Consider the following 111,457-nt stretch of genomic DNA (forward strand, 5'->3'; position numbering starts at 1 on the left):
CCCCCCCCCCCCCCCCGCCAAAAAAAAGGAAAACATAGTTTCTGCTGCAACAATCTTATGATTAATAATACATAGAATAAATTTGAAAATAAATAAAACATTAGAAAATCAAACAATCTAATAAATGTATGGATCTTAAAGAGATATTATCAGACTAATCTGCTTGGACACTGTTAATAAACAAAAATCTTTAACATAGCCAATGCTTCTGCAAATAAGCAACTACCTACATAAGTACTCATTGTTTGAGTCAGAATCTCCACTTGAATATAGTTATGCAATTCATAACTTTTCAAGAAATGTGTTCAAATACTGAGAAACCTGAAGTCTAACAAAAAGTCGTGGTTTGGATAAGCTGCCTTTGGCAGTGAGCAGGGCTCAGAGGGCTCTCTTTTTTCTCTCTCATTCTCTTCCCTGTCGCTGCAGACTTCAGTTTTGCACATACATATTGCTGTGACTGTGCTAGATCTCTTTTCACCTGTTCCATGAACTTTTCAGTTTACTTAGGTATAATTTTCAAAAATTAAATGATTAAGAATCCTCTAATCAATGCTGTGTATATATAAAAATAAGTAAGGTTATTCTGGCACTACCATACAGAATGATACTTAAAGATTTACTATGACTTTAGCATCCAGAAGTACCACTCATGTCTTGTTAAGCCAGACATTATTCAAGATAGGCATAATTACTCTCCGATTGTCCAGTGGTTTCAACGAGGTAAAGCAAATATTCATTTTTATTGGATTATTTTCCCGTCACTTTAGCTCCCTGAATGGACTCTCCACAAGATCTGATAAGATTAAAAGTCAATGCAATGAGAGAGTAGGAATACACATTTGGTTTGTGGACGAGGGTAGTGTCAGAGGGCAGCTTAAATTGCCATGGAACAGCAGTAAGTGTAGTTACGTTTGTCATGTAGTTATGTTTGTCTGAAACTAATGTAAAGTGGGACTAATTCAGACCCACAGGGGAGAAACAGATGGACTTGTTTGGAGCAAGCATGCTTGACTGAAGGACATATTTTTAAAATGAATGAAAACAGATATCACCTTACCCCCAACAGTTTAAGCAGAGCTGACCTTAGAAGTGAAGTATTCCTTTCTTATGATAACCAAATCAACTTTAAGAAATCTAATGAAAAAGGTTGTATCATTTCACATAATAGATTTTTATCTGACTTAACCTTCTCTTCCAAATGAAAGAATGCCAGGCTGACATTTTTGTAAGTTAATTAAACATTCTCTGAGCAAGTACTCCTTACTTTGAAGCCCTGAGATGTGAAAGGTAGATTATGGGTGACATTTCACTCCATTATTGATAGCATAGCTCTAATTAAAAATAACTGACAAGAAAGTAAGTTTTCGCATGTATTTTCCTAATTAAATAAAATGAAAAATCATCCCTTTATTTATGTCCAGTAGTAAGAGTTTCTGAGTGTTCATGATGTAATCAATATTACTCCACGGGAGATCTTTTAGAGCACATTCCACAGATAGCTGGTAGTGATTGAACAGCACTGGGCATTTTTGGATGCCTCACCTCAGACTGGAAGTAAATGTGTGCTGCATAAGAAGTGAAAAGGAATCTGAGGGTACTATAGTTACAATTACTTCTGGATATTACTTCTACAGAAAAGTGAAATGTGAGAAACATTTTAACATCAAATGAAAATCAGTTTCATTCTTTTTTCATTAGATTATTTAATGTTATTGCTGAGATCTTCTTAATGGTTAATATTAAGTGAGTAACAAAATTTCTGCAGATGAACATGAATTTAGTCAGAATAGCAAATTAATTTTTTGTCTCTTTAGCTCCCTCTGGAGGCTGTTAGACAAACACTCTTTTTTTGTGATTTACCACTTTAAAAAGGAAAACCCAGAGAACAAGAATTTTGTTTACAAAATGCTTTCATGTGCAAAGTCTCTAGCCTGAATGCAAACAAGCATGTAGGTTCACTAGCCAGCTGTAGATCTTCGTCTTTGTTTTCTAATTAGAAAGAAACCTCCCTCCCACTCCACAGCTGCAACATATATAAGGGATCAGGCTTGGATGTTCTTTTTTCTTGACTATTTTAGGGGAAGTGTTTTTTTGCTGCAGTCCTAAAGAGTATGGAGAGTCCTTGGAGAATTTGTGTTTGTTTCTACTGCTGTATTCACTGGCTTTCTTCTAGCATCCAGTGTTCCCCTCACTCCAGGGATCGTGTAGTGTCTGACAAGACTTCTGGGTTACTGGTAGCTCCTGAGGACAACACCAGTAAGCTAAATCCATTGTTGCGGCTTCCAAAAAGTGTGAGACATGGATATGCCCTCCTGCCTCCCCTTCTCAAGGTGTTGTCTGACCAGGAACGCCAGAACTGGGAAGGTGAGACTCCAAGGCTACAGCCAGACTCCAGAGCCCTTAGGTACATGAAGAGGCTATATAAGATGTCTGCTACCAAAGAGGGAATCCCAAAGGCCAACAAAAGTCACCTTTATAACACTGTTCGACTTTTCACTCCATGTTCTGAATGCAAGCACCACCCCAGGGGCATAATGAAAGGTAGGTGTGGAGTGACCTGAGTTGGAATGTTTAACTGGGGAGTTTTTCTGTGTGTTCCATGCTTGCAGTGTAATAGGAAAATATCTTACTTCTTTAGAGTTTTAACTATGCTAACTTTAATGGCTCTTTTCTTAAACTGTATAACTTTTCCATAACCTGCTTTTCCTTGAATAGTATTAACTGTAGGGTTCTCTGCAGTTTGGGAATCCATACAGAAATGGTACTATGGTTAAGATCATATTTATGTTTCAGCCTAACTCATTTTATTATGAGACAAAAAGAATTCTGCAATCAGTTTTAAGTAAAGCAAGAAAAGAGGAATACGTGTCCAGGAATCATGTTTCTGTCCACTGTTCACCTTTTTTTTTTTTTAAGGCCATGAAAACTCAGCACTGTAATTAGTTTTGTAACAAACTACTGAGAATCCCATTACAAAATGACTTTTGTCCTTGCTTTGTACTTTTGCTAGGGAAGAATTATAACCTAAACATGTGAATACACATAAATGAAGAACAAAACTTTTTGTAAGTTGGTTTCAGGATTGATAAACTAGTATAACTAGGCAGTTCATTTACTTACCATGTCTTTATGGTTTTCTTTTATCTCATCTGATCACAGCAATGGCAACTAGAAATCCTTGGCCTTTAATCCCACTTGTATGACTGCAGACAAGTGATCTAAGTCATCTTGGTTTCGATTTCTTCACTTGGAAAGCCAGATAACCTAAGACACAAACATACTTCTGCAGAGTAAAGGCACTTTGAGGCTGGTGTTTAGCTAAAAACACTCCCTATGGAAAAATGCAAACAAATTAATGTTCATGACTAAAATTTCCTAGCATAGCATAATCTACTGTTTTAGAAATACATTATTATTTAACAATTAATCTCATGATTATGTATGTTAAATATAGTAACAATGTAGTAGTTATTCAAACTCATGATTTGATTAAAAATTTTTAATATAGAAAAAAATATGGATTACCAAGCTCTACAGAGCCCTAACTTGATTTCTGATTCTTTGGCCTATATAGGTTTGAAGACCCCATAATGTGCTCACGAAGAATTTCTAATTTACAGAAAGTACAGTGGTGAGCAGTATGAAAAGCAACATATTAAATGTATGCTACACTTACAGCTGGAATACAGGCCAGAAAATGGGCTCACTGGTCTCAGAATAAGGTGGAAGTTGGAGAAAATTCAAAGAAACCCAGAACATTATGGGAAAAGATAATAACAGTGTATCTTACAGTAGAGGTGCATTCAAAAATAATTTGGAAGTTCTGGTTTTGTTTCATAAAAGCACAAAGTTGTAGTCATGAAATGATGCAATTTATTTCATAGTACGTTTTTAAATTAAAGTTCTTCTTTATTATTACTTAGCCTTACTGTCAGCTATTGGGGTCAAGAGATTTGAACAGGTGGAATATATGAATAGGAAAACCAACTAGAGTTAATGACAAAAAGCTCTGAAAGCATTTGCTTTAAAATTGTAGCTATTTCATTTCATGGCTTCATGTACAATCTGAAGTCTCTAGTTCCTATTTTCCTATACCAATACTGTTGAAAGGCAACTGCTAACTTGCTTGCTTTTCTACTGTTTCTTAATTAAATTACTCCTATCTGTTGAAATCTTGGGTTTTCTTGTTTTTGTTGCATTTTCTTAACTTTTAAATCTTACATTGCTGGCCAAAGTAGAAATACAATACAGTAAAAATAAGGATGGGCATCTAAACTGGTTTCTTCTACTGACTTCTTTCTATTTATTCACTAGACCACAGTATTTATGTCATGGTGGCAAATTAAGATAGACTAATTTTACAAGATTTTGTTCCTCCCTTCGCAGGAGACCTTCACTCGGTGGATTTACTCTTCAACCTGGATCGTGTTACTGCTCTAGAGCACTTACTCAAGTCTGTCTTGCTCTATTCCTTTGACACATCAGTTCCCATTTCTGCCACTACATGCATGTGCCATTTATCTGTTAAAGAGTATGACTTTTCTAAACAAGTGTGTCCGAGTGTTTCACACTCTATAGCTTTTAGTTTGCACTTTGAATTTAGAAAACGCAAGTGGGTTGAGATTGATGTGACTTCTTTTCTCCAGCCTCTAATTGCTACTAACAAAAGAAATATTCATATGGCTGTGAACTTCACTTGTCTGATGGGTGATCCACAACATAACACTAAACAGGAAAATTCCATTAACATGGCACTAGTTCCCCCTTCTCTTCTTCTTTACCTAAATGATACCAGCGAGCAAGCTTATCACAGGTGGAACTCACTTAGACACAGAAGGAAAATTCCAGTACGGCCCAGGCAAAGGAAGAGTCTACTTGCTGATCCTATGGATGACCAAGGGAAAGAAAATATACAGAGTAAAAGGGCTTCTCGACGACGAAGAGATGAGAATTTGAAAGAAGCTCCAGCAACTCCACCTTATAACTTGAGTGAATATTTCAAACAGTTTCTGTTTCCTCAGGATGAGTGTGAGCTTCACAACTTTCGTCTAAGCTTTAGTCAACTAAAATGGGACAAATGGATAATAGCACCTCACAGATACAGCCCTCAGTATTGCAAAGGTGACTGTCCAAGAGTAGTTGGGCATCGTTATGGCTCTCCTGTGCATACAATGGTACAGAACATAATATATGAGAAACTGGACTCATCTGTTCCAAAGCCCTCTTGTGTTCCTGCTGAGTATAGTCCATTGAGTGTCTTAACGATAGAGCCTGATGGTTCTATAGTCTACAAAGAATATGAAGATATGATAGCTACTAAATGTACTTGTCGGTAGTGGGTGAATCCTAATTTATGTTTTCTCTTTGTTTGGGTTTTTTGCGTTTTCAAAGTAATCTGTAACTCTGATCAACTGAATAGCATTTGTGTAGTTCTAATAGTTCTTTATAATCAAATAGGATTTAGCATGCGGTTAGTACGAGGTATTCACGTAATAGCACTTATTTTTGTAGCCACTCAGCCTTTCTAGAATGTGAAATTAAATGTAAATAATAGTTTTTACTGGAATAATTTTGCATTTAAATTGTGGAAGTGCTTTCAACTATCAGATATCTATTTTAAGCAGTTTTGTTACAGATTTAAAAAAAGAAAAAGGAATAAATGCCTATCATGCATACCACTTTATCCAATGCCTGTGTTTAGTCTCCCTCTATATAAAGAAATCTATATAAGACATTTTGGGGAAGTATCTAGGAAGAGTGGATAGCCTTTAATGTTAAAGGTTACTTTCTCAATTGCTCATTCTTTTTCTCTAATATTCTTTGAGGGAATTGGGCAACTCTTCCTTACAGTTATGTTTTTTTTAAAAAAAAAAAAAAAAAGAAGAGAGAGAGAAAGGAAGAAAAGCAAGGAAGCTATTCTGTCACACTATTAAGGCTTTCTCAATAATCGATGACAGAATACTCTAAATAATATATTTACTTGATTTACCTGCGATTTTAGGACAGCTGTGTGGCAACTTGTAACAGCTATCTTCTGTTTGAATAAGAACCTGTGCCAGCTTACTGGTGAGCTGTTAAAAACAAGAATGCTTGATTTATTCTGAGAACAAAATGCAAACCTTTCACAGGGTCAGGGTACAGAACTTTACATGTAAAATTATATTGCCCCATATTTCTGAATTACAAGGAAGTGATCAACACTGTCAGAGATTAAAGGAGGCTTTCAGAAGCCTGTTAAATTAGTTTATTTAAATGCTATTAAAACTTGTAATAGTCTGAAATTAAATCTGAAGACAAGAAGGAGCATAGTCTCACTTCCTCTCCCAATAAAAATATAGGTAACTGTCTTAATTCTATGTTTTCACACTAAATCACCACTATGATTGATTTATTTTCTCCTGGATTTCTAGTTCTAAGATTTTGTTGAAAGTGCTTGTTTTAGACTAAGGACCCAACATGAAAAACCTCTAGATGGCACTCATAAGAAACAGCTTTGGTGGGGAGTGTGTGTGAATGCACAGACTGATTCCTGAGCAACCCCTGACATTAGATTTTGATGTGGGCCTGAGCATGCAGGACTGGAAACGCTGTTCTGGCAGAGAAAGGATTAAACTCCAGGAGTGTTTTGTCCAACTTCTCAGGGTATTGATATTACAGTGAGAATGTAAAGCTGGTAATGATTCTGTAGATGTGAACTAGTCAATGTTTATGTGACACTTTTATAAATTTGAAATATTCTGCAAAGATGTAATATTAGCTGGGTAACAGTCACAACATCTATTTAAATGAAGCTTCTAAGTGAAAATTATAGTAGCTTGGAACTGTTAAACTAAAAATACTACTTACTGTGGTTCTAATTGAAGTTACATTTGAAATATGTACTAAGAGCTCAAAGTACTTTGACTGTGGGCTGGGATTTTTTTTTTAACAATGCATTTAATTGTTTTAAGAGAACTTCCTTGCCCAATACAGTGTCACTCCCATTAATCACTTTCAAATAGAGTGAGAATTCAGCTTTTCCTTTGATCTAAAGAATAAAACCGTTGTTCTTTCTTGCATGCAAACAACACTTTTATTAGGAAAAGCCTATTTAAGACAAAATGCTTAACTTAAGCTAAAGAAATTGCATTTGAGTCAGCTAAAATCCAAGCACAATTTCAGAAAAATGTAACCTATGTAATGGACTAAAGATTTAGATTACATTCTCTAGGGTAAACTTACATTTGTACATGCCATCAGTCTGCAATAATACACATTATGCATAGCAGAGGCATGACAGACAAGATTGAGATTGCCGCAGCAGGGTTCTCTGTTGTCTGTGGCCTCTTCCGTGAAGATACTGGAAATTATTTTGTAATCCTGAACAGTTAATAAACATTCCTTACAGCTTCTGTGAAGTGTTCTAGTTCACGACTTTTTCCCCACTGTGGCTCTAAACAAAGCGTTATTTACTCACCTTTAAAATGCCTACCCAACGAGGTTTTCATTTTTCAGAAGGCCCTTGCTGTAACAAATGGATTACATATTTTGTGGTAGAAAACAAACCAAAACAAATCATATGATTTGCCAAATTTCACAAATATACACTAATTTTTAACTACATGGGATAATTTTCTCAGTATTGAAAAAAAAAAGTTACGAGTGCTGGGGGATCTGGTGTTAGATACAATGTAATTTTTGCATAAGGTTGATAGGCCTCAACTTTATATAACCCATCCTATTTTCAGTGTTAGTGAATACAATACATTAGTGGAAATGTTAAAGAAAGGCAAATCAATAATACAACTAGTAGAAGTTGCATTTGCAATTTGCAAAATGCTGTAGACCTTGCCTGTCTGTTTCCTTGCTGCCTGGAGAGTGCCAGCTCTGAAGTGTGTTAACCGTGCTGCAGCACACTTCCAGCTGAAGCACGAAAACTGCATCATCTAGAAGCTTACTAGGCAAGCTGAAAATACTCAGATTCCTACAAAAAAAATGAGTGTGTGGGGGGAGAATCATTTGGCCCTGTACCATGCGATGTGGTTGACTACAGGAAAAAATACGTAGCATGAGATTATAGTTGTAGATGGGCTGCAGCTGTGACGTGCAGACGCTGGCCTGAGCGGGGGGAGCACCCCGGGGCGGGCTGACCCCCCTGAGGCTGTAAGGAGAGTGGTCTGCGCCCACAGACGGACCATGGGGCCTGGTGGACGGGCTGACTGATGGACTGGCTGACAGACTGATGGATGGACCGACTGACTTACCGACTGGCTGACTTACAGATTGACGGATGGATGGGCTGACTGACTGATGGACTGGCTGACTGGTGGTTTGGCTGACTGATGAGACTAATGTATGGACCAGCTGACAGACTGATGGATGGACTGACTGAGAGTTTGGCTACCTGACCGTTTGGTTGACCAACTGACTGACTGGCGAGCTGATCCTTTGGCTGACTTACGGACTGAGAGTTTGGCTGATTGACGGCGCGACTGGCTGGCTAATGGCTGGGCAGACTGACAGCTTGGCTGACTGATGTACTGGCTGGCAGATGGATGAATTGATGGCTTGGCTGACTGCAGACCGATGAGCTGGCTGATGGCCGAGCTGGGTGACTGAGGGACAGGCTGACGGGGCACAGGCTGACAGGGGCAGGGCCTGATGCACACAGCCTGCCTGAGGAGTGGCCGTTGGGCTGTCTGACAGCAGCACAGGCAGACGGGCACACGCGGACAGGGCAGCGCCTGTCGTGCGTAGCTTGACATATGCAGCCTCTCTGAGGAGCGGCTGTTGGGCTGACAGAGGCACAGGCAGACAGGTGGACAGGCACAGGCGGACAGGGGCACGGGCAGACAGGGCGGGCTCCCTCTCTGAGGAGCAGCCGTTGCGCTGACAGAGGCACAGGCACACGGGGGCACAGGCGGACGGGCACGCGCGGACGGGGCGGGCTCCCTCTCTGAGGAGAGGGTTGGGCTGTCTGACAGGGGCACAGGCGGACGGGGGCACAGGCGGACGGGGGCACAGGCAGACGGGCACGCGCGGACGGGGCGGGCTCCCTCTCTGAGGAGAGGGTTGGGCTGTCTGACAGGGGCACAGGCGGACGGGGGCACAGGCGGACGGGGGCACAGGCAGACGGGCACGCGCGGACGGGGCGGGCTCCCTCTCTGAGGAGAGGCCGTTGGGCTGTCTGACAGGGGCACAGGCGGACGGGGGCACGGGCGGACGGGGGCACAGGCAGACGGGCACGCGCGGACGGGGCGCGCTCCCTCTCTGAGGAGAGGCCGTTGGGCTGTCTGACAGGGGCACAGGCAGACGGGCACGGGCGGACGCGCACGCGCGGACGGGGCGCGCTCCCTCTCTGAGGAGAGGCCGTTGGGCTGTCTGACAGGGGCACAGGCAGACGGGCACGGGCGGACGCGCACGCGCGGACGGGGCGCGCTCCCTCTCTGAGGAGAGGCCGTTGGGCTGTCTGACAGGGGCACAGGCAGACGGGCACGGGCGGACGCGCACGCGCGGACGGGGCGCGCTCCCTCTCTGAGGAGAGGCCGTTGGGCTGTCTGACAGGGGCACAGGCGGACGGGGGCACGGGCGGACGCGCACGCGCGGACGGGGCGCGCTCCCTCTCTGAGGAGAGGCCGTTGCGCCTCCGCGCGCTGAGGCAGCTGCCGGGGGCGGGAGCGCGGCGCCAATGGCTGCCCGCGGCGCCCTGCAGGTGGCGCCCGCCGCCGCCGCCGCGCGCCCCGGAAGCGGAAGCGGCGGACGCGGCGGCGGAAACGGCGGCGGCGGCTGCGCGAGGCGGGCAGCAAGGTGACCGGAGCGGGCGGCGGGGCCGCGCCGAGCCGGAGGCCGCGCCATGGGCATCCACTTCGGGAACCTGGCGCGGGTGCGGCACGTCATCACCTACAGCCTCTCGCCCTTCGAGCAGCGCGCCTTCCCCAACGTCGTCTCGCACGGGCTGCCCAACGTGTGGCGGCGCTTCAGCTCCCAGGTCTTCAAGGTGGCGCCCCGTGAGTGCGGGGCGGCGGCGAGGACCGGGCGGGCGGCGGGGGCCCGGCCCGGGCGGGGCCGACGTCGGGGGCCGCCTCGGGCCTGGCCCGGGGCGGTGTGAGGAGCCGCCTGGGGTCCCGGGGGTCCCGCGTTTCCCCGGGCCCCGCTGTTTCGGGGCACAGCAGGCGGCCCGGGCTGGCAGGACGCCCGGGGCTTCCAGGGACGCCCAGGGTCGTCAGCGGGACCACATAGCGTTCGCTCACCCGTGTGTCCCAAAGGCGTGTAAGCGCACTACTTCAGGCCGCTGTTGTGGTTTGCACAGTGCAACTTCTAATTTTCCTTTTCTTTTCAGCCTTTGTGTTAGCCTACCTCCTTTACTCCTGGGGGACACAAGAGTTTGAGAGACTGAAGAGGAAGAACCCTGCTGACTATGAAAATGACCAGTAAACGAGTTATTATGGAGACTTTGCCTTGCTGTATTATCGACTTCTTGTTCTGAAGTGTGTTCATATGACTAAAAAAGCTATTAATGGTGAGATAAATCTGTAATAAACTTTAACTCTGTCCTCTGCAATTAGTGTTTTGAAATGTTTAAGATGAGTGGTGTCAAACGTCAGTCTGGTTCACTCTGTGTAGAATGATAGTTGGACTAAAATTCTGTATGCTCAGACCTTTTCTTTTAGGGCATATCCAGTCTTTTTGGCTTCTGCTTATTTGAAACATTTCTCAGTATAATTAGTGTAGCAAGGACTGTCTTTAGCTATAGATGATTTGAAGTAACAGTACAGTAATAAGCTCATTAGGTGCATTATCATTCCATCACTGATCACTTCTTTTTCCTCTTTGCTTGAAATAGGACACATTCTAGCCTTGATCTCTTGAGAAAAAACAAATAGTCTATCTGATATTGACCAAGAATAGAATGAACTGGCTGATAGCTCAGAATTGAAAGAGGTCTTTGACCCTCTATATAGTTACTTGACTAGTGTATTTATTAACGTTAATCAGATGCTAACTGCAATTCTAATGTCTGAGTGGTGGTAACAAGCTGGATTAAAAGTTTCTTCTTGGAAACTGTCCAGAGAATTGGTTGTTCTAGTATCTGAAAATGTTTTAAATAACTTTGTGTAAAATGATGATTTTCAGAAAGATTTCCTTTTGTCAAATGAGCTTTCCAGTAACCAAAGTAGTATTAGTGTTTGTTAGTGTTGTTTTGAAATACGTGACTAGGAAATTCAACCAGTGACTCTAAGTACATGGAAAAGCTTTGCTGTTCAAAAGTCCTGAACTTTGGGCTAACTCCTTTATCTTTTCTTTTTTTTTCCTTCCTTTCTGTCTTGAGCCAACTATTTTAGGCTCTTGCATCAAGCAAAGTAACATGTTTATCTCCTTCTCATGCTATTATTCCCCAGCTGATACCAGAGATTTGCACTGGCCACGTCTTATCCGCTGAGAGGAAGTGCAGGTTTTCTGTGTTCATTTCTCCATGGGCTCCTGGGGTTGATGTCTTGGCTCCCAGCTGTAGGAAGGTGGGAGAGGGGTATGGAAATCTTCCATTCAAATCCTTTCGGATGCATGTGCATAAAACACATACGCAGCCTGACAAGCCTGATCTAAACGTAGTCCTATGGATGTTCCTGATGCTGCTGTGTGTTGTTTACTCTAAGTGCTGTGGGAGGTTAGCATAAACAGGAGTAATGTAATGGACATCCAGTGCTGCAAGTGGTGCCAGAAGATATTCTATACTCAAACTTAACTCAAGCTTACTGGTATCTTCTTGGCAGCTTAAGCAAGAAGGGAATATTAAACTGTTACAAGTGTGAGTTGGCACAGGTGCCTAGAGACATGCTTAGTTCAAAACTTACTGAATCTTACTAATACAGCCATAAGAAGCAGCTGCAGAAGCTGATCCAGAGCCTAGGTGATGGCATACGTAAACTAGCCTCAGTAAATGCTTCTTAAATGCTCTTCTCAGCAATTCTGTTCAAAGAGAGCGGCCCATCCCACGCTTTCGTATGAGGTCTCTGCCCCTTTTCACGGACAGCTGAATTACCTGTGAACCAGCCACTAGGCTTGGGTAAACAAGGGGGCACGTTCAGAAGGACTGAGAGTGGAGACAGTTTACCTATGGTGATGCAGTCTCGCCAGCGCTCCAGCTGGCCCAGGCACTAGCTTGCCGTGGTGCAATCACGGCAGGCAGAGTGGGCCTGCTCCCTGCTTGGCTCCCACAGGCACTGTCGCAAGACTGCTGAGCTGGCGCTACTGCCCGCTCCAGACCTGCCCCTGGGGCCCAGCCTGCTAGGCAGGGAGCGGGATGCAAAACCTGGAATTCCTCTAAACGTTAGCAGCGATGGCTCCTGCTGGACATGTATTATTTGCAAGATTGACTGGTGGGTACGTCAGAATCTCAACAACATGTTCAAATTTCCAGTCACCTCGTTTCTGTTCTCCCTTTGGCAAATGTTGAGGTGACAACAGCAAGAACAACTTCTTGCAGCAAAATTTTTAGAAGCTGTATCTTTGCTGTTGCTTTTGAGCTGGTTTGTTGACAGTAAGACAACTGCACTGTGCTGGAACTGCACATACAGAAAGAAAGCATAATCAGTGTTTTACTTTCTTGCAGAGAGTAAACAGACTGTTGTTCTGGCCTAGAAACTAGTTTCCTGAAAGGGATGTGCAACTGTAAACTGACACTATTAGTAACCTAGAAGGCCAGATTTTCCCAGAAATGAAACAACTTTGCTTTTGCCACACCTTCACAAAGCACTAGCATTACCTAGCCAAAAAGCCCTCCAACCCTTGAGAACGAATGACTCACAGAGGCCACTACTGTCAGAACTGAGAATTCAGCTGCCGATCCAAATCCTCCTAGTGAAGTCAAGACTATTGTTCCTTTGTTTTCTTATCTCTATTATAGTGCCTAGTGGAAATTGCAGAAATTAGAACTTAGAAGCATGTACAGAAGGAAATGGGATAAACAACTGAAAAACTCTCAGCCAACTGCGAGAGAAGCTTTCAAGTTCAACTATTTGATCTGCCATGATTTACTATCTCATTTTCTTCCCTGCATAAGACCCAGGAATGGGAAATACAAAAGGGTTTTGATGCTTGTTCATGGGAAATAAGACAAATAGGGGAGAGGAAAGAATGTAGAATAAACACAAGAAAAAGAACAAATCTTCCAATAATGTGCTGTAGACAATGTGCTGCAAAGGTTTCTATTTAATCCCAGTGAAATCTGGGCTAAAGGGTGGCAGGAAATCTGACAACATACCATTATCTTAATCTAAGTAACTTGTCTTCCATGCTGGCACTTACTCATCCTTATGAAGGAATTACAGAAAATTGTAGCTTCTAATATCCAGATTTGTACTTACAGTTTAGCTAAATCATAGTTTATTATTTTATACAGTAGCTTTCTATCTGAAGGAACTTAAAGCATGCTCTGCAACCTTCACGTAGTACTTGACAGGCATAATGGATATTCTCCTTATTATGTTACTTTCTGCAATCCTGACAATCTTTTACCGGAGAGATGCAGCCTACACGATTGCCCTTTGGGAGTCGGACCAATTTGGGAGTCAGACAGCAGAGACGAGGAGCAGCAGCGAGTAAAAGCAAGGAATACCTTTGCTGGCTACTGATCTTAGATATATGCTTCTCACTTATGCTTCTAAGATGAGAAGATTTTAGATGAGATAAGTAGTAATAGGATTTTAGCTTCTTTATTCCCTAGACTGCTGCAATCTCTTTTCAACCTAGAAAAGTTAAGATTTCTCTTAATTACAAACTGCCTGTCCACTTCAACGGGAGCTGTTGCTGGCTCCTTCCAGAGGACTAATCATGAGCTGACCGGCAAGATATGCAGGCAGAGTACACCAGAGATGGCTCCTGTAAAGAAACCACAGCCCTGCCACACAGAACAACTCTGCCTACTCCAGAATATCCTTGCAGTAGTCTCCTCTACTACCTTTGGGATTAGCTATCTAGAGTTTATTGTTTCTAACTACACATTAGGATCATTGGAAGAAGGAGGCTATTATTTATCCCGTACAATGTAATTTCCAAAAGCCATCTGTGAAGTATTGTATCTGCCTTTTAACCGCTCTGTCTGTGGAAAGCAAGGTTAAATAACTTGCTCTTGATTCTTTAAAGCACCAAGATTGAGAAGCAGAGCAAAAAACATGCAGTTCTCCGCATAAAATAGAATAACTTAAACAAGGCAATATTTCCTCCCAGCTGACAATACTGCATATACTGTAAATGTCATAGAAGTTAAATAAGGTTATGGCTTTTTATCTTTGCTGTAATACTTTGGGCCATCTGCCCTTTTGCACGCCAACAAACAATGGGGTTCTGGTAACATGTTAGGTTTTAAAAAAGGAACAGTTGGCACATCTGATTTGCTGACCAGACAAAGTACAAGTGGAAAGAAAGTAAATGATTAGCTAGCTGGCTAGGCCTTGAACCAGATCACTTTAGTAGATGCTAACTTGGTAATTCTGCCTTGCTCTGAAACGAACTTTGTCCCTGTGATGACTGACAGCTGATAGAATGATAAGAGAATGAAGTCTATAAAAATCAAGCTGAAGCTCAGAAGTTTTATTCAGGACCTCTTCTGCCCAAGTCTGGTCCCATGCTCAAGCAGTAGCCCATATTGTGAAGATGCAGCATTTGAAAGCCATGGCTGTCTTTTTACTCTGCTCACTGCTGCTCAGCCAGGTAAGTAGAGATAACTATTTAAAAGTGCTAATTTAAATGGTCAGGCAGTTAATAAAAGGTGTTATGATTTTCACAAGCAAGAATAACTAGAGGTGACAGCAGAGCTCTTTCATAACAGCTAGCAGTCCTGAAGAAGTAGAGTAAGTGCCTAACGAACCCTGGGTTACTCCAAGACATAATTCAGCAAATAATGGTGCCTTGCCTTCCAAGAAAGCTGAAAAAAGGTTAATTTTTGTATTTAACTTCTACTTCTTTAGTGTTAGAATACAAGCAATTAAACTTACAACAGGGAAAGCTGTGATCTGAGAACAAGGAGGAAGATTTAAAGTTCTTTGCTGAGAATTTTAAAGGCTGCTGAGCTCAGCACTGGAATGAATGAATTGCTGACAGCCGCTGCAAACTCCTGACCATTGCACTTCAACTCCGTTTCAGACACACGGCGCTTCCCTGCGCCAAGCACAGCCTCAGCTAACACGACAGAGGCGGATGACGCCCTTCTGGAGGGGGGTCACGCTAAGACCCGTTGGTGCCTCATGCAGGGATAACAGCGAATGCATTACAATGCTATGCAGGTAACTTCACTAATCCTCGTGGGGGTTGAGGCCTGGGACACTTGACGCTGTGTTACGCAGAGGAAGCACCCTTTCCTGACACCCACTCAAGACACGGAACTAATTCTGTTCTGCAGAAAGATACCTGGAAGAGGGATGGAGCAACAAATTTAGACCTCTTTTGTAAGCAATGCAAACAGCACACAGAACAGAGTCCGTGCACCCTTGACTACCAGCCTTAGTCCTTTCCCTCACAACCCAAAATAACTTCTCTTTTCAAAAGAGAACACAGGACTCCAGACAGCTTTTAAGTAACCGCTTAGGAGCCTTCAAGTTAATCCTTCTTAAAGCTAACCCTGCTCAATTTAAAGCATACATTATTTAAAAGCAGTATCTTACCCTAAAGTAATCACTTTAGGGGATTACTTAAATTCATAGTTTGAGAGCACTAAAATATAAAACACAAATATTCATCAGTCCTCATGGACATGAGACAAGCAAATCATACAACTAGGTATAAACAAAAGTGATCAGTTAACTAAATTACTACTTAGTGACTGAAAGCTGATTTGTGTGGCATCTGCTGTATTCATGCCAGAAAGAAACTGGAAAAAAGAGTAGAATATATGTCATTTCCTATTATAAAGAAAATGGCAGTTAAGTTGCTATTTTACATGCAGAGACATCATTTTGTCTGCTGATTAACCCCAGTGAACTGGAACAGCAGTTATAAGAGACAGAAAGCGATTTCCATTGTACGACAGAGCCTGACTCAATAGCCCTGGGTCACACGGATTCTGGAGTTCCTAGGAAAGAACATAAAGAGAAACAAGACAAACTGAACCAAGTTAAAAGAGCTGAATACAACGTGCGCTGCTACCCGGGCTCTGAGCTCTACTCTAACAGCTGAGTGAGGTGTGCACTGATAAGCATATACGCACTTGCCTGAGCCCCACAGCACCGCCAGGCTGCACCCCTGGTGCCTGACGCTGTTTCCTTTTCCAGGAAGAACCGCTGTTTCCTTAGAACAGCCTACGAGTGACCCGTCGCCAGTAAGACCATCTGCCACTGTTACTGCTGACACTGCTCCGCTCTACTCATGAGATATTTATTATTGACTGTTCAAAAGCTAGGACACTGGATCAACCAATTCAATATATTTAACACCGCGATATGAACTGATAAAAGGACTTCAAAAGGTGCCCAAGAGCATGTGCTAAGTCAAGCTGCACCTCTGCAGCACCCACTTCAGGATGACTCTTCTGCCAAGCTCAATAAAAGGACTCTGCATCTCATGTTTGTTTTTGTAATTTTTTGTAAGTGTGAATTCAAAATTTATATTCTTCAAATAATCTCAATTTTCCTGTCTCCTGCTAGCAAAGCATATGCGAGTATACATGAGACACTCCTAACAGAAATGCATTTTCAAACTGGACTTTAGATACTTATCCCTGAACCCAGCAAGTGCATGAGGTAGGTCGTGCCTTCATCTCATTGACTTTCAGCTTCCACAGCTGAGATCTTAACAGCACTTCAAATAACGGCTTCCTAGAAAGGAGAGCGGCAGCAAACCAAAAACAGTACCGACAGCACTTTCGCTATTCCAAATGTATCAGGTGAAACTGAGAAGGAAAAATACGTAACTATTTTTAAATACTTCTACTCAAATTTGCTTGAAGAAAATGTATACACTGATTTTTTTTCCACTGAAATGCTTATTATTTTAAAACAATTTGACCAAAATCTAATTTTGATGAGAGCAATGTTACCTAAGAGGACTGAAAGAAACAGAGCTGTTTTAGATTGGCAAATATTAACAGGTTTGGGACACCTGAATACTGAATGCTATTTTTCTTTGTCACACAGAGTATTAGGATCTGAAAATATCTGCTTAAAAAAAAAAAAAGCAATGTTACTGAGGAAAAAGCCCATCTGAGAGATACAAGCACAGTGTTTTTAAAATTTAATACAGAAAATCTATTTGATATTTATTAAACTTAGTTTCTCCAGTTACAGTTTTGCATTGTACAAAGCATTTTAATGACACAGTAGTTAAAAAGATCTTTACAAATTGAAATGTGATACCCTTTTCTCCAAATATTTTAATTGCCATAAATTTGTTTAAAAATACACATTAAACGCATGTTTCAGACACTAAACTTTCTATAATCTCAATACCACAAAATACATAGAATATACTATACAGATGTGGAAAAAAATCTAGTTAGTATATAATACTTTGCTCACCATTAACAGCTTTATTACGTGAAATGCACATACTGACTTAGAAATCCTAATTTTGAGCCCCAAAGTACCCTTTGAAATTTTAAATGTATTGCAACAAATAAAATCACAGTCTTTTTTTTTTTTTTTTTTTAAGTTTTGGTTGAAGACAGATGCCTAAATATTTTGATAGAAACAAAATGTAACACATGGACTTGTCATGTACAAAGCATAAAACAGAGACATCCCATTAGTTACTAACAGTACCTTTCTGTATGATTAATAAGGGCTTCATTTGTAAGTGACAGCTTAAAAGTTACCTTCCCCCACCCACAAACCCTCCCCAAAAGAAAACCCTTCTTCACCAAATAATAATTTCAAATAAGATAAAGGATTTTTTAATAAATATATAAGCACTTTATCCTCCATATACAAAATTTCTTAAAACAATTTAAAAGGGGGACCAGATACAAATATCAGTAACTGTGCTTGCGAAAGTCATGCCTGGTCCTTAGAGTTGAGTTTTCAGATGTATAATGCTAATGCAGCCAAAACCAAAGGCTGCAGAAGTACTGCGCACCAACTGCATCATCTCTTAGGGTTGCATATAAAAACCGAGGAGCGGGAACACTGCATTCCGATTTGCCCGTATCAGCTCCGTTAACAAATGTGGACAGTTACAACAGGAATGGATACATTTCTATTAAGTTTCCAGATGAAATTAAAACAGGTAAAGCATTTACATAAAGACAGCCTATATAAACTCTATGCCTTCCAAACCGCTCGGCATAGCGTGTTCAGTGGAAACTCAGCTGAGCACTGGCAGAGAGCAAAGAGCTGACGCTGTCTCAAGGACCCATCTACCGAAGAGCAGAGGTGCTGCTCTGCCGCGCTCACACCGAGACAAAAATCGATTTAGTTTATAGCTCACCCTTCCCTCCCTGCCTCCCCCGACCCCAACACTGCTATTTTCACATGGCATCAGAGACCTATTCCTTCTAAACTAATGGAGTTAAGACACATAACATGATTCCCTGATCATCTGAGCTTACATAACTTCCATACTTGGGAATTTTGTCTCCTAGAATAGGTCTGTGTGTCTGAGTTGGCTAGCAAAAGCTTTGGCTACTCTTTATATTTAAAGATATCTAGCATTAACTTTGTTGCTTGGAAATACACAGTTTTCTGTAACACTGATTCATTAGAAAAAGCAATTTAAAACCTGACCAAAATATTTGTCAGGAAACTACTAATTTGGAAGTTGCTTACTCCTCAATGGGTAATTCAAACTTGACTTGCTCAGGCCCTTTTGTACCTGCCTTAATATAAACACTGCCGTGACAGTAAGTATCCGTTAGGTAAATGAAATATTAAATACAGCAAAGGTAGTCTCTCTTTCCACTAGTTTCCCATTTTGGCAAACTACATAATTATCTGCCTACGGCTTTATTTTACTTGCCCCAGGCAAGCACTACATTATTCTCATAAAGTACTGACTCTCTGTATGTTGGGGCCATTCATAAATACATTTCAGGGCATTTTTTGTTATCACAGCAATCAAGCCTCAGCAATCTAAAGGAATATACATTGCACTCCTGTATAATATGCAAGATTTATCACCAATAAGATGGTGATTCAGCACTCAATAAATAATATATCAATATAGTCAGTTGCACCATAATCTAAAAACAAGTATAACATATACTTTGGACAGACTGAGTTCATATATATATACATATATATTAAAAGACACATACAATACAAATTGCATACTGCCGTCAAAAGCCAAGAAGAGCCATCCATACGCTCTGCTTTATGGCTAATAGTTTCAAATCAAAATAAAAGTCTTGGGCTGTTTTACTCTGGTGTCCTGAAGATTTATTTATAATTATAAATGGTTGCACCTTATCACCTAGGAACCTGCAAGTTTGACAGCAAAATTGAATAACATTGATATCTGAGCAAGCCTAGTCTGATTAAGCCATTTGTAAGATTCACCAACTGGGGCTGCATTCAGTAAGGGAATTAAAATTACAACGCTGATATGTATTTAATATACAATTACCTAGGGAATCATTTAGGAAGCCAGAAATTAGGGATTCCCTCATCATTAGTCACTCGTGCAACTTGCATTAGTGCTCAAGGGACATGTGTTTCCACTGCTGCTGTTTAGACGTAAAAAAAGACAGGTTTAGACTGTTAGCCTGCATTCTGACAGAGGGATGGAAGCTTATTAAGTATCTGCAATTTGTTTTAGCTATGAAATCGGACAAAGTACATAACTTCTCTCTGTAACTATGGTAAATCCCAAGTTAGATATGCTTTGGAATTGTCAGATTCAAATTTATCTGTTTGAAATAGCCACAGATGAGTAAGTCATTTCTTTTCAATTAAAAAGACCATTGCATATCTCCCACATAGATAGGAAACCTGGGACAGCACTCTAAAGGATATTTTATAATAAAAGTATACTGTTTAGGTGGGACACTTTCAACCAATTCAGGTCCATGTTTTTAGACTGTAAGTAGTCTTCTGGTCACTTGAAGACAATTTTTTTTTAAAGATCCACTGATCTAGGGATAAGCAACATATTTTTAAGAAACCAATTTTGTATGACACCAAAAGGTATTTGTGGGACTCTAGTTAAGGAAAAAAAATTCCCAGAGATGAGACCATTCCTGCTTACAGTAATGGTACCTGTGCACAAAGGAGCAAGCCAAAAAACAGCCATGCTGGCTAGTGCAGCACTACACAAAAAATAAACTATGAATGCAACTTCTAAGAAGGTATTTTTACATAGCGTCAAAAGTGTGCTAGGCACTTTAGAGTATTACAGAAAAAATAATTGACAGTGTCCCATTAACCAAGATGCAGAGTTTGAGGATACAGAGTTCTATCTCGAACAGCCAACACTAAAAGAAACATGATCTTGCACAGTGATTCAATAGGAAGGATGCTCTGACAGACCTGAACAGTAAAGTAAGTTCAGCTATAATGAAAAAAGTCACAGACCTGCTAACTATGTATCAATTGTATGTAGCAAAGCTTTTCTGGAAGTACAAAACAAGTTGGAACGCAAAGGAAGCTCTACGAATATGCAGCTACCTTTTAGTAGGTTACTAATTTGCAAAACTCCTAAACTCTTAAAGCCCATAGGACATACTGCAGTACTAAGTAGCGTAGAATTCTATTCCTTCTTTCGAGGTTGCCATCATTTTGGCACTTGACTACAACTACACAAAAAATTTAGTGCAATAATTTTCCTGAACATGCACGTTCATATCTGGTACAGAATAAAGGGTTAAATGGGAGATAAAACAAAGCAGCATTCCACAATCTCACTCTAATGTATTCAGAGTTTGACTCTGTAGGAGGAGATCACTGCAATAAGGAGTCAGCTTGTATGACAGACACTAGTACTTTTAAAAAAGGAAATGGAATTTTACCAAAGTACTGCAGAAGACCACTGCATACAGTATACCTGGTCCTGCTGTAAAACATCTTGTAAACAGTTCATAAAATCTTCATCTAAAAGTAAGGCATAAGGCACACCAGACATGTTAGGGGCACTAAGCAATGCTGAAAGCAGTAGCATTTTAAACCTTTAACTCAGACAAGCACCTTGTGTGGAAAGGTACTTTGGTTTGCACATTTTAAGAGCAGTCAGCTGCAACTCCACCAACCATTTCTGTTGCACCAAGTCGCTTCCTCTAAAGCGAATATTCTGCTCTGTCAAACGTATCAAACATTAATGGGACCCTCATTAACATGGGGTAAATACAAGCTGTAAATCCATCCTGTTCTGCATCAGAACAGTTAGACAATTTCCCTGTAATAGCAGGTGTGCTCCCCACCCCACAATGGCTGTTGCACTGTCAAGCTGTAGTGTCCATTAACTATCATACCCTAAAAGGAAAGAATGGACCTCAGTTTCTACTTAAGATTCCTGGTTTCTCAGTCAATGCAAAAGATACAAAGGACAGTTCTGGTAGGAATTCAACTATTGTTAGTTTTTTAACCAGAAAGTTGACTGATTTTGTAAGTATCAAAACAATGACAAGCAAGGAAACAAAACGTTTTTTAAATGAAGAGATACAAAAAAGCACAAGATTGTCCATTTCAGAAACCTTTCCTGTATGCACCACACTGTTCAGACTGAAGTTCATTCCTACATCATTGATTTGATAAAACATTAAATGCAAATTACTGTAATGTTTTGTGATTGCTATAGTGTTAATTGATGTTTTGAAACTGCCTTGAAAACAACCCAAGTCAGATCCAATTAAATATTTTTCCATATAAATTTCTTTATAATTCATTTAAATGAAGTATCTTAATACGTAGAAGAATATCTGGAACTTTTCTATTTAGTACAAATTCTGCAATAATAAATCTGTAGTTGACATTTATTAGTTGACTCATAGGCATTAGGCATGAAAAGTTTGGTGTCCCTACACTTGAGAACCTATCGACCCTATTTTCTTGTACAGGCTCTACCACCACAAGACATTACAGAGTAACAAAGCTCACAAAGTACTTAAATAAAGTGTCTATGTTTAATTTCTGCTAAGTACTTGAAAGGGTAAATTCAGTGAAAAAATAGCTAAAACTGCCCCAAATTGGGCCTTTCAAAATTAAAAAAGAATTAAAATAAATAGGATTTAAACTGACTAGTTATGTATTATGACTGGAATTCCAATGATCTATCCATGATAGATCAACAAAACTACACCTTTATATGTAGCAAATTTTAAAATATTTAAATAACTTAAAACGGGAATACTGAAGTAGTCCATTAACCAGATGATTTGGGATTAAAACACAAAACACAAATGAGGATGGGAGATGTGAAAGCATTCCTTGCTTTTAGTGTCAACTAAGCAATGTGTTATGGCAGTCTTCCTTATTGACATGACACAGTGTTGTGGAGATAAATCAGAGGCAGCGAGAAAAACATGTTCTACTTTCCATTCCTTCAGTTCAAAATCACTTAGCGTCCAGGCGCAACCAATGTAATCCCTGACGGGTGTAACGCACTAGGTCTGTCATGATGCTTGAATTAAAAACCAGAGGGCCCATAACTTTATCCAGTTCAGCAAAGAACTCTAAAATAACAAAAACACAGATTAAACTCTGCTCATGTTCTTTCAGATTGTCTGTTCTGCTAAAAACACCACATTCCCTCAAATTTGCCTACTCCCTTAAAATAAGAATTTCAGAAACGTACAGAACATGTACTGTGTTCATCTTAGTATACTGAACAACTTGCAGGAAATGTAAAAAAGTTTTCTTTCCACTCATAACCTGTAAAGAAACATTGTATCTTCACTACCACCTTAATGACCAAGATAATGAGGCCTGGTGTCACCGTGAACGAAGGTGTAACTTTCCAGCTTTCCTTCGCAGAGCACCCACTTAAGTACTCTGTACACTGTTAACTATAATTCCAAAATTCAAAATCTGTTAGCATTTCAGTACAACTTGGTACATCTGATCTTATAACCTGCCTGTGCCAAACCTTACCTTTCTGTTCTTTAGACAGCTGTTCAGCTTGGTCCCAGATTTCAGTGGCATAGAGGAAGTTGGACGTAACTTGGACATAGCTGGCTGCCATCTGATGGATCCTCTGGGGGATCGTCACCGAAGACCCACTCCCTGAAGGATTGGCTGCCCCGGAAGAGTAATTTCCTGAATTCCCTGGAGACAGCTTTGGAGACACTGGAGATGGCATACCAACAGGCTTGCTGCTTATCAAAAGAAAAGTATTAAAATTTGTAAAATATGCAGTCATGTACTTCAGATGTATCATGCTGTAAGACTCTAAGACCATTCTTGCCACATCACAGAATGTGAAATGCTAAAAGTCAGGATTTTCCCTGCAACAAATGAAATGCATGAGCTTTAACTGCTAAGGATTCTCCCACTCCTATGCTTTGACCTCATAACCAAACATTTCCACCAAACCTCATCATCTTTTAATTTTTAGATTTTTAAATTCATTTTTTAAATAAGTTAAATCTTAAATAAAAGAAAAAAAAACAAATCACTACTAAATTTAACCGCACTGCCATAATAATAACTTCTTGTCACAAATGGTGGAGGAGCCTACGAGGAAGGGTGTCCTGCTGGACCTTGTCCTTACCAACAGAGATGGACTGGTTAGAGATGCGAAGGTTGGGGGCAGCCTTGGCTGCAGTGACCACGAGATGGAGGAGTTCAGGATCCTGCAGGAAAGAACTAAGGCAACAAGCAGGATTGCAACCCTGGACTTCAGGAAAGTGGACTTTGGGCTCTTCAGAGACCTAATTGGTGGAATCTCATGGGTTAAGGCCCTAGAGGGAAGGGGGGTCCAGGAGAGCTGGCTAGTATTCAAACATTACTTCCTTCAAGCTCAAGAGCGGTGCATCCCTATGAGTAAGAAGGGCAGCAAAAGGGGTAGGAGAGCTGCATGGGTGAGCAAGCAGCTCTAGCCAAATTCAGACAGAAGAAGAAAGTACACAGACTGTGGAAGAGGGGACAGGCTACTTGGGAGAATTACAGGAATGCAGTCAGAGTACGCAGAGATGCAGCGAGGAAGGCTAAGGCCCAGCTGGAATTGGGTCTGGCAAGGGATGTCAAGGACAACAGGAAGGGCTTCTTCAAATACATCAGCAGAAAAAGGACTAGGGAAAATGTGGGCCCGCTACTGAATGGGGCAGGGGCCCTGGTGACAAGGGATACAGAAAAGGCAGAATTACTGAGTGCCTTCTTTGCTTCAGTCTTCACTGCTAAGGGCAGCCCTCAGGAATCCTGCAGCCTGGACGTGAGGGAGAAAGTCTGGAGAAGGGAAGACTTTCCTTTGGTTGAGGAGGAAAGGATTAGAGACCTTCTGGGCAAGCTAGACATCCACAAATCGATGGGCCCAGATGGGATGCACCCGCAGGTACTGAGGGAGCTGGGGGATGTTGTTGCCAGGCTGCTCTCCGTCATCTTTGAAAGGTCTTGGAGAACTGGAGAGGTGCCTGAGGACTGGAAGAAAGCCAATGTCACTCCAGTCTTCAAGAAGGGCAAGGAGGAGGACCCAGGCAACTACAGGCAAGTCAGCCTCACCTCCATTCCTGGAAAGGGGATGGAACAGCTCATTCTGGATGTCATCTCCAGACATATGGAGGAAAAGAAGGTGATCAGGAGTAGCCAGCATGCATTCACCATGGGGAAATCCTGCTTAACCAATCTGATAGCCTTCTAGGATGGAATGACTGGCTGAGTAGATGAGGGGAGAGCAGTGGATGTTGTGTACCTTGACTTCAGCAAGGCTTTTGACACTGTCTCCCATAACATCCTCCTACACAAGCTCAGCAAGTGCAGGTTTAGACGAGTGGACAGTGAGGTGGATTGAGAACTGGCTGAAAGGCAGCAGCTCAGAGGGTCGTCATCAGTGGCGTGGAGTCTAGTTGGAGGCCTGTGGCTAGTGGCATCCCCTAGGGCTCAGTACTGGGTCCCATCCTGTTCAACTTCTTCATCAACAACCTGGATGAGGAGACAGAGTGCCTCCTCAGCAAGTTTGCTGATGATACCAAGCTGGGAGGAGTAGCTGACACACCTGAGGGCTGTGCTGCCACTCAGAGAGACCTAGACAGGCTGGAGAGCTGGGCAGAGAGGAACCTCATGAGGTTCAACAAGGGTCAAGTGCAGAGTCCTGCACCTAGGGAAAAATAACCCTAGGCACCGGTACAAGCTGGGGGCTGACCTGCTGGAGAGCAGCTCTGCAGAGAAGGACCTGGAAGTGCTCGTGGATGACAAGTTGACCATGAGCCAGCAATGTGCCCTTGTGGCCAGGATGGCCAATGGTATCCTGAGGTGCATTGGGAAGAGTGTTGCCAGCAGGCCGAGGGAGGTGATCCTGCCTCTCTACTCAGCCCTGGGGAGGCCTCATCTCAAGTACTGTGTCCAGTTCTGGGCTCCCCAGTACGAGAGAGACATGGAGCTACTGGAGAGAGCCCAGCATAGGGCTACGAAGATGATCCGAGGGCTGGAGCACCTGCCCTATGAGGAACGGCTGCGAGAGCTGGGCCTCTTCGGCCTGGGGAAGAGAAGACTGAGGGTGGATCTGATCAATGTGTACAAGTACCTGAAGGGAGGGTGTCAAGGGGACGGGGAAAAACTCTTTTCAGTTGTCCCATGTGACAGGACAAGAGGCAATGGGCAGAAATTGAAGCACAGGAAGTTCCGCCTGAACGTGAGGGGGAATTTCTTCCCTGTGAGAGTGATGGAGCACTGGACCAGGTTGCCCAGAGAGGTTGTGGAGTCTCCTTCTCTGGAGATCTTCAAGGCCCGCCTGGGTGCAGCCCTGTCTAACACGCTCTAGGTGACCCTGCCGAGCAGGGAGGTTGGACTAGATGATCTCCAGAGGTCCTTCCAACCTTACTGATTCTATGATTCTATCATAATATTTCATTTTTCAATAACATAGGAGAAATCTGAAGTCGTCTCCTAAAATTTTGAAATTTTGTTGACTAACCTATCAAAGGTCTAGTCTTAAGTTTTGAATAGTGGAAATAAATTGCTGTCCTATGGAACAGACAATCCTGTAAGTGTCTGCAGTCACCCGAGCCTGCAGCACTTCAATAAATCTATTGTTCTGAGGAGAAAAAGCAGTATATAAAACAAGACTCACTGAGATAGGTGATGTGTGTTAATGCCACATACTTTTTTTTAAAACAAACAAACAAACAAACAACAACAAAAAAAAAAACCACCAACAAGGAGTTGCCTGACAAACTTACTTTGGAGCACTATCATAAGTAGCTCCAAATCTTCTATCAGAATACATACATGCATAAGTGAATTAAAAAACAGAGCAGGAATTAGCTAACAATTGCCACCACTCTGATGGTTGAAAAGGTATTCTTTGACTACTTCAGCCACACTGTTTATGTAGAAAACTAGCTATAAGTTGAGAAATAGGTAACAGTTTTTGCTACTTACCTTCCCATGCCAGGTGACGGTGCTTGAGAATTGTTATAGGAGTTCTGGGAAAAAATAAATTCATCACCTGATTTATGTTTATATTTAACTGGTTATCAACAATAGTGTTAAATAATTGAAATTATTATATCACCCTCCCCTTTTTTTAAAGGAAAAAAAAATCTGAATAATATGAATCAAAGTACTTTCTAATTTGGCACAATATGATGGCTAAGATACAGAGTAAGTGATTAGCTTAGCAACACAAAACAGGCCAATAAGGATATGCAGGATTAGAGTAGCTCTTTGTTCTAACCATTTACATTAGATCTTGTTGACTCTTAGGACAATGTTTAATTTTTTTCAGTCTATTAATGGAAAGAAACTGAACACAAAGGTGTCTGCCAAAACTCAGAGAATTGGGCATTTTAGAAGCCTGTTTTCCCCCAGTACTGAGAGCTGGAATTTTCAGAGAAACCCAATGGCATTCACTACCTATTCCCAATTGTATCTTTGAAAGTCTCAGTGAAGATTCAGAACTGAATAACATTATAGAAATATCATGACTGGCTTTCTCATCTGCAACATCTTGACTCAAATAAATTCAAAGAAGGTCTCTCGTTCTCCTTTCCCTGAAAGCACTTTTAAATCACTTGTAGAGGAATTTATCTAAATTTACAGAAAAAATACTTTTTTTTGAACAGCCCATTGCAAACAAGAAAAATTCAGAAAGACCTATTCGGTTGTGAATTAGAAGTTGGCTCTGATGTCAGCTTTTGCAAAGGTTGGACAGCTGCACGTAACATACCCCTAGATGGATTCCCTTAAGCTTAAGCATGAAAGTAAAGACTCATCTTTGTTACACCTGCAGCAAGAAAATTGTTTTTAATTCCCCTTCAAGCCTTCTAAGTTACTCATTTACTAAGGCAGACAAAAGCTAGATTAAATAACGAACAGAGGGCTATCATTCCAGGACCAGTAGTGTTACGGCATTAAAGTCATGATATTTCTTCCCAACTTTAAACTACCCAACTTCAGTAAACTTTCAAAGTTTCAGTTTCAAATGGGGTATATACCAGACATTCATATACAGTAGTGTGAAAATTGGATAAAGGTATGTAATGTGGAGCTTCAACTTTAATAGTTTTTAATATTATAAGAAAATTAATATGCAATTACCTTAAGATGTTCAGTCAGAGTTTTAGAATATTTCAATGCACTTTCCTTCTTCAGTTTGAAAAGCCTTAGGTATAGAAGAGACTGGCACCGAAGACTGACAAAAAACAGAACAGCAAAACATTTACAATTAAGTCAAGGTTACTGCTACTCAGTGAGGTTCCAAAAATCTAGTAGCTGCACATTTAAGGCTTTTCTCTCCCAACTCTGAAAATCCAACTCTAGTCATAACTTTTCCAAAAATCCATAACAATCTTTAACTTGTCAAGGAAGTTAGTATGTAGCTTTGTGCCTTAGGCTGAAACTATCACCACCAGTGATTTTGCTAATATAAGTAGTCCAGCTCCGAAATCAGGAGACAACACTAAGTTAATTCCTAGACAAGAGCTTTTTATTCTTTGCTCATGTCACAACATACTGAGTCTACTGTATTTTTCATGTCTTCCCCTTTCTTTTCCACCTGACACTAAATTGAATCTAGTCTACTACCTGATATAGCGGTTTCTATAACCTAGAGGGCCTAGCGATGATTCTTTAGAGTAAATCCAAATTTTGAACTATCAGTGGGTGAACACACAGTAGATCCTTTAGGATACCCAGCCTTTCTGCTGTTATTCCACTCAAATTTAAGAATGCAGTTTAGTTTCAAGTGTGTCTTTCCAAGAAAAAGATTCAAATCACAGCTATAAATTTATTCAAATACCAACTTATGCTGACATTTCTATTTCTTAAAAAAACCAAAAAGTCCCCCAAAACCAGAAAACAATCTGGTAGTTAATGCAACTACAATGTCTTCTGAAAGGTTTAGATCACCTAAGTAACTGCCCAACATCAGTTGAATACACATTTAATCCAGTAGTAACCAATTATTTCTGAATATTATAATTTTCAAAGATAGAAAATGGAAAGCCACAGATAACATTTTGGTAGAATTATGACTGAGCAAGTTAAAGAGGATAAGAGGTCAAAAGACCTAGTCATTTTATGTAGCAAGCTTGTTGCATCAACACTGCAATAGATATCACATCAATGAAATCATATTCTAAAATAAAAGATCTAAGTGACATAATATTAGGAAAACCTGACAAATTGAAAGATTAAGTAATCTCCTTAATAATTCAGACTTGCCCCAAGTTATCACCATCCCCTTTTGACCAATTTAGAGTGATCAGATATATAGTATTAACCCACTTTACATACAGCTTAAAAGAAAAGTCATATTTGATTAAGAAACACCTGAGACCTCAATGTAATACTAGATTTAACTGAAATAATCTAATCAGCACCTTGTATTTATACCAGAACACACATACCAGAGCACTGCTAGCCTTTTATCCGCAGCTGTAGCATCTGGTGCCAAGTAATTCTTCAGTTTCATAGTGTATCTACATGCAAAAACATCACGTAAACAAAAACTAAAGCATTAGTGCTATCTTTTATTAATCACCATCACACATGCAAGTTCCTACAAATTTCTAGTTTCAATTATTTCCCATTTCAGGAATCTTTCTCTGATCCCAAACAAAATGCTGAGGAGATAATAATTAGAACAATTTTGCTTTTCATGTGTTACACTTTTCAGAAAGACCTCAAGAACCTTAGATGAAAGGATCTCAAACAAGCCTCCACAACTGAAAATAAATGATGAACGAACCAGTTTTACTCATGATAGATTTCAAAAATTGGTGGCAAAATATAGTAAAATCCAGAATCTCTCCCAACCACTTGAATTCTGTATATGCTTTACAATGCTTACTTGATTAATTCCACAGTTTCTGAATACATAGGGAACGGGGACTTGGATTCCTGAGCATTTTTCTCCAATGCATTCCCACACTCAATGAACGAAACCACAGCATCTAAGTAGTACACAGCTTTTTCAAACCTGTCAGACTGAAGAGAATGAAAAAATTCTTAAGAACAAAAAGCAAAGGGAAATACAAGAAACTCCAGTACCAAAGGGCATCCAAATGATAAAAGCAGTAAACAAAATCTGGTATAATGTTCAAATGTTGGATAAATATTGGTGATCTACTTACCAACGCATCTGCATTATGCTTTAACTTCTTTGCTTCTTGTAAATAATGATCAGCGGAGTAAGTCCTGCAACAGAAGGCACAAATTCATGGACTTGGCACCACCCATACTGCATTTCCTTTTATGACTTAGGTTTCTTAATCTTTTTCCTTCTACCTCAAGTTACAGGAGCTATAGAATGATAAATCTTATTTAGTAATTTAATTTAGTTATCTTGTTCCACGTAATTCAAAAGAAAATTTCAAGTATGTTAATAAAGATTTGGAAAAATTTATTGTATTTGATAGTCAAAAAAAACCCAAATAATTGGCCAAGAGCAAGAAAGGAAAGGGAAAAAAAAGTCTGAGGACTAATTAATCCAGTGCCTCCAGGTCTGGCATTAATGTGGGTGTGAAATATTTAAAAATAAAATAATAAAAATAACTGAGATTCATTCAGATGTTAATTGCTAACGCTTAGCCATCCAAGACAATCTACGGTAAATGAGTCTCATAACTTCATTAGCAGTAGATACTCACAAAAGTGTAATTACATATTTCAATATATTAATGCAATACCTACACGTTCATTGACTAAAGTTCAAAATAAATTCTCCCATCCATTCTATTTTACTAGGCTAAGGATTAAAGATACTTGAAATCAGCATTTTTAACAGTTAATTACCTTCAAAACACACTGTTCTTGCTCTCAAAAATTATAAATATAGTTATATATAATTTTATATTATTTAGAATAAAAAATTCTGATTACAATATAAAATGACAAATCCCTGCAACGTATTCTGGCCTAAGTGTTTGATAGTGTTTTCCAATCAAATTCACTTGACCTTGCTTTTGTTCAGGAGTAACTATCAGGAGAAAAAACAGTGACCAAATGGGCTTCCCATTTCCAAACAGTTCTTAACAAGGCAGTTACTTTTGCTTAGTGGCATGACCATAATTTTATTCCTAAAGAGAGTTTAAAAACAAATCAGAAGGAGAAGTTTTAAGAGAAAGAATTATGTTAAGATTTGAATTAATTGGTTAAATTGAAACCTGACGTCTGTACAAGGCAGCAAAATATTTGTATTAAATATTTGTTTTATTTATTTTCAAGATACCATCTTTGACAATGCAGGATTAAATCACATGAATTTTTTGAGTTAATAATTTCAAAAAAAGGTGTTCCTCTCTATCACGAATGACAACAGCTACTGGCTCTAGGAGCCTGCTCTGCTTAAGATCACAGGCAGACAGCTAGCTAGCAGCAATGGAGGGTGAGAGAAGGCCATCAGCATTTCAAAAACTGGAGCAATCCTGGACTATTGAAGTCCCCCGCTTGCTCTTTTCATGCCCTGCAGGTGCACCCAAGGCAAGCCACAGTTCCTTCGCAAAGGCTGTGCTGCTTGCCAAGTAAATGACTCATGGAGCAGTCAGACAAGCACACTGCTACAGGCACAACAAGCAGCTCTGCAGAGCCTAAGATTGTACTTAACATCTGCGAGGCAAAAAAAAAAAGACAACTCTTGTCCGTGCAGACACAAGATTAAAGCCCCCACAAAGAGAAAGGTGCAAGTGAGGCACAGGTCACTGTTCTCACCTGTCATCAAAAACAAGTTTTGCTCTTCGTGACTTTGAACTTTCCGTTGATGGAGCAGACACAGGTGGACAGTTGGATGAATTGTTCAGAATCTTCTCCTGAGAGGAAAATTATTGCCAAATAATAAATTTAAAGAATAGTTATATCTTTTTTGTTTTCAAGAAAAGAATCTGTTTCATAAACTATTCCCATGACATCACACGTTATATGCAATAAGGTCAGTTTTGCAGCTGCTTTAGCTGCCATTCAGCATAGACAACAACACAGCCCTCAAAAGTCTTTCACTTCAGCAGTGCTCTCAATGCACACTGGCGCAGAGGAAGACACATAAGATATAATCAAGCTTCTAGCTCTAATACACCAAAAGATCTCCATTAGAGGAAAGAATGAAGCCAAGGTTTCCTAGCTGTGTTTCTGAACCACACCTTCTTGTTTCTGGCTAAATCGTTTTTTCCAGTCTTACACTTTTTGCTGAATGTCTTTGCCTTGAAAACACTAACAGTTCAGAAGGATAAGGATCATCCTCAGGCAGAAATATTAATTGCCTTCACAAGACACTCATCTTGCTCCCCAAAATTACACATGAATCATAAGTGGATCAGTTTCAAATAGCTAAAGTATAAAACACCATCTCCCTGGTTTCATTTGGGTTTTCAGCTCTCTTGGTTTATCACAGCCTAAGGGCACCTATATAGATTAACCTACATTTATCAAATTGTTGCTAATTAGAAGGCTCCCTCAGTTAAAAGCACCAGATTTTCACGGCAATGTATTGTCCAGCATTACAATAGCAAAACTTTCAGTGGAACACAGAAGGAGTATATTCCTTTAAGAAAGGGGTGACTAAGCATAGCTTAAACATAAAAACATAAAGATCACACAAATTAACAGCTGGCTAAGGGATGGTACCATGCTGATGAGAGGCCACAGCAGCAGTTTGTAATGTAAATTCACTATCTTCAGGCTTCCTGAAAGTGTCTTAGGCAAACACTGACACAGGCAACCCTGCCAGGCCTGTAAAAATCTCATGACATTGGCATCTAAATATTACAGCATGCCTCCTAGCTCAGATATTTCACTAACTCTGCCTCAATGACTAAGTTACTTTCTGGCATTGATAAGCTCTACTTGTTGCTTTAATTCTCCCTCAAATCAGTTATTCTTTCTGATCATTTTTAGACTTTAATTCTAATGTTTCAGAGACTGCAGATCCAACTAGCGCGGTTTGCAGTTGATTAAACTGCTCCAAAGCACAATCACATCCTACATCATAGCCTTCGGGCCTTTCCGACAGAGCACTCAGAGCAAGATGACACCAACCGCTTCAGTACACTTTGGAATCATAAAGACAAAGGTGAAATCCATCCAAGTTAAACATATTATGCTCCAACCACTGGCTATACAATAGAAAATGTTCATCTTAGGTGTTTGATTATACACTTTAAACTGTTACATGTCCTCCTATGCTAACCTCTGCCCAGTAATACATTTTTATATAATGATGAAAGGGCACAATATTACAGATCAGTGACCTAAGAGTACCATCCTTGCAATATTTTTAAATCCATCAACTAAATACCTTCCTAAGCTTAAAAAAGTTTCTGCATCATCTTTACAACTATGTTTTCTTCCCTCCAAGCACAAAGAACTTCTTATGTTCCTGAGCCAGAGTTAAAAGAATCTTTCTCGGGCTCCGGGTTCCAGCAAATCATAAAATTAGATTTACAGCTTCATGAAGAAGTCTTAGCACTGAACACAGACCAAGCCACTGCTCCCCTTAAAATCAGAACAAGACCTGAATCTGCCCCAATAAGAGAAAAATGATCTCATTGTTCCATTTACTTTTGTGTGAACAGCATCCTAGTGACATTTCTTACAAACGGATTAATTAATAAGCCCTATCAGTAACCAAAGGAATATTAATCACATTTCACTAGTTAACATAAGCATTTAGTAGGGGTAAGCATTAGAAAATAACTTGAGAGATTGTAGATTACTAATTTATTGATTTCTAAAGTACTTAAGCACTATGACATGAAGAAATGCACATCTAAAACTAATCACATTTTAACTTGAACTACAAATTATTGTTTAGAACACACTGAGCACCTTAAACTGCAAATCAAAAAAACAAGCATAAAACATTTATAGACTTTTACCTTGGCTTCTTTAGCATTGCTAGAACCCTTCCCCTCCGTCTTCTTTTGTTTAGAAGATGAGTTGCTTTTACTACCACTGCTGCTCTCCTTATTAACGTTGCTGCTAGACTTTAAGGATGACGACTGACTGACCGTCCTCTTCCGTGACCCATGTTCTTGCTTGGAATCTTTCTGAAGGGCCGGGGCAGCAGGAGAAGGCAGTAAATCCTTCTCTTTAACAGTACTTGGCTTTAAAGACCTGGACAAAATGAACAAATACATTTTTTTTCAAAATAATAAGCAAGATTTTATTAGACATAGCAAATTTGATTTGGAGGAAGAGAAAGAGAATAATTATCTCAATGACTAAATTTTACAAAGCCAGATTAAAGTCATTTTATTTGCTCTGACCTGAAAGAGCAGTAGACAAGTTCTAACCACAAAACCACATCCCTACAAAAGGTCTTAAAAAAAACAAACCAAAAAAACCCACCCATAACCCACCACCCTGAACACAGTATAAGAAACTAACGCCACTGTTAGCGCCAGCTTGACTACTACAGACTAGTCAGCCTGACAGCTCAGAAGAGAGATGGTCCAGATAAGTGTTCTCTGGAACCCAAGGAAATTGGAAAACTATCTCAACTTAGACTTCTAGTACACTCTTCCCTTAACTGCTGAGGACTGCTGCTGGCTATTGCTGGCTTCCCACTTGACAGAGTAAGATTCTTGGAATAAGCATTTATACGTAACATTTTAATAAAATGTTATACCTAAAGTTTATCTACATAGTATACATACATACGTGTGTGTGTGTGTGGCTGTGCGTGTACATATAAAGTTCTGTTTCATGTAGTTAAGTGTCTTTCAGGCACTTATAAACGTACTAACAGTCAAGCAAATATCAGGAATAAGAAAAAAACCAGAATCAGTATAGAAACCCATCCACTTGTTTTACACCTGAAACCTGAACCGTTTTCCAACATACAAGAAAGCCTAAATTAGAAGAAGCAAACAAGATTTCTAGGATCTGACATGCCTCAGCTTCTCATGCATTCGTAATTTTTAATTATTCATTGTACAGGAATATTTTCCACGATACAATTGCACTAGCTTTCAGTTGTTTGATCTGAAATAAAGTTTGAGAAGGCAATGGAGAAAAATCTGATCGTTCCTGTCAATTAACACTGACCAAAGATAAGTCAAAACAGAAGCATAACAATTATTACAAAAAAATATGGAAAATGAGAGCAAGAACATAAAAGGGAATTAAAGAATGTTATTATTTAACCAACTCTATTATTTTGCATTTGTGTCACTCACACTTTTCTTTAGCTAATCAGTGAAGCAAATCTGAGGCTAAATCTATGGATCCAGATCTCAACCTCATCAGCTTCCCAAACAATGCCAGTCACACAATTTTTTCTCAGTTTACATACTGGCTGAATGGAGAAACATCAGATTGAGTTAAACAAAATGTGCAGATTTTCACAAAAATCAGAGAAAAAAATATATTTTCCATAATACACCAACTCTTCGCATTAGGGGTTATATTACTTTTGTTAAATAAAACCACCATCCTTGGACAGTTTTTTTTGGTTCTGGAAATGCATTTCCACCAATCACTGGTGGAAACGTTCAACGGTCTCAAAAATAAGCATTAATGAATTTTTACCTGTTGATTAATAAGGAAGAGCCACTTGGAGTGGGGAGAAGGAGATGGAAATCCTTATTCTCCTTGACCACACTGAGCCCTCAGCATTGAAAACATAGCCAAGATTCCTGCAGATACTCACTCCCTATTGCTGGAAGTCTTGTGTCCTGATGAAGCTTTTTCTTCCAGTTTTGTCTTCTTGCTTTCACTGGCTCTGTTTTCATCCTCGTTCTGAATAAAACAAGCAAGAAATACATACAGGCAAACTTCTATGTTTATAGTTTCACTGAGGGGGGTAATGTTTAACATTTAAAAGAATTAATTTGGCAGGCTTTTCACAGTGTACAGAATAATATCCATACAGACCACAAAAACATTCCCTAAAGCACCTAGTCCATATCAATACTTGACCAGACCCTGATCTTGGACCATAATGGAAAAACTAAGCATGGCTTGTACACTGGCAACCTGTGTAAAAGGTGGCAACCAGGATGTTCATTTTAAAGGAAACATACCACCATGAGACACCAGAAAATTCAGTAAGAAATCAGAATGAAAATTTTATGTTGGGAAGCCCCACAGAGCGAGGGTCTTATGACTCCTGGAAGAGATAAAAAGACTGCAAAACTAAAAAGGTAAGTTCAGAGACACAGAAGACTACATCTTTAACATAAATCTAATTCTAAAGTCAAAGTGTTCTGAAGATGAATTTCTAAACCGTTTTCATTCAACATGCACTGGAAGTGGAAACACAATAAATTAAATGGAAAATAGGGTCTCATACTGTAAGTCATCTGGTAAGATAACCCAGATTCAAAAGCAAAAGATTTCATTTTTGTTACACTGATCCTGCAACTCTGCAAGCCACGATCAAGGAAATATTAGCAAATAATGTTTAGAAATCAAGTGGTGACAGAGTTGCATAACTTTACAGCACCCACAAATCTGAAAACTGGATGGGTGAGGGAAAGGGTGTTTCTTCTTTAGTTGCTTCATGAACAGGCATGCATCTTCTGTGGACTGCACCAACAAGCATCCAAGCAAGCTGCAAATTCAGACTGATTAACCACCAGACTATTTGCAGAGATAAAGTCTAAATTTAATTGGTCCTACCAAAGACTTATTTTTCAAATGTAAGAGCACAGATCTTTAACACTATAACTCCAAATGTGAGCTGAAAGGCATAATTGGTCAAAGAAATAGAAGTCACTATATTTAGAGCCATTGGAGCACCTGAGTGCATTCCCACAAATATTAGGAATTATACAGTAACACTTAGAAAAAAAAAACAACCATTGTTCCTACTTGGTCAGACTTATTCCTGTTTTTACTTAAAGAAAAAAAAAAACACCCTATACTTCCTTGCTTAATTTCCTTACCCAGAGGGAAAAAAAGGAATGTTAGCTCTGAATAGTATAGAATAAACCTTTTTTGCAGTTACATGTCAAGTCTCCTAGATGACACCAACTCCTCAGAAGTGATAAATTTTATTTAGATTGCTCAGTACAAAAGCTAGGTTAACTAAAATTGCTTTCTGTCTCCTCTGGAATCAAATGACTCTCTGGATGATATCATCTAATCTTCCGACAACAAAAACAACAATCTATCTTACAACCATTGCCAAATCCCTGCCAAAACTAAAATTTCAGAATGAAATCCAGATTAGCATGAACATGTTTTAAATCCCTGAAGTCTGGCTTCACAGTCCTCATCTCATTTCATGGAAATCAGAAATTTATCAAAACTCATTGCATCACTGAGTCTATCTTGCAGTCATAACAGGTTTGCTCCTTATTGGATATTTTCAATTCAGCCTTTTAGAAGGCAGTTTTAAAATGACACTACCAACCACTATTCACCAACTTTTGTTCCTAATACTACTACTCCTACTTAGTTCCCCCATTAATCCTTGCCCATTTTAATGCCTTCAGGGATTCCAACCTCTTTTTATAGTTGAAAAGATTTTAAAAATTGAGAAGATAAAATACCATTAAGAAGCAGTATCTGTGTTCCTAGTGAAACAGCACTCTGAAGGTTATGGTTTCTGCAGCCATGCCCCAGTTTCATTTCTGCCCCATTCCTAGTTCTGGCACTAGCTCTCATGCAATTGAATAATCCACTGCTTCAGGGCCCTGATTCAGCTGAAAACTGATTTCTTTTTTTGCCAGGTGAGATACCAGCTGGATCTACTCCTTGAGCTGGCCTGCAGTGCAACAGGGACTAGTGCCAGCTCAAGCGAAGGTGTGATAGAGCAGGACTGTAGGACTCAAACTGGCTTAACACTGCTGTAGGCTACATAGAGCTGCAGGAGCTGGGCTGCTTCCATGAGCTCTGGCTGCAGCGCTAGCACTCTTACAGACACAACTCTCTTCCTTTCCCTCTTTACTCCGAAAGAAAATCTCAATCTCACTCATCCTTATTATAGTGGCACAGGAATTATCACTCTGGTCTATACACAATAGCTAATCAGAATCATCTCCTAAACTGAGCAGAGGAGTTGCTACATTGAGGCATAATCTGGGTTTTTGGACTATACAATTTACCTCAAGCAGTAATCCACTAAGAGGCTGAGATAATAAACTTTGTCTACAAAACTGGTCACCTGCTTATGTTTCCTTTTGCCTTTTGTAGAATTTTTGTCAGATGGCTGCTTCTGAGATTCTCTTGCATGCTTCTCTGGCACATTTTTCTTTTCCACTTTGGGTGCGTCAGCATCCTTGTAAGGCTTCCCTGGTATTCTGGATAAGAGGCTCAGGTCAATCTTCACAATAAGTGGGTACCTTTCATCAGGATCACTGAGTGGTGAAAGAAGCTCTTTCTCTTCCATAGGAGAGAACATTCTTTGCCGAAAAAAGCTGTCATCCTCCTCCATGGAAGATTTAACAGGAGTCCTATTGCTCTCAGAGTATTTGGGTGTTTGTGATGAAGGAGGCAGGCTCTCATTTTCATCTGAATCAGAGGATGAGGTATCTGTTTCTATGAATTCCCTGGATTTCTGGGCAGATTTACTTGAAGCTTTATATTTCTTTTTCTCTATTGTAGGCCGAGGGGAAGATTTGGGCTCTTTCTTTATATTAGGTTTTCTGGAACCTTTTGTGGCTGCCTTATGCCTATTTGAAGGTATATTTGTTGCCATGTCTACTGGGGTTTCACTTTCTATTTTAAGACCCCCTCTAGGCTCTTCAACAGATGTCTTTTCTGCCTTCTTGGGCTGTTTTTTACCTACAGTCCTCCTCTGCGTTGAGCTGTCACTCTGGGCAGGTGATTTCTGCCTGCCACGACTGCTCTCTGAGCCCTTTTGGGTGGGTTTGGAATCTCGTCCAGGCGTAGAAGAAACAGAATCCTTGGATCCGGTTTGATCAGTATATCCGCTTCCTGCCCCCTGATCCCGTCCCTCTTTTTTGTAGCCTTGTGAGGATGGGATATTGCTGTCCACAGAAGAAGCTGGTGATACTTTATGTGGATTAACTTTGTTCAACCAGTTATCCAGTTGCCACTTGTTTGTTGGTGGTGGCTCTGGCTAAAATCAAATAAGAAAAAAATAGCATTAGATACAAATATTTCTCACTTCTATCTTTTCCCCAGGATACCTACATGTGCTGCATGGTAAAGCAAGAGATGCACCAGAACACTTGAGAGCAATAATGATTGAAATGCAGCTTGCTAAAACATAAGGTATGAATTATACAGTTTTCTTTTTCTTCATCTCAAACCCTACCTCAGGGGATGCACTCTGTGATGGTTCATTAGCTTCACTATCACTGGAACTGCTTTCACTTTCAGAGTCAGATCCTGAACTGCTTTCAGATCCACTATGGCTGCTCGAATCATCCCTAGAATTATCTGCTCCTTCACTGTTATGCTGTGAAGGTTCAGAATTACTGAAAACAGAAATAAAGAAAAATAAACAAACACAACCCAAGGCACAAATACATCCTAGAAGTCCTTCCAGTAGCAGAAATAGAATCTAATATTTTAATTAACAGGAGAAAATTCAACATAATGAAACACAGCAACTATCCTGAAACAAAGGCCTTTCTGCTTTTTCTTCCCTTCCCCCATTGGTTTAGTATAATTTGTAGGGAATATGCTATTTAATCAATGATTAGATTTTAATCCCCTTTTGTTTTAAACACAAAATGAACATGGATTTTAACAGTGAGATCAAGTTAAGAGTGCTGACTGAATATCATCACTTTGTTTTCTATGCTGCAATCCACCAGGAATGCCTACCTTCCAGGTGTGCTCCTTGGCACCGTCTTATCACAGTCCTGTAATAAAGGAAAAGAATATGAAGCTTCTAGAAGTTACTTTAGAACTGTATATACCATTAAAGTGCACAGTGTCAATTTAGAGCTTCTAAATTTTAAAATATTCAGCTTGAATAGCACCTTAAACAGCACTTTGCAGTCATATACAAATATCAGTATTTTTCTTGTACAGAAAGAAAAACAAATCTCATCTTCCCTGAGTTTTTACCATAAATTACTATTTTTGAATAAATTACTATTCTAACTAGAGCTCTAAGAATTCCTGTTTCCTCTGCTCCATAAAAGCATGTTTCCATCTTTTTGAATCAGACAATTCAAAGTTTTCCAGGGTGCTTCCTGAGAGGCCCAGAATATTATTTAATCAACTAAATGCACTATCTTAAAGTTTTCCACATGGGAGAGGGAAATGTGGACTGCTGCTTTGTAGCACAGACCCTACAGGTATTTTTGATTTAGCATTCTGAATGCCAATTCTCAGACACACTGTAGAAAGTTAATATTGACAAAGATTAAAAACAGACTTCTCCATGAAAACAAAGGTGCTGCTATACCTCCAATTAGAGAAAACGTTTGGTAGTAGAACATACACACAGTAGACCTTATCATCATGTCAGTCCCTTCTTACTAACACATGATCTTTAGCCAGCATGTCAGAATATGAAAGGTACTATTTTTAAACGGCAGGCCATTACATGCTTTTTAAAGTACAGTCTATTCCCATGTTATGTTCGCAGAAAGTCCATTTGAAACTAGTAAAAGAACACCACAGTGTCCAGTTACAAATGTGTTGTTTCTGCAACACAGATAATTACAAACTATGTTTTGGAATACCTGAAGTTCATCTAAACTCTATTTGATTCTAATTTCTTAGTCACAAATTTCCTCTTGGAGTTTTGCTCCTCAGTTTGCTCTTGCAGTACTGAACACTGCTGAGTTATCCAACAGTGAATGTAATCATCATGTTTTTCTGAAACTTTGATATCAAAGGAACATACCTGCTCTCCATCGCTGTCTTCACTACTGCTAAGTTTTAAGTCATCTTTCAGCATACTAAGTAAAAGGGAGAAAGTGAGACAAGTTTTTCCACATACTTTAATTACTTTCAAAGCATCCATCTATATTCCAACATGCTATTGTTTACACTATAGAGTAGGCTGCGGGGGCGAAAACCACAGGATACCATTCTAAAACATTTCAACATTTAAGAATGGTGAGTTAAGTCATTCTTTAGAGAAGGATTTTAATATTTTGACTCATTAGTCCATTCAGTTAAATTTTGCAAGGAAATCTGACACATTTTACTAATACAGGAGAGAATAAAATGTGTATGTCTACCTTCTTGCACACAATGCCAAGAATACTATTTTCAAAAGAGTTAAGGAAGGTAACACCAGTGGCTAGTACTGTTTCCTATCTTGTGAGGACAGCATAACTACTCTAAACTGTAACTTTTCCATTATTATTTGAAACTATAATTATTATTTATGCTATTAATACATACATACACTATTTCACAATGTTGAAAATGTATGAATATACTGAAAATATGTAGCATGGTATGGGGTCTTTGTGCTTATCAAAAAACATCTTTGATTACAAAAATAAAACATCTTACTCTGTCTGGTTCGATTCACATCTGGAGAAAGAAAATGAGAAAGGATTAAAAGTCTAACACATCTGAGTAGAAGTTTCACAGTATGGCTGTTCTACTGAAAATCTGAAAAGAAACACTGACATCTAGGGTCGAAGTCTTACTATATTTTTCATTGCTATCTTTTTGCAAAAGATTTTTTTTAATTTTCACAAAGAGCACAATAGCTTTTTTATTTAAAATTGTACTGTGACAGTAAATATCTTCTCATCCACCTTTCTACACAGCCTGATTCAGTGAGTGTCCAATACTATGTCTCCCTTTTAGATGTTCTCACATTCTCCAGTTACAGAAGTAGCACAGTTCCTCTATACGTGACCCGCTATTGCTGTGACAAAAGCAAAACCAAAATGGTGAACTCCTATTTCTATCACTTATTGAACAGGCTGTACATAAGCATTGTCTTAAACAGCATATTTTTGGGAAACTGCCAGTAAATCTACAATATTTCAAGGAGTTTTTTGTTGTGTTTCTTTTCCCATCTCATTGGTCACATGCTTTTTAATCTTAATACTGTAACACACACACAGAGGAGCAGACGTAATTTCATTTTGCAATTACATTAGAAGTGTTTTAACTTAAAATTGTCAGTTTTCTGAATCTACAATCACTTTTGTTAAACACACAACCAGGTGCTACAACTTTATTGCCACGGACATTCTCGTTTGGTAATGATCTCTGAACAGTGTGCACTGGATTTTCACGTACAAGAAAGATAACAGACTACAGTCACTGAGAATCTTCCCATTATTTTTTTTTCTTGGCAATTGTACAATGGAAAAAGTATAATGTCGTGTTTGTGTACTTTTTAATAAAGTACTTGTTAGTCAGTTAGGAGACTGAGTACAAACTTAATCAGATCCCAACAAATGTAGTTTACTATCTCCCCTAAATGTGAAAGCGTTTCTCATCCTCTCCCCGACAACGCCAAGCTGGTCCCATCCCTCTCCACTCTGCCACACCGGCGTCGTTGCACTTCCCAAGCCAGTTCCTCGGCACAACCCTCACATGCCTACCCTCGTAACTAACGGACAGCAAAACAGAAGACTCAGAAGAGGACACAGCATATTTCTTACTCGCACCAACATGCCAGTGTCTACCGCCCCCGAAAACTCTTGTTTAAAGAATGTGATCCTTTTTTCCTGTCAGTCAAGAAGTATGCTAAGAAGTCTGTGCAAGAAGTAGTTTATTCTAGTAACAGGGGAATAGCTATTTTCCAAATTTCTTAAAAAAATAAAGTAAAAATAACATGCATCTTCAGATAACATTTCTCAAACAACTGAATTCTTTCAACAGCCACTTACGATTTGGATTGATGACCATTGGATGCTTTTGATGAAGGATTGTATCTTTCTAAATGAAAAAAGAAAAAAAAGAAATACATGGTTTGAGATTGACCCAGGAAAATATGCCACTCCAAAGTTGCCAGAGATAAACAGCCCTAGATAAACAAAATGAAGAATGGCTGAATAAACAGGAGAAACTAATAACTAGCTGCAGCCAGGTACAAGCTGTCACAGACTGAACAAGCGAACGGATGCAGTGACAAAGTGCTAAACATAGCAAGCAATTTAATCAAGAACAGAATATAAATCTACAAAATTATTTAAATCATTGCTGTCAAAACCAATACATGTAGAATTTATTTTGAATGGTGTGAAGAGTTGTTTTGCTTCTATCAAGATTAATCTATTGTCTTCTAGAGGCAGCACACGGGATATAGATCAGCCTGTCAAGTTCCGACTCGTTTCAGCATCCCTACTCAGCTTTTTAGCAGATGAGCAATCTTTAAAGCCACAAAGCAAACTCATAAACCAGTTCTTGAAATGAGAATATATAACATGCTTTTCATTTTAAGTTTTTCTTCTTACCTCCCCTCCTCTCTCTCTCCCTTTTTTTCTTTTTAAACTTCTGATAGGTTGCGAAGTGTAGTACAACAGCAACAAGAACTGAGGCTATTAAAAGTTCCTCAGAAAATTCAAACAGAAGTGGAAAAGTGGTTCTATGTTTTTCTATGTTTTGATTAAGTTTGTCTCTATATAGACACCTAAAGATCCGATGTTCCAATAAGTCTATGGTTTAGTATTATGGAATTAAGCTTTAATTTGTTTCCTTAATTCCCCACTGTATTAGATGTTTACAGTAAGCTACTTGGGAACATCTAAAAATAACCACTCTGCTTTTACTATTTAATCTGTTTAATCACTTAGGGAGGAAGTGGAAGACTTCTGGAAGACAATAGCACAAACCTATTTCAATTTCAGCAGGTATACTACCTGTGTTAACTTACTCATTTCAATAATATTCAAAATAAAGGTAAAGAGGAATAAGAACTGCTTTTGTCTAAAATTTGGAAATGTGTTCTGAGACAAGAAACATAAATATGTTACTAAGCGTATTACTATACTGGCTCTTCAGGAGTTCTTTCTTTTGACTTTATATCCTCAAAGTAAACAGGAACAAGATGAAAGAGAAAACGGAAGGTGCTTTTTCTATCAAAATGTAAACACATGCAGTCTTTCTAACATGTCCACAAGCAGGGATTAAGGTTTGTTTGTTCGTTTTTTTTAAATAAGGTGTGGGGGTTCTTTGTTGGCTCTCCCCCCCAAACATGCATCTATTTTCAATTAGAACAACCACAGAGGCAACTTACCAAGAATTAGAAAACACTGTAACTTAAAGATGCATATTTTTTCTAGAAGATAGTAAACAACCTTGCAACTTGGTCATAACTTTCAAGATCCCAACACAAAACATGAAAGAAAACCAAATAATTGTTTTATAGGTTAAAACTTGAGAAAGTATGGAAAGTCTCAGCTTAAAACTTCATCCTATGACCAGTTTGGAAAACCTCATTCTCTAAAAAGCCTAATATCCTAAGGGATATTAAGAATAATGAATCACAACAAAAATATTCAACATGTTTTAAAGGAATTTAATATACTTACTCTGCTCTCCAGTGCCAAAACTGGACTGTTGAGTGTCCTAAGGGGAAAAAAGATCACAAAATTTTTTTTCAAAGGGGATTTCAGCACATCAAAAATCAAGCTATTTTCTCCACTTACAGTGTTTCTCCACTAACATCAAAAACAAGCAAAACAAAACAAAATCAACAACAATTGACAACTGATTCTTTATCTGGGCCCCAACTCCTTTTACCAGCCACTAATGTACATACATCAAGGAAGCAGCATGAGTAGCTTTCAGAAGGCTTTACATCTCTCCACCTCAGCATCTCTGTCCCTGCTCTTCTGTTGTAAGAAAGGCCATATGTAGTTGCATTGCACGACATCTGAAATCGTGCAATCCCTGTGCAGCTTCCACAAATCCTACCTTTATGTACGTGTTCAGCACAGACACAGAAGCTGTTCACTATGTTTTTTTTTTTCACTTTCCTTACACATGGAAAAGCCTTCTTGTCAATCTGTATTTATTTTCATTTCTATTCTCTGCATTTATCTTTTCTCATACCTGTACAATATTTTGGTGGACAAGTAATTAGTATAGTGAGAAGTTATTATTAGGAAAAAAACCCAAAATCTCAGCTATAAGAGAGCATTAGAGACAACAAATCTTAACCTGAACAGCTCTGCACAAACACTTGCGCCTGATACCTGCTGTCACGATGCCTGCACACGGAGCTCCTGGGTAGGTGGAGTGCAAGCAGGTACAGCTCACTAACATGCTTTTCATTCCCCAGCTACCCCAGATAAGGCCAAATATTCATGCAGTCAAACAAATCATTTGTACAATAACTAATAATACATAATTTCCTTTGATATATTATGAACCCATTACCTACAAATCTACCTCTGAAAGATCAAGCTTTGCAAATTTTAACATCTCAGTATTCCAGTTCCAGGAAACCTTATTTCATCTCCCAAAATACAGTATAATATTATCATATTTATTTAAAAAGTAAAATATTATCATATTTATTTAAAAAGTAAAATATTATCATATTTATTTAAAAAGTAAAATATTATCATATTTATTTAAAAAGTAAAATATTATCATATTTATTTAAAAAGTAAAATATTGTTTTAACAAACAGAAAAGCAGAGGCTATCAAGTTACCAAAAGCTGACTTCTAAGCTAGAACGCTGTATTTCAATAGCATCTTCCTGCCTGACCTCATTTTAAAATGAGGACAAATGCTGACTCTATAAATAAAAATTGAAAGTACTTGACTCAACTCATGAAGTTTTATACACATATTTTACTCAAACACTTTGCCAATAGCAAACCAGAATAATAATTCAACAAAGAGTTGCAGGTTTTTTTAGTATGCATCTCTCCAAACAGCCAATTTGGTTAAGTGCAGCAGTTAAATACATAATTTGCAAAAACTTACATTTTTTTTAAACACATAAAAGCTTTGCATAGCAAAGTACACTAGATATTTTGAATTTTCTTTAACTTTTTTTTCAAAATTGAAAGCCACTGAAATAGTGCATTGAACAAGTATTTCTTTGGTAGTCTACAAAGCAGGCTATATCACTTCTTTCAAAAATAAACAATTTACCAGAAATTTTCATTCTAAGGTCCTTCAAATGCCTCTAATCTTTACTACTCGAGCAAATAGAAGGGATAATAAAAATGAAATTAGTGTATGTTTAAAATGCAAAGCGAAGATGAAATTGGAAGTTGTCTTGTGACTTAACAGAAAGCAGCAGTTATGCTTCCTTTAAAATAGACTGATTTTTCTCTTTTACACAGATACAGAGAGTGCAAGTGTGATTCCCCAATCTCCTTTTTTCAACAATCAACTGAGGTTAACAAGACCAATGAACTGTAATTCAAAAAGGAAGCAAAGAGCAAATACTGTTCAAACACCACATTACAGAGCAACGGTGCTGGGCTGCGCACACGAAGAGGAACTGGCACCCGTCCTTACTGACGTACGACTCAAATTCTACGGAAAGCGTCTGGCTAATTACTCACTTTAGTTACTTCCTATTTCAAAGGCACAGGGCACGGTTTCAGTTAAGTGCACTTTAATGAGGTGTTAGGTTTAAACACGCAACTTTTTCCTAAAACCTCGCCATTTGTTTCATCTTTCAGTACATATTTCTTTAAGAAATTCAGTTAAAAAAAACAAGAAAGAAAAAGAAAGAAAGAGAGGAAAAAAGTATACTTTCAACTCCAAAGATATTTACAGCAGTATCTTCTAGAGAGCCAGTTCAGAAAGAAGAAATTAAAAACAACTCAAAGGAAGGAAATCCTTTTACCCTAACAATAACAGACTGGTGAGGTTAGGCAGTGAAGACATTTAAGCAGGAAACTTTGCAGTTTGCACTCTGACACAAAATCTGTGGAGAGAAAAAAGCTTGCTAGCTGGACAGAACGGCAGCAGGGTACATGATGCACATCTGTAGGTTACCAGCTTGGCTGCAGTCCATGTCGTGGCAAATGGGACCCGTTTCTATTTAATGCTCAAAATCTCAGATCAGTTCTCTCATTTTTATTTCTCATAAAAAAGGTTCCTGTACCAGTAGCAATGGATCAACAAACCTAACTACTGCCCTGCACGGTAACTTCCGCACAGAGCAGACACCGAACAACCGGGGAGACAGAATTCACCTTTCCGAGATCCCCGCAGGTCACTGCACCGGTGCGCAGCCAAAAAACCTGCCAGTGACCACATACTGCTGCTTTCGAGACTAGCAACTTCCATCCTTTAAGAAGCTGCTGAGTTTTTAAGCGTATTTTATAAACACATCAGTATTTTTTACTCTGGAGTTTTTGACCATGAGCCCATGGCTTTAAAAAAAAAGATAAAATTATAGAGCATTAGGTAGTTGGATAACATTTTTATCAAGACTCAGGAATCTAAGTTTTTTCATAACATCCATAAAACTTTCTTTGAAGTTTTATCTTCTGATTCAAAGATTATCTGATAATTATTAGATACATTTATAGTAATGCTGAAAGGTCCCAGTCAGGAGTTTGAGGCCGTTTGTGCTATTCACTGCCTACACATAGTGAAAGTGATTTTATCCCAACTGATCTCACAAATAAAATCGACTGGTCCACCAAACAGAGCTTAATTTAATGTGCTCAGGCAAAGCATACCAAACTTCTGCACAAGAGGAATGCTGTGAAACACTGCAGGATATTATTTGTAAATAAAATACTGTATCAAAGAGAACAAGCTTTCCTAGAACAGTGCTGCTTGATTAAAGCAAACCACTGTGCTGTTTTGTTTGCTGCATTCTGCTCTGGTTCCAGGCTAAACAAGCCTACGGCTCACTAACTTGCTGGAATTCTGAGAAGATCCTGCTGCCAAGAATGACAGAGGGGAGAAGGCAGAGGAAATTATAGGCTTTGGATGTGGAGAGAGGATTTGACATAGTTCCATGGCTAAGATGTGCAACTACAGAATAAAAAAGCTGGCAAAAAATCAAAAGGCTCAGAGCAGCCATAAATGGAATTTTTTTGCAAAGTGGGTGAAGAAATACTATCCAGGTTGATAGGTTCAGAAATCCACAATCTACCGTTTTGTTCATACATCAACAAGACCATGGAATCTCATATAGTTTGTCTCCACATGACAAACAAATGAGTGTACATTTCTGCACATCTTTCATCCCAAATTAAGTTAAACGCCTAAAGAATCAAGCAGTTCATACCAACCCTGCAGGGTGCTTGCAATGTAAAGGTTCAGGAATAAGTGAAAGCAGTGAAGTAAGTATCTTCATTGACAAGGAAAGATTTGGGGATTGTTTCTTTACAATAAAAGGTGAGGTTTATTTTCAAGTTTGTAATTTTATATAACATAGGAAATAAAACCTGAATAAAGTAATGCATGCAAGATAAAATATTTATTAATCTCATTATAATGTTAAAAAAATAGATAATGAGACTTGTTTCTAGATATGCCTTCAAAAGCAAGTCTGAGAACTGTACCATATGTTCAACATTTTCAACCCACTGGAGAGAAGCAAGCAAGATGCACTGAGACAAGAACACACAACTCAGACGGTGATGACATCAGGACAGACCATAGCTCTGGGACATCTAGGCAAATACAAGAACCTGAAGCACTTAACTTTTCATCAACCTGCAGGAGTTTTGTGGATGTGCATTTACAGCACGGTTTCTAGGACCTTTTGAAGTAATAAGGAGATGTAGCCTTTTAGAAAGCTGTATTAAAAAACTGCTTATCAAGGTAAATCACCTGGATTAAACATAAATCTCTTTCCAACCTTCTGCAAGCTATTACCAGTGCTCACAAGAAAACATTTTCTTATAGCCAACACTTACAAACTGTAAAAACAAAAGAACTCCTTTCTGTCAAACTAGTATGTTAAAAATAATAATTCAATATTTACTTCATGCATTAGAGCTCCTTTGACTTTCTAATACAAATTCAAAAACATCCTAACATTAGAAGAGAGAGAGCTAAAAAGGTGAAGTTAAACCATTCACATGACAAGAAGAACTGTTAGATTTTATCAGAAATCTCCATGAGAAAAGCTGCTTAAAACACTGCAAACTCTTCTGCTTTGGGGAGCAATTTGGATCAACCAAAAAACTGAGACCAGCAAACAATGCTGTATGGTTAGAAAAGGGCAGCCTATAGGACTGTGAAGATAACTTAAAAAAAAAAAAAAAAGATAAACACCCTTTTTTTTTTTTTGCAGTCATGTTTGCTGAGCTTCCAGACAGCCTGAAATTGTGTCAAGTTAGGGGTAGAGTGACCCAATCTATTTTAGAGATGTGTTGACTCTGGAGAAAAATTATACTGTAAAGTTAAATCTTTTACTGGTAATCAGTAAATACAGGAAACAGAATATGAATTCTTGAATGAGTCAGCTATCTCAAACTGAACTGTATTTGCTAAAGTTACTACCCACAGCTATCTACCCTGCCTATCTACCCTGCCTATCCAACAGCTTCCAAGATACTGCAGACTACAGAGTTGCATTTTCAGGCAAACAATCACCAATTCTGGTTTGCCTTAAAACACTGTGCTGTAAGCTGCAGTTGCTAAACAGCTAGGACATTTGTGCAATAGTGGGCAATCCTTGTCCATCAGCAGTTACATGTTAAGTTATCACTATTTCTCAGTCGAGGACTTAACAGATGCAAGTCTACACAGTGATAACTTTATTTGCCAAATAACCCCACGTAATCCTCCATCATGAAAGTGTAATTACTTAGTTTAACCTGCATATCTCCTTCCCTTAGAAAAAAAAGGATTGATACAATTTAAGATAAGTGTCTGTGCTTCAACTCTGGATCATCATATTTTCATGAACTGCATTTCTCAAAGTTTAACTTTACCTATTAAGTTTGCAGCCACTGACTTTGGATCCAAGGCGAATGCTACATCTTACTATTTAGATCATTAAAATTTACATCACCTTATTTAAGAATGCCATCTTTTAAAAATATGATGTACAATCACGTGCAATGAAGTAATACATCTATCTGAAAATACAAAATTTTTTTGATACTAATCATTTTAACTTAAAGGCCAGGTTTATCAATACATTCTGTCTGCTTTACATCACAACAGGATACAGTGTATGGTGTATCTGCCTCCTGATCATACTTGCCAAAACCCATTTTTCACTCCAGCCTACAATCAACATTTTCAGAAATAAGTTCTGATGTTGTAACTGAAAATTTCTCTTAAAATTTATGTTCTGTTTTGCATATAGATAACAACATTCTTCTGGGGAAATAAAAAAATATCAGACCTAGCCTGTGCTCTTTAAAAACAGCTGTCATCTAAAACTGTTCTCTGTTGGTATAAAGGCTAGCTCTTACCTCCTGAGGATTGCAGCCAAGTCATTTACACAGCTGACATCTTAACTGAAAGCTATCTGAGACAAGCACCTTAGCACTCAGTAGTTTGGCTTCATTTGCTGACAGTTGTCTTTAGCATTTCCACTTAAGTATCTTTAATGGAAAATAGCAGCCATTGTGGAAGAGGGAAATCTATTGTGAAGTTGCCTATAAGACACATCTGCTGCTACTTATGGAGAAGATTTCAGGCTGCAGTTCCACAGGCAGCTGAGCCACTGTAATACTTCTCTGCTCAGTACCCTGCTGTATTTCTCCTTTCCTTGTGTAAGCCCTTGCAATCGTGAGAACTTTTTGTGAGTTAGGCAAATCACTTATCTAGTAGAAAAAAAAATATTTTATTTCCCCATCACCACCTCAGGTTATTTCTTTGCCATTTTAGTGAGTTAGAATAGTTGACAGAAAGGTCTCAGAAACAGTAGAGCCAGCCCCAAGGGTGGGAGCACGCAGCTGAGAGCAAGAGGGTAGAAGATAGAATGAAAATTCCTCTTTCCTCAGAGATGTCAGCTCAAGCATATTATAAGCCATCAACAGCAGCAAAGAGTGACTAATTTCTTTTTAGAATTAACAGCTTAAACGCTTCAGTAGCTATTAAGAGTATGAGAAGTTAGAAAGAGATCTTCCAGGACAAATGATCTGAGAGAACTTCTGCAGAAGAATGTCTGATTTTAAAACTTTTTTTTGTGATTTAAAAATGTAAAATTTAATATAACAATCATACACATCAAAATTATGAGAAAATTCAGTTTGCAGAGACGCGTATTTTAAATTTCCTATCATTTACAAGCCAGTCTCCATTACTCTGCAAGGTGAAGGTAAACGCAACACTTTCTTGCTCCTACCAAAATTGGCACATAGCACTTCTCTAACAGGGAAAAAGTCTCAGTGGCATTTTTAAAGTTCAGAAATACTCTGAAGAAAGTATTAATCATGGGGGGAAAAAAAGCTTAAAAGGACATCTCTCTGCAGATTGCAGTGTGTAAACTAGAGACACAAAGGAAGAACAATTACATTCTCCAAAAGGCTACTGGTGACAAATTATGTTGTAAAGTAAGATAAAGGGATACAAATCACTAAAATAAACGCATAACCACACAAAATGAAATTTAAAAGAGTTCCAAAATCCTGATCTTTAATAGCACTTACTCATGTTTTAATGACATTCTGTATTTCACTACTGCACTGACCTTTATTGGAAAAGGAAATTTTGATGGTTCTGTTTTGCATGGTGTATGAATAGCAGTCAGCGGAGGAGGCCAAGAATGGGTCATCTCCTACACCCAGACCAAAAGAAAAAAGCCATTAAAAAGTTAAAGCAGTCCAAAGATTTAAAGTTACAAGTCTTATTCAAACTGTAATCCTGCACCTCAACTTTCAGTTTATTGTTCACATTTTGCTAAACTTTATATTCAAATCTTAATTTCTAAAATGTCTAAAAAGATTTTACACATGAACCTAAATCTTAAATTGTTATCCATGAAAACAAATAGTCAAGACACAGTAACAAAGCAAGCAGGAAGGCCTAAGATCAATAAAACTGACTGGCCTGAACAAAAATTGCAGGAGAAGTCAGAGACTGTGAAGAGAGCACATAGGATAAAGGAGTAGAAAGAGCTACATTTCTTTCCTTCCTGTGGAAAGGAAAGCCTATAGAGTTTGGGGAATAGGAGAAATCAAATGTCTGAAATGGGATTAATTTACCCAGATCATCTCCAAGGAACACGGAGCACTGAGGGTCACAGCAAATGAACAGCTATGGAAATATTCAAGGAGAAATTTGATGCTTCTTTCGTAATAAAAGACATAGGATCAGGGGATCATATGAGGAAAAACAAGACTAAGAGAAAATAACTTAAGTAGAAAAGAAGGGAAGGTTTTGCCATGAGGTAGCAAAACCATCCAAAAAGATGCTAGATTGTCAGAACTGTACTTTGGTGGAAGAAATGGCTCATTCTAGTTAAGTTTAAAGGGAGGCAGCAGAGAAGAAAAGGAATATTATGGAGGTATCCAAAAGATCATGTGCACACAGCAATGCACAGTGATCAGCTCGCACACAGTCCTGCTCCAGCTGATATCTTGTGAACTTTTCCCCAGTCTAGCTCCCTTAGAGGAGTAACAGAAAAACCCTTGAACACTTTGCAGTAGAGGCAATTTAAAATGGTACTCTTCCTTGGCAAAGTACTTTCCACCTCCTTAGTAGTGTTTGTATTTTCAGCAAATACATTATGAACAAAAGTACAGAAAACTTACTTTTAGAATTTCATCCACACAACTCACATCACCAGATGCTGATGCCTACAAATCAAAACTCAAGATTAATGTCTCAAAGTAAATTTTCTTTAAAATATCCCAGGGGTTAAAAACAGTTACAAACACATTGCAATTTATCATGATTCATACAGGCTCCATACTGATACAAACAGACCTTACTAATTCTTTTCAGCAACATTAACTTTAATATCAGATATATCCATATTTTTATGGTATGAGTCACATCCAGTCATGAAAAGCAAATATATTAGATCTATAAAACTGACACAATCATCTCCTTCTCTTTACTTGACAACTAAAGTGATCTTATGCAATCTGCATTGTTAAGAACTTTTGGAGAGAAGGGAAGGAGAATCATAACTTTCTTTCAGTTCCTGGAAGAAGCCACTGTATACCACTGAAATTCAAATGCATGACAGTAAACACATAGTAATGACATAAACTGTATTAAGAAGTAAAATATACATAACAGCATACAACCAGAGAAAGCAATAGTAATGAAACTACGAATCTCCTGCATCTCTGACTGCTAAAAGCAGAAAGGAAGCAAAGTTACTATACCTTTCACTGTGTGCATCAAGTCTGTATGAATGCTGAAATAAGGTATTTCTGATTTACTTACTATTTTTCTGGATCCTATTTTGCTATTTATTGAAGTCCGAGAAACAAATGCTTTTCTCTGGCTACTACTATTCAAGCAGTTAATAGGCGATGCAATAACTTTTTTTTTAAAATATATTAAGAAAAGCACACTACTTCTAAACAAAGAGCAGTTATGTCTGTGCCTTACTGATTCAAAAATCGCCAAACTACAAACTGTTGTTAAAAATAAAACTATTTTGTATCCAGCATATATGATACAAATTCTGAGCCTATTCAATTTAGCATGCTTTGGGTTTGGTTTGCTCTCGCTAGGTGAAGGCATGTATACTAATCACTATACACTTCAAAAGAAAATTTGATCTATGCAGACATAGCATCACTAGTCTAAAGTAACACTGCCCACAGTAAAGACAATATATACAGATAGCTTGTCGCCTTTGTGGATATCCTTCTATTTTACTAACTTCTGACTACAGAAGTATTCTACAAAAACTGGTGTTCCTAGGCTAAAGTTAACCTTTCCTACATAAAAATCGTGGTATCCATGTGGAAGAAGCAGAGGGGAAAAAAAATTAATTTTATATATTTTCCATTCAAAACACAGTTTTTCACTGCTGAAGTTTAAGACGTTTTACTTTAAACAAAAAAATAAGCCATTTACTAGAACTATATTTTGGTTAGTTTGGGATTTTAAAGTTGGGAGTCTTCATCTAAAAAACCCCCAATAAACTGGTAGCAACTTACATCCAGCGGTTGAGAAGGTATTTTCAGCTTGGTTAGATGTGCTTTGCTGCTGGGCTTCAGTTCATTCACGCTGCTGCTGTGAGTCTGACTACTGTAGTGTTCAGAGGATAACTTTGGTTCCATGGATTCCTGTCCATCCATTGGCCTTACATAAGCAGTGGGTTTCTGTAACATTGAATTGGACTTGGACATTAGGGAAGGTGGAAAAGACTGATTAGAGTGTTGTCCACTTGAAAACGAGGGTACACGGGAGGGAGAGTCCCAGCTGGCATCAGGATCCCGTGGAGATTTTGAACGTTGATGTTCTTTGCTATGATGATCATTTCCATGAGATCTAGAATGGCTGGAGCTCAAGGAGGAAACAGCAGATGGTTTTCCAGGGCTGGAAGAACGGGATTTGGAGTGTTCTGATCCATGCTGGCTTTTTTTGCGGCTGCTGCTGCTACTGTATGAATCACGATCATGTCTCTGGCCACTACTGCTAGTGTTATTGCCACTGCCACGCTGACTACTGTGTCCGCTCTGCAAACCCGAGGACCGTTTCTGAGTTTGAGAGGAAGTGCTAGGTGCTGGTCCTACAGGCGTCCATTTGCTACTCTGATGTGAGCTAGTATTATGTCTCTGTTCACCAAAGAAACTTTGGTTTGATTTTTCATCGGGTGTTGATGGTACAGTTGGTTTGGGAAATCCAACAAGCTTTTGCAGCGATCTATCTCCTATAAGATCCTCCATTTCATCATAATTTCCAAGCATGCTCTGAATACGACTAGACAGTTTATCTTCTTTGCTTGTCTAGAAAAATCATTAAAAAAAGTAAATGCAAAATACAGTTACAAGAGTCACAACTTCACTTTCATTAGATTGACTTCACACAACTACTGCAGTTGATCTGCATTTCAGGGCTAAGATCACTGTTTGCATCCATGGGCCTTTTGCCATTGTTTCCAATGACGAATTTTAGTTTGTTCTTTAAGCAATAACTTAACCCCCCTAAAGCATAAAAAAAAAGACACACGTCAGCCACAGCCCACCTCAGTCTTTTCATATTCTGATCTCAAACAACTGAAAAATTACATCTGCATTTCCCACCTTCCCAATCTTGTTTAGGTGAGAAGCTACCTATTGCTCAACTGAGGGAGAGGAACTGATGTCCAGTCACACATAATATCAGTGCCACTGTAAGGAAGAGAGATCCGCCACTGCTGAATCCCAGACAAGTGTTCTAAAGCTGGGACCACAGTGCATACAGGTAAGCACTAACACCAGCTCAAAAAGATGACAAGCTCTCAATCTGCCAAACTCCCTCTGACGACAGAAATCCACTGTAATGGTCAACAGTACTACTAAGGTTATTTTTCTCCTCCCGAAGAAACAGGCAGGTATATTTTCAGTTTCAAAATCTGACTTTTTTTAACCTTTAATCATTTTAATTTATCTTTATTCTTTCCTTCTTTTTCACGCTGAAACTTTTAATGTTGAAAAATCAATTAGACAAAAACTGCTTACTTCTAACTAAGTAGCAAGCAACTAACTCTGTATTAAAATCTTTGATCAAGATTAACACCAAACGTAACTCTGTCTAGCTTCTATTTTCTCATATTATTTCTTTTGGTCTACAAAGCATCTGAGGGGAAAAAAAAATCATTCTCCAATCTGGGAAGACAAAAAATATCCAGACATATTTAAAACAACAGAGAGCCTCATAGATAGACTCATAGAAAAACATTACTTAATACACTGGCACTCATCAAAAGCCAGGACAAGCAAGTAAACAAAATAAAAAGTCAACATTACCTATTAAACAATGATTAGCATAGGCCGTATAAAAGAACTGCTATTAATAAAATATAACTTTTGCATAGGTGCTTCTACGTACATGCCCCTTCAAAACAACTCTCCTGATTTCACATTGTACTAGATCCTTTACACAGAAATCTTACTTTAAACAGCACCTAATCACCACCATCTTAGCAGACAGTCAGAGGACACTCAACTTTAGACAATGACAAAATCCCTATTGGCATAGAAAGCAAGCAAAAAGAAATACTTTGTAATATTCTACATTCATTTGACAGTTCGTAGAAAGTCAAATTAATTTCATTGGTTTTACTAATGTCCAGTTAATACTTACCTTCTAAAATTACAAAGCTATTAATAAAATGTAAATCAAATACAGATTTTAGTCCTGCAAGTTAATATATTAAAGAAACGGGCAAAAGCAAATAGTCACATAGAAAGTTATTTATAAATGATCTGAAGATTCCTGCAGCTGAAACCCTTAGAGTCAAATGGTCATACTAACCAAAATCTCCCTAACCAACTATAATAATGCAACTCTCTCTCTCCCTCTGACAAAACCTTCTCTTTTCCTTAAGAAAGGCATATGCAGAGAACTATAGCTGGCTTCAAATATATGGACATCACTTTGAAGAATTTGGTTTTGTAATTTTTTTTACATTCTGCATCTTATTCTAGATGAGGAAAATTGACTTATTTATCTGTAGCCAGATTCTAGACCTCCAGCCAAGTTTCAACAGGATTTCCAAGTAGTAATCCCATACAGTACCACTTAAGGTTGGCAAAGAACAGTTGAAACACCACTAACCAGTATCTTAAAGAGGTATCAATGAGCTTGACACATGCGTTTAAAAATTGTATGTGCCTATTGTTATCTCAGTTTGTGGCTATTTCTTTAATACATAATGTATCAGTTCTAAAAAGTCTTAATTAACAGTAAAATAAAGTCAGTTTAACCACTCTGCTTAGGTATGCAATTTTTTAATTGATATTTATACTGCTGTAATTCTTATTGCCCACAGTTATAAGGGTTCTTTTTATAACCAGTCTGTCTTCCAAATCAAGTTTACCAATGCATCCCAACAAGCTTTAATTTCATACCTGTGGGATTTGAGTACCAGACACAGTACGAGCACAGTAAAGTGACAGGAGGACACACACACACACAAAAAAAAAAAAAAAAAAAAGTAAAGAAAAAGGAAAAAAAAACAGAAAAAAACCCAGAAACTCCTTTCCTCCTGTAGGAGTGAAGTCATAAAGTCTTAAGGTTTTATTTCCTAGAAACCAGCTAAAATTTTGATATAGGAATGACTTTGCTTTCAAAGTGAGTTTTGAACTACATAATGAAGATCCTAATCCTATTTTGCTATCCTAGAATTAGAATTAGTTTATTTTTTCAGTGCTGTTTAGCAAATCAAATCTAGGAGGAAATCTAGCACAGCTTTAACATTGTAAGAGATCATATTTGGAAAAGTTAACAAATGAAAAAAAGACAAAAACTATGGGCAAAACTAGCTAAAACTGAAAGGAACTGGACTATACTAAAAAGCAGATAATTTCACTACTTTAGGCGTTTTGGCATTTAAAATTAATCTCCTACTTAAACAGCCTATTTCTGGACTTACCCAGATCTGTATTACATTGACTGAAGGTTAGAAGATTTAACAGCAGGCTAAAGCACCCACAAAAAGCTACTTCACACAATAGACAGTTTAAGTGCTTTGAGCTGCTGTAGCAAAGGCAGAAAAAAGGCAAAAAATTATGAGGTTTCATTGTCCCTTTTCTCTCTCCCTTCAAAGCAGCCCCTCCTTCATAAGCATTATTTTATATCTGCTAACAGAACTGGCTAGTAACAGTACATCCTCAATTTCAAGCCCTGCTTAAATACTTGTTGACATAAGATCTCTGCTCTAAAATATATATACAGAAAATACATTTAAAACATGAATTTGCATATGATTTCTGCTACAAAAACTGCATTTGTAAAAAGTGCATAAACTCACAACTTTGTATGGTTCAGCAAAGAGAGGAGAGTTAGGCGGAAAGGCTTCTTCACCCTGTTGAATTTCTTGATTTCGCCTTTCCCTTTCTTTCATACGCAGCACATTCCGGTCTTCACGGTTCATGTTGCTACAAATAAAAACAAGATTTTTGATCACAGAAAGGAAAGGAGGAGAGATGAAAGCACATAGTTATCTCACCGTACCTGTTTTGCCAAAAGAATGATTTCACTTAAGAATCCCATCTTGACTATACCTCCCCAAAACCGAGAAGGTTGTTCCATTTAAAACTTCTGGCAGCTAGAACAGCTGTAACCCACAATCTATAGATAGTTTCCATTTCTATCACTGATAGTTCATGCAGTGATAAAAAAAATCGAAAAATTAACAAAAAGTTCTCAGGCTAGTAACTATTTCAAACCCTTTCACCTGCTTGAATCATTAGGCTTTTTCAACCCATGAAGTCCATCTGCCATTCACTTCTAAAATTAATTAGTTTTCCCCTAATATCCCCTAAATGTTCCCAATTTTACTCTCTTATCCTCCACCTATTCAATACATGACTCCTACTTTAAAATGTTGGGTTTTTTTGCTTTTTTTTTTTTCCTAATACGTCTTTCTTGGCACCCCTTCTCTATCATAATCTAGCCTCAAGCTTTGATGTTGTTTCCAGGTCTCCCTAACTCTCAAATGAAATTTTACTCAAAACATATTTCACTGAAGTTCACGCAATACTGCACCTTTTGCCTTAGACCATACAGTGTTCTCCTACTGAGGAAAGTGGATTAAGAAATGGGATGTCACCCCTCTTACAAATTTTACTTTGATCTTGCTGTTTGAGTTAGCAGCAATATGTCAAATTATAGCAATGATTCCCTTTGAGCTTGATAAAGCTCAGGTTGGGACTCACAGGAATAAGCAAAGTAAGATAAATCAGGTGGTGCTAACTTCATGTCAAGAAATTCATAAATTTGCCTTACTGATCTTGCAAAGAAATATAGTAGGTGCTTTCAGAAAAGAAATAGATGTCCTTTCACATGCTTTGCAGTCTGAACTGAAAAAGCCATCTGCTCGGAAAGTCATTATTTCTTGTTTTTCTACAACTGCCTGATTATTTTCAACATGTTTGCTAAAGCATTAATTTGAAAGCTATGCAAAAACAGATATTCCATTCTAAACAAGACTTCAGCCTATCACCCATATTTCTAAATGTAAGCCTTCTCATTTTGAAATAATTTATTTTAACCTTTTATTGCAATTTTTTATTGATTTGGCTTCATTTTGTCTCCTAGTCTGAGTATAATGAAATTTAAGAGAATGCCACAACCAGAATAAACTCTCAGTATAAGTTAAATATTTGATTCTTTTAAGGCAACAGGTTTCTGCATCTCCCTGCAGTATTTGCATTATAAATAAGGTACAGCCATTAACATAATTCAACTTGATGTTGAAATCAAGCCTATGAATATAAGTTTTAATTTATATGTGGAAAATGGCTTTTTTTCTTTTACGGTTATTCTAAAAGCAGTTGTAAATGCAAGCGAACATTAATCCTGCCTATTGAGAGAGGAACTTGTACACTGGAATCTGGCAAGGAAACTTCCTAGCTCATTTTAAGTGTAACAGCAAAATGTAAATTTGATTTAAAAGCTTAAGGCTTAAAATTTCTTTTTCACATTGTACTCCAATTTATTATAAATATGGGATTTCAGAACTGAGACAAATACTAGATTTTAAATATTGATCAGCTATAACTACAGTTTGAATCTATACCATTTTACTATTAAGGACGAACATTAGGCAGGATAGAAGTGTTCAGACCTATCTTAGAATAGTGGCTTTATCACAGTCGCACATAGTCAATGATATACAGCCATATATGTAGAAGCTTATAATTTTAATTAAATGTTTACATCTACATTTTATAAATAGAGGATTAAATATTAACAAAAAGATCTCTATTAGTTTTTACAGAGCTAAGTATCACCTTCCAAAATTTTATCAATATTTACTACTACTCTTTGAACAAAGGAATAAACGATTAACATTTGCAACATTATCACATGGAAGGACAACTGAAGTAGAAACTCACTGGAGATCACAGACAGAGTAAAACCAGTTACTCTAGCCCCAACAGCCAGATCAGTGCAAATTAGTCGTCAGTAATATCAAACCAGCTAATCACATTTTTTATGACTCCTTGCCAGCCTTGTGCATATGGTAAAAGAGAAATATCTTCATACATAGTCATTTTAACTGAATGGGGGGTGGTAGTAGAGTCAGTAGTTTGAATGGGATCCACATTAGATTTGTTTCTATGTAATCTTCTACAGCTCTAAGCAGAGATATTTTACGTGCCTGCAATTATTAAAATCACACCTGCATCAAATACGTAAACAGACGAAGTCAACAGGCTGGTGGTTTGGGGGGCTTTCTTAACACTGTGCTTCAGACAACTTTCCAAATTCCTATCTTCCACAGTCACAACACATAGCAGAATTTGTCTGCGTTCGGGAACAGTAAAAAGTAGAAGTACTTCAAAAAGCAGAAGACTAAGATGTGTCTACCAAATCAACATTGTTACCAACTAACTTTACCCTAAACAAAATTCAAAACAAGGTTTTCAGATCACTCCTAATCATAACCAATTGTTTTAATCTACTGTGAAGAACCTGTGATCACAGTTAAGCGCTTTTTGCCAGCCCTCAGTTTTTCCGCTCCACAGCGGAGGTGGCACCACTCACCTCGCGCCGAGGCGTCCCGGCAGGCAGGCAGAGCCGCAGGGCGGCAGCGCCCGCTCCCAATCCCGCACCCACGCCTCCAGTTAACGCTTCTCCCACGAGACAGGGGGGCCCGGAGCAGCTCCGTGCAGCTGACCTCCTGCCAGCCCGGCCACGAGGACAGCACCCTGCTCCTCCCTCCCTGCAGCACCAGGCCTGGAAGTGGAAGATGAAGAACTTGTGGAGCTGTACCTGCTGCTATAAACAGGATCCTGCTATAATATCCCTCTCCCTCGTCCTTGGAGGCCTGAGCGAAAGTGGGAACTCCTAGGAGGAGCAGAGCCAGGCTAAGGGAGACAAAACTAATGCCCCCGCAGCAAGGACCAAAGTCACCTTAACTTCCACATCTGGGGAAAGAAAAAGTTCAAAAATTAAAAGAAATTAGAAAACAGGCCAAAAGTACAGAGTAATACTGCCATTTTTAGAAAGTCTAATTCTAGGTGGCTTGAGTCATTACTTTTGAACACAGTTTGCCATTACCCTGCATCATTCCTGCAGCGAGCCATTTCACCGTGTAACTGACTCCGTGCATTTGGATCTCGTGCCTCCCCCCTCTCCAGCTCAATACAGAGCTGGAGAAGCAAGAAGGAAATTCATGGAGGAAGCTCACAGAAACTTATGGTATAAAATTCATTGTTTTTATTCTTTAGTCAAAGAATCTGTTTTTAACTGCTGATCCAAATATATTTGACACACAAATTAGTTGAGCATCACTCAAATCATCCACACCAGAAACACAATTTTCATCTTCATATTAAACCCTATTTGGTATATTTGCTCATCCTTAGTCCAAAGAGGACATGGCTTTGGCCACAGAGTTCACTCAAGTAATCATAATCTTGGACTTCATAACCAGCATTGTGAAATTGTAGCGCTACTTCTGCCTACCTGCTGCAGTAGCTTCCCACCTTCCCTTTTTTCAGCTCTGCAGTATGGGACAGACTCCACTTATGAGGCTTTTGGAACATGTTTCCAGTTTTGTGCAGTAGGGGGGGAAAAAAATCCATCATTTTACTAGCAGCACTGTTAAAGAAAAGAGTATCTCTGCCTATACCAAGGTACAGGCAGAATTAACACCCCACTTTTCTCATCCCTCTTAAACTACATCAGGCATCAAAGAGGCTGTCCTTGCACAAGTTCACTAGCACCCTCACTAATAGCAGTATCACTCAATCTTCTCAGACACCATAAGGCAACCATCATAAGTGAACAGCTGCCAAAGTAATCCTCCACGGAGAGCATGTCTAGAAGTATTGCAAAACCACGACTTTTCAACAAGGCATTAGTGGATCTTCAAAGAATGTTTGCAACACCCTGACTTCCTTCAAGACATACTCATTTGAACTCAAGGGCTTTTCCTTTCTGAATTGGTTTTACAAGCAAGAGAAATCAAACAGTTCATTTATTCAGTACTGGTTGATTGACTGTGACAAAACAAACAAATTTTGTTTGACAACATTTGGCCATGAATGATAAACACTCTTCAGGGAGCATACAATATCTAGTGCTTCATGCAGGACACACCCAGCTTCATGAAGTACTGACAACTGCTGCCATGCATAGAAAAAGGAGAAAAAAAAAAAAAAAGCTGGAAATTTTGCCCACAATCAGGAAGGATTTGTTTTCAGAACGCATTTAGAAATACACAGAAATTGTCTCAATGAGCCATCTAATTCCTACCCAAAGATTCCTGCTACTCATTTCAGATATTTTGTTGACTTCCACCATGAATGACAAAACACATTTAGGAGATTACCTGTTCTTCTAACTTGTACACTATGGCATCTTTACCTGACACAAAAGTCACACACACAATCCTAAAGTGCTATTCTGTCAGCCTTTAATTAAAATGCATCCACATAATAGTTCTTAAGAATGGAGAAATTAACAGATAATCACCCCATGACAAAAGAAGAAACGATGCTCAAAATCACAATATGCTCTGCTGTTGCCAAGAACTGTATTAAATATTTATCAAACAAAAGTGAAAAGTCTCGAACTTTAGCTTTCTATTTTAAATGTAAAACCCCAAAAGTAAAAACAAGTAAAAATGCAAAACACTTCCTACCACAATGAAACAGCTTTGCACAAAAATAGAACAAACTGCAAAAGCTTCTCTAGGTAAAGCTTAGTGGATAATCACAGGTGTCACAAATACAAAACACTATTTCTATGAAGTGGACACTGAATCTGCTAGCATATACTGATAAAGAGAAGAAAAACACTTAAAATACTTAAGTTTTTCTAGATCTTGTTAAAAGCACTACAATCAAAAGTAGTCTTCACAAAGTTTTACAATATATTGAAATAAACAACAACATTAAGAAGAGTTTACAGAAAATTCAAATATTTGTGTGTGTCCAGAAGCAGGAAGAAGTCTCCAAAGAATGAAGTATTCTATTTAATTCTTTCCCTTGCACCTTTTGATATAAATGCTGAAGTTTTCTGTCAGCTCTGATTAATACAGTAACCGAATTCTTGTCAAGGGAGGGGTATTTATTTTTTGATAGCTCCAACAACAAACTTTATTTGATTCACAAAGGTAAAGACTGGTATAGCAAAAACATTTTTCAATTATAACTCAGTATCAATCAGTCCAGGTTAGCAGATGCACATAGTAAGATCACATACGTACCTGAACATAAGAAAACTTGAGCCATACCTCATTTAGGTATTTTGATGAGATGGGGGGGGGACAGTTGGGGTGTTTTGTTTTGGTTTTTAACATAACTCCATCTCTAATAGCAAGATATCCCTCCTTGCAAGGTTCATTAGAAGGCCTGAGGTAATGGTAATGTAAAATAAAAATACACGCTAGAGACCCACCACTAATATAAACATACAGGTTTATAGTGTTCATTACCCCATCCTCCATGTCAGGGATTGCCTCTGTAAGTTAAACAGTGAGATCATCAGGTACTACATGAGATGAAGATGAACATTTCTGTACTTACAATAAGGTGGCAGTGTCTTAAAAAGTTGGACTAGGTCAGGTTAATGTTTGATGAGAACTACCACGGAGAGACGAGCTAGCAGTTTGCTGTAGGGCACTTCTTTCAAGTCAGCTCGGAAATACTGAAGAAATCCCCAACAAAGTGCAATAAGCCTGGACTTGCTGCTACTTCTTAGACAAAACATGGAACACAAATCCTTCATCATTGTTAGTCAAGTAAAACTTCACTGTAATTTTTGTGAGAGTACGTTGTTAATTCAAGTGTCCCACCAAACGAAGATGCAGGTGATTACATCCTACTCTTCAGTTTGATCATCCAGATTCCTCCATTCGTTCCTTGAACTTGTATCAGATTGCCTAAGTATCAAATAACCGGCATGTTTCACTCAAGAAGCTACCATACTTCAGTGATGGATAAAAAGAATTAGTCATGTAAGTCAGTACTAACTACTAAAAAAGCTTTTAGGGGGCCCTTTAGAGTCAAAGAGGCTATATACACATAATATGTTTTATTAAACAAGTTCTAGTGAGAAATTGGTATGGTATTCATCATCTATAAGATTCAGTATATAGAAGCAAGTTATATATTTTGACCAAGGTAAAAGTAAACACCAGCAACTGAATTTTAAAAGCCAAATTAAGGAAAAGACTTCTAACTTCAGCAGCTGCAAGACAGCTCATTCAAAAATAAGTTTTAAGATAATTTCTAAAAACCTACTACTGAAATAGCTTAAAAGTGTTCATATCCACGTAGAATTTGCAAGACAAGCTTCAAGTAATTTACGCAGAGTCAAGCGATCCAAAACTATTAAGACATTTTAAAGAATGAATAGTTTTGTGCGAAAGTATTACAGGGTAGGGAAAATGTCTGAAACCTCCCAAATTAAACTTACACTGGCATCAGTTTTATTTTTTGTCACTATTAAGGACAAGCTCTAATAATAAAGCAGCGACTGCAGCTCGTTCTCGGTTCAGCAAAGAAGGCAGTGAATGGATTGCACTGCACTACCCAGGGTCTTCTGCAAAGCTGGCAGCTATGACCCAAAGAACCACAGGGGAATTTCCCTGTACCTCCTCGGAAAAAAAAGCAGACCTAAAGCTATCAATTCTGCCTACTTGTCTCCTACCAGTCTGCAAACTGGACAGAAAAAGGCAACATCTGTCTGGCTCGCACAAGAAAAGTTCCCAGCATTTTTTCTCAGTAGAGAGTAGAGCTGCTCACAGGCCATCAGCTTGAGACCCTCCTTTTTGTCCTGTCTCTACAGGAAAGGCTAGAAAAATATGGAAATCTAGTCACTGATAGCACAATGCCATGCTCTCTTCTTCTGTTTCAGTGGACCCAAACATCAGAGGATGAGATTATTCAACTATCAGCTGTCCCTGCATCTGCCACAAAGTAACTGGGTATGTGGATGACACAGACCCTACAGTGGAATGAGTCAAGAACCACAACACAACTGACTTGCTAAGGAAAGGAGAACGTCTAAAATCTGAACACTGTGATACAACAAAGCCATAATCTACAAAAACTGTTGTCTTCCGTGTCTACCACAACTCTTAAGTGAGGACTCCTGGTCCGGTAAGACAAAGTCTCAACATACTCTTGGTATCAATAAGCAGCAGCTGAGCCAGACCAGGCAAGTAAAGTTCATTTCTGCCCTAAGTGAGGCAGAATTTTAACACCGCGTTCCCTAGCTTTTGCATTTTTATTTGCTTTGTCTTGCAATATTAAAACATTTTTCAAGGCTACAAATGGGTATCCTAACTAAAGCAATGGTATTTTTCTTAATATCATTTGAAGCTATGATGTTGTACACTTCAGAAAAAAATCTGTCATCCACTGAGAACACAGTTGAGTTTCTCACACAAGTCTCAATTCGGCATACTTCAACCCAGTTCAACTTTGTATTAAAACACACTTCTAATTATTTCGAATTCTTGATCACTAGTACATTCCATAATGAAACACAGTGCAAAGATGTAACATCATGAATACAGTTTTTACATGCATTTTTTTCATGTCTACAAAGGCTAATCAAAGCATATTATAATACTGCTTCCTAACAATATTTTGCACTTTAATTGGGCAGAAACTTAACTGAATTCCTGTGCCTACATGTTCTTCTGTTTAGACTTTGAAGGCAAGACAATTGGTGTTTAAATTTTATTAAGTAATCGTTATTCAGACATCCAACATTAATCTGGCTATTATAGTTCCAACTTCCTCACATTAACTTACTTCATAACACACATCATTACATTTGAGCATTGTGAACTCTGTGGCATTTCCATTTAGAAAGGATTCACTTTGCAGAAACTCTGACAAGTCTGTTTTGTATGAGACTTTAAACAGAACGTAACGTTCTAATCAAGTCACATCAACTACAAAAGTAATAACATAAAAGGAAAAAGTCATGTCTATTTGAAGGCTCACATCCTTCTTGTATTTTAACAGAACTGCAGAAAAAACAAGGAGGGAACAAGTTTTTCAAATTAATTACCTATGCTTAACTGCCATTTACTCCAGTTTTGTGCAGAAATCATCTGTATGCTCTTTCTCATAAGGCATATTTATCTTGAACTTGCTATTGTAACCAAATTTCATGCATTCTGCTGGATAGCATACATCTAAAATGCACATCAGGTTTTGAGATAATAAATTAAACCACTGTATAAGCACTTAGTCCTTTTGTAATCATTCAGCATATTAAGTCCTATTCGACATGATGAAGTATAAATACTAAGAGCATCTATGTTTCCTTCCCTTGCCCTTTCAAACACAACTTGTTTTGTAAATATAACTTGGATCTGATACATCTTCACAAGTCCTAGTAATTAAATATTTTGGGGCTATTAATATATCCTGTGCCCAACTCTCCTGGGCACCTAGAACAAAGGGCAATTTTCTAATTTGAAGTATAGTAAGGGCGCGGTTCCGAGCAATTCACGTTGGCAGAAGGCCACAAAACAGTTCCCATCCCTAACTGCTCATTCCTGTCCTGCACCACTCTCGTGGTTGTGCTCATACAGGCATTTATGGAGGTGTGCAGCAAGCTCAATAAGGGAAATCTGACCAGGTTAAAAATACATATTTTGGGGGCAGGCTTATTTCCAATACAGACAAATTTATGATCAGATATACTCCACAGCCCCCCAAACAGTCACATGAGCATTAGCAAATAGGAATAAGCACCCTTAAAAAAAATAAAAGAAGAAGAAAAAGCTTAATGATATTATGAAATTATTGCCTGGGGGTTTTTGCATCAGTGTTACAGGTGGGCTTTGTCTATGGCAGTTGACAAGAAATATGATTATTGATGATGCGCTCTTAAAGTTCCAGCAGCAAAAACTTGAAGTTATCCACGGTTCCTAGTAACCTGCGCTTGTGTACCCATCTTCAAAAAAAGGTGACTACAAAAACATCCATCTCCTTTCTTATGGTTCATTGGGAACAGCTCCCAGGACTTCCTCTAACAAAGCATGCTCAGAGTGCCTTCTGCAGAGCAGAGAGATGCTGCGCAGTAGCTTGGCAGACTAACCAGTATTAAGTAACTTTACCATCATATAATTTAACCCTATCCAGAAACACAGGCAAAAATATCCAAGCTATGCTACAGACCTAACAGCCCAGTGGTACAACAAAGTGAATTATGCTTCCAAACCGTTATAAGAAGAACAAAGGCAGTGAAGGGAAGCATCAAAAGGGAGCGTGTGCATGTCAGCGTGTATCTTTTGGAAAGCAACATCTTAAACTCATATAAGAGCCAACAACCTCTGTTAACAGTTATAGTATTTCCAGGATGTTAGATTGCTTTAAATTTTGAAAGCTGGACGAGTTTATGGACTTTTTAAAATCCAGAGTCTGAACCTCCAGAAAATGCAAAGTATGGGATATTTAATTCTCATTCCCACTTTTCAGCACTAACTACTATCCAAAAAGTTTACCAAATTCATTATCTCTTGCTACCTCCTAAAAACAGCTGTTAACACTTAAATGACGTGGTAACTTTGAAACTTGGGATACTTTTGGATAATGTAATTTAAACTTTTCTTTTTAAATTTAAGCATATTGAAGATGATAAGGAAAGAACCTAGCTATTAAACTTAGAAAAAACCTGCTAGAGTTTTTAAGATTTGCAAAGCAAAACATCTTGCAAGTAAACGGGAAGGGACCAGAACTGTCTTTAAAGCTAAGCTGAAATTCAGCAGAAAAGCCACAGCTTTGACTTGCACTGCTTCCAAACAAACACTAGTTTAAAAGAAGGTTGGAAAGTTTTAACTTTTCTTACTACCCATTAATGACTTCTGTATTTTACAATTCCTGTTAGCAGATTACTGAAGAAAACTAAAATTTCTGCAACCACTGAATCAAAACTTTTAACTTAGCACCAAGTGTTTCAGGAACACAGTTGGTAAACATTAACTTAACTATGCCAATCTTTTTAATCAAACTGTAGTTCTCGAGCAGCTTTAACTAGCTGCCTGGCTGCCTCCCTCCGGCGGCCGCAGGGCCCGGCTCCGCCTGCTCCCCTCCGCTCACGCCTGCACTTGTCCAGCCCGCGCTGGCGCGCTGCAGCTTGCTGAACCAGCAAAACACTCCCTCGGCACCTTTCCTCCCTTCCTACAGTTTCCTGCTTTCATTTTTTTTTTCCTTCTTCAATGTTCTTATAGCTTTCTACCATCCTGTGTATCTTATTTTTCTCTTATTTATAGTAAAACAAACAAATCTCATATATGGTCTTTTTCCTCTCCATTTTCAGTGTGAAGCTGACAACTCAAAATTCAGAATACAAGCCAACACAAGGCCCTGCTCCTTAACATCGTGACCTTTTCAACAATCTTTCTGGATGTGGCCTTAAAATGAAAGCCCTGCTGTTCACAGGTCTGTCAAGAGCAAGGCGCAGAGGAAACACTGGACAGAAGGTTCCTTAACGCTGCTAAAACGCTACTGCTCTGTTTACAAGTATCCCACTTCCTAGACAGGGCAGCCAGGAATACGCTATAAAGCAAAGCACACGCAGTGTCTTTCAGTCCTCTCGCTAGAGCACTAACACGACTTGGCCACGCAGCGCTCCGGCCCACAGCTCCTGCGGCGGCACAGGGCCGGCTCAGCACGACACCCGTGCGCCAGGTGGCCGCTGATCTGTTATTCGAGAGCTACGAGCTCCACCACAGACACACTTTGGAGCCCTTCATACTGCATCATATTTAAGAAAAAGTTATAAAGCATCTTCCACACAACACAGGTAAACTTCTACCAAGACTGAATGCAAACTTCAGCTTTTGACAAACTGGGAAAGGCATCGCACAAGCTGTTTTTGAACTGTTGTTTTTAACCTATTTAGAGCTAAAAGACTTGACAGACAAGAGAACTGCAAAACAAACAATCATCACAACATACAACATAAATCGTAAGTCAGCTTGTTACAGCTTTAATTATGAGCAGACAAGTTAAATAATACTTGAATGAATACAACAAATCAGTAAGACTCTGAATTTTGCCAGCAGAAAAGTTAAACTTTTTCTAGTATGAAGTAAAACCACAAGCAACCTTAAAAAAAAGAGTCGCCAAAACTGAGTTGAATTTCAAAATACCTAATGCAATAGGTTAATTCAGAGCATCCAGTTAGAGTCCACACACACACTTTCACTCGTGTCAGTTTATTCCAAGGCTTGAGTCAGTATCAGTTAACACAAAACTGCTTTCAAGTGCTACAGAAATCACATGCCAATAAATGCTTCTCATCTCCAAAGATTTCAAAATACTGCAATAAGCAAAGTGGGGGGAGTCCTATTAAATCCTGGCTTAATAAACTACTAATTACCATGGCACCTAAGAGCTCCAAGCATGGAAAAGCAGCCCTGGACAGCGATTCTGTATTTCCCCAGGCCAGGTAATAATCCTGGCACCACCTAGCTCTCAGCCACTGCCACACAGCTTCATCTCCTGGAGTAATGCTAGTTCTTGGGGGCTTTAACTATAATTCCTTGTAGGAGGTGGTCAGCGAACATAACGACTTAAGTTTAATGAGGTAAAAAATGACCTAAAACTTAATTTATAGAATGAACCATATGCAAACAAACTGAAGTGATTATGAACTATGTGCAAATTTATTACAATTTATTTAAAAGTGCCTAAACAGCATTTTTGCTGCAGAACTGTTAAGAAGCAAGATGATCAACCTGTAACGATTAGCAGCACAGTGAATGAATCAGGGTTAGAGTGCTGAGGAGTGTTACACAGTGAGTTTAACAAAGCAGACTCCCTTCATTTCAAGCTATATAATCCAAGTACCAATTCCTTCAATGCTGAAGATAACACTGATCACGGAAGTGGTTAAAAAACATTTTTCTCATTGTAACTAAAACTAGAAAAGAAATGCACACAATTTAAGACCCTGAAGGACACGGTAGACAAATGAAACTAGTTCACTTAAACAGTTTTGCCTGTCTTAGGCATCCGGCATAGAATACATGCTTTCAGTTGTTTTTGTGGATTAATTGGATTCTACTTATCCTCCAAAAGCGGTATGATACAAGTCAAGATTAGCTATTTTTAATGTATGATTCACCACTTACTCCAAAACAATCACTTTAAAATACTAAGTTGTGCAATAGGTTAACATAAACTGCATAAAGTAACATTCCTGCCAGTAAGAAGCTCTCTCACATATATACCAGCCAATGATATCCAAATTTTCTACTTATCCTCTCCTAAAGTGAAATTCATATTAGAAGTGTAATTTTTGACCCCCAATAATTTTCCAGTTTGTCAGTAAATCATGACTGAATGGAGTCTTTTGGCATTCCTTTTACTAAATCCATGCTAATAAGAAAATGTGCTTGTTCCCCCATACATACATCTCCGTGTCAACAAAAAAAAGTAGAAATAGGCTTTGTCCAAAAAACACCACCACGAGTTATTTGGGCCAATTAGGTAGGTGAGGAGGACCCTGTGAAAGCATCTTTAAATGTCAATTCAGTATAGATCCTGCTCCATTTGCCTGTAAAAGAATGCAACTATTTGTTTTCTTCATTAAAAAAATAAAATAAAATAAAGGAACCTGGAGAAAAAGGAAACGAGTCTTTTCTTAGGAGCTTATTAGTGATACACTAATTTAAGCTGAAGACTACTTGTTAAAACACCCTTCCAGTGAAACATATTTCTGGTAATTACTTCCTAAGAATGCGTCACAGTTGAAACTTACTTGTATTTTTTCCCCTCATTAAACAAAATTGGGGCTGATATTACAGGAGAAGCAATCATTGCTTTTTTAACCTTTTTCTTTCAAGGGCTTTCTACACTATAGTTTTCACCACGTTAGATCAATATTTTAGTACGACGTTAATTTATTCTATTAGCAGTGTAAGAACATAACTAAATACAGTGGTTGCAAAGTTTCACCAGTCAGTTGGAAACAATACCAAAGAGGTAATAGAGACCGTACTGCTTTGCCCTTACAGTCAGTGTGGACCATTGCTACCATCAGCAACAGTCACACAAATACAAACCACGCATCTCTTGGAAGGCTTAATGGTAAATACAAAATTAAAAAAAAAAAACAATAAAACAATATGACCTTCCCCACCACCAGCCCCCTCTCATAAAATGAACGAAAATTCCATCCAAAACAAACAAGCAAACAACAAAATTTAGCAAGCTCTTTTTCACGTAGGATCACCTAGCATACAGAAAAGGGATAAGAGAAAACAGACTATTTTGTCTGTTTTGTACAATCTTTGTACATGAAGTCCCTCACAGTAAGAATAATAAAAATCTAAAAACAGTTTTGCAAAATCCAAGCCTTCTGAAGTCAGAGCAGCTTCCACTAAGTTACTACTTTTATTTATGCCAGAGCACAGCACCACTTACCAAATTAAATTTACAAAGTGTTTCTCCATTAAGTTCTTTAAGCCTCATTTCATGCTCATTTTTTCTGAAATTTTCATCTTAATGGCTCAATTTTTCACATCTGGACTCCGATCAAGCAATTTCTAAATTATCTCTAAATAAGAAAACATCTATGCTAATAGTAATGGGACACTGGTAAATGAGATCGGCAGTTTTTTCCAACTTTTTCATAAAACTATGGTCTATACTCCCCTCTCCGTAAAATACTAACATTAACAAACACTAAATTTCCATTTTGTTGTGGCCTTTTTCATTTGTTTTACCCTCCCCTATCGGAAAGGTATTCCACTAATTGTTTTTCAGCAAAACTATATAGAGAGAAGTGTGGACTCTTATCTCCTCACCCTACTCACTCTAATGATTTGTGCACATCAAAGCCTGATTAAAACCATTTAAGCACTTCCATCACTGAAATCTCTTTAACATCTTTTAGAAATTAATTTAAATGCAGAGACAAAAAAAATATATATGTGAATGTGCAATCGGAGGTGGACTGTTACAGTCAGCTATTAAACATTTATAGTAATGTTAGCATAGATGGTCACATATGTTAAAGCATATATTCAGCATTTTGAAGTCTGTATTTATATAAATATATTCCAGACTATCAATATAAATACTAATTATTCAAAAAAACCCCACTTTCAACAGGATCACACCTAACACTAAGGAAAGTGCCTTCTACATTTCCCTATTGTTCTTATTTCCTCTATGCAGCCCTAAAACAAAAAGGGTGTGGGGGGGAAGCACCCAATATAAATGTCTGCTATGGTAAATAAAGCTATCACAACTAGTTTCCAGATTTTCTGATGCTGGAGGACCAGCTAAACTAACATTGCCTTATATGGCTTTAGGATGTTTGCACATCTATCTACAAGTATGTGTCTGTCTATGGGTAGGTGCCTTTAACCTCAGTATCTATAGGCCATACGCAGCTACAAGAGCAACCAAACAATTTCTCAGTTCTCATTGTAATTATTGGCTTCTACATTTGAAACATGCTGCCATTTCTCACATCAGCTTGATCACAGATCACAGTTCAACTCAAAACAATTCTTAAGTAGCTACTTGAGTGAAAAAACAGGAACGAGAAACAGTGTTCAACAATCTGAAATTTCAGCAGGTTTAACAATGAAAGCTGTTAAGGAAGGTATCTAATACTGAGCAATTTAAATTTTACCTCTGTGAAATCTAAGAACCTGAGCTAAGGACAAGCACTTTTTAACTCGTTGTTGGTTAGTAACACTATTTTCCCAGTGTCTCGTTCTAAAAATACATTATCATTTTTTCTTAAAATCAGAAGCATTCCTCATTTTGGAAAGCAAAGAAAGCGCTGGGTGAGTAGACAGAGAAAAGAGATAAAAGCAGCACAATACTCTGCTGCAGGAGGAATCTTGCACTTGAGGATGCTCTTCCACAAAGCCTTCCCAGCTTGTTCAGCAACACCTGATTTGGAGAAAATGTCATAAATGATAGTCACATCGCAGTGACCAACAGGAGATGATGCACATGGACTAGCATGGAAAAGGCAAGAGACAGGGTGAGACTGCAAGACAAACAGCAAAAGCAATGGCAGGGAACAAGGAGCCAGGATCCAGACAGCATAAGGGTAGAAATGGCGAGATAGGGAAAAACAGAGGCCTAGGACACAACTGATGACTGGTTCATAGTTACAACTGGTATCAACTAGCACAAGTTTACATATTTACAAGTTATTACTGCTTGAAATGGAGACATAGCTATCCCATTAACTGCAGTGCATAGAAAGAAGTCACTTAAGAGATCGAGAAACATGTTTCAGTGTCCACTTCTCATTTTCATTAATTTAGAAAGAGCCAAGTATTGCTCCAATAGATGATACCTGATTACTAAAAGAGGACATTCTGCAAAAGAAACATATGGGCTTATTATAACAAAGTTAAATAGAGCATCATCTCTTAGAAAGGTTAGTAGTGACCACTGCTATTTACAGCATTTAAGAGCAGGCATCAAACAATGCGAATGATATATGATCAAATTATAGTGAGATACTAAGTATTTACTTCTGTTTCCAGGAGACTACAAAAGTTACAGTGTATTGAAACCTGGAAGCTTCTCAACTGTAACACCATATACAGTAAAAGTTATGGAGTTTTAAAAGCACTAAGTCCAGGAATCCACTTTGTTTTAATACACATTCCCTGACACCCTTTCCAATCATAACAGATCTATTATTAATAGTTTACAAAGAGGCATAAACATTTTCAGTAATTTCCTTCTGTCCTTCCACTAATAAGCCGCTAAATTTAAAAACTAAGAAAAGTTTAAAGACTAGCCCAAAGGACAAGGATCTTAAAGCTACTTTTGAAAACCACGATGTAGGAAACATCGGTTCTTTACAGGAAAAGAAATACGGTACCAACACATAAGAGAACAGCATCATTCTTCTTGCCTGCTGTCTAGCAAGTCTAGCCTTTATGCTCCCAAATCAATAACGAAAACAAATAGCAAGAGACTGCTGTTTCACTGCAGAGGAGCAGAACTACTAGCTGCATGAAATTTGGAGTGTTAAAGAAATCTGGTCTGGAAAACATGACCATCAGGATTCCACTATTAGTATAGCATACTATATTTGGTTAACTATAAAACATGGATAAGCAACATATTCAGTAACTTATAAATAACTGTTATGACAGGAATAAATTATAAGATGAACTTTAATAAACAGAGATTAATAAAAGGGGATGTGAGGTATCTAATGATGTATTGTCAGGACTGGGTACCATATCTCAATAAGAAGAGGTGCAGGCAAAGCTGCACCTTATGAGCAGCTAAAAGGAGAAAATTATTTCAAGATTTCAGAGCAAGAATTCCTCTTACTCAGTGTTTGTACAGTATCAAGGGTATAAAGATTCTATACTTCTGTTGGTACCTGACATTACTGCCAGTTAATAAATTGGGTTTCACATTCATCAGCAATATAATTAATGAATCAAGTATGAACAAGAGACATAACTTGAAGAACTACAACATGCTTGAGAAGAAAAATGTAGTTTACTATATTAGGGAAAAGCGAGGTCTGAAACACAAAATTGGAGAAATAAATATGGAAAGTAGAAGGAAGCAGAGAACCTGAGGAGGTAGACACTATAGCAGACATGAGTGCATGAGGCAGACGATATTACAGCTAAATGGGAAAATGGAATTTTGGACTGCACGTACAAAGTTGGCACAAAACCAAGGAAGTAAGTCTTGCTATGATGCAGCTATGCGCTCCGCTCGGCACCTCTCTAAGTCACAGACAATATCAGGTTATTACTTCAGAGAACAGATACAATTAGAGATGGGAAAACATAATTCAGCAGAAGCATGTACAAATATATACATCTATTTAAAGTAAGTGTCTACAGTGAGAATAAACCTGGACTAGCATAGAAGAAAAACACACAGTTTAAGAACAGCACTACTTTAAAAATTCAGGCTGACTAAACTCAAGAGAAAAGGTTTCTGACAGAAGGAAGCATTAGCCTGTACAGTTATATTTCTTAAGTAGTGACAAAAACCCTATCATTTCACAAGGTTAAGCACATCTTGTTAGTCATTAGTAACTGCAGAGAAGGAACCATCTTGTAAGACAAGAGTAATTGCCAGATAAGTTCTTTCATCTTTAGTTTTGCAATTCTATAACTGCAATTTGTTATCTTCTTATTTTACTACTGTTAGCAAAATATTTTACATACATTTTACACCGCTCTATCTACACATAACCTCACTCATTTCCAGATAGGCCATCTTCATCATATTACCTCTCCATCTCACCATAACTTGGAATATTCTCTGCTTAAGCAAAGAAAACATTGCTTCTTTCTTGATATCAAGTCCAAGGAAGACACTGAAATCAAATGACACAAAAGACAGGTAGGCTCAGGTTTAGTTATTTCTTGGCCTATGCTGAAGGTACCTGTGAGACTATAGTAACGTGATAGAAAGGAAATTTGCCTATAGAATGAATTGCAGTTCATTCTGAAATGATGCGGCTAAGAACAATTACTGCAGCAGAAAAGAAACCTCACAGTCACTAAAACCTCAAGCTTACTTTCACATCCTCAGACAGACAGAAAGACCCCAAATATTTGTGGCTAACTTTCCTCCCAGCTCTACATACACTTTGCCACTGACAAAGCTGGCCTCTTGAAAGATACAGGTATTTTCACATCCTCATCCTCATCCATGCCAAAATCTACCTATGCAGCTTCTAATTTCATGCCTTCACTCTCAAGCCTAGGCTCAGACATGTATATCACTGGTTAGTATTTCTACCTCAACAATGCAGCTTTCTGTTGATCTGGAGCAAAGAATAATAGTAGAAAATGTTATTAAAAAAAACAAAAAAAAGGGGACGAGCAGAAAGGACATTAACAGAGGGAAGAAAAGTAATTATGGTAACTGTCGTAAGCACAGAAAACATGGAATAGGGAAAGCATTTCACCATCCATCATATGCTTGCTGTGTCCCCTCCCCGCTCCAAAAGATGTTGCAAATTGTTCCCTCGGTCAGTAGTGCACAAGCCATATATGTCTCTAGTCACATCTAACATTCAGAAGCAACCACCATGGAAAACAAAGTGCAGAACATCCTTGCCAGCAGCTATGAGCTAGAAAAGGAAAAAGGAACTAACGCACATGTGCCAACTTTTTATCTACCAACTGTGAAGCAAGCACCAATTTCTGCTGCAATAAATTTATTTAGAAAATCTCAAAAAACGTAAATTGTATAGTTTTTGCAGATAAAAAATATGTAACAACCTTTTCATTAAATAATTGGGCAATAACTATACATAAGCATGCATATATTCTAGCTTACTAAAAAGAAAACCTAGATATCTAAGCAATATTTCACCAAAGTCTCCTTAAGTTCAGTTGAGTTTGGATCATTACAACTGGGAAGAATGCAAGGCAGCTACATATAAGTGTGATATTTTTGTTTACTTTTTTGTTGTGTGGTTTCTTGTACAGAAATACAATATACACTCAGTCTCCCTCATACAATGTTTAAGATATAAAAGAAGTGATAAATTGAGAACTGAAAAGATGTTCAAAGAAAATATTAGGAACCTGAAACCATTTCTGAGACTGGAGTTGAAATTTACTGTGTCTTTTTATGATTGCCAAAATAATTCAAAAGGAGAGAATTTGCTCTTGTATGAGGGCATGAACATGTTGCATATTGGATAGAAAATCATAAAGAAGTATCAACATTGATATGTTAATAAAGTGAATATTTTAATTATGCCTAGTAGGAAAAAATGTTTCCTGTTAATGTCAAACACAAAACAAAAGCTGCAGGATTATCATGCCAACCAGCGCATATCTCAAGTACAAAACACATATACTTTTAAGGGCTACTATAGGTGAGTAACTGTGTACATGTATACATATAGCACCTTGCTGAGGCAGAAGACGCAACTGTAGCACTGTGATTTTAATGACATTGCTCTCATCAAAGATACCAAATGACAAATCAAGTTTACATCCACTCCTTCAAATCACTTGACCAGACCCTATTTCACAACTAGGCCCTGGGCTATATAGCAATCCATTTCAGTGACTTAAGGGAAGTATTCAGAAGTTTTAAAGAAATGCAAGGAACCAGAAACATACTCATGAGAAGCTCAGTAACTAAAAAAGACTTGAAAAATGTGGTGAAAAATAAAACTAGACCCTTGAACAAAATCAGACAGTTTCACAGACTAGCAATGCTGACTAAGTGACTGTTCAGCTCACAATGAAGCAAGTGGGGAGCTTTGACATCAGTGGAAACATGAACATTTAAAATCATCGTAGGCTTTGCAAGTAAATGACCAACAAAACTACAAGTCAAAAAGATGGGCTTGTTACATAAAGGGGCCCAGACTTCCTAAGTGGAACCCTTTTCACTAGTACATCATTTTTTCAGGCCATATCTGAGGTATGGGTACAAATATAAAATTAACCACCTTTTCATTTCAGTAAGTGATTGAAAGATGCAGCACCCGAAAGTATAAATATCTGTATTACAAGTTTCAGGGTATTTTTTTGTTCACTGAAAAGGGGAGCTTGTCACCCTCTGTTCAAGAAAATTAAGCAACCGCTCTTTCGATTACAAGACATAATTCAATACTCATCATGGATAATTTACGTGACAAATATCTACTCATTTAGAGAAAGGATGTGATTGTGCCTCAGTAGCCCTGAAAGCCTCCCTTCTTCTGACTTTCGGAAGTGCCTGTAGAAAGCGATTTCATATGACCAAGGCAGCCCAGACTGCCTCCCCCAGCCCTGCCTGATCCCAAGAGCAGATTCACTGCCTAAAACGCAGAGAGCAAAGTGGAAGGAACAAAGCCCTGACGTCAATTAGTGGAAAAGGATTAAACTCAACAGCTAAGAGAAGGGAATGCGTTGCCCCTGCTATCTACGGCAGCATCAAGAGCCACCCCAAATACGTGTTTCAGCTGGTGCCATCTCGGTTTTGCTTTCCGAAGAGGAGCGGGAAGGCCAGGGCATCGCACCCACCCGCGCACCAGAGGTACCGGCGCGGGGGAGGGGGGAGAACCGCACCTCGGTCTTTCTTCCAGCCCGGGGAGGGACCAGACCCGCAAGGGGCACCCGAGCTGGGGGGGGATCAGCGCTGGCGAGGGGGCAGAGGGCCGAGCGGCTGCGGCGGGGCGGGCAGCGCTTTCCGCGGCGAGGCGGGACGGGCCCGGACGGGTCCAGCCGGGGGGGGGGGGGGGGGAGGGGAAGGGGGGCGCTACCGGCCTCCCGCCCCCGCAGCACCGGGGCAGGCCCGGCCCGGCCCCGGCGCGTCCCCACCCCCGGCCGCGTCTCACCTCCGTTCGCCGCTCCGCTAGGCCCGGACCATTTCCTGGCTGCCGCCACCGCAGAGAGGGGGGCGAGGAGGCCCGAGGGAGCCGCCGGGGGGGGCGGGCGGCGGCGAGGCCTCAGGGGGTGGGGGGGGGAAGGGAGGAGGCGCGGCTCACGGGCGGGAGAGGCCGGCGGCTCCCCAGGGGTCCCGGCGCTCCATCGCGGGCCGGGGCCGGGCTGGCGGCGAGGCGCGGCGCGGTCGGCGTGGGGGTGGGCGGGCGACGCGGGCCTCGGCAGCGCCCCGCGCCCCGCGCCCGCTCCGGCCTCCTCCCGCAGCCGGGCACTCGGATTACCCGGCAGCCCCCGCGCCGCGCGGCCCCGCCCCGCCCGCCGCCGCCGCCGCTCACGTGACGCCGTCCCGCACGGCCGCGCCGGCGGGAGGATGGGGGCGGGGCGAGGCACGTGACCCGCGCGGGGCGGGGCTGGGAGCGCCGCCCCGCCCCGCCCCCCGCGGCCGGTCGTCACGCAGCAGGCCCGAGGGCGAGGCCCCGCCCGCGCCTGCGCGCTGCCCCCTGGCGGCGGCGCCCGCGCGCCCCGGCGCGGCCGTTAGCGCCCCTGAGGGAAGAAGCGGCCGTCGCCTGTGATGGCGGTTTAGCCCCCGTCCCACCGCGAGCTGCCAAAATCTGTGGTAAACGAAGAGCCCGCGCTGCCTCATTTGGTCAAACAGTGAAAGCCGCAGAAGCCCCGGGCCTCACCGCCAGCCCTCGCTCCCCGCGATGACTTGGCCACCACGTTGTCACCCATGGTCGCGGCAAGGAGCAGCTGCGCCTGCCAGAGAAGACATGCCGTTAGTCACCCCCCCCCGAGCAACACAGACTTCTTTCCGTTCCTAAAGTGACCAAAAATTTCCATCTCTGTACACAACCCAGCTACTTTGACGACTGAACACAGTATAATAACAAGGAGATGGCATGCCCCAATCGCCGTGGGGAGTCACCCGGCGGAGAGGAGCTTTCCAGGCAGATGGGCAGATCCATCAGTCTTCCAGGCTAAACACCCAGCTTGTCTCAGTCCCATGTTAGCGAGTGTCAATTTACAACCCTTCAGCTGGAAGCCTGCCTTTTACAAGACAGCACATATTTTTCTTCCAGTCTCCCAATGAAATCTCTCAGCAACCTTGTAACAACTGGTAACCCCTGCTACAAGAAGGGCACCAAGGTGGAAAGACGCGTCGTTTCCATTACTCACACTTTCCCAAGCCCTGCAGCGGCTTTGCTAGAAAGGCTCCCTAGTCGGGATGCTGAAAGGTATCAGATCTTCCGTTCAAAACCTGAACAAATCGTTAGCTTATTTAACGAACCTTTCGCAGACTGGATCCAAATAATGGATTATTGCCTCCTACCCGCCACCCCCAAGGATCTGTGCCTCCATATACAGAAATGACAAAAGTCCTCAACAATGCATTGTAAGTAAGAAATTCCATATATTAAACTCATACTTTAAATATATTAAGCTTCCTGACTCTTGTTTGAGATATATTTGCATGTTTAGACTTTGGATAAATTCACAGTTGTATCTTGCTTCACTGCCCTACAACTATGATACCAAATATAGCTTTCTTTTGATGTCACATGGTGCTAGTGAAAAAAAATCCAGTTTATTTTTAGGAAAGGACTTTCAGAACCAAACCATAAGAGGTGCCAATTTCCTTAGCTTTTAGGATAAAAACCCCATTTTAGTCATGCTAGATAATTATACTGAGATCTCTGTGTAAGTCTGTACCTTTTCTCTCTACTTTTCAGCCATCAGCTTGCCAGTGCTCTCTAACCCTTGCTATACTTAGATTAATTTCAGATCTGCACAGCTTTTCACTGCTTTTAAAAATGAGAGCTCATGTGTAAGCTGTCTCATTGATTAAATATTTATCTAGATACATTGCATTATTGGAACCACAAATAAACCTACCTTTTTTTGATCCGATTAATCAATGTTTCTAATACCTTTTAATGCATTATTTGACACTTGAAAATGAATTCAGGTAAGCAGGGATAAATATAGTGATCAATAATTCCAAATAATTCCAAGCATAGTCTCACTGTGCACAGTAGGCTACAACATGCAGAAAGACAATTCAATTTTTGTGAATACTATTTCAGAATAGTTCCCTGTGTAAGGTAGGCCCTAAAATCCTCTTTAAAAAAAGAAACTCCATCTCAATAAAAACCTTGCCTGCACCAGAAAAGAAGCCCTGATTACGGTGTAGTATATGAGGTGGAACTTCTCTTGAAGTTCTCATTCTGCTGTGCAACTTATTACTCTGTTTTCTAATTTTTTTTTTTTCCCATCTCAGAGGAGCATTTTGGTGGCCATTTTTGACATGCATTACATAATAACCCTGTGATCACCTAAAAGAGCAGGACAGAGCACAGCCTCACAGAATTCTGATTCATGTAACCTCACCTTAGGCAAGTGCAAGTCCCTTCACAAGGGATTCCACACTGACAAGCCCATTACACCAGCAATGTTTTCCAAACACAAACTGGCACCAAGGCTCAAAATCTGACCCCAGCAAGGACTTCCAATATTGGTCTTTTTTTAAAAGCAATCTGCAAAACAGACTATTTTTTGAAAGAGCTAAAACTACACTTAAAACTTTGAATTTAATCAGGGCTACTTATTACACATCACTGAAAAAGAATTGCACTTTGCATTCATAAAAAAACACCCTACCAATTAATACTTCTGTATTTGTTTAAAATATGGGAAAGTGTTGCAGAATGGCCCAAGAAAAAAATATTTTTGCATACAATTTAAACTTCAGAATCTTAATCTTCTTTTAAAATTGTCTCTAATACTGTGAATTCAATTACCCTTCAAAAAAATGTACAAAGCTGAAATAATTAGGTCTAGAGCCAGTCTGAAATAACTTGTAACTCCATTTTAATTGGTTAAATCTGAAGCTTATTATGACACTGAAATATTATCAGCACTGTTACAAAATATTATCAAATAGGGATAGAACCCTTACCTATCTGAAAAATCAAATGCAGCCATACCTTTGCTCTGTAGGTTTCTTGTACAATTAATCTCACTTCCCTACTTTATATCAGTGAGTAGGGAGCAGAGAGCTTATTTGAGGAAGTACTACTGTACCATAGAGGAACAGAAAATTAAAAAAAAAATAAAGAAAAAAGAAAAAAGAAAAACTGTTCTCAACAGATTTCTATAATGTTTTCAAAAAGATGTTCTGTCAGTGACATTTTTGATATATCATTTTTCAATAGTCAAACATATTCTGTATTGTGTTTCATATTATCACACATGCTTGCATATCTCAATTAACAAAATTAGGTTATTAACATCTGCATCAGACAACTGATATTCTCAGTATCTGGTTAAAGGCATATATTGTATATAAACAATTTCATACATCAAATTAAATCTGTAAGGACAAGGTATGTTGAATCATTTCTTTATAAAGCAAATCCATTTGATAGCAAGATTTCTATTTATTAAAGACTCCTTCCTAAAAAGATAAAATTTATAAACGACTAATATGATTTCATTTAGGGCACCCAAAAACCTGTTTCTGGCTCAGACAGATGTTCAATTTAATAAAGGCCTAGACTAGAAGATCAGGTTGTCTCTGCCTTCTTTTGCTCTTCCATCAGTTAGTAATGTTTCTCCTTGAAATGTGATGCCTTTTCCTGAGGCTGTTTTTCTACTAGACTGCATCAATTGCTTCACTTCAATTAGCAAAGGCAGTTTTACTGAGAAGAAAAAGGCGGGGGGGGGGGGGGGGGGGCAGGCAAAAGGATTAAACCTGAGTCTGCTTAGAGCCACGCAAGTCTCATTTAACTGCTTGGTAAATATAACAATTTCTAGTTAGTGCTTTTCTGTAAGTTAGTGATCTTTTGTACTTAGAGCTTTGGAAAACAGTAATTAAAGAAATACCTTTCCTGTTGAAAAAAATCAGGCATTGAAGCATCTTGCTATAAGAAATCCAGATGTGATCTATTGAAAAGATGAACTGGTAAGGCTCTTGCCAGGGTGGTGGGTTTTTTTTCCCCTCTCTGTAAATTAAGAGTGTGTAGAGACAAATGAAACAAAGGGGAATTCAAATTCAATTAATTTACTGTATTTGAAAGTAAACCTTTTAAAAAAATGCGAGTAAAGAGGGACTTATGGCTGGTCTCAGACTTGATCAGTATTTGACAATACTAGATCCACTCAGAGCAGTAAACTGTCTCTTAGAGTCTCAGCTCAGGAGTAAACAGCAGACCAGAAATTAAATTAAGGTTTCCTTAATCTTATCTGTAATTATATTATTTTATCCCACCTCTTGCTGACAGAACCTAGATTATGCAAGCGTTTCCCTTTGCCTTTATGGACAGCACCCCATTTGGCTGATGACAGATACTAAAGGTAACCAGATGCATAAAGAGACCAACCCTCCAAGTTTAATGACTTGCTTTAGTACTTAATAGCTGTCTATGGATCTTTAACTTTACCTGGCAGAGGCACCTTACTGAGAAGCCATACACTTCTGCGCAGCTAGATTTCAGGAAGCCATCTACACACAAAACCCAGCAACACTAAAGAAATTGATATACGACATATTCTTAACAGGATAGAAAAGACAGTTCAGAATCTATCCTCACCCTTCCAAACAACTGTTCTCCATCACAATCCCCCTCTGTCTCTGCACTGCTGCAGCACAGCTCATGAACCCTGACCAAAACTAAAGCTTGTGTTTTCACATTATGTGATCTCCTCCACACAGCAAGGCTCCACACCCCTCTCCCAGCAGTCTCCATTCCTGTCACAGCCTTACAGTGGAAGAAGTTACCAACAGCAAACTTACCAACACAGCAGCCTCAGTGACCATGCACCATATGCGGAAACTGCAAGAGAATGCCCTACACATTGCACTACAAGTAGTCCTGTTTTCCAGAGGATTTCATTTTCCCTTTTCTACAGCATCACTTTGGTTTGAATCTGCAATAAGTATGAGCTTAGCAAATATTGTTTAATAATTTATTAACTTTTTCCCACTGAATGGTACAGTTGCTCAAGAGGACTTAAACAATTTTCTGGTAATTTTATTTACAGTCTGCAGTGTTCCATAAAACACAGTAATGATTACAGACTAAAACATACAACATACATATTTTCAAACATTTAAATATAAGCACAGTTTATCCAAAAGTAATCCTATACACTACTTTTTCCAAAAAATATAAAAAATAGTTTAGTTACTATTTTTACCTAAACCAGGATATTTAAGAATTCTTCCATATGTGATGCACCCTCCCAAGAAAAGGGAACTCCAACAATAAGAAATTTAGGAGACTACATCACTAATTAAAATACTAATGCCAACTGCTTAAATCCACCACAAGAGCAAATTAGTATCATTTTGCAACCAGCAATAAGTGTTCTGCAGTATGTTTGAATTTTGTTTTGTGGTTTTTTGTTTTTTGTGCTAACTTGCTTCTCTCATGCCAGATTCACAGACACGTGCACACTTTATTACATAAAATAACAGACTGATAATACTGCAGACTATAGTGTCAGCCACCATGTGCCCAACAACATGGATTGTTAATCTTGCATTACAGAACAATTTTTTGCAAAAATATCAAAAGAGAAACACCTTCCTTCAGAACCTCTATTTAATAAAGGCGACTCCTTTTCTTACTGAACATCCAGTGAAAATAGCCTTTTTTTCCTCTCTCTGTGAAAATAGTGCCCATTTTTGTTTGCTAGTACTCTCTCTCTAGTTTTATTGACCATATTCTGTACGGAAAGCTATTTGAGTTCTGAAAAACACCCACTCAAGCCCTTCTCTCACTAGGATACATTTAGTTTACAAAAAAGGCACAAAGATGAAACTCCTAAGCAGCAGTCAATTCTTTCACTGTGCACTGCTCCTCCTTCTCACATAGATGCTGCTGCAAGAGACTTTGTCTCAGAGAGTATTACAAATACATGAGCTAAGGATAACAGGCAAAGTTGAAAAGACTAAAGCCTTTGTACAGGACAAGTAGTATATTGATCATTAACAGATGAGCACTATTAAAAGTTTTACGTTGCAATTAAGCCTTAACCTGGAAGCATCAGGAAAAGCCAATAGAAAAAAAAGCTCAGCAGCAAATAATAGATTTGTTAACAGCGAGATGGAAGTCCCTTGTGTGCAACATTGTGCATTCAATTTTAGCAAACAATGACAATGCTCTACAGCCAGCAGTGTAAAACTTTTGCTTCTAAACAGTTTAGAGGATTTTCTAAATGTGAGTGAAGCTGCCAAAAACAGTATAGTAGTATATGATGCACAGCATGATCTGCAACAAAAAGCTTTTGCTTTCCATCATGTAAACATCAGGATTACTGGACCTTAGCTCATATAAACAAATCTGATGATAGATTTTTAACTAAAAAAGTAAAATTTTCCATAAAAGGATTAACCACAAAAATACTCTTTCAGTAAGTCTCACATGCCATTTAATACCTTTTATGTCATATGAACAACTATGCAAAACATTTAGAAAGTTTTAGCCGTAGAAATGTTGACCAGTTAAACTGTTTGGCAATAACGTGTTCAAACCATCTTTGAAGAATGTTTTCATTCACTAACATCAGTTCTACACTTTACCACACTATTTCTTCTTCTTTTTCTTTGGTGGCTCATCATCAGAACTACTGTCTGTGCTGCTGCTGCTACTGCTGGAGGAACTAGAATCAGATTCAAACTCTGAAGAAGACGAAGTACTACTTGAAGAGGGAGAAGATGAGGAAGTAGAGGAGCTCTCATCACTGTCACTGTCTTCATCAGAAGAAGAGGTAGAAGAGTCTTCACTGTCAGACGAAGAATCACTAGCTGAACTGGCACTGCTACTGCTGCTGGAACTTGTCACACTTTTAGATCTGAAAAAAAACAAATACACAGATGAGAACAGGCCTGCCAGAGACAGCATTACAGAGTGCTCTTTATACTCTGGTGTAATCCAAAAATCAATTATTTGGACTGAAAATTTTCAGGTCTGACTCAAGGACAACCAGCCCATTTTCCCCCCTTGCATTCTGAACAAATGCATGTTTTCCTATCTCAGCAATGGCAGAGTGACACCATGGAAGTCAAGTAAATTGTCCTGGAAAACTTGAAAGCTAAAACAAGACTACAGAAAAGTTAACTTCGAAAGTTGGCAGGATCTTGTTCATAGTTACAACTACTGCCTTTGCTAACAAAGCTAAATAGAAGAACATGAATGTTGTATATTACTAAAGCCTTGGGAAAAAATAAAGATCAGTTCCATCACACATTGCTGTAATAAACAGTGAAGTTTTGCCTATGTTAAAGTTGGAAGTTTCATCCGTGACTTCACAAGAGAGAGATTTTTATTCAGAGATTGTTCTGAGATTACTCATGGCAAAAGAACCCAACCTACCTACCACTACAGAATGCTTAAGCTTTCAGGATGAGGAAAAAGGGGTGGATGCCCCAGGGCAAGTCCAGGATGAAGACAGAATTATGAATACTGGAAAGTAGATATGCTATGGATTTCTGCATGCTCTGCAATTTTTACGCTAACAAAAGAAATTACTAGCTTTCCCATTCAGATGCAGCCTTTATGAAAGGCTGTTTTCACAATTTTATGATCTTTGAATAAATATAGTATGAATTCTAAGAAAATACAATTAAAAGTTTTCCTACAGATCTCTCTCCAAGCAAAGTATAAATATACTAATTATTTCCCCCCTTCACACCAACTAAATCAACTGAATATTATTCTGACAATGATGCAAAATGCTAGATATGATAATTCAGACTCTTCTATTAAAAAAATAAATTAATTGTTTTATTTGAGAGCCCAGGTAACAACTCAAGAAATGCATATGTTAAGGCTATTATAGGGACAGTAATTTTTTTTAATCATACCAGCCATAGGAACGTCAGCTGATAAATCTGGATGCATGTATTGAGCTATGAACCACTGAAGTTTTTATAATACATCTGGCATCTGTTATCTCTCTGTGTGCAGATATAATGGCTGTTTAATAAAAGAAGATCCATACAGGCTGGTCAAATACAGGCTTACTGTTGGCAAAAAAAATAAGATTAGAACAAACAAAATAATGGAACTAGTAGAAACTCATTTTAAAGTGGCATTTAGCCTTTTGGAGGGAAACTGCTAAACAGACCACTAGTTTCAACAAAAGCAGTTTCATTAGAGGCCCGCTTACATAGCTAAGAATCAGTCAAGAAATCCCTTGAATAAGAACAGGACTTTGACTGAACTTCTTTCTCTTCCTAATCACCTTTCACAGATCCCATAGGAGCAGTCCATGGACCTGCAATATTCAGGCCATGCACTGAAATCCACTCATAGAAATACCAGAAAACAACACTTAACATTGTCTCTCTTGAAGGAAAGCAATGGCTTGATCTATGAGAAAAAAAACAAACAGAAGCTTCTTTTCAGAAGGTGATGCAGTATGTGGCCTATTAGCAGTAACAAAAGAAGAAACTGACAGTGGAGCAAGTAAAATTTACCTATTTTATCTTGTCCTAATTCAATAACATGAGACTCTAGACGCTGCACACTTGTAGAACCCAAATTTTGGGAGTCTGTTACACCACTGGAAGGCAACAAATTTCTCAGGAGTACCAGCATTCACTTTCCTCAAAACAAGCTCACTAATACTAAAAATCTCATGATTCCATGCACCAACTGTGGACCAACTGCTGCATTTTGTAATTTTGCCTACTCTGTTAACTCTTCCATGAAATTTTGTCCTTTCTAGTTCTATTGGAATCATCTACCAATCCCTAGCATTTTTAAACACAACTTAAAGCTACAGTTTTGGGCAGAATCACAGCTGGGTGCCTCAGGGAACAAATTGATTGGGACAGAATTTTACTCTTCAGACAGGCAGAATTAGATGTGATCCAAGCATAAAGGGGCATTCAATTTGGAAAAGAAGTACACCATATAGAAATGCTGAAGCTAATGTGTGCACAGAAGGAAGCTCTGTGCCACCTAAGATACAAGACTAACTGCAGTTTTTCTTTTTCCTGTTTTTCTGGTTAAGCCTGTAGGTTAATTGTTACTGTTTATATCAAAACAAACATACACTATGTAAAAAGTTAGTGCTCACTGCTGATGGAATCTTATCTTTTGCATTTCTTCAGTCTAGAACTTACATATTCAATAGTAATGCTTTACAGAGTTTTATGCATTTAATTCTTCCTACATCACAGTAAAAATGTAAGTTGCATATAATCTGGAAAGGAATTACACTGATGATTCTAGACTTGCATGAAAACAAGACAGCAAATCAAATCTAAAAAAAGATTAAAAAACAGTCACCCCCCACCCCTCCAAAAAAATTTGTTTTTTTTTCCTCCTTTCCTTCATTTTACATTGGGTTAGAGCTCAAATACTCTGAAAATCATTATAGCAGACAGAGGATTTCAGCATATGAGAAACTTGAGCAATGAAGACATATGAATTACATTGAAGTTCATTTAATTTACAAACAATCTCACAAGTCCTCAGTAATTCCAACAATAAGTGGCACTATTGAGAAAGGAGTCTTTGATAAAACCTACTCTGATAGCAGAATTAAGACCCTGGCCAGGAAGTACTCCAGTAAAGCCACACAACACAATAGCTTAAAATAAAAGCGTGTTTTAAAGAAACTGTTCTGGCCTATTTAATGATTGACACACAAAACAAAAGGTCCAGTCTTAAAAAAAAAAAAAAAAAAAAAAAAAAAAAAAAAAAAAAAAAAAAAGAGATCTTCTGCAAAATGTTTTTATAAAGTAGGATTTGAAGACAAGGAACAGCCAACTTCGTGCAAAGAGACCAATGACACCATTACTGTATAGTCATCCTCCAAAGGTAAAATTCATGACATGATTAACACAATATTGCAACCAAGGTTCTAACAGTTCCTGAAAAGATTTTACTAATAAATACTACAGTGAATTCCTGAGCTAACAGTATTACAAATTTACAGCAGAAAGTGTCAAAAGAGTCCTTGGTTCAAAGTAGGATTTTCTTCTCTTTTGGTGGTTGGTAGAATGGAGGATTTAGTTTCTAGATGTATGTTTCTGATTTTTTTAAAGATACTTATTTATTCTCTATACAAACTTTCTGAGGGAGACAGCTATTAAGAGAAGAGAATAAACACAACAAAAGGAAGAGCAAGATGGTAGGTGGAGCGATTACAGATTAGAAAACAGTGTGCCATCCTTGCACAAACATTTCATGAGCTTTGAGGCAGAAATAGGAAGATTTTTACTATTACAGCAAGATGATAAAGAGACAGAGCAAGCAGTAAGGAAGAAAGCAAAAGACAAATTTAGAGCTTTTGGACAGGGAGGAGAAACTCACCAAACATCTGTCATTCAAATGCCTGTTACAGGCTGAAAGTAAAATCAAAACTGCATTTGCAGCATTCAGTTTCAGCTTCCCCGCACACCCCTTCCAAATTGCCAACTGCAATTACAAGTGCAAGATCACACACTGAAATAACTGCACAATTTATTGATCCCCACATACCTTTTTTTCTTGGTCTTCCTTTCTGCAGTACTTTCACCGGTGCTAATTAAGGGGGGGAAAAACAATGGCTTTGATTAATGCAGTAGGAAAATTAAATGAATAACAGTACAATGGAGCTGAGTTTAATATTAGAAAACTGGTATCCCACTGAAGTCCATTTGGCATCTTTCTCTATTTTCAGCCTCTTCTCAACTCAGAAGTAAGACAATCCCTACAAATCCAGGAAAAGAAATTTGCAATTCACCCCTAATTCTCTAAGCACGCTTTACTCTTCACATTAGAAGGACATCATCATTTCTGCATCAAAAAAAAGGGGGGGGGAGATGAAAAAAATTCTATGTACCCACATTCAGCAATAACTGAATTGGTTGAAACAAAGGAATAAGAGACTGAATCAGTCTATAGGATATTTTCAATGCATGTCTTTCAAGTACTATAAAGGCAGAATAGCCTACTTCTATTCATGCTTTCCAGCTATTTGTCTTTCAGATTCTCAGGTATTCATACACTCAAAGTTTAAGTGGTAAACACTGCAGAGGAAAGCTTCTTAACAAAACACTTTCTTGAACAGATTTTTACCAATCTTCACATCTCAATGTTTTTTGTTTGTTTTATATAAAAACAATCTTTTGGTTAAATTTAGTTACATCCTCTTCTTAATCCACTGCAGAAACACAGCACTTAATTCAACCTGGAATGTATGTGCATGATTAAAGTTGTCCTACATCATATTCTTAGAACATGCTTAATGTATCATTGATATGCAAGGAAATTGTATGTTCTTTCACAAACCAGGATACCTTTTCCCCTCAACAGAAATCTATTATTGGAAGCCACATTAAGTGTATGGAAATAAAAAGCAAGCACTTGATTTTGAAAAAATACGAGTATATTTTATTTAGAAATTATAAGGCAGTCTATGCTGGTAAAGATTCCAAAAAAAGAGAGAGAGAAAATGTTAAATGTCAACTACAGTTTGTTTCAATGAACATTCCTCATTATCAGCCATTTGTGTGAAAGCAAAATGAGATTATTTTCATAAAACTGGTAAATTATTCTATGTAAGAGTTCTCACCTCCTACATATCCTCTGTAAGCAAGAGGAAGATTCATTGAACTTGGAATCTAATTAATCTCTCTCCCACTTTATTGAATATTTTCTACTATTTGTATTATTAAGGCTTTATATCCTTATTATAGATAATACAGGTAACAAGTTATTTCACAGGTAAGAGGTTGAACAAGGTCACTGTAGGTAGATGAAATTAGAACCAAAAACACCTTTCAGAAGAAAGGACCAACTATGCAACTAACCCTGGCTAACCTGGCATAGGTCTCTGCCACCCTCTAGTGTTTAACATACGCATAAATTAATGAGTTTACTACTTTACGGAACTACACAACCGAAAGTGGTCAATCTCTGTGGATCAAACAAATCTGTTTCATTGTGCTTGGTCAAGTATTCCCCGTAGTGCCATACTCTGCTCTCAGAACTATAAATAAAACACAAGCTTTCTGATTCCACTTCAACATACTAATGTCACTAAGGAATAAGCATGCTCTCATCTCTCCTTCCTTCCCAACTCCTACTCTAGGACTGGGGAGCAGCAGGCTTTACTGATCCCAGTAAGGTAAATCTCCGTAACATATATCAGGAATTATGGGGTCAATACAGGGCAAATAAAAGGATTCTGGAACAACAGCTGAAGTGAGTTAACATCAAAAAATCTTATATTAACTTTATTATATTGTGTTTGTTTTCTAATTAATAATATTGGATCTCTAAAGAAGATAGTGCAAACACTCAGAAGCAGACCAGAAGCAGTACTAGTATGTATGAGACCTGACTTCTGTGCAGATAAGAAAAAGCCTTCCAACACAAGCTATAAAATTATGAAAATGATCTAGTAAACTGTTCTTTCCGTGAAGAACAAGCAGCATTCTTGAAAGTGTAATATTGGTATCTAAGGAACTGGAAGCCTCAAGGCACAGTTAATGAGCTTCAGAAGGCTTATGACCATGTGATCAGGATGAATCCAGTGCAGTTCAATTCAGTTTAAAAACTGCTCCCATCTACGGGATATTTAGTCACCCTTTTATAAAATAAGCTTTCACACCAGACTCCTCACACTGAGGACTAATTGTTAATTTAGAGGCAGAAAAATTCTATTGGTGACAGAGACTGGACAGATAACACCTATACGAAATTCTCAGATTTAGGCAAAGTAGTTAAGCAACAAGTGATTTCATCCTCAATTAACTATCCTCCCATTCTACCCTGCAGAATTTAACAGAAATAGATTTTATTGTTTCCTTTCCTGTCCTAAGTCTTAAACTCAATCTGTCTTGAAAAATCTTGATTTTTGAATATTTCAAACTCTGCCTCGAAAGGCAGAAAGTTTTAGAACATAAGCATACATGATTTCTTATCCCATACTCATTTTGTATCTTATCCTCATACTAGAGGATTAGATTTGCTTCATAATTACTCATTGGATCAGAATTTAAAAACAAAAACAAGAAAAATGATACTCTTAAGATAAGCTGATGGGCTGTCCTGCTCTTCCACTTATTTCATTATTTTGGCATTCTGATTCATACTCCCATTGCAGCTGAAGCAGCAATCAGACCAGAAGTTACCACCTATTTTCCTTCCCCAGCAAGATGACAGAATAAGAGGCATGAATGCTTTTCCACAGCTCACATCCTGGTAATAGTAGCAACCAACAACTAACATGTCAAACTGCAAGCTGCAGCAACAGAGGATGTGTTGTGCAACATTCAGTAATTTTAGCTGGATTGGCTGAAAGCGGTACTGTCCCTCAGTGAGGCTAAGGTAGCAACCTCTTCAGCTACTGCAACTAAATCTGAGCTGAAATGGCAGAATGGAAAACTCTTATGAATAGGAATTTAATGGAAAATTAGTGTGGTACATTTTTTCTCTTTGTCAAAAGGAGTTACTTACCACTCCAAGACCACCATGGTAAACAATAATTCAACACAAAATGGTTTTAGAAAATTAGAAATAGAATTGCCTCAGTCAGGTCCTATACACTCACACACACACATATATATGTTTTACATCCATAGGTTTTTTTTTTTTTTTCCATTAAATGAAGAGCAAAAACTCAGGAAAGAGCTTATAAATTTCCTATTACACAGCTCATATCCCAATATGAAAGGTGAAAGATTTTGAATATTGAGATCAGGCAAGCCTATCAAGTTCCTTCAGAAATATTTGTCATAGTACAACTTTATCTTTTCTTTATAAAGATGTACAATTTTAAGTATGTGCACTGAACATGAGAGTGAACTTCCTGTGTATGACTTTCACACTCAGTTGTGCAAGATACAAAACGGGCAAACATTCATCACTGGATGGGCCTAATTCTAAGTTCTACTTCTTCAGTACCAAGATATTTTCTTTAATCTTTTTTAAAGGCTAAGAACATAGGCTTAGTCTCTCACACACACACTGTTCCCCTACTTCAGCTTCTTTAAAAGTGGTGTTATCTTTGTTTAGATTCTCTGTATAGGTTCATAAATCTTTGTTTAGATCCAGAGAGAGATATCTTTGTTTAGATTCAAAAGCAAGTTTCATCCTTCAGCAGAGACAGCATAGGAAGTTGCAGACCCAGAAACAAAGACTCAAAGTCAAAAGCAACTGACAGAGGAAACTTCAATTGTAATGTTTAACATCTGGTACTTTTGGATGTCAATTGGCTGATTAAGCATTGTGCAGAATTGTTTTAAATACCACAGCACAGTGTTTAACACATTAAGACATACAGTAACATTCTCACTGTTGTTAGCAGCAGTGTGGGGGAACACAGGAATATGCTGGTCATACACTATTGTCATTTCAAAAGTGATATGAAATATCCCTATGTTTGCTCTGGAAGTTCCAGTTAAATTACTTACATTCTTCTTCAAAAATACTTCAGATGAAAGGCACAGAAGCTTAGTTGTTTAACTTGGGAGAAGCATTACAGTCTATCCACAGGATAAAGTGGAAAGGAAATCACATTTAACACAAGAGTTTTACTTGGATTTTTCTGTTCAACTGCAGGTATCTTCCCCGTTCTCAGATGGGGAAAAGGGAAAGAATGTCAATTCAATGAGATGTCTGTCTTTATGCTTTAAGAGAATATCTGATGACCCAGCTCTCACGCACCAGTTTAATCATTACACCTTATAATGAGCTACATATAAGAACTGTGCTCCTGGCATAGTTCCACCGTTAAGTAGCACCCAGGGTTTAGATCAGCATAGTCTAACTGCAAATCTGAGCAAAAGTGAAAGAATATCACTTTCTTATTTTATGTAAATACATTTACAGTGTGGATACCAAACCTTTCTTACATCCTCATAAATAAAGCCACATAATGGAGCATTCTTCTGAATTCCTCAGTTATATAAAGAATCCAACTATTTTAGCTTTAGTCTAGTGCAGTTCTTCATTTCAAGATGCACTATCAACTCTATAGGTTGGCCTATTTTAGACAAGCAGGTGTTAACAAACAACCCCATAATTTTGTGGGACCTGAGTATACAGATAATGCCTAATATATACAACAGTTTTAGAATTAACAGACATGAACTGAAAGAAGACAAAGTGGTCTAGGACACTATTTTTCCCACCCACATACAAAATCACATTTTTATTTATAAATTGGACATTTTCATCCTGCAAATCTTACCTTTGTTGCAGTAATAGTCGCTTTTCTTTTTCTTTAAGAACTTTCGCTAATTGAGCGGTCCTCGAAGGTCTATGCAGATATTTTCTCTTCCCTGTACATTCATACGTCCAGTGTCCAAACTCTAAACATTTCTGACATCTTACATGCTGCTTGTTTGCCTCCCTATAAAAATGTAGAATTGCTTAAGTGACTGATTCCAAGTCTGTTCTACATATTGAAAAAACATGATTTTTTTTTTAAGCATACAGATTTTTTAGAGAATATGTAGTTATGATTAAACCACACTGACATTCATGGATGCTTTAGCTATTACATATCATGAATTGGGACAAAAACCAGTAACATCAAACACTGGAGAGGAACAAGTTTATAGTTACATAAAGTTTTGCCAGACAGATGCTATTCCAATTATTAAATATTCCCGTATCAACTGCTTACCAAAGCAAATAAAGAAATACTTCTAATCCAGAGCTTCAGCATAAATATTCTTATGCTGAAGTAGCAAATGCTGAACCACTGATATCAGCTGTCGACACACTGATCCACTACATGAGAATTTCACTTCTGTTTTCTAAAAGCTTCTGATTAACCTAACTTGCAGTCTTCCCCTACTCTTAAAATTCCATAATCTCCCATCCCCTTCTGATATTTTAAGTAACTTAAACATTTTGAAGAATGCTAATAGGACTATTCTCTGTCAGCAAATAAAGAAATTAACACTATCACCTAAATCCCATTTTGATCAACCCAAGTGGCACAACTTTCAGCTTTATAGATTAAAATCATACAACAGCCATTGGGAATGATTACACTACATATAATTTGTTATCATCCGGTAATTGCACGTGCTGCTAGATTTCTTGAGATAAACAATTAAAATGATGTTCTAAAATACCATTTGCAGAATTTTGGCAACTTCATTTCCATTTCCTATAAATTATCAAGCACCAAACACCACCAGATCCTCACAAAGAACTCTGGATTCTGTGCAAGCAAAACAGAGCTGCTCTACTTGTGGATTATCTGAATTCTAATAAAATTTCTTAAAGTCTGGCAGAAGACTTATCATAAGAACAATCAATGTTCCTTTGTGAAAAGTGTATCAAGCAAGACTTTACCTAGCAATCTTTACCATCCAGATATCTGAGGTATTAGCGACCATTTTTACATCCACATTTCAGTTTTCATACTGTGATGCAATGCTTTGCCAGAATATTGGGGTGGGGCACCAACCTTCTACCATTTTTCCAACATCAAAATACTCATTTTGCAAAGGCAGCCCCTCTAAATCATCTGAGACTAGGAGCCCTGGCCCTGGCTACAGGGGAGCTCTAGACTGTACATTTAGTATTTAGAGTGTGTGAAGTGCAGACCAGTAGTGAATGTTCTGCCCTTGGAAGGAGTGGAGTGTTGCTCTTCAAGAAAACACGTGAACTGCAATCTCCTTCAACTCTACCTCGTTATGACAGTTGTGTTCTATCTTAATTCTGCTATGAACATCCATCCTGCTTTCAACATCAAGTTTATTTGGCTTCACAGTCTAGCCTCAGAAATATATCTAAATCAAGACTAAAAAACTAATCAAACTTGTAATCAACTCTGCACAATTAACTCTGACTTCAACAGGAAGCAACACTTTTAGCACTGAGGGTGAGTGGGGAGGGGGACAAAAGAAAAAGGTCTTCTGAATGCTTGTTTTAAGTTCAGTCTTCTTTCTATGTCCCCAAGGCATCTTGAACAATGCATAACTCTTTCACAGGCATTTGGAAGAGCATTTGAATGATGATCACACTGTGCAAGATGCAGTTTGCAGTAAACAAGACAGCATCTCATTTAGACCATTAAAAAGGAGACTTATGTTAGACAACAAGCAAACACAGAAGAGGTTTTAAAAGACCAGAACTTAAGCTCATCACAGGATGGTTGGGGTTGGCAGGGACCTCTGGAGATCATCTAGTCCAACCCCCTGCTCAAGCAGGGTCACCTAGAGCATGTTAAGACAGCATGAGGTCCAGGCAAGTTTTGAATGTCTCAGGAGAAGGAGACTCCACAATCTCTCTGGGCAACATGTTCCAGTGCTCTGTCACTCTCACAGGAAAGAAGTTCTTCCTTATATTCAGGTGGCACTTCCACAGGCACAAACTGAAACACAGGCCTCTTGTCCTGTCACTTGGTACCACTGAAAAGAGTCTGGCCCAAGCCTCTTGACACCCTCCCTTGTGGGTGGTCTATAAATACCTTAAGGTATTTATAGACATTAATAAGATGTCTATATCAGTCTTCTCTTCTGCAGGCTAAACAGGCCCAGCTCTCGCAGCCATTCCTCACAGTAGAGATGCTCCAGTCCCCTCATCTTCACAGCTCTCTGCTGGACTCTTTCCAGTAGCTCCATGCCTCTCTTGTTCTGATGAGCCCAAAACTGGACTCCAGATGTGACCTCACTGAGGCTGAGTACAGCAGAAGGATCACCTCCCTTGACCTGCTGGCAACACTCTTCCTAATGCACCCCAGGATACCATTGGCCTTCCTGGCCACAAGGACACATTGCTGGCTCATGGTCAACTTGTCATCCACCAGCACTCCCAGGTCCTTCTCTGCAGAGCTGCTTTCCAGCAGGTCAGCCCCCAGCCTGTACTGGTGTACGGAGTTATTTCTTCCTAGGTGCAGGACCCTGTACTTGCCCTTGTTGAACTTCAACAAATTTCATCAACATGAATTTCAATTAACATTTCAATCAAAAAATGAAATTGTAAAGCAAGTGAGGTTCTAGATAGCGAAGAGATAAGCAACATATTTTAAGTGTAGTACTTAAACATAAACAAAATACTCCTGAATTGTTACAAACCATATGTAAACACAGTTGTGGATGAGCAGTACTTCTCCCTGTGCAGCTAAGGATGCCCAGATATTAACACCCTCACACTCCAGCAGTTTTGAAAGAAGTGGTTAAAGTTCAAGCAATGTAACAGGTGCTTTGAAAGGTTTAGAAAAAAAATCAAAAATATTCCTGGGCCTGCTCTTGAAACAACTGCCGTTACCACATGTTCTGCAGGAAAATAGATTAAAAAGGAAAAAAAAACATTTTTCTTTTCTAAACAACATCCAGGCAGGTTTATGGTTGTCCCCAACACCAAGGACAGAAACAGTGTTTCATTCATTAGGCCTATTCCATGCTCAAAACATGCTGGTATTTTTATATGCCTACTATTCATTTACACAGGAATGCTGCAAGCTTTAGCATATAGAAAATTTACACTGAGAACACCAGCACAAGTTAAAAATATTTTTGTTGCATTAAAGCAAACTACTTTTAATTTGATGTTTGCTAATGTTAAACAGCTTCAAAGAAAAATGGGACAAGACCAGTAACTGATATTCTTTACCAGGAAGATGTCCAGTGTAATTCTTGCCTTGGACTTCTAGCTCTGACACAGTCATTACACACGAGCAGAGTAAGAACACTCATTCTCTTAATCAAGATACAAAACAACAGAAGGTGGATGTTTTCCTATCTCAGCCCAGCCCATACCTGTCTCCATAGGAGCAGGATGGGCAGTCAAAGCAACAATAATATAACTTAGTATTTCCAAGGCTTTAATGCTACTCATCTGACCAAGACAACCAATTCAATGCAAACTAAAATGTTAAAATCAAAATCTAAAACAGTGTAAGTAATTACCAGGAAGAACAGATCAAAATAGCTCAACAGCTACTTTTAACATAGATCAATTATCACAACCTAGAAGCAAACATTGGCAGATGTACAACTCACCCACTCCTGTCAAGCACATAGAGACATAACATGGAAGAAAAACAATAAGTCATTCTATGACCAACATAAAATAGCAACTTAAAAGAGAATGTATTCTGCAAGTACTTCAAAATTCTAAGTATATTTTCCATTGGAAAGAAGGAATTATACTAGCTAATGAAGAAGTAACAAGAAAGCAAAAAGCATCCATATGGTTTCTGATCTTATAATCAGACCAAAGAAACACACCCCAAAAAAGCCCCCCATGAAATAAATGATCCTTAATCAAAGCAACCCCCCTCCAAAAAAAAATAATAAAAAACCTAAAACATAGCAGTGGAACATAGGCTTTTGCTGTATTTAATGTCAATAACTAAAAATGTTGAGTTTTCCTCATTTCAGTATTTGGCAATCAGATCTCTCTGATACTTAGAGAATTACTTGAAGGCAATATGCCAAACTGAGTGAAGAGTGCATACTTTCTCCTCGACCCCTTCTCATTAGAAAAATAAATAAAATAAACAAACATATCACAATGTGAGCCTAGAAGTTATCTGGTCCCTCCCACACCTGAGCGACAGAAATGAGATGATAAGTCCTGTGCCCACCTGCATCACAAGGTCTCGCGCGCTTCACGGAAAGGGACGGCACACCAAGCAGTGCAGTACCCTTTCCCGAACGGCTGCCTACTCCTCTTAAGAGCAGCAATGTTTTAATCAACGTGGAGATCTCCTTTCCTTTTCAGTAATTCTGCTTTCACTCTTGATCATTTCACTGTAATGATTTTACTGATTTTTAAGCATAATTCTCTAAGATACGAGAAGAAAACTGTCTGCTGTACAGGTCACGCAGAAAAGGTTTGTGTTGGTTTGTTTTTTTTTAAGCAAGAAAAGGCCACAGGCTTATTTTCGCTCTCTCAAGCCACTCTAACCCTGCAGCGCCCACAGATCGCTGGCGGCGCCAATCTCAGGCAAACCACGGGCCCGTCAGGCTCAGGGCGCCCAACACCCCCAGCCCCGCCGCTCCGAGCGCTCCGCGCCGCGGACAGCGGGCGCCCGGACCCCGCGGCCGCGGCGCCCTGCCCCCCGCCGCGCCGCGCCGCGCCTCGGGGCGCCTCCCGGCCGCGCCGCCGCCCGCCGCACTCACGCCTGTCTCCGAGCGATGAGGCGGTGCATGGGAGTCGCCATCTTAGCGGCCCAGGCGGGAAGTGAGGCGGGCTGCCGCGCTGCATGCCGGGCTATTACCTCCTCCTCCTCCCTCCCCATTGGGGGAGAGCGGCGCCGCCGACATAGAGAGCGGGTCATCCGGCGGCCAGAGAGGACGCGCCGACAAGCCCGTCGCCCGCCTCATCTCAGTCTCGTCTCGTCTTGTCTCGCTTCGCCTCCTCCCGCGTTGTCATGGCGCCCGCGGGATGCCGGAAGCGCCGGCCCCGGCTGCCCAGGCCAACGGCCGCCTCAGCGCCGCCGCCATCTTCTGCCGTTCATCGCCTCCAGCTTCCCTTCCGCTGCCGCTTCCTAGGAACCTGCCCCTGAGATAACAGCTTGTCACGTCCATAGGACCGTGCCGGGACACGATCCCGCGAGCCAGGGCCAACCGCAGGGCCGGGACGCGATCCCGCGAGCCAGCACCAACCGCAGGGCCAGGACACGATCCCGCCGGCCAGCGCCAGCCGCAGGGCCGGGACGCGATCCCATTACTCTACACCAACCTGCAGAGCCTGGGACACAGCACTGCTGAAAAATTGCTTGAGCTACTGAGCAGGCCTGATTGTTCTTGTAACACATGGACAATTTCACTTTTCTTCCTTCACATAAACAATTCAACGCACCTAAAGGTAGCTTGCTACAATTCCCAAGAACTTTTAAGTACACGAAGAATTTGAAGGCATGGATCTGCCTGGTTATAAAATGAAGGAGCCAAAGATACGTTAGAAAGAGCTAGATCTCAGGAGTAATTTAACCAATTAGTATTGCTAAAATATAGCAAGCATTTACTAGCACATTAATTTTTAGCAGCTATATTTGTATACCCCACAATAACAGAAAAAGAACATCTTGGACTTACTGAAAAGATTAATTCTGCCACACATATGGATGCATAACTATGGCTCAGTAATTCATTAAGTATAAATCACTTTTCAGAGACTGAGGATACTGAAAAGTCACGTTGACCCTTCATTAGTCAATTGTTCTGTACTCGATGGTAAAGAAACACAGTTCAAATACACCTAAGACTCATAAGGCAAGTTTTTTCCTTTACCTCACTCAGTCCAGGAGGGTGAAGTCCCCCAGTTGTGTCAACAGCAGCTGGTATTTTTGGCTCCTACATCACCTCCTTACAGTCTCTGGCATAAGAGGAGAGGTCAAGGGACAGAAAAAAAAAAAGAAGAGCAACATGTCTGGAGCTTTCTCACTGTGGAGAGCTGGCAGGCAGCCCCTTGGGAGTCTTTGCCAGCTGGCACAGGTAGAGCAGTCCCTATCCTAAATTCAGGGAAGCAAGGAATTTAGCTTCGTCTACTTGCCTCTTAATTGCTTATCATAACTTATTGTTGTCTCGTGGAATCAGTGATAAAATAATACCTAGATTCTCTTTACAAAAATCCTCAAGAAAACATTTTTCTTTTTTATGTTGAATTGGGATTACTCCTAATATTAGTATCCTGGAAGCACGTATGTAACCATTTTCAGTAATCATTCAGCACTATCACATAATATGGATGACTGACATTAGTTAAACAGCTATTCCATTGGTTTTTTACATTTGTTGAGCTATACGGACTGTTAGGGATTTATAGTAGTTTAATATCATCTACCTAGCTTTGAAAAATGTGCCTCCTGTGAGTTGGTGGTATCCATTTAATATATAACACAAAACTATGCATCATATTTTCTTAAGTTCATTAGTGTTCAACTGTAGCAGTTGAATCAGGACCTTATTCTGTTAGGAACTGTGGAAATACAATAAATGACAGCCCTCACTCAGAAAAGCTTACACTAAAGATAGAAGGGTGAGAACATGGTACAGCAGAATTTGTGGGGAGGGAAAATAGGAATGTAACAATAGTGAGAACGCATGCCTGTATAAGTTTATATTTTAAAGTAAGTCACAAATGTATAAGAAAAAATGTATTTATCTGTCGTATTTAATACAGAAATAAGGATATATTGTGTTTTTGCTCCTGTATGGTGTTCCACTGACAATCAATATGCTTCTGCATCATTCGTTCAGGTAATACAATATTTTAAAGTAACTTATTTTCTGATAGGTTTGATGCTTTAATGTGATGAGAATCCCAGGCCTTACTTGAATTAGCAGGCATAAAGCATAGAGGTGCTACATCTCTGATGGTGCAAGTTCAAGACACAGCTAGGAGATACTAGAGCCAGAACTTCCTGCTGCATGTCACACACAGGATTTTTATTAACAGTAATGGCAACAACAGCATCTCCTGTGTACAGTGTCATTAATTAAACAGCTCACTGGAAAGTAAGCATCTTTTCTGAGGGATTCTGTTAGACACAAATTACTTCAACTCATCAGAATTAATTACTGTATGAGTAATTGTTGAGTATATGGTAGTTCCTGTCTCCAAACACCGTAACTGTAATGTCTTAGGTTAGTGGCTGTTACTCTATGCATTGTGTTTTCTTCTGTATCTGGCACTTCTCCTGTTATCTGATCATTGTCCTGGTTTTGATAATGCTCTGTGATAATCTGTGATTAGTCATAGCTGATACCTTAGCTAACTTCTGATGTGTGATACCTGGCAGGTTATAAATGATTGTCCTCTGCAGCACAGAGTTTGACTGCAGTATTTGAATCTTTATGTCTGGCATCTCACTTTTATTGGAGAAAATAAGACAGAATAATTCCTATTTTAGGACTGTTCTAAGGAATTTTCTTAGAAATGCAAAATAATTGAGAGCAGGTATTTATAATAATCCATGCTTTATAGTAAATTCCTGTCTGTTGATTTGTTGTAAGTATCACTTAAAATCTTAGAGTAAATTACAAACCAAGAACATCTACATTGTACTTAACAACATTTAAATTTTCTCTAGCACCTGTGTGTTAATGTAGCAGTGCTAGATTTCCCTACACTTGCAAGTATAATGAGGTTTCTGATTTCATAAGCCAAAAATTCTCCATAGAATATATGGGCCTTTCCTTACACAGAGACTTCAAAGATACATCTTTTATTAAAACAGGCCATTTAAAATATTTCTGCTGAAAGGAATGTGAAAGTATTCTTCAAAGTCTGCAGGTGACTGCAGTCTGAAATCTCTTTTGAACTCAAAACTGTATTTCACAGCCTCTCTTTTCATTCATAAGTAGTTCCCCATGGCACTGATGAACATACCAGTGACTGTGACTTCAAGCACCCTCTAGAGAAATGTGCAGAGTCACTGCACAGCGCTCGGTTCACTTTCAAGGGCGGGGGACGGTTCCGGGGGGAGCTGCTGCTTCTCAATGAACCGACTGTGCCCATAAATCCTGCCTTTGCACATTAGGTTGCTATTTAAAGTTGCAGTATCATTAACCTATTTCTAAATATGCTGGGCAAGGAAATTACTTTCCAAAATGCGCCCCTCTCTACCGAGGAGAGGGAGGAGGTACACAGACAACACAGGAGAAAAGACTAGGGGAAGTGTTGAAGCTTCAGTGGTGCAAACTTTGAGGTGCCATGTGTCAGTTCATCAGAGAGACTGTTGACACTAGGGTTTCACACCTAGCACTTTTCTGTGCAAACGCATTGCTTATGAAAAACTTATGAATTACTTGTTCAGGGACTGTTCACAGAACAGGAATAATGTAGCCAGAACTAATATACCTCTCTTTCCATGGCTTGGGAATAACTGATTCCACGAAAAAATGGTTAAAGCTCCACTGCCAAGGCTGCTGTCTTCTAATCCCGTTACCCAAAAATGTGATGAATATTCTAAAATTACTAGTAAGCAAGTAGTCAATAGCACTAATGCTGACCAACAGTAATGACAAACCAGGAGCACTAGAGACAGTGTCATTGACATTTTAGAATTCTGCATTCTTCTTTTTTTTCCCAAGCTCTCTTTAAAAATATATCCAAAGAAAAATCAATCATATCACATATTCCTTACCGAAAAAAATATAAATTAAAGCACAATTCAAATTGGACATAGAAATTAAATTTTCAACATCAGTGAAAAATAAAAGGGAGAGAGAGAGAGAAACACAAACGGCCCTTATTCAGGCAAAGCTATAGCGTGGAAAAAAACTCAGTGTTAGGGAATACAGTAAATAGACTTGAATCACACACCCTGTCTAGAATATGTTGCCTCCACTCTATTGTATCTTCACTACCTTTGAGTTTACACGAAGTAGTACGTTAAGGCAATATGTCTGTGTTGACTAGTTTGTTTTGCTTCTTTGCAGAGAAAACAAGCTCACATGAAGCTCCATGTTACTACTTTTAGTACAAAAGCCAGTTCTTTTGAATTTGGCTCAGGTGTTTCTAAATAGTCACAATGTAGACACAGACTAAAATACTGGATTTTGGGGGGGTTCTATTTTCTGTCCCTTTAACTTACAGTAATATCTTTCCCATTTCCAGTTGTAGTACATGGGTGTAAATCAGAACAGAATCAAGTTCCATCCACCTGGGAGGTCAGGAACATGCTGAGCTTTTGCAGGAGTGTTAACTAATTAGCTACTCAACCATTTCTGGCTATTTTGAAGAAATGGAGCCATTTTAGTCTCATGAGCTGGGAAAAAGCATTCCATACACACATACGTATGTTTTTCAGCATGTCAGTGACTAACACCAGTGACATTTAGAATTTTGTGGAAAATTACAGCATTTCCTAATTGAGAACAAAAAAGAGAAAACATTGACTTTACCTATGAAATAAAATGTCTGAAAAAAATGAAGTGATTATATCAAAACATTTCATTTCTCAAATTAAGACCTCCACAGATGTTATTCTTCTGCCAGGTCATCTAGTGGTTTGAGTTTCCAGATACTAACCTTGTTCTTCCCAATAAACAATGCTGCACAAGCAGTGTAAATCTAGACTGAAATCCAAGAGCAGGGAAGGATGTCTGCCTGCGGGGCTTCTTTGCATCAGAACCTTGATAGAGGTTTACCAGAAGGTCTGGATTACAGCCGGATCGCTGTGTTTTTCAGCTGGTTCTGAATCCACTTGGGGTTCCTAAATCAAATACCTAGGAAACCTAAATCAGAATTTTCTCAAAGCTTTTCTATTTTTTCCAAGCGGAAAGAAAGGTTGGCCTAATGAACAACATTACCTATATCTACAGAAATTTCCCTAAAAAAAAGCCAACCCAAAATGAAGAAAACCTAATGTTTCTATTAATCACAAGAACAAAACCAAAATGGCTAAGTAAAGCAAACGCTATCTATGCTGAACATTCAGCACAAAAATGGTACCTTCCTGGTTTCTTAAAAGTGGTGTAAAGAGCAAAACTCCCATTTCCTGCCAGTGTTATACATTGTATTTATACGTATTTATATGATCTTTTTTTTTTCTTCTTGTGCCATCTGGTGGATTTCAATGTAGGGGCCTCAGCCACAGCATATTTAACACAATGGGGTAGGGGGACTCCAGGTGACATCCCATCTGTCATGGTATTTCAGGTGCTGTTGGTGAGAAGCAAAAGTCATGACAATCCTCTCATTGGGATAAAATAACACAGAACAAGCTCAAAATACCTGTTATGTTTCCCTGACTCACAACTCCCTGATGCCCAGCAAGATGATTCCCTCATTCCCTTCTACTACATATTCTTCCTTGCAGTATAAATTGCTGAACACAACAGAACATGATATTTGCATGGTGAATAGGGTCTCCTCCTCTAGGAGAGTCACAAAATATATTTCTGTTTCACCTACTTAACAAATAATGGAAGATCTAACAAAATAAAAGTACTTAAGATACATATAAAATTTACACTAGTATAGATATATGTCAGTTCTAGTAAAATTCATGCAGATACTCAGCATTTATAATGGTAAATAAGAACAGAACCTGGCTCTATGTATTAAAATTCAAGGCTGGTATAATACCAGACCACATAAACAGACTATTAGAGGATAATACAAAAAAAAGCTGAAAGAAAAAAAGAGAGATATGTAAATTGAAATTGTTATTTAACATTTATATGAAGGACGCTTCATAACCTCGAATCAGAGTAGTCGCCGTTAAGTCAACTATTATTATAATCCTTGACCCTTGAAATCTCTAATCTAAATGAAAGTCCAGCCCAAGGCCATTGAAATAAACAGAAAAACAGGATTTGATTATTACAATTCCTTTAAATTAATTTATGATCTTAACTTTAGATACCAACAGTAGAAAGTAATGGTGAGTAAAATACAAAATTCTTTAAACAGAGAAATCTGCTATTCTCATTTGGAAAAGATAACATAGTATATATTTGCCATTTTGAATATATTTTTCTGCAGTTTTAAGGTTTCAAATCCATTCCTTACTCTCTGTGAACTTGAAATTACCATCCCCTTTCTAGAGGGCGTATAATCGGGGTAGTGTTGCTATGGAAGTGCGTTGTTGTCATTCTGACCGTGTCCTCCGAGAGTGCCTGTGTGGTGAGTGTTCCACGCTCCAGCCTATAAACTCTGCCATATTTTTAGAGACTCAGTTCACATTTCAGTGAACACTAAGTATCTTTGTGTGACAACAGATAATAAATGTCTCCCACTGGATTGCAAAGCATGTTGACGTAGCAAGGACGTAATTTGTGCAGTTTGTGGAAGCTTACGTCATTAAATATATCACCGGAATTTACTAAATTGATTTAAAACAAATTCAGAAGTGTTTATTTCCCGGGAATAAAGCCAGCAAATAGTAATATACAAAGGAACCTCAGTGACAGACTGAAAGGATCAGTAGTCGGTAACTGGCTGCAGAACATTTCAGCCTTAATTCCTTGCTTACAGCCCAAACCAAACGGATTTCCAGTGTTAGGAAATATTGGCAAAACTGTGAATTACCTTTGTATTATACGACTGTGATGTATATATAACAAGCAATGTTAAGGAGCAAATATATGTTTCAAGAAATGTGTTTTTTGGACCTAGATATTGCTATTATAATGCCCTTCGCTCTCCAATATAGTTTTTCTAATAGCAGTGTTTCCCTCCTGTTTCTGTTTGCTTTTGTTTTTGATGTTTCTTTGGGAAATCTTTAGTTGGTTGTTTTGGATTTTCTTTGGTGAGCAGGAATTCTACAGCTCTGATGCTTGAGCAGCTGTGATAGTTTAATTCATAAACACATGAAATCTAATAACCTTCAAAGCTTGATGGAAAACTAAAGAAACTAGAATAAGAGGGAAATTTATCTTTTCAACGTTTATTTCATGGCAGATTCTTGAGATACTTGCACTAGTGAAAATGGCTCCAGAGTAACCTTTAATACCACAGACAGCTGGGATTTTCTGAGAACTGTGTTATATGTGGTATGATTCATATTAGAGTTCTCAGCAACATGATCCTCCAGATACCCTTAGTTCAGGAGACTGCAAAGTCCATTTGTATTTGAATATCCCAGAATAGCACTATGAATATACATACATACATTAAATTACATGCAATGACTATTTATAGCAGCCCAAAAAATAGTCTGCGACAGGTAACAGCTAGGACTTATTTTAAGCTCATATTCATTTTCATGTTTGACCTGCATTAATGAATTGCAAGACACGATAAACAAAGTCTGATGGTACTGGACTTACACTGAGATATACTGTAGCAGCAGATTTGCAATATGTATGTGTTTCATTTTAAATAGTACATATAATTAACATACAGATGACGGAGAAAGGAGGATGCTCAATCTGCCAGGCAGAGATTTACCTGTAAAATTTCCAGGAGGAAAACATTTGAGCAAAGTCTGGAAGATGCAGACTGAAATGGGGACTGACTAAGGCACAGATCAAGTAAACTGGTGGATGAAGGCACTAGAAGGATGGGAAGGCTGAGCAGTATAGAAAATCACCCATAGTGTACAGGTTAACATAGATGCATTGACCCATTAATTTTTTTTCTATACAACTGTTTTTTGAGGAATATATATTCATAATGTCTGTCACTATACTTATACAGAGAACCTGTTTGTATCTCAAAGCAGTGAAATGGCATCCAATATATGAACAACAAATTGTTTCTATGGCTACATGTTATCATTATGGTTTAATGCATTATCTCTCATGTTTTCTTACATATAGTAGTAGTTGATCGAATAAATAATTGCGTTCTGAAATAGTTGAGCATATGAAGTGGTTATGAAACATTAATGTTTTTGCTTTTTTGTTTACATTCTCTTCAAAAGTTTAAGAATTTTGAGAAGTTTTTTTCTTCAAATAGTTGCCATCTATTTTAAAAGAGATAAACTCTGCATCTTTACCAGCCCTTTTTTTATGATTATTATTTTTCTGTTTTTTCTCCTTGACTTAAAACAAAATTAGTTTGCTTATTGTGATAGCAAAAGAGAACAAAAAAATCACTTATTTATCAGTTTACTAATAAGCAATTGAGTAGTAATATACAATACATTCAAAAACGGAATAGATAAGTCTTATAGACATTCACAGATTGTGTATTTAGATGCTTAAGAAAAAGCATGTTACTTATTTGGAAGGAGCCAAAGTCTGCCATGATGCAAGATATGAAATTACTTCCTTAAATTAATGTGACAAGACACTAAGTTACATCATAATTGAATATGACTTTGATATTTCTTGATATATAGGGACATTTCTTGTTAACATAGATTTCCATTAAAAACAAAGTATCAGTGCTATAAACCTAATGTGAAAATGTGCTAATAGCAATGATAAACACACAGGCTTCCCCGTATAATTTCCATTATGATGGAATTATTTAGTCTTGAATTTCATGCTCCAAATCCTCTGGAATAATTAGATCACATGAGAGAATTTTCTCTCCTAGTTAATCATGCAAAGAAAGCAGCAAATATGTGCATCAATCCACCAAAAATATCATCTGCTTGTAGTTTGTTTGGATGTTACTTGATTGTTTAATTTGCTAAGTTGAAATATTTTCCTGTCTTAGTTACATGAAGCAATTCACCATAAAAGGATCTTCTCAGAAGTTAAAAATATAGTCCATTTTAAATATATTTTTTTTAATAGCATAAGGAAAATCAAGTCTGGATACAGGGATTGTAAATAACAATCACTCACTCATTTTTGGTGCTTTCCATTTGCATACCTCAAAATGCTTTGCAACACAGCTCAGTGGCATTATCTCCTGTGCAGAAATAGAGAGAAGAGAAAAATAATTTTTTCCTTGCTGAAATTTGTTCCTAGCTCTATTGTTTAATAAGAAATATAAATTTATGGCAGATATTAATAAGAGGATCATTATTGGTAATTTAGATTACTGTTCCTCCTTCTAGAAGAGGACTTCCATTCACCAAAATATGTTGACTCTTAGATTCTTAGGTTATTTGTGTTTTATACTTCACAATTAAGCAATCACATTTTTACTTAACAGCTAGCCAGGACTAGTAGACTTCTAGAATCAACAACATCATAACACCATTTAGTTTTGGCATTCTTCTTCCCTTATGCTTCCAATAGCTTGGTAAACTTTAAATAAAAGACTACCAGTGTCTCTACATGAAAAAGCACAAACTCAAAAAAACAGCAAAATTCAACACTACTGACGAAAGTCTGTTAACATTCCATTCTTTGTATGAACTAAAATACTGTGTAAAATTTCACTCTTAAAATAAACCTCTTTGTATGAAACACTTTGCCTGAGAGCACATCTCTCCAGTAGTTCAGAACTATTTAGTCTTAGGCTGACAGAGAAAATGTAATAAATACCTCTATTAATTAAAAACTGAAAACTGTGAACTTAAGACTCACAAGTTCTTGGCAAGTCAAAAACTAGTCCAGCAATAACTCAATTTCAAAAGCTAATGATGAAGTTTACACAGAAAGGTTTAAATGATATAATGACTTCAGTGCACACCGAGATGATAAAAGTAGGGGATATCCTCAAACATTTTGGATGTAACATCTTTGAAGTTAACTGAAACAAATCTGTGTTTTAGGCATGCTTCCTAAATAATTTACAGTGTCCTAGCAAAGTTTTCTGTCTAGTGGATCTATTTGTTTGTCAGGTTCGGAAAAGCAGAGCAGCAAAGTCAATTGGGCTACACCAGGACAGGCACACATATCCTTGTCTTCCAGCAATCAGGTCAAACTTAGCTCAGAATCAACATCAGAGTACTATAGATACAGGACATCAAACTCATACAGAGAGGACAGAAAAGGTAATTAAACTTGTGTTAATTCTTTCTTTAGTTCTTTATCATTATACTGGAGAAATGGCATGGAAATGTAGTCAAAGGATGTTCTTTGCAATTAGGCCAGCCATCATTCCCACCATTTTTGTGCTCTTCTTTATTTCTCCTGTTTTTTTCTCTCACTTTTCTCTATCTTTGTATCTCTTCTCCTTCAATCTCCATGCAGTTTATCCACCACAGTGCCATAGACACTTCACTTCCCGTTTCTTTTCCATGCTAATATAATCAATGAAGAAATGAAGAGTTACTTTTTTAGTATCACTTGTCTTTAGATCTCTGAGTAGTTGTAATCATCTCATAGCAATTGTTTCAGGCTGTTACAAATTCAGCAAACAACAGTGGCTTATTCCAAACTCTTATTTGGAAAATTATCTTTGTCGCACTGAAGGCTACAAATGTTGAACCACGCCTGTTATCTGTGGGCACATCTTTATTGGTAATTGGATTTAGATAAGACAAAGATGTTTCTGATATTCCAATTCCTTTCCAAATGCAAAACCTACAACTGCGTTTAGCTGGTCAAACACATGACCTTGATCCTCTTTGGGAGAACGTGAACTGTATGGGAGCTGAACAATGAATGTTATCCACAATGTTCACGGAGCTGTAAGGCATGGACTTAGGCACTAACAGTTGGTGAACCGGCACACAGCACTCTTCCCAGACATCATCTACGTGCATGGCTTCTTTCAAGCTGCTTTACTGTGCTGAAACACTATGAGCACACTTCCCAAATTAAGTATGAATTCCTTGGCACCAACTGACCGCATCATCTTCTGTAGGATCCTAAGCACCCCCAGCAATAACTATGTTTTTATAAGATACTGAATATGAAAAATCTGTGGCAAAGGAAAAAAAGTCTGGATTCATATAGGGTTATTCAGGAGTTATAAGGGAGCGGGGAGAAACAAGAGAGCATATATGGAACGACATATATATATACAGCTTACCATATCTTCAGGAGTCAGGCACTGTGAAAAATGTAGGTAAAATTCAGTAGGTTGAATTATCGCAACTAGTAGATTGCTATTGCATTTTACAGTCTCCATCAGATACAAAATTAAAAATTATTTTTAAAGAATATATATAACAAGAGTTATATTATGGTATGAATTACATAATTTCAACTGTTACCAAATCCTAATTGCTTCTTAGAAATACTTATTATAGGTGTCTCATGATTTGTACATGAAGAGTTTCATTTTTTACAAAAAAAAAAATTCAGAAAATAGAAGAGTGGGGAGAATCATAGAATATATTCTATTTCAGACTACTATGCAGTGGAGTATCTGATTTTGAGTTGATTTGCCCCCCAGTGGGTTGTATGTGCTGATCAGAACATTTTGTCTGGGCTTGTGGGTTCCCTCTCCTCCACTTCTATCCCCATGGGCAGCATCTGCTTCTCTGAAGGCTCCATTCCTGGTCAAGTCCCAGCACAGTGTCCTAGGAGAGGGTCAGCAAATCACATGCAACGGACAGCTGTTGGGAGCCTGTCATAGCTTCAAGGCTTCATGTACTTAGATATAGACTCCCCTGTGACGTGAATCTGTCATTGCTCCCCCAGCCCTTGCTGGCAGGGTCTCCCAGTTTGAAAATGAAAGTGAAAAAAAGAGGAAACTCTACGATATTTTTACTTCTAACTGTGCCCAGGGTACGTGTTATACAATACTCTCCATGTAGAGCAGGAGAGAGTTTTGTCCTCTGGTATTTCACCGTACACTCAAGGACGTCTGAGGTTAAACACTTCATTATTATTCTTTCATTAGCACCATGATGCAATTCCCAGCCCACCTACAGCTGCCAAAGTGGTGTCACTGATCATTGAACTTGTTAGAAGGAATTGCAAACACTCAGAGCTCAGGCTACTCAACAGTCTTTGCGGCAAGAGTCCTTCCTGGTTTTAATATTAAATTTCCCTGCCATGTGTTTTCTGTATCATTAGAACAAGGAGCAGCGATGTAAATATAGGTCGGAGAATTTGGAAACGTACTGTTTATGACATGTTACATTTCCAAATTTTAAGCACATTTGATCTCAAAATTAAAAAGCCTCCCGAAATGTTAAGCTTCACAATATTCATGAGTGTAAAATAAGTATCAGAATGATGTTTGTTAGGATGAATAAACCAATCCATTGTGCTCTCTTTCCTGAACTTTCCCTGAGCATAACTGTCCTTTACCTTCTTACTTTGCTGAGGAGTAGCATCTCTTTTGTTGTCCCCCTAGAGCAGTCAGTCCACTGCCCCTTCCCGCTGAGTAGCTTTCCACGGTCAGTCCTGACCCATCAGGTGAGATTTCATGCTGCACTAGACAGCAACTTCTTTGCTTCTCCTTCCCAAGTGGAAAGTCCATCTATCCTTCTCATGAATCACTTAGTTATATCTTTCCCTCCAGTCTTTGGTTATATTGAGTTGCTCTTGTTGCACCAGCAACCTGATTGCAGCTGGAGCCCACCTGTCCAGTGCGGACCATGAGACCATGGAATATCCTGGAGCTTTGCAATTCCTCATCCCTAAAACGGGCTTTTCTCTAACATCCTCCCAAAGTACTCAGTAGTCAAATACTTCCCTGAAAAAAACATGATGCAACTGTCTAAAAGCATAATATAAAAGCCCGAACCCTGAAGACAGACACACTAATACTGAAATTGTATGTGTTTGATTAGAGACCAACTGTACTGTAAATCCTACCGGATGTAAAAGTTATAAATGGGACCAAATTGTATTTTAACTACATTCTCGAACTATGAATCTAGCCCTGAATTTTTATAATACTATGGTATAATTCAGAAACACAATCAAAACACTGGTTGGGTCATTCAGCCCAATTACATTTCAACTATTGAAGCCTTCTGTGTTTCGTCTGGGAATTCCCACATGGAGAAATGTTTGATGAGTAGTACATAATTTTGTGTGTGCATACGTATGTGTTAAATGTAGTGCTTTTTATCAGTGGACCTTCTGTCTCATGTTGCAGAGATCATCAAAGATAGCAAATAACCACAGTTAACCACTTATTGATTTATATAAAAGTTGACAGATATATAGAGCCTTCGTATGACTTACGGATGCTACCAACATAGCCTTTAGAGACCTATAAAATATTCCTCAACAAGAGTTCCATTTATTTTTTAGTACTTGAGGTTATTAAAATAGGAAAAGATGAAAGATTTCATTGTAATTTTTGGATACTCAGGGTGGAACTACTAGTCTGAGCCTCTAATAAAACGCAAAATATCCTAATCTCAAAAAATACTAACAAGAAATCACAACTATGCAGAACATGTTTTGTTCTTCAGTTCTTTCTGTCCTGCAAAATCTTTTTTATTTTTCGAGAAACCGTGATTTTTTTTCTTGGTCTCATGGCATGTTTTTTTTTTCTTCAAGTTCCATCTGTTATAGTCAAGTGATTACACCATAACTTCATGTTGAATTTGGAAAATAAAAGTTTAAATGAAACAGCTTTGTATCTGCACTGAAAGCCT

The 111,457-nt window shown here is 38.6% G+C and overlaps 5 protein-coding genes across 7 annotated transcripts; 3 read left to right on the top strand and 2 right to left on the bottom strand.

The window, feature by feature from the left end:
- The first annotated feature begins 2,111 nt into the window (after nt 1-2,111).
- GDF9 (growth differentiation factor 9) lies at nt 2,112-5,336 on the top strand. Its single transcript, XM_062587638.1, has 2 exons — nt 2,112-2,541; nt 4,387-5,336. The coding sequence occupies exons 1-2, from the start codon at nt 2,112-2,114 to the stop codon at nt 5,334-5,336; spliced, it is 1,380 nt and encodes a 459-aa protein (XP_062443622.1).
- A 4,402-nt stretch (nt 5,337-9,738) lies between these two features.
- LOC134146729 (cytochrome b-c1 complex subunit 8) lies at nt 9,739-10,540 on the top strand. Its single transcript, XM_062587214.1, has 2 exons — nt 9,739-9,986; nt 10,319-10,540. The coding sequence occupies exons 1-2, from the start codon at nt 9,833-9,835 to the stop codon at nt 10,411-10,413; spliced, it is 249 nt and encodes an 82-aa protein (XP_062443198.1). The 5' UTR covers nt 9,739-9,832; the 3' UTR covers nt 10,414-10,540.
- A 2,903-nt stretch (nt 10,541-13,443) lies between these two features.
- LEAP2 (liver enriched antimicrobial peptide 2) lies at nt 13,444-16,412 on the top strand. Its single transcript, XM_062587734.1, has 4 exons — nt 13,444-13,577; nt 14,559-14,688; nt 15,121-15,260; nt 16,245-16,412. Exons 1-4 carry the CDS (start codon nt 13,444-13,446, stop codon nt 16,279-16,281), a joined length of 441 nt encoding a protein of 146 aa, XP_062443718.1. The 3' UTR covers nt 16,282-16,412.
- Nucleotides 16,413-17,222: 810 nt separating this feature from the next.
- AFF4 (ALF transcription elongation factor 4) lies at nt 17,223-77,882 on the bottom strand. 3 transcript variants are annotated; one of them, XM_062587067.1, is made up of 23 exons: nt 77,632-77,882; nt 60,115-60,269; nt 57,146-57,272; nt 53,346-54,137; nt 51,978-52,022; nt 50,915-51,001; nt 43,862-43,898; nt 42,218-42,266; nt 40,878-40,898; nt 40,258-40,312; nt 39,225-39,262; nt 38,710-38,872; nt 37,594-38,511; nt 35,134-35,222; nt 33,359-33,596; nt 31,200-31,297; nt 29,624-29,687; nt 29,341-29,477; nt 28,898-28,969; nt 27,588-27,681; nt 26,430-26,473; nt 22,986-23,206; nt 17,223-22,567 (listed from the first exon to the last, which is right to left on the bottom strand). In XM_062587067.1, the coding sequence occupies exons 3-23, from the start codon at nt 57,266-57,268 to the stop codon at nt 22,449-22,451; spliced, it is 3,504 nt and encodes a 1,167-aa protein (XP_062443051.1). In that variant the 5' UTR covers nt 57,269-57,272; nt 60,115-60,269; nt 77,632-77,882; the 3' UTR covers nt 17,223-22,448. The 3 variants fall into 3 exon arrangements, with proteins under 3 accessions (XP_062443051.1, XP_062443050.1, XP_062443052.1); XM_062587066.1 differs by lacking the exon at nt 60,115-60,269; XM_062587068.1 differs by lacking the exons at nt 40,878-40,898; nt 60,115-60,269.
- Nucleotides 77,883-82,628: 4,746 nt separating this feature from the next.
- On the bottom strand, nt 82,629-97,819 carry ZCCHC10 (zinc finger CCHC-type containing 10). Its single transcript, XM_062587193.1, has 4 exons — nt 97,770-97,819; nt 92,873-93,034; nt 88,174-88,215; nt 82,629-84,532 (listed from the first exon to the last, which is right to left on the bottom strand). The coding sequence occupies exons 1-4, from the start codon at nt 97,808-97,810 to the stop codon at nt 84,265-84,267; spliced, it is 513 nt and encodes a 170-aa protein (XP_062443177.1). The 5' UTR covers nt 97,811-97,819; the 3' UTR covers nt 82,629-84,264.
- Nucleotides 97,820-111,457: the final 13,638 nt, after the last annotated feature.

The sequence above is a fragment of the Rhea pennata genome, chromosome 14, assembly GCF_028389875.1.
Source record: "Rhea pennata isolate bPtePen1 chromosome 14, bPtePen1.pri, whole genome shotgun sequence".
Lineage (NCBI taxonomy): Eukaryota > Metazoa > Chordata > Aves > Rheiformes > Rheidae > Rhea > Rhea pennata.

Bases quoted from the DNA above. Each gene is read 5' to 3' on its own strand.
- ZCCHC10 (XM_062587193.1), bottom strand. From the start codon at position 97,810: ATGGCGACTCCCATGCACCGCCTCATCGCTCGGAGACAGGC. The intron at 93,035-97,769 runs GTGAGTGCGGCG...ACATTTTTATAG, and splicing joins CTCATCGCTCGGAGACAGGC to GGAGGCAAACAAGCAGCATG. The intron at 88,216-92,872 runs GTAAGATTTGCA...CCCCTTAATTAG, and splicing joins CGACTATTACTGCAACAAAG to CACCGGTGAAAGTACTGCAG.
- AFF4 (XM_062587066.1), bottom strand. From the start codon at position 57,268: ATGAACCGTGAAGACCGGAATGTGCTGCGTATGAAAGAAAGGGAAAGG. The intron at 35,223-37,593 runs GTGACCAGTTTT...TGTTTTATTCAG, and splicing joins GCAAAAGGAAACATAAGCAG to AACGAGGATGAAAACAGAGC. The intron at 33,597-35,133 runs GTGAGTATCTGC...CATTTTGTCCAG, and splicing joins AAGACTTCCAGCAATAGGGA to GTCTTTAAAGCCAAGTACTG.
- LEAP2 (XM_062587734.1), top strand. From the start codon at position 13,444: ATGGATATTCTCCTTATTATGTTACTTTCTGCAATCCTGACAATCTTT. The intron at 13,578-14,558 runs GTAAAAGCAAGG...ATCAAGCTGAAG, and splicing joins GAGACGAGGAGCAGCAGCGA to CTCAGAAGTTTTATTCAGGA. The intron at 14,689-15,120 runs GTAAGTAGAGAT...ACTCCGTTTCAG, and splicing joins GCTCACTGCTGCTCAGCCAG to ACACACGGCGCTTCCCTGCG.
- LOC134146729 (XM_062587214.1), top strand. From the start codon at position 9,833: ATGGGCATCCACTTCGGGAACCTGGCGCGGGTGCGGCACGTCATCACC. The intron at 9,987-10,318 runs GTGAGTGCGGGG...TTTTCTTTTCAG, and splicing joins GGTCTTCAAGGTGGCGCCCC to CCTTTGTGTTAGCCTACCTC.
- GDF9 (XM_062587638.1), top strand. From the start codon at position 2,112: ATGGAGAGTCCTTGGAGAATTTGTGTTTGTTTCTACTGCTGTATTCAC. The intron at 2,542-4,386 runs GTAGGTGTGGAG...CTCCCTTCGCAG, and splicing joins CCCCAGGGGCATAATGAAAG to GAGACCTTCACTCGGTGGAT.